Genomic DNA, 144,179 nt, shown 5'->3' on the forward strand with positions numbered 1-144,179 from the left:
CAGAACTGAAACTGATAGTTCGTTCGTTCTTTAATTCCACTCTACCAAAATGTTAAGTCATGCATTCACAATCAGGGATGCTAAAAATGTTTAATATCAAGTTATTTGAGGGGGTGGGGGAGGTGAGGTGCAGGGGGGCGGAAACTGAAACACTACAGGCGATGAAGCCCTTTTTCCAGAAGAAAACAACAAAAAATGGATACTTACATCCCAGATTCTATACATACCGTCTCACCCCCTGAAATTTTAATTGGCATTTTAGTTTATCTAAAAATGTGAAAGGAAAGGGGGACATATTGAAAAAAAAAAAGAAAAAAAAAGAACAAATGTACAGGAGGAAAATCTCAAAAAAAGATAAGCAAGATAATACAAGGCAAAGGTATGTGCAATTGCACTCAACAGTACAGTACAAAACAGAGAAATGTACTGCACTAACTCATAAACCTGTGTGACTCACAAAAAGAACATTAAGCACAGTCACTGCCTTGTGAGCCTTCTTCGTTCCTCATGTAACAAACAAGGACAGTAACTAACTCTTGGTAAGACAAAGGTACACAATTTCAGGCCTAGGCTCAAAATTGCGTGCTTTGGTATACCATGATTAATAGTCTTTGCTCATTTCGCACTTGCCTCATTAATCCAGTTTACCTCATAAAAAAACATTATGAGATAACGATAAAGAAAACATAAGGTCAGGATGACAACAATGATAAAAATGATATAATAATGACAGAATATTCTGAAACAACAGAAACAAGATAGGCAAGACTCACTTGTGACATGCAGCGTACCCAATCAAGGAATCATGAAAAAAAAAAGAAAAAAAAAAGAGAGATTAAAAAATCATTAAATTGGGTCCTGTATCAAATGTTAATTATCTAATAAGCTTTGAAGAAAAAAAATTGCCTGCTAGTGAGACCAAACCACGGATGTTCTGTTCAGAAACAAATAGTCTAATCCCCAACGCTATGCCACCTCTGACATCACACCATTTCAATCATGTATTCATGACATATCTTGATTATGAAATTCTTCTAATTCAGCCATAAAGGAGGCGCTGACATTGCCTCAGGCAGACTAGCAACATCTATAGATCTGCACAAACCAGTCCTGACGACAACAGGCCTAGTGACCGAAACTGAAAGAAACATTCGAATCAATTTTTCTTTTACAGTCATTCCATTTAATTAAGTATCCACTTTAGAATACTGATATGCAGTAAACATGTCGATGGTGTAGTTAGTGAAAGAGAATGTGTTTTGTCTGTAATTTGTATTTCTTTTCTTGTAATTGCAAACAAGAAAAACAATGTTATGCCGTCTTCCCAAACATAGTCTACGCTGTAGAAACTGGGATGGGATGAGTAGAGTTTTCAGAATCTGGAACGAGCCTCAATGAAATAAACCTTTAATGATCTGGAAATACAGCTTCATTCAGGAGACATACAACCTATTATTGGTATGACTGTGAAGATTTTTTACCTCCTATGCTTAACTCACTCGGGACGACAAGTTTTCTCCCTTGCTTTTCCCCACAGACGGCCCACTTGTAAGGGTTTGGAAACAAATTACAAAAAATACAAAATACTGTGTAAGAAAATGAAACTTTCACAACTGGTTTATTACATGTTGAGCTAGTACATATAAAATAATCGAATTTCTCATCTTATATTTACAGTTTTGCCATATGTAGAAAATACTGCCAATTTTTCACCCCGAATCACCATACCCATGCTCACTCTCTGCATTAAATTTGCTTTCTTCTTCATCATCATCCACTTCTTCATATGTCTGACCCTTTAGTTTGTAGCATTTCAAGTACTTCGGCAACCCTAAAACATTGCCGTCACCTGCCTTGTTCGCTTCACAACATTCTGAGAAGAGCCCGCTTTGCTAACAGGCTGGTACGCGAGCAGCCGACCGGTCAGTGACTTTGTCAGTGTGTGTGCGAGACAGGCCACACATGCTGGGCTGACCAATCATACTGTTCGATTGTGGAGTGACCCAGAATAGCGCACTCTGCTTGGCTAATCACAAAATCACGTGTACAGCGTGTGATGGAATTTTACTTTTGAAGAATGCTATTCCATTCCTTAGTCCGAATCCGAATATGTTTTGTGTAGGAATGCGTGAGCATTCCTTCGTCCGGAGAGAGTTAAGCCAAATTTGGTACTGGTAGACAAAGTATTTCCAGAGAAAATGGCAATGTTGAAGTTTACCATGGACACACAAACACAGACATACACATACACACAGACAACCAAACACTGGGTTATTACAAATTCAGTTTGTGAGTCAAAATCTAATCCATCTGAAATAGTCCACTGTTCCTCTGAAGCCTTGCAATTTCTACCATTGAACAGCTTCAAGATATGTATTCAAAGCAAGTTTCCAGTGTCAGTGAGCCTAGAAAACTTACTAACTGTAACGCTCCCATTAACACTTTGTTGCCTGCAGAGCAGTGCATAAGTCATTTGTCTGACAGAACAAAAAATTCAAAGTTCTAACACTGTGAACTATTGTTGCATTCCAAAGTCTATGGCACACGTAGTAGGTTTGGCTTCAGCTCTGGTTACATGCAAATGCTTTTTTTTTTTTTTTCAACAGCTAGTGGAATGAAAATAAAGAAAAAAGAATGGACCAAAATAATAAAGTCTAATCTTATTAAACCAGTTAAAAAACATTTTATATGTAGAATTGTGAGCATCTCTGCAGCAAAATAATAAACCAAATTAGTGACAATCAATTAATCAATCTTTGCTCATTATGCCCTGTCACGTAGGGCAGCAACGAAAAACCGCCACTCTTTGTCCTTTTAACCTGTCTCTCATGCACCAATGCTTCAGGGTCTTTAGTTCTCCTTCAACTGTTCTGCACCAAGTATTCTTTGGCCTTCCTCTCTTGCATCCACCTTCTGCTGTCCAGTGAAGGGCTGTCCGGGTGATGTTACCTTGCTCTCTTTGCATGGTCTTATCCATTTCCACCACTTTCTCATGTTGATGGTCTTCATGTTCTCTTGAATGCACTGGGCGATGGTATTGGGACAAAAGATTCACATGATTCTTCGAGGCTTTTTGTGTGAAAGGTTGACAACTTCATAAGATCACTCTCAATCATCTTTCAGCATTCTGAGCCACAGAGCAGTGTAATAAGTACACAACTCTGGTACATTCTCAGTTAAATCAGTGGTCTACTCTTATTACAATAGTTAAAGACATCTGTATCTGTACTACTGTGAGCAACTCTGTGACAAGTGAGGTAGTATTTGAACAAACACTGGTTACATGGGGTAGCTGTACCTCACAGCAATGGCATTTACTGAGCTACAGAGAATCAGAGCAGTTGTGATAATGATGGTAATCTCTGAGCAACAGAGCAGAAATATTGTATATTCTCGCTGCTGCTAAGGTTCTAGTATATACTATTTTGGCTATTACTTATATTTCTCTGTAACTACGTTAAAAATGGGGCAAAACTACAATTTCTATCACAGTTTTGTCTGAATACTACTATTATACTGCTATATTGATAATGAATTACTGCTGTTATTTCTACTGCCATATTCATATTGAGAAATTGTCTGTGGTGTTGAAGTCAATTGTCATTTAGTGTTAGTATTCTTAAAAGCACTGTTAATGAAACTATCATCAATAGTAATAATAATAAATAAGCAGAAAAGCACCACTACATCTGGTAGTAAAAGCAACAGTTATAGTACTGTATGTAATAGCAATAGTACCAGATGGAATAACACTGCTGGCAAGCCTAAAATAGGCTCTCATTGCCTGAGCAGGGCATTAGGTTTATGTGAAGGTCATGCATCTGCTACTTTTCAAAATATTTTATATGGCAGATGTGGTGCAGCGTATATATTTACCCCCCCCCCCCCCCAGCCCCCAACAAATTCTGACACCTCCTTTAAACTGAAATTGAAACTGGAACTGCTAGCATTTCTTACTTTTCAGTAAAAGAGCCCATGAGAAGAGAACCAAAGCTCCACAACTTTACCTTTGCCATTCACACTGCAACACTAATAGTCTGATACTAGAAATCAATTTCAATTAGAACCTCAGATTATATAATACTGCAAGTATTGCAATTGTGCACCCTGCCCCACCCCCTCACCTCCTCCAAATTACCTACCTATCGTCAACAACCAATAAAACACTTAACTGTACCATTAAACATCTCAAAAATGATATAGGACAAAATTTATTTTTCTTTTTAACATGTTGTCTTTAAGCATCATGGTTTATATTGCTGTTCCTTTTCATCCAAATTGTCAATTCTACGGTTATTCCTGCTTCCAGTGGGTCTAGCCTAGTCCTGTTTCTAACTGTTGTAGCTTAGTCCTGTTTCTAATTGCTGTAGCAGAGTCCTGCTTCTAACTGCTCTTGCCTTGTCCTGTTTCTAACTGCTCTACCCTAACCCTTTTTCTAACTGCTCTAGCCTAGTCTTATTTCCAATTACTCTAGCCTAGTTCTGTATCTAACTGCTCCAGCCTAGCCCTGCTTCCAATTGCTCTTGCCCAGTCCTGTTTCTAACTGCTCCAGCCTTGTCCACTTTCAAATTGCACTTGCCCTAATTCCTCTAATTGTTGTAGCCTTAATTCCTCTAATTACTGTTGCCTAAACACATCCTTCTAAATTTTGCAGCTGAAATTCTTCCTATTCTAGTTCCTACAGGTTAAGTAATTATATATGTTTCTGACTGCCAAAGCCATTATTCATGTCTTCTGTTCTCAGCTGTTAAGCATTTTTTGTATTTCTGAATGTGTCTGCAAAATTCCTTTTCCAGGCTATAGCAGATATAATTTGTCTTTTACTATAGCAGGTATAGCTCCTGTTGACAGCTAACTGTAGGTGGTCTGATTTGTTTTCCGGTTGGTATAGCCACTTTAACTCCTGTTCCAAAAACTACCAACCATCTTTTTTTTCTAAGGTTCATCAGACTTTTCAAATTTGTCCAGTTCATCTACACTGATGACGGTCCACATGTTATTGTTTTGGAGTATTTTTGTGTAATTTCTTATGCATACTTCAAGCTGTGCTTGGATATGAATTGTTTGTCCATCGCTTGTTTGGTTGGTTTTCTGGCTGGTTGGTTCATCAGTTTGTCTCACATCTTGAAATCATAAAGTTTTTTTGTTTTTCTCCACAAAGTGTTGATTGCGTAACTACAGTTCCTGACAAGAGCAGTTACAGTTCGTGTTAAAAGGAAATGTTGAAGCTCAATATTTGATCCTGATATTTGTGGCAATGATTCCCAGTTCTTTACCTCAGCAGTGCAAATGTTCCTGTTTTTGACTCACTTGTGTAAACAAAGTGAGTCTATGTTTTAACCCGGTGTTCGGTTGTCTGTGTGTGTGTGTGTGTCTGTGTGTCCATGGTAAACTTTAACATTGACGTTTTCTCTGCAAATACTTTGTCAGTTGACACCAAATTAGGCATAAAAATAGAAAAAAATTCAGTTCTTTCCAGTCATCTTGTTTAAAACAATATTGCACCTCTGGGATGGGCACAAAAAAATAAAAAAATGAAGCCTAATTATATGCAAACTGCATTTACTGTTATATTTATATTTTTTGTATTCTCTAAACTTGGCACTTTGATCTGATATTCTGACCCAACAACAAGAGCAGTCATTATTATCATTTTTTGTTCAAACAGGAACTTCTTTTGCTAAGCATGGAAGTTTTATTTATTTTGCAAACGTTTTGGTGCAGATAGTAAAAATGGGAAATTACTCTGTAATTAATGCTAGCGGAGTTAATTTGCTTTAAACTGATCTTTCTCATCTTAAACATTACATTTTGAAATTATACTCAATACATAAAAAGCTTGGATTTAAAAAAAAAAAATGTATCACAAGTGAGTCTTGAAGGCCTTGCCTCTCTTGTTATCATAGCAGCAGTAATTCCTGTTCTAACACTGGTAGCTGTTAATTCACATTCATGGTTATAGCAGTTTGTATTTATTTTCCTAATGATAGCAACCAGTGCCTGCTCTTACCACAAAAACTGTAATCCCTGTTTGAAGTGGTGGTAGTTCCTAAATATAGCAGCTACATTCCTTTTTAAACACCCACCGCTGTAAACCCTGTGCCTAACTACAACATCCATCATGACTGCTTCTACCTGCAGCTGCAATAATTGTTGTTCACAACGTTATGTCCACAATTCTTGTTACTATCACTTCTTCACCAATAACTCTGTGAAGAGTCACTGTGATGCCACACAGATATTTTCTCCAAATTCTTCCAGTTCTGTTTGTTGTGTATCAAAGCCTAGGTTTCTGCAAATGGTTTCATTAACTGTAGCAGATGTAATTCCTAACTATAGCACTTGTAATTCCTGTCTCATTACAACTGCAGTTTCTTTTGCTGACAAAATTGTCATTCCAGTTCAAAGCTGTAGCTGCTTTAATGTTTGATCCTCATGCTTTCTTCCTTCTCCTCCCACTGTTCCATGGAAGAAGGCCGACACAATGCAGGATGGAGTGAGGGGAAGGGTAAACGTGGAGAGATGTGGACCTCAAGTGGGTATCAGAGTATGTTACAACACCTGCAGCGCCTTCTGTAGGTTCTAACATTGAGGGGTGGGGTAACGGGCGCAAAGTACGCATGTACCCGAAGACTGGGGAGCTGGATCTGAAAACAGACACAATGCTCACTTACTTTATACCCACATCCAACAGCATGAACATGATTTCAAAGCAAAAGTTTCATTTTCACAAAGAACACAATGGACATTATGTAGATTCTGCCTTCATGTTTAACACAAATGTTGCATTCAGTTTGAAACTTCAAGAATGAATTTTGGAAAGAAAACCTGGAGGGGTTCATGACTGATGGCAGCAGCACAAAATGTGTTAAAAACTGACAATATTGGTCTTTTTGTGCTTTAAGAATTATATCATAAAGATCCTTACCCAGAGCTGCTCTTGAACACAGCAATATAAAATCTGCCATTATCTGATGCCATACTAATCAGGGATTGGTTTGGAAAGCCATGATAGTGTGAGACTGCTCTGATCTAAAAATAGATAGATCAATGGTGGGACTTGTGTCATGACAAGCTGTGTGTGTGTGCGTTAGAAAGTGACAGGATTACCACTTGGACCATGTTTCTAACTCCGATTTACAATAATGAATAGAAGACACCACTAATCAGGATCCTTAGAAAAAGACCCTGAAGAAAAGAGCTGGGAAAGTTATACCACAGCTAGAGAAATCTGATACGATCGTGAACTTGGAGAAAGAGAAGATGTTGATTTAAGAAACATTGAAGGTGTTGAGTCAACACATGGAAGATATCAGCTAGTGTTTAGATATCCATGCAACAAAGAACAATGTAGAAAAGAAATATCAGAACAGAATTGGACAGTATTACCCAGATTTTCACAGAGAAAATCCAAAGAATAGAAGGCAGACTGTTTGATGCAGAAACAAAAGTTGATAAGCTGGCAGAGGACTTGTAAGTAAATGAAAAGAAAATGAAAACCCAAGATTAATTCTGAAACAGCAAGAGCATCAGATCCAGCAGATCCAAAGGGAGTAGAAAGGCCTTCAGCAGTACTCAAGATGCTGGAACCTTTGGATTTTCAGGGTGCCAGAGAAAGACAATGAAACATGACTGAAATCAAATTATGGTGCTTAGAGCCTTGCCGACCACTATGGCCATCTCAAGGCTATCACCATGTTAATACCTACCTCAAGTCCAGGGAAAAAAACAAAAACAATTTCTTTTAGGTCTGGACGGATTTGGAACAGCTTGTCCGTCTGGGTGTTCCACTCCTCTTGCCAAAGATCCTTAACGCAAGTGTTCACCTTCTGTTTCATGTCTGTGTACGGTATGAAGGATCTCGATAATTCTTCCTTTACAGCGTTCTTGGCCAGCTGGTCTGCCCTTTCGTTACCACGAATGCCAACATGGCCGGGAACCCAGGCCAATACATCGTATCCTTTCTTTGTTATGACAGAAAAAGCTTCATGGAATTCCAGCAGTTTGGGATGAGTGAGATTCCTGCAGGCGATCGCCTCCAAGGCTGACAAGGAGTCGGAAAAGATCATGAATCTCTTTTGTTTCGAAAAGAGAACCATTTTTACCACCAGAACCAGTGCGGTCAGTTCCGCAGTGTACACTGAGCTGTCAGATAGGATGTGTTCCACTGAGGGATGGTCAGGAAAGGCGGGACAAAACGCAGATGCAGCGACTCCATCCTCTGACTTGGAGCCGTCAGTGAAGATTTTTTGGAAAGTGGGAAATTTGTGGCAGAGTTCTGAAAAGTAAGTTCTGTAGGCCAGTGAACTGGTGGAGTCTTTACGGTATGAGGCCAGATCGAATCGGACCACAGGTGTTTTAAAGGTCCACGGTGGGCTGTCAGGGAACTTGGAGAAATCTGAGATGCTGCCGACATCCATATCGACATTTTCTTTGTGCGACTGAATGTGGAGTCCAAGAGGAGGGATGCAGTTTGGGTTGTCTTTAAATTTCTTGAAGGGGTTATTGAAGACACCATCGTAAGCAGGGTTTTTGGGTTCAGAAAACAGTTTCAAGTAGAAGTTTAGGGTCAGCTTCAATCTGCGGTTGGAGAGAGGCAGTTCCTACAAGCTGTGCGCAGGGGTGGTGCGGAACGCACCTAAGCTGAGACGGAGCCCTTGGTGGTGTATAGGGTCCAGCAGTTTCAAGTAAGACGGTCTGGCCGAGCCATACACTACACATCCGTAATCCAGTTTGGACCGGACCAGGGCTCTGTAGAAGTGCAAGAAAGTTCTCTTATCAGCGCCCCAGTCCATGTGTGCCACAACTTGGATGATGTTCAGGGCTTTTTGACAGGATGTTTTCAGCTGTTTGATGCGGCTGAGGAAGTTCACCTTCTGATCGAAAACGACCTCTAGAAATTTGGCTTCCTTGTCTGCTGGGATGGGCTTTCCCAGATGGATTTCAGGGTCCAGACAGAATTGACGAAAGTTGCGAAAATGGATACACTGAGTTATAGTGGACGAAAGGTGAAACCGTTCTCTTCTGCCCAACGCTGAACGCTGGCTTACATGCTGCCAGTTGCGTATATGGCGAAATCATCTCCAAACTGAGAGCTGTCTGATCCCTTCTGAACCAACTAGACAATGTCGTTTATTTTGATGCTAAAGAGAGCCGCCGACAGAATGCTCCCCTGCGGAACATCCAGCCCCTGCTCGTGAATGTCGGACAGGGTGGTGCCAACCCTCATCTGGAATTGTTCGTCTTGCAAGAAATTGTGGACAAACTGAGGCAGGTGTGCTCGGAAGCTGAGCTTGTGCAGATCTGAGAGGATTCCAAATTCCCAGGTGGTATCGTAGGTTTTATCTAAATCAAATAATATGGCCAGCACATGCTGTTTGTTGACGAAAGCGTTCCTCACTGTGGTTTCCAAACGTACCAGATGGTCAACGGTGGACTGATGCTTGCGGAAACCACACTGTTCTTTTGCCATAAGGTCATCAGTCTCTAGTTTCCACATCAGTCTACCATTGACCATGTTCTCCATCAGTTTACAGATACAGCTGGTCAGTTCAACTGGGGGGTAACTGGAGGGGTTTGAGGGGTCTTTTCCTGCTTTTGGCAATGGGATTATGAGGGCTTTCTGCCAAGAGGGTGGAAAAAAGCCTGTGGTCCAGATGTGCTTGTAGACTTTTGAGTTGAGTTTCTAGACAGGTTTCTGGAAGATGTTTTAGTAGTTTATAATGAACCTCGTCCATTCCAGGAGAGGAATCTGTGCAGGTCTAAAGGGCAGATTTTAACTCATTCAGAGTGAAAGGAAGGTTACAGCTCTCTGTGTTGTAAGAAGAGAAGTTGCTGGGCGTTTTTTCTTTTAGGTTTTTGGTTTTGAGAAAAAAGGGCAGATTTGTTGGCAGACCCAAAGTTCAGTTCTATTGTGCAGGCTAGCAAATTAGCAAGTGCTTTCTTCTCTGTGATCAGGGTGTCTGAGAACTTGAGATGGTGAAAAGTTGGGCAGACGTTGGACTGGACTACACAAAAATGTGTTACGACATTTTCGCCCAGCAGGTATTGGTTCCCACTGAAGAAAGAGACAATGAACTTGCATATCAGCTATGTGGTTCCAAGCCCTGTCCAATCATCGTCAGATTTCTTTACAGAATAAAAAACGAGGGATGCAGTCCTGGCCAACCACAAAAACCTGAAGGGTAAAGGCATTGGTTTTTGTTTTTTTTCTGATTTGTGAACATTTCATCTGGAAAATTCAAGAGTCTGACATAAATCCAGGTACCAGGTCAGATCACTCTAAAAACCAAAGTCTGGAAAAGAGAATTAAGCATGGTGATACATACTGTAAATTTAACTGCTCCTCACTTAAAGAAAAACAGTATATAGATGAAATAAATGATGAAACAGATAATGTTATCACAGAATATTCAGCCTGTGTTTTGGATTAAAATACACTAAAGAACGCTCCACTAATGAATGATCTAAATATTTCAAATATATTGTTTATAGATTTTCTGCTTATGAAAATTAGGTAAAAAATTAATTTTTTTAATTTAAAAAAAATGGAAAGAAAACAATGAAGAACTGATATCCTATTCATAGAAAAATAGGAACGAAAGAGTTAATTAGTGAAGATCAGGCTGGTTTTATTTCTGGTAGATATATAAGGGACAATATAAGACTAATTTATGACACACAAGAACAAACTTCTATGAATTCTATTATGCTTAGATTCTGAAAAAGCCTTTGCTCACTAGACTAGTCCTTCTACTCAAAATGTTATGAGTATTTGGTTTTGGAGATAATATCTGTAGACAGGGAAAATGAACTATCCTAATAAAGCGGAGCACATCTAGGCATATGTGCATGTGCCTTGTATCTTAGAAAGGCTGGGCCTGAACCTCCTGCCTTGATAGTGGGTGTTGCACCTTGTGAAAAGCTGTGAGGGGGAATGGGGGGCATTGCATGGTCTGGCATGTGTGCATCATGACATGTTGTCCCAGCACAAAGGGCAAGATCCCTACTGAATTCAGCCTGGTGGCTGATGGCCGAGAGAGGGGCACCTTCACTGAATAGAGATCCCTCTGTTGGGGATTACACTCTGAGGGAGGCTTGATTTGAGTGTGATTTAATGACACAGGGGGAGGTCAGAATGGCATCCCTCCTGGCCAAGAAGGCATTCATGTATGTTTACTATGGGAGGATGGCAGTCCACTGGAGCTGGTGGGTGATGACTTTGATGGAAGGCCCCAGAATGGAAAGATCAGGACCTGTGGGGTGATCTCGTGAGTCCAAAAGGGCCAGAAAACTGTCCATGGATTCCATAGTCTGTTTGGCCATGTCCTCTGTCTCGATAAGTTGTCCGTCCAACATGGACGGGGGGAAGGCATGGTGGACACTACTGGCCTCACGGTGAAATGAAGAGCGGGGGGCAGGTCCGTCAGCTTGCTACGTGTCCCCCATTTCTGTACAGTCCTAAGTCTGGTATAGGTCATCACAGAGGACACCGCAAGACGTGTGTATTGTGTGACGAATAGCGAAAGAACAAGATGATTCGGGCCCTGCCAACTGGCAGGGTCGAGTATGGTTAATATGGTTAGTTTGTTCCAACCCAATCGCAAAAAATGTGCAGTGACTGAAGGAGCTGGGCTTGCGTGTCCTCCTCTCAAGAGCAATCTAGTCTTAATCTTAGCCCAATCACCAAATGAGCGAGGTAGTATTGTGTCCTGTGAGAAGACAAAACAATATACAAAGCAAGAGCATAACAGAAATGACAGTAAGAAAATGCAAAAAAAGACTTAACTGCTCAGATGCACAGGTCAAGGATCAAAGATGGCTGCAAGAAGAGGGCGCTCTACAGGGGAGGTAATATATCAGGGGGAGGTAACTATCCGCTTCTACTTTCGATTTATGTTGTCATGCAAAAAAAACTGTTCTTTAAATGTTTAACCCTTTCACCGCCAGTCAATTTAGAGTACAGAATTCTCTTGTGGTATAAACACAGAAAAGACAGTGGCTAAGAATAGATGGGGATTCCCCCTGTGATGTATAGAAAATATGGCCTATCCTACCACCGAACATTAAAAGCAGTAGGTTCATGAATAACAGACCAATGAATGGTCACCTTTCAGTGACATGGTTCCTCTACCACGCCTGTGCATAAATGCAAGCTTGGCGGTGAAAGGGTTAAAAAAAAATATATATATTTAAAAAAACACTCACGTTTTATTCTACTTTCCATATTCTTATTTTTTTATTTTTTCATTGGTTTGGATTAAACTACAGTGTGTGACATTCTTCTAACAAAATAGATGTTTACCTCTGAAATGATTATAAAAAAAATATCAAGGAAAGTATGCACTTTATTTTCCTAATTACTATCAGTCAAAATATTTTTGATAAATGTTTCTCCACACAAAGAAACTGTTAATGCTAATTATATAAGATTGGCCTCTGATTGGGAAGCTGTCAGTTGGGAAGATCTGTGTTTGGAAAATACACTTATTTCTCTCAGCTACTGAAAGATTTTAAAAAAACTTTCTTATAAGTGTAAATATCAACCCTTTCAGTGCCAAGCCTACTTTATACTCAGTGACAACTATTTGCCAAGGAAGGTTTTGGTCTCGGAGGGTATCATTTTTTTTTCAAACTACTATATGAGAGCATATATAACCTATATTTTTCTGTAAGGAAAATGGACACACTATCCAATTATGACAGTTTTATATGAAATTAATAATCTTGCAACAGGAAAATTCCTACAATGACTTGGCAGTTTCCATGTTCTTGTTACTTCGATCTAGATAAAGTCAACATGATCATCATTTCCAAGTAATGCTAAACTCACAACTAACACATGTTTACAAAGTCAAACCCCAAAACATACATACCCAGTGAAGAACTAAAATATCAACAACCACCACCACCAAAGACATGAACTATGCTATGATAGCAATTTAGTTTTACATGCACTGACCCCTCCCAACACTTCCACACTATCTTTGTATGAAAGCCTATGTAATGATCAGCTTGAAAAGATAGGATTTTTCCCCCCTAAAATTACAGTTAAACGTGTACATACTAAATGACATCACTAGCAGCAGTACACTTTTCTCCACCTGAGCAGAGTAGCACTTTGCACTGAACAGGAGCCAGACCCTTGCCAAAGTCTGCACCAGTGGGCCATGGTATGGTATGTGTGATTTAATAAAATGTTTAAAGCCCAACCAGTGTTCTCTCTTGATGTAATAGCCACTGCTACTTTCAATTTCTCCACTGAAGACTAGTCTTTGCAAAGAACAGGAATCAGGCTCCTGCCAGTCTGCACCAGCCGGTCATGAAAAAATACATGCAATTAAATGAACCTTACAACAACAGCAACATCATTATTACACAGACACCTACCTTCAGTCTGCGGATGCCAATCTTGGTGACTAGCTGACAGTCATAGAGTTCAATGCGCTGAAGGGCAGAGCAGTTGACCAGGTAGTCCAGACCCATGTCTGTGATAAAGGGGCAGTTGTCCAGCTCCAGCACCTCCAGGGACTCACACAGGTAAGGACTCAGCCCCAAGCTGCGGATCCCTGCATCCGTGATCAGCTCACAGTGAGACAGGGTCTGCACAGCACAAATTGCCATTGTATGGAAGGTAGATTTGTCTGGACAGAAATAAACTGAGATTATTTCTAAACGCAGGTGTGCATGAAAGCAAACACACATTACATACAAACACACACACACACTGGCACACAACTTGCCATCATCTGGCTTCTTAAAGTCAAGTGATTTTTCACAATTTTGCCAAAATGTTTCCTGTGTTTGTGTTGTACAAACTGGGAATGTAATTCAAGATAAAGTCCAAATTAAATCCCCAAAAATTAAGCCTTTAATGTTAAAAAGACACGTAAACCGATCAAAGATACGGGACTTGTTGTTGCAGTAGAGAAAAGCCATTTGAAGTGAAAAAGACAAGTAAGCAGGTCAAGGATAAAGAAATTTTGTTCTTACCACAGCAGAGAGATGATGACAGTGGTTCGCCAAGTAGCTCAGTGTTGTGTCTGTGATCTACACAACAGAAAGGAACTGTCACATACAATGTATTGGGAGTCCCAAAAAAAGTTAACCACTTTTTGACAAGTATTTTCTCAGTGATAGAGAAACCAAATTCACTGAAATATTTCAAACAGTAACCTTAGGATATCATCAACAAGTCTGCAAAATATCTAAAAGTTCGGACGCAAATTATGTGAGTATTGTCAAATTTAAAACAGCATGTCAAAAAATCCAATATCAGAGCTGTACTATGTGACCTTCATCATGTTCATGCCAGCTGCCAGGTGTTGGCATCTGTCAATCAGAAAGGAACTGTCACATACAATATATCAGGTGTCCCCAAAAAAGTGAACCGCTTTTTGACAAGTATTTTCTCAGTTTCACACAGCAAAATACCTAAATGTTCAGACAAATCAAATCAAATTCTTGTGCTTAAAGCCTCGCTGACCACTAAGGCCATCTCAACGTTAATACCTACTACAATGGTAAAAAAAAAACCCAAAAAAACCCAATAAAAACAAGTCACCACTTTAAGCTTTCCATTTAAAGTTTAAAAAAACCTTCCATAGTTTAAAACCTTCAAATCTGATTAAAAATGTTCACTTCTTTCAAGAAGGCCATCAGCACCCACGGAGGGACATCACGAAACAAGGTCTTCAGAGAAACCGCCGTGTAATGTCTGTGTCTAACGTCATGCAGATCCCAACAGTCAAGGAGCATGTGTTTCACGGTGAGAGGCTAATCACAGGGAATACATCGAGGGGCCTCTTCCCCCTTCAGCAAGTAAGAATGAGTAAAAAAAAAAAAATTAAAAGAAACAGTGTGCCCCGCACGCAGTCTGCACAGCACAGACAGTCTGCACAGCACCTCCTTTCTATTCTTCTCCCCCAATGGGAGGTCTCTTTTAGGTCTGGACGGATTTGGAACAGCTTGTTGTCCGTCTGGGTGTTCCACACCTCTTGCCGTCTCAAAGCAACCTCCTAAAATTAGAAAGAGTACAAAATGAAGCTATGAGGCTGATCCTTGGAACAACAAAAGACACGCCCACAGAAACCATGCGATACCTGCTTGACCTTCCTTCAGTACAGGCCAGAAACAAGTTAGAACAGGTCAAGACCTACTTCAAAGCATTAGAAAACCCTCAAAACCCACTGCATGACGCAGTCAAAGAACCAAAAGGCAGCCGTCTAGGACGAGGAAGATCATGGATGGGACAAGCAGAAGACACAATCCAGCTAGTATGCCGACGACAAGACCTGAAAGAAACAAAAGAATGGGAGAAAAACCCCAAAAACCTCAACCATCTATTCAACACAGTCATTTCACCCACTCTAGGAAGACATTGTCGGGAATGGCCAGAGGGCAAAACAGATGCGGAAGTGAAGCTACTCATAGAAGAAAACAGTAAAGAAGAGGACATCATCATATACACAGATGGCTCAGTCACCAAAGACCAGTCTGGTTGGGGATTCACTGCGAAACAAAATGGAAAAACAATTTGGGAAGAGAATGCTGCCTACAAAGTCACAACCTCCAGCCTAACGATGGAAGTTGAAGCTGCGACACATGCCCTCCAGTGGCTATCGTCCATCCATACGCCCGGAAACCAACATGCCATGATTCTAACCGACTCAATGAACCTCATACAGAAAACTGAAAACGGAATGGGAAGCCCAGAGTGGCATAAGGCAATGCGCAACTTTCAGATTAAAAAACTCACATGGTCATACTGCCCGGGACATGCAGGTGTTAAGGGAAATGAGCGAGCTGACAGACTTGCTGGTAACGCAACACCAACGAGCGGCCTACATCTAGGAAAATCGGAAATCCTCAGAAAAGTCAAAGAATACCAAAAAGAACAGGTACAAGGCCATCACACCATCGATCGCCTCAAAGAAATAAAAGCAGAGAGAGGGAGCGGCCGAAAGTGTAACATGAAAGGTAGAGCACGATGCTTTGCAAATCAAACAAATATCGGCATCATTTCCAAACCAACATTGCGCAAATTTCTTCAAAACGGAACAGAGTCTCTGTGGGCCTTTCCAAATACAATAGACTGAGCAACACACTAGACGCCACGTTCTTGGCATCAGAGATCTTTTCCCATCCCTCTTGGCAGCCTCTGTGCGTGTGTGTATGTGTGTGTTTGTGTGGATGTGTGGGTCTGTGCTTTTGAGTGCGTTTGTGAATGCGCGAGAGTGTAAGTGTACACAAGTGTCAGGAGAGATCTGTGTACGGGTGTGTGTGTATATATATATATATATATATCTTTGTATATATGTGTGGGGGTTGGGGGTGGGAGATATGGGCGTATATGTGTGTGCTTGTACAAGTAAGTGTTCATCTCTGTGAGTGTGTGTGTGCGTGTGTGTGTGTGTGTGTGTGTGTGTGTGTGTGCCGTGGAAGCTGCGATACGTAGGCTAGAAATGAGTGTGTGGAGGAGGGGGTTGGAGGAGGTGCAAGGTAATGTGTGTGTGTGTGTGTGTGTGTGTGTTGGAGCTCATGTACGTTTATATGTATTTGACTGTACTTTCATATCTGTGAAACTGCATGTTTGGTGCATTTCTGTTATGCATGTGTGGGTGTATGTGTGAATGTGTGTCGTCATATTTTACATTCATTCGCTTAATTATCACCATTGTTGTCTTATTTATTTATTTATTTTTTTTTTATTATTATCATTTTATTAGTATTACTATTATTATTACTACTACCTTTTTCTATATTATATTTTTTTTTTTTTTTTTTTTTTTATTTATTTATGTAAGCTTATCTATTATTTATTCCCCCCCCCCCCTTTTTTTTTTTTTTTTTTTTCAAGGCCTGACTAAGCGCGTTGGGTTACGCTGCTGGTCAGGCATCTGCTTGGCAGATGTGGTGTAGCGTATATGGTTTGTCCGAGCGCAGTGACGCCTCCTTGAGCAACTGAAACTGAAACTGAAACTTGCCAAAGATCCTTAACATAAGTGTTCACCTTCTGCTTCATGTCTAAGTTCAGACGCAAATTATGTGAGTATTGTCAAATTTAAAACAGCATGTCAAAAAATCCAATATCAGAGCTGTGCAATGTGACCTTCATCATGTTCACGCCAGCTGCCAGGTGTTGGCATCTGTCAATCAGTGTCAATCTAAAAATAGCCTGTCTGGGTGTCAAGTCTTTTTTTTTTTATTGTCTGTATCTAAAATCAGTTCTGTCCAAAGTTTCAGTCTGGAAGGACCAGCCATGTCTTTGAGTGAAAGTGATAAGGTTACCATTGAAAACTGTTTCAAGAAGAAAGGCTGGGGTGGAAGAAAGATCGTGAAGGAATTTCCAGGCAAGAGGTGGAGTCATGTCACCGTAAATAGACTTTTCGCTAAAATACGCACTACATGGTCAGTAGCACATAAAATTGGCAGTCGGAGACCCAAGACTGCACGTTCAGAGGAGAACAAGGACCGTGTTGAGGAACTGATTCAATCCCAGGAGGAGAACACAGGAACCCACAAATCTCTTAGAGAAGTTGCAAGCGACTTACAAGTGAGCAAGTCTTCTGTGCAAAGAATGTCAAAAGAACAGGAGCTGAAGCCTTTCAAGAGGATATGGGTATCAAGGAGGGACCAAAATGTTAGAGGGAAAAGAAAAACTTGCTGCCACAACTTGAATGACTGCTGCTCAGCCACTGATGTGAAAAGGATCTTTTTCACAGACGAGAAAAACTAGCTAAAAATTGCCAAAATGATTGCGTTCATGAGACTTCTAGATTTTCAAAAAAGATAATTGTTTCAGCTGGAGTATCCTGGAAAGGAAAAACAAACATTCATTTTATTGACAATAATAGAGCCATGGTTAATAGTGAAAGCTACATTCAGTTATTGGACAACAATCTTCTCCCAGATTGTAGGTGTCTTTATCCTAGAAACAATTACGTGTTTCAGCAAGATGGGGCTCCTTCACACACAAGTAGGGTAACCCAGGCCCATCTGGAGGAGGCTACACCAGAATTCATCAAGAAGGATGAATGGCCTCCACAAAGTTCTGACTGTAACCCAATGGATTATGCCATATGGGAGTCTCTGAAGGAGAAAGTTTACTGGGAGTGAGAGACAAATTGACCGAGCAGGCGTTAAAGAACACGATAATTATGTCAAGGGAGGACATATCGGTGGAAGAAATACGTAAATGCATTTCTGTTTGGAAGAAACGGCTTTGTTTAGTCGTGGAGGAAGATGGAGGCCACACTGAGCATAAACTGAAATAAGTGAGTTTTCCTCTGATATTGGATTTTTTGACATGCTGTTTTAAATTTGACAATACTCCCATAATTTCCGTCCGAACTTTTAGATATTTTGCAGACTTGTTGATGATACCCTAAGGTTACTGTGTGAAACTTTTCCATGAATTCGGTTTCTCTGTCACTGAGAAAATACTTGTCAAAAAGCGGTTCACTTTTGGGGGGACACCCGATATATGGCAAAACTTTGTTCACAGTGATTTCTTTTGTACCTGCGCACCATGTACATGGCTGCAGGAACAATATTCACATTGTTGGTAGGCATTATCATGCATAGACAGAGAATGGAAACGTGTGAGTGTACATACACACTTGTGCATAGTGAACAGACAATCAGTGTTGAGTAAATTTGTTTTTGAATGCTCCACCAAAACATGATGATTATTATCAATGTTTATTTCTTTCCTGTCTTTTTCCTGAAAATATCATAACTGTATTCTATTTTATTCATACTATTTTCCCAATCACTGGTGAGTCAGTTTTATTTGTTTATTCTAAATCTGAAAATAAAAGACAGATTGCATAACTATTATCAACATGTTTTGTTTTTTTTTACAGTTCTGAGAGCAGAATTTTGTAACTGAATTTACAGCCTTTATCTTGGGCTAAATCTATATTTTAAAAAAACAACAAGGAAACAAAAACACGACTGAAGTACAAAATATAGTTTTTCACAACACCATTGCCAAAAGTTGGATGAAAATGTTCAACAGCTGGATCCTGTACCAAAAGCACATCTCTCATCACAGTAGATCTGTCACAAATTCATCTCCTGATATCAACTGGCAAAATGGGGGTTGCCTCCCATCACACAAATAAATATATAGGCATGTACAAACATAACCACTGACCTGTATGCACTCTTCCAAATCCATCTTCTCCAAGTCTGGACAATTCTGAAACACATATGGCAAGTCTGTATGATAACCCATCATATTTTCAAATAAAAAGATACCATTAGCACCAATAAAAATAAATAAAAAAGTTAAAGTAATAAATTCAGAGTTCCCTACTATTTGTAAATGACATAAATTTGTCTTGATGTACAAATTTTCTACTTTATTAATCATTTTGACACACTTACATCACAGATGTCTCTAAACACATGTTATAGTGTGTCAGGTGCCTATGGTGGAAGCATGGGATTTTCTCAGACACACTGCTCACTGATGGACCCCTCCTTCCTACCTCCCTACTCTTCTCCCCCCACCCCACACACATTCCATGGCATCTATCCCCACCAACACCCCTCCCCATACCCTCTCTCCCTCCCCCCCCCCCTTCCCTTGGCCAAGTGCAGAGGGAGCAAGTTATCAAGAAGTACTAAGTAAAGATGGTATCTCCTCTGACCATTCTCTTCTTCCTATACACTCCCCTGCCCTTTTCCCTTCCACTTCCATCACCCTCAACCCCATTCCCCCCCCCCCCCCAACCCCCCTCCATACCCCCCATGTCATCTCTGGCAGGATGGGATCTGCCTCAATGGTCACCACATGGTGTGGTGTGTTTATCATGAGCTGTTTAGAACAGAATCAGGGCTGGGCGATCTTTCCTCCTCCTTCCCTTCCTCTTTTCATCTCCCCCCACCCCTCCCCTCCCCTTTTCCTTGACAATGCTGGGTTCTGTGAGAAAAGTGCTGGATGTGCAAGTCTAGCACTGTTGGTCCCAGATTGGTCATTAACTTCAGCTAATTGGAAACGTTCTGGGTCGGAAGATAGTTTGCATACGGCGCCAGCTTGTGAAGAGGATAAAATGAATAGGCAAGTGGGGTTTCTTTCTTTTCCTTGCTTGGAGCAGGCCAGGAGAGCCAGACTTTCAAGACAGTACCATGGGGGCTGTGAGTGTCAAACTAGCATCTATTTTTTGGACTTAGTTGAATGCTTGATTTATGGTATACTTGGATTCTGTGACTAAGACACTGGCTCAGTGGGATTGTGTTCTGCTACATCAATATAAAGTGAACCCTGAAACGTTGGGGGCTGTGAGTAATGCTTGTACTGGTAATTTGGTTTGTTGGCAATTTACTTTCTGGTTTTTGGAAACAGTTTGGAGTTTGTAGAATTGTGATGTTGTGTCACAAGAGCATTGAGAGATCCTTTTTAGCTGATGTGGTATTTCACAGTTAATGTAACTGGAATGTGTTGATGCAGATACCATGACTTGTGAGAGAGCATAGTCAGCACGCGTATGGCTTAACTGTATTTGAGGCTAGTGACCGAGGGAAAAGTGGTTAAAATACACAATGTAGCCAATAGATGACTAAACAGAGTACTGGTTTAGGGTATTTGGGTATCCCCCCCCCCCCCGTACTGGTTTAGGGTATTTGGGTATCCCCCCCCCCCTTTCCTGTTTTCTACAGGTTGATACTATGGTATGATGCTTGGACATCGTGTTTGGGTTTACATGTTGTGCATCTTGGCTTACATAAATGATAATGTTCAGTAACATGTCAGTGGCGTGTCAATTGTTGACATACTGTGGGAACAATGTAAGCATTCAGTCACAAAGAAACACAGAGATTATGTGTGTTGCATCTGTGTAGAATGTTTTGGTTGCAACAGTTGGAGTTATTTTGAGGTATGACATACCTATTTTGTATGTTAGGTGGTGATGGTTATATTCAAGGTGAACAAATCTATAGGCTAACTGTACGTTCATGCTTTTCCATGTGTGTGCACATGGGTGATAATGCAACATGGGGAACATGTGTGACTTGGTAGTTGTGATTACCATGTGCTGTAGTAATGTGTTATATGCCAGTGGGGTAACACATAGCTGTATGTGTTCAATAAGATTTGAGACCACTGAGAGGCAGTCCTATGTTGGTGCACACAGGTTGCTATATATTTACCAAATTACTTGGTAACTATATGATTCCCATGTAAAAATTTTACCAATGAGATACTTTGCAGAGACAAAGTACAGATTTGTTCAGTCTTAATGGAAACAGCTATTACTGTATGGTGATTTAACTGGAGTTAAACACTGGGAGTTTGTAATTGTCTGCCACATACTTGGTGCGACAGCTATTATTCTATGGTGGTTTGACAGGAGTTAAACACTGGGAGTTGGTATTTGGTAGTCGTATATTTGGTGCACATTAACTTATGTGCCACTGATTGTTGATGGTAAGATATATGAAGCTTGTTTTACATCTTTATATAGATCTCTTTGAGAAGAGAGTGTACGGCTAGACATTGAGTGTCAGAATGGAGAAAGGGTATCTGTGGAACTGTTTACTTGTCCAGACAACATAATGATGTTTCTGTTACATCAATGCAATTATGTCTAGCATATGTTTTGGTATTGATTTAACCTGGGTTTTAATATTGTGTGTGTTCCAGGTGTGCTGTTTAAAGTTAAAAGACCCTGCTGTGGTACGAGGAGAGAGTGGATTGTCGGAATTTGTGCACCTATCCTCTGCCTGTTATCCTATTCTACCCCTTCTTCCTTCTTCTCCTTCCCCGTACAATCCCTAAACCCACCACCCCCTTTTAACACACAGATATACACATACACGCACACACACACATATATTTGTGACGCAGCATGCAGACACCTGGCTGAAGACAATTTATCATTTTTGACACTCATGTACTTTCTGAAAGTTTAAAAATCACAGATTAACAACCAAAAAACAGAATATCTATCTATAGATTTTTAAAACTATTTTCTTAAAAGTTGCCTGCTTGTAACTTTAGAACAAAAATTATCTTGAACATGTATGTAGTGTCAAAAGATTCAGAATTAAGTAAACAAAAATTTTTTGTTGTTGTTGAAAAATGCACTGGAAAATTCATATTTTCTCTATGTACAAAAACAAAGTCCCAGTTTGTTTAAATATACTTACCATGTCAAACTGATGCAAACCAGGCCTATCTAATTGCTCCTCATGGCCAGCAACTCAGTGATAAGACGTCTTGCCATTAGTCCGCCGTTTGCTAGCCAATGAAATGCCCTTTCCGGTTGAAGCTAATTAGTCATTCCAATGGCCAGCACAAAAAACGCCCCATGTGAAGCACTGCAAGAACTGTGGGGACCGATGGGCGGGCATTTGAGTTTGACATGGTATTCTTAACCAAACTGGGAGTGTGATACAAACTCCTCATTTGGTGTCATATACTGTACCTTGTCAAATTGATGCAGATTTCAAAGCAAACGGAGGAGGGCAGTGCCTGCTGGTTCACATGGGGAGCCCTTGTAACAGTGACAGCTGAGTTAGCCACAACAAAGGAAACCCCTTAGGAACCATCTGCCGTGAGCATACAGACTTCCCTGAGGTGGAAATTGATGAAGGGAATCTCCAAACGGCAGAAGGCTACCTCAAATCCTGTCAAAGAGGCACAAAGAAGCAAAAGTGTGTTGCTTGTGAGTTTTCAGAATCAAGCAGTAAGGGAACTGAAAACACATTAGGTTCTGATCTGTAGGCATCCTGACCCTGCTTTCTGAACCATCTAAGGCAGGATCGGGAAGTAAGGAAAAGCAATAAGCGGTCAGCTTACTCCAGAGAAAAAACATTCACTGCCCAAGCTTCCGGGTTTGAAACCGGTGGGACAGAAATCAGGGGTCATCTGTTGACCTCATGGCAAAGACTGAAAGAGAACCACCCATTGTGGAGACCACATCCCCTAAAGGGTGTCCTTGTGTTGAGTCCACTCCATGTGGAGAACACTCTTTAACTCACTCAGTACGGCCAGTCCTCTCTTCTCCTCTACACAGACCCCTCGGATGTCCAGTGGGTGTCTGAATGACCCAACCTTTAGCTTCCGTCGTCAGAACTGTGGCATTCTTTGTCAACATTCACCTCTTCAGTATAAGAGCGTTCCGCTTGCAATATTTTGATGATGGTAATTGGGATGAAACGCTGTTAACGTCGTCTCTTTCGCCGTTCGTATGGAGAGAGTTAATCAAGGATGGCACTGCCCACTATGTGTCTTGCTGAGAGCTCAATGCCCTTGTAGCTATGGCAAAGAAGAGCCTCAGCCCACCGTGTGGGGTTTTCAAAGCCCCCCCCCCCCCCCCCCACACCCCTCCAACAGTTTTGTAGTCTGTGAACAGTGGGTATTCTTAATGGCCTCCTCCCTGTGGAGTGGAGCTGAGCCCAGCGAACTGCTCCAAGTTCCGGAAGAGTGATTTCCACTTGGGCTCCCATGACAACCAATCCCTGCTGCAAGGGGTAAACACACGTGGGCTCCCCACCCCTTATGAGGATGCATCATGAAGAGTGCCACTTGAAGTATGGGGGTTATTGAGACCCCCTGAGTCAGGAGTGGGGGTGTGGGTTGGGATGGAGATAAGCCACTGCTGATGTCATTCTGAGGAACCAATCTCGCAGATTGATGTGCATGACCTCTAAGACGAGCATAGCCTCTGTGCTCCTTGAACTGAACACTTAAAATCGCTGACCCTGGTTGAGTCAGTTGTGTAGGTACATACAGAAAGGAATGAACTCTGATCTGACCATGGATACCAATTCCAGCCCCACCTTCCAACAGAGGATGGGGAGCATTGGAAGGACCAAAGCAGAGGGCAGACAACTGGAACACCTTGTCCCTCCACATGAACATCAGGTACCGGCAGGATGCCAGATCAGTGAAGATCTGGAAATTCACATCTTACCGGTTGATTGCAGTGGTGCATCACCCTGGTGGATGGTTTCTCAAATACGTGCCTGTGTGTCCATAAGAATTTGGCCCTTGGACAGGAACTGTAGAGGGGAACAAATCCAGGATTGGTCGTCACCCCCATTGAACCTTTGGAATCACATACAGGTGGCCATACAACCTGGGGGCCTGGTTTGAGAGATCTCATGTCACACCTTTGAGATGACGTGCAACACACCCATTGTCAAAATCCTATCTTGGGTCTTAGAGGCAGGGGGATCTTCCGCTCAAAACAGTGTGCACCCAGATTCAATCAATCAAATCAATCAAAAACACTTTATTAATCCACAAAGAAATTAAGGTGTTTTTTTTGTTTTGTTTTGTTTTGTTTGGCTAAAACAGCCCCACACAGACAGAAGCAGCAACAGCAGGCACACCACAACACACTTGGACCAGTCACACACCATCTTGCACAAGTATAAAAAGGGGTAATACAGGTAAAACTCCACAAGACGCTAAAAAGCATGAGCCTGCAAAAACACTGTGTCGCCACTAAGCGCAGCGCCACCCACGTCTTGATAGTAGCCCCAGCATACCCAGTCGCTGAGTCCCAATTCATGCCACTGTTGCACATGGTGGGAGAGAATCCCTACTTGCTGGGGCTGAATAAATGGAAAATGTAAACTGGGTCCAAGTCATTCACTGGGGGTGTGATTAGGCCCCGGCTCTCACCAGGTGACAAAGACCCAAGAGGGAGTGCTGCTGTGTGGGCAGTAACTGCAAGGCAGCCCTTTCCTCCTCCAGGATGTCAGAGATGGATGATGGAGCCCCTTCTGACAAGCACAGAGTTGAAGTGCGGACTGGTCGTAGCATCAGCCTTAGCTGTCAGATCCGCAGCTACTCTGTTGCCCAATGTAGTCAGCCTTGGATAGCTGAAGAGTACCATGGACACACAGACACACACACAGACAACCGAACACCAGGTTAAAACATAGACTCACTTTGTTTACACAAGTGAGTCAAAAATTAAAAAACAAAAAAATGATTTCTGAATTTACCTTGGTCAAAAACTGGAATCCATCATCTGAAAGTCCAGTGCACCCTGAAACCTCTATTGTTCTGAAATAACAAACAATTAAAATATCATCATATATTACATATCATATCATAACATAGAACACATACCATATCAAATTATGGACCACTGGTTTGACTGTCTTGTACCTGCAATCACAACAATAATAATAACAGAAAAGAAAATCAAAATCCCTTCCCTTCTCTTTCCCTTCTGAGTGTGCATTGTTGTCTTCCCTTTGTTTTGTCTGTTTAAAATCAAAAGAACAATTGATACATGTACTTCTTCTACTTCTTCTTTGTTCATGTGCTGCAACTCATAATCATGTATACCAGTGGGCTTTTACGTGTATGACCATTTATACCCCGCCATGTAGCCAGTCATACTCCATTTTTGGGGGTGTGCATGCTATGTATGTTCTTGTTTCCATAACCCACTGAATACTGACACGGATTACAGGATCTTAAACGTGTGCATTTTATCTTCATCTTGTGCATACACACAAAGGGGGTTAGGCACAAGCAGGTCTGCACACATGTTGATCTGGGAGATTGGAAAAAATCTCCACCAGGCACCGTTACCGAGATTCAAACCCGGGACCCTCACACTGAAAGTCCAATGCTTCAACCACTCAGCTATTGAGCCCATCTGATACATGTACAACACACACTTAAATATTTGTAATAATAATGACATGAGCCCCATTATATGTGCTATATGTTCCCCTTTTTTTTCTTTTCTTGTTCTTATGTTACACATGTACTGTATGCCACAAAAAAAAGAATAAGACAAAAAAAAAAAAAAAAAGAAAGTCATTTGTCCAGATTCCTTTTCCAGAGTATTTTTGTAAAGTTAGGATGATCAGGAACTACAGCCCTTTCATTCTTTTCCTGGATAAACAAGCAACAGATAACCTGCAACTCGCAATACAGGTCATGCGCAGTGTTCTGTTTTGAGGACATAACATCACAATCATGTGATCCCACAAAGATTTATCCTCCTTGTATTTTTTTTGTATTTTTTACACATCTCATTTACTTTTCTGATGCACCTGTTTTTGTTGTTTTTTTCTCTTTTTTTTTCTTTTTTTCCGTCTACCGTTCATGTAAATTTTCTTAACTCTTCCTATACTAAGGTACACTGTAGCGTACCTCATGCACACAATGCTCTGTTACTGTGGTACGCTACAGCATACTGTAAGTTAAAAAATTCATAGTTCATAGGGTAACGGTCTTGTGCAAAACTAAACAGCACATCTCTGTTCTACAGTCACCCAAAAGTGCACCTGTACTTTTATTGTGGCTGAGAATGCCTTTCTTTGAGTACAATACATGCAAGTGTACAGTCACCCAACTCTGCCTTATCGCTTGCTCACTCGACATAGATGAACTTAGCAAAGCCCTGGACTCTCTTGCCTCTGGCAAGGCACCTGGGAAAGACGGTATTCCCGCCGAAGTACTGAAGTGCTGCTAAGAGACACTCATCACCGAGTTGCATGAAATCCTCTGCCTCTGTTGGAGTGAAGGCGAAGTACCACAAGACATGAGGAATGCTAACGTCGTCACACTGTACAAAAACAAAGGTGACAGAAGCGATTGCAATAATTATCGCGGCATATCCCTCCTCAGCATCGTTGGGAAAGTCTTTGCACGAGTAGTACTGAAGAGGCTCCAAGTACTTGCAGAGCAAGTCTACCCTGAGTCACAGTGCGGTTTCCGTGCCAACAGATCCACTATAAACATGATCTTCTCCCTCAAACAACTTCAGGAGAAATGTAGGGAGCAAAGGCAGCCACTCTTCGTTGCCTTCATAGACCTCACAAAGGCTTTCGATCTGGTCAGTAGGGATGGCCTCTTCAAGATCCTTCCCAAGATCGGATGTCCACCCAAACTTCTCAGCATCATCAGATCCTTCCACGGAGACATGAAAGGCACTGTCGTCTTTGACGGCTCAACATCAGCTGCCTTCAACATACGGAGTGGAGTGAAACAGAGTTGCGTCCTGGCTCCCACCCTGTTTGGAATCTTCTTTGCTGTGATGCTGAAACACGCATTTGGTCGTGCAGCTGAAGGTATCTACCTCTGAACCAGGACAGATGGAAAGCTCTTCAACCTCTCCAGACTGAGAGCCAAGACTAAAGTCCAGCTGAGGTGCCTGCGTGACTTCCTCTTTGCAGACGACGCAGCAGTAACTGCCCACTCAGCCGAGGACCTACAGCAGCTCATGAATCGCTTCAGCAATGCCTGCCAAGACTTTGGGCTTACCATTAGCTTGAAGAAAACACAGGTCATGGGACAAGATGTGGACTCTCCCCCAGCCATCAGCATCAATGACCATGAACTGGATGTCGTCCACGATTTCGTTTATCTGGGCTCAACTATCTCAGACACCCTCTCACTTTCACTTGACGCAGAGCTCAACAGGCGCATCGGCAAGGCGGCTACCACCATGACCAGACTGACAAAGAAAGCATGGAACAACAGCAAGCTGACTGAGCACACAAAGATCGAAATCTACAGAGCCTGCGTCATGAGCACCCTCCTGTATGGCAGCGAGTCCTGGACTCTTTGTGCCCGACAAGAGCGAAAGCTCAATGCTTTTCACATGCGTAGCCTCCGATGCATTCTGAACATCACCTGGCAGGACAAGGTCCCAAACAACACTGTCCTAGAAAGAGCTGGATGCACCAGCATGTACACACTGCTGAAACAGAGACGTATGCGCTGGCTCGGCCATGTCGTGCGCATGGACGACGGACGGATCCCCAAAGACCTCCTCTACGGAGAACTTGTGCAGGGAAAACGTCCCACAGGCAGACCTCAGCTGCGATTCAAAGACAAGTGCAAGAGGGACCTAAAAGCCTTGAACATTGACCAGAACAACTGGGAAGCAACAGCCCTCGAACGGTCTGCATGGAGACAGACTGTGCAGAAAGGTCTTTCCAAGTTCAAAGAGACACTCACTCAGCAGCATGAGGAAAAGAGAATGAGAAGAAAGGCTGCAGCCCAGGCAGACAGACCAGCGTCAGACTTCATCTGTGCCCTCTGCTACAGGGACACTCATTCCCGCGTCAGACTGGCCAGCCACACCCGACGCTGTACCAGAATAAACACCTAGAGCGCAACTCCATAGTCTTCGAGACTGAAGGATGCCTACTGCTACTCGACAAGATGGCGTCTCCGACAACTTCGGCAAGTACTGTGGCTCAAAGTCGAAAACAAACTGATTCTACAGTGGATATCCACTGTGCATATGCATTTGCCCATTTGCTACTATTAGGGAGAGTCTATGGTTACAAAAGACCACATTTGTAAAATTTCTATTATATGAGAAAAACAGATTATTTTCAATACATATATCAGTCAATAATAAAGAGAGCGCTTTGAAACTTTGCCAAATGTTAGTCAATTCTATTCTTTATATTGACAAAATTTCACAGCTGTATGTACTTGGATTCTTTTTTTTTTTTCTTTTTTCAGATATTTTTCTTGTAACATAAACAAACAGGCAGTACAGTGAGTATAATGAAGGAAGTCTTGGGGCAGTATAGAATGAGTTAAATAAATTCATGTCTTGCTGATAATTTCCTCATAGCAGGTAGGTCCAGCCAAATTTTCAATTTCATAGTAGAAGCCTCATATTTGCATGCATGAAAGAATACAAAAAAGTGTTGTTGTTTTTTAAATAATAAAATTAAAAAAACAAAACAAAAACACCACCAAATTTCAAAGCAATATCTCATATAGTTTTTTAGATATGGAGTTTTGAAGTTTAAAAAAATTGGCGATTTTTGTGAATCTCGCAAAATGGCATTTTGGAACCCAGGCAGAACTGCATTCAATAGGTTATTATAGTCAAAACTCTTCAATATGATCTAAATAGTAAACAGAATACCTCAATTTTCAGTTGGCTGTTTATGTTACTGGCAGAATGCCAGTGTCATAAAATCTGGGGAAAATGCTTATTTTCTACATGTCCGATCCTGCAATTTTAATTGACTATAACTAAAAAACTATTGCATCCACATAAACATTAAAGATATTTTCAGGTACAGGAAAGACTGTAGACTTGCAAAACAGCAAATATATTCATAAAACTTGATAAATGACAGCTTTTAATATGATTATAAGAAAAAAATATGCTTGATTCAAGACAATCGGGGATAATGTGCTCAATGGGAGTTGGAAAAAAAAATCATCCTTTTGGATATTTTTCTTTTTTTTCCCCATCAATATGTATGCATCACTTTATGTAACTGTTTTATTGTTTACACTTCCTTATCTACTATCAATCAGTACAGCTGATCATACCAGTTCTACAGACAGCGTGAACTTATGCATGGTCCATATCAGTGTTGAAGTGTGAAGAGGTTGAAAGGAAACAAAGAGTCTTACAATACAGAAACAAAAGGTACCGAAGGTAGTGTTGTTTTGATATATCTCTCTCTATCTCTCTATCTCTCTCTCTCTCTCCTCATTCAAGTAACAGCGAACATTTTAACTTCTGAAGCCACAAAAGTGCACGAAATCTTGTACTTGTTTCTATAATCCTCTGTGCTAGGATATTGTCTCAACCTTTTATTCAAGCATGTCCACCTGCTGTATAATAACATTACAATGAAAGTCTAGTACTAAAGAATAAAGACAATGCTCTGTCACATCTTCCACCAATTCAGCAAGTAGCACACACACATGCATGCGAATGCTCACACACACACACACAGGCATGACACACACAAACATGCACCCATGTATCTACACACAAAACAATAAAAGGCATGTACAAACAAAAAACATCTGTGCATGTATACAAACACTTTTAAGCATACAGAAATTATTCATGTAGTATGCATAGAAGGATACAGCTAAAAGTGAAATATACAACATTAACACAAACGTATAAACCCCCCACCCCTAGCCCCTCACACACATCCACACCCACTGGCCCTGTTTGAAACGAAAGTATAATTTTATATTTTGTTATTGAAACAAAACATGAACACAATATTCCTAAACAGGAAATGCACACTCATCTTGCAAACATACACATCACACATACATATTTCTTATTACTTTGAACTTCATACTTCTTCTTCAGCGTTTGATATTGTTGGGATGCATCAGACTTGAAGTTTCGACACCCTGATGAAGCCCACGGTTTTCTCCAGGTCAGTCCAGTCACCCCAAAGCTGTGCCTGTAGCTCTGCTCCCTTGGGTCAGGACTGGTGTCGTGGATCCTCATAAGTGGGGCAGTGTTGGAGAATATGTTCTGGGGTTTGTTTACCTGTGCCACAGGGACATTCATCTGTGTGAGATATTTTTATTTGGCTCAGATGACTCGAAAGCCTGCAATGGCCTGTATGAAGTCTGAAGAGGATTGCTTGCTGGTGTTGGTGGATCGCATCTGTCCCTTTTGTCAGCACTTGGCCCTTTCTTCAGTACTGGCTGTGGTTAATTGTTTTTGCCTCTCTGTACGTCACAGGGTGGCTGAACTGCTCCATTTTACTTCCCACTTTTGACAGAGCATCAGCTTTTTCATTCCCAGTGATCCCACAGTAGGATGGAATCGACTGCAGTGTGATGGTAGACACTTGTGAGAGGTCATTTCGGGTCTTTTGTTGAGACACTTGCTGGTGGTGAGTTTGTTTTGCAGCACTTTTAGCACAGATTTGCAATCAGTGAAGAAGACGATCTTGGGTGGTAGTCTGGCTGATTCAACAACGGATTTTGCTGCATGAAGGAGAGTGCTTGTTTCTGCTCTGTAGTTGGAGTAGATTTTTCCAGTGGGAAAATGTTTTTTGTATGAGTTTTCCATTTGTGTGTTGGATGAAAATTCCTGCTCCTCCGTTCTTTACTGCTCTGTCTGGGGACCCATCAGTAAAAACATGTGTCCACTTGCTGGGATGGTAATATTTATCAATCATCTCTTGTGCCAAAGCCTTCATAACATATGGAGCTTGGCTTTCCTTCTTTTCTATTCCAGGGACGTTTGTGATGATCGAGACTCCTTCCAGGGGGATGCCTGGCTCCTCAAAAACAGGCAGCAATTCCACTTCTTCCAGGACTGTTGGTAGCAAGTCTGCATTTTTCTGGCGAAGGGATTTTGAGAGGTGGTTAAAACTCTTTTAATCCTGTTCTTGGTGGGGTTCTTGATGCTGGAGTGCACAGGATGGTCTAGCATGTGCAGCAGCTTCTCACTGTGAACGTAAACCTTCTCTTCCTGTCGTTCTTCCAAGGGCTGGAGGTTTGTGTAGTTCTCCATTGCCTGAATTGGGGTTCTCTTCATTCCTCCAGTGATCAGCCGTAGGCCCGCATTCTGTACTTATTTCAGGCAGTTGGTGTTTGTTTTTGATGCTGTGGACCAAGCAGAGCTGCCATATTCCACTGAGGGTCTTACTGTGCCCACATAAACTTTCTTCAGGATGTTACTGTTGGCACCCCATAATGTTCCAGCTAGTTTCTTCATGACGGCAAGTTTCCTTGTAGTTTTCTTCTCTGTTTCTTTGAGGTGGGGATTCCATGTTAGTCTTTCATCCAGTTTCACTCCAAGGTAAGTGGGAGTGTCATCCTGTTTCAGTACTCTTCCATTCAGGTTAAGCTTTCCTGTTTCTGGTTAGAGCAATAGCGAGAACTGTAGTTAATGTTTTGGTTGTGTTGATTTCAACACCCCATTGTCTTGGATGGTCCACTGCCTGCATCCTGTGGCTTGCAGTGCTCAGATGTTCCACAACATTCCAAGCAGCAAAATCATCAGCATGGAGGGCTCTAGAGACATGCTTGGTTAGCTTCTCTGCAATATTGTCAATGAAGGTGATGAAAAGTGTTGGGGAAATGAGAGTGTTGCCGTGACTTGTTTTGCCATCCAGTTTCACTCGCGCTGTGCAGGACTGCAGGAGGTCATGTATCCAGCTGTACAATTTCCCTTCCACTTTGTTCAGCAACTTCAGAAGCAGTCCTCTCCAGACCTTGTCAAAAGCTTTGGCCAAATCGACAAGACGGCCAGTAGCTTCTTCTTCTCTTGGAAGGTGTTTTCAATATCCTGAGCAATGTACACCAGTTGATCTTCTGTGCTTCTGTTCTTTCTGTAAGCTGACTGGGTGTTGCTGAGGAGATGTGTTTATTTTTCCATGTGTTTCAGCTGCCTTGTGTTTACCATTCTTTCCATCACCGTGCCCAGGCAGCTGAGTAGGCTGACTGGCCGGTAGCTAGATTTCTTTGTCTTGTTTTTTCTGTTTCTTTCTGATGGGAATGATGACTGCTTCTCTCCATCAGTCTGGAAGTTTCTCTAATATCATCATCCTAGATGAACAGACTGTAAATAAATAATCTGGAAGTTCCCCTATGTTCCATGATTGATTTATGGTCGGAGTTTTCCTCTAGCTGTGTGTCCTAGGTGTTTCATCATATCGTTGATAATTTTATCTTTTCCAGGAGCCTTCTAGCACTTGAGTTTCATGATGGCTGCATTTAGTTTTGTGACCGTGAAGGCTTATGTCATGGACTCTGCAGGAGTTTAGTGTTTCAATTTCTCCCTGATCTTTGTGCAGACTTCCTGAAGTCTGGCGTTGGAGACAGTGGTCTTGCTTTGTTCTTTGTAAAAGTCTGCCAAAATATTTGCTCCTTTCTTTCCACTGAAGTGCTGGCCTTCTTCCTCCAGTACAGTCTGGCTTTGTGTTGGAATTGTGTCATCATTTATGACTTTGGTGAGGGTCCAAAGTTTGCTGGTGTCTTTATCCATGTTGAGGCTGCTGGTCTTTTCGTTCTGACTTTTCTGTATCTCCTCCTTTTTTGTGTTGTAGAAGGTACCCTTGACTGCCTTGTGTTTTTGGATGTTTTCTGGTGTGGGGTTCTTTTCCATTGTGTCTCTTGCTGCATTCAGATCTGAGTGGAGCTGCTGAAGGGTGTTACTCCAGTTGGGCCTGTACTGTTTTCACTTGCCTCTAGGTATGGATTTCTTTGCAGCCTGTAACATCACTTCAGTGAAGTGTTGGACATTCTTGTTGAGGTGATTTTCTTCGCTGATGTTTTGGCAAAGGTTGTCCATTTCCTCTTCAAATATGGTCCAGATGGCTCGTTTGAAGTTCCAGCTCGTAGCCATGGAGTGTCTAGAGCATCCCAAGCTGAAGATGTTGAGAATGACTGGCAGATCATTGCTGCCTCCTAACTGGGATCTGACATCTCTGGAGGAGAATTTGTGGACATCTTCTGTAACCATTGCAAGATCTCATGTTAATGTTGTTTTCCATACTCTTGAGTAACATGTGAGCTTGCATCTGGTTGACTGATCAAAATTAGCTTGTTTTCCATCATCCAGTCCCCTAACTCTTCAACAAGTGGATCCATTTCCTCAATGCCACAGCTTGGGGAGTGGCTGTTGAAGTCTCCAATCACAAGGTGCCTTGATTCCTCAAGCTTCACTTTGTGCACCACAAGACAGGAGGCAGGAGGGCTGTAGCAGTTGGTGAAGAAGAGGTCTCTGCTGGTAGGAGGAGCTTGATGATGTGTTCTTCCTTTCCAGATCACAGAACTTCCACTGCAGGTGTGGAGTTCTTGACCTGGGTGATGATTCCTCCTTTGTGTCTGTCCTTTCAGTCTTGTCTGAAGGCCTCGTAGCCTCTGATGAAGAATCTCTGAGGTTCTTTCAGATGTGTTTCTTAAATACAGACATCTATTTTGCATTGGCGAAGAAATTCCTGCAGTTCTGGTTTCTTGTTCTTTAATCCCTCTGCATTCCATTGGGCCACCCTGAGGTTTATGTTGGTTGGCTGGTTTGTTAGGTCATACGTTTTACTCTACCTTCCCCTGACCACTGAGTTGGCAGAGGCACCAGTCGCTTGGGTGGACCCTCTTGAGGCTAAGGGCCTGGCTCCATTCCTCTCTGGTTGTGCTCCGTTCCTATCTGGTTGTCACTGATAGGAACGACGCCATGACGATAAAGTAGTCTGACGCATGACCATGATCAATGTTGCATGTGTATCCTAATCTGACCTAGAACTGTGCCATAGCTGACACACTCCGTCTTCAGCAGGCTGAGTGATTTTGATCAAGGCTGTCTCTCTAGAGAGGTGGCCTTACAGGGCTATTTGAACCCTCTCTGTCCATCATCCATCCTTTATCCACGTATGCACAAGGGATTTCAGGTGGGTGCCTTCATCCACCATTGCAGCCATTGAGAAAGTAGATGTCTCCTCTTCTGCTTGCTCCTGGTTTAAAGACCTACACTGGGAGCACAGGGGTCTAGAGGTTTTAACGCACCTCCTACCTGTCTTACGACACATGGGGCATTCTTTTAGGAGTGATTGTGTCCACCCCGTCATGGCAGGAACACCACCAGTTGGTCTAGGACTCCTTATTTGTCTAGACAAAAATCTAGCTTATTTTGCAGCTAACCCTTATATTGAACTTCATACAAATTTGAACTTGAAAATGTTTAACTCTCCTTAACATAATCACTTTGTGTAAAATCTCTCCTTTCTCGATGATTATATATACATATACATACATGTGTGTGTGTGTAATAAAACAGAAATAAGAAACAAGAATATTGTTATATCTAATACATATATATCTAGTTGATCAGTGGCATCAAAAATACAAGGTCTCCAATTTTCCACTAAACAGATGTTGCTCTTCAAATGCTTTAAGGTCATTTTATCAAGCATTTTAAAGAATAAAGAATGAACTTTTCAGTGGTGGGTTCTGTGGAAAGATTTATTTTTGTCTGGAAGTGGAGCAGAGTGTCAAAAAATAGGTAAATTTTGAACCACGTTTTTATACATCGAGTAAAAGATATCAAAGCAAAAATTAGCCCACGTAAAAGTTGAGAACATAATCTTTTATTTGATAGGTCTATTAAGTCGACTGGCTGAGAGGAGCAATATCTAGGAGCTATTTTTGTCACCAACCCTCTCAGACCAGAAGCAGACATTGGCAAACTTTTACCATACTGCGTTTTGAAGAGTGATGGGTACTCCACTTCAAGTGTTCAATTTCACTCACGCTGCCTTACACTCAAAAAGAGTAACACTTAGGGGAAAGAACAAATGTGGTATCATTTTCTTATATATTTTTCAACTGGATGCATGCAGTATTGTGCTTGCTATGATGAAGCCACTATTTCACTGCGTCACATAGCATGCCTGACCTTCCTTATTGTAGTGTTTCATGAATCTCCACTGTTTCCATTTTGGTGTTGTCTGGAGTACCAGGCTGATGCCAAGAAGGGAACATTCAGCTCTGAACACATGGGAAAATGAAGTCAGGCAGCACACTGATTAACCAGGATGGCTGGTGCCCAAATGCAATGCAAAGTCTTAAATTGGTACCAAGTTCATAACTGCATTACTGTTGCTTGGCCACAGGTGCCTAACCCAAGTGTTGTTAAAAGACTGTCATAAATTGGAGAGAGTTCCTGGCCAGTGTCACAGTAGGCTGGGCCTTCTTGCTTTGGTATGAATGGTTCTTTTGCCAATTAAACCCAAGACTTTCCTGTATCAGTTTTGTAAAGGAAGGTGGTGTGAAACTACAGGAATATACAAGTCAGTTTAAAGTTTTGATTCTGAGCAAAAAAACTTTTTTCTACAGTCCTTCCTCATCATTGTTAATCACCTCCAATGTGGAATCCACTCTATCAACTATGGACACCACTACCTGGAGATCCCAAGGTATGCTACTGGGTTTCTCCTGAAAGGTGATAGGTGGAAATCACTGTCTGTACTCTTACACTGGCACATATAGGGGGAAGAAAGACACACTGTCACTTTGATACTTCACTGTTATCAGCTTAAAAGCCCTTGTGAAAGGGAGGGAGGGTACAGCGTCTTTTTTCCAGTCTTTCCACTCCAAAGTTTGAACAATATAGGGAAATCAAGGTAATCAAACTTTCTTTCCATTACACGACCAACATCGACTTGCCAATGATTCTGTCATGATTGATGCATGCTGGGTATTTTCGTGTCTCCATAACACTCCAAACACTGAAATGGATTACAGGATCTTTAACATGCATATTTGATTTTCTGTGTGTGTAATACACACAAAGGGGGTTCAGGCACAAGCAGGTCTGTACACATGTCAACCTGGGAGATCGAAAAATTTCCACCCTTTACCCACCAGGCATCGTTACCGAGATTTGAACCCGGGACCCTCAGATTGAAAGTCCAATGATTTAATCACTCGGCTATTGCGCCCTTCAATTAATTAACGTATAGCAAGTATTTTAGCATGCATCTGAGAAACACATCATATAATTACATAAACCAAATTGACCACCCAAATGATGGGTGCAATAGCGTTGGACTTTCAATATGAGGGTCCCAGGTTTGAATCTCGGTTATGGCGCCTGGTGGGTAAAGGGTGGAGATTTTTCCAATTTCCAAGGTCAATATATGTGCAGACCTGCTTGTGCCTGAACCCCCTTCGTGCATATACACAAGCAGAAGATCAAATACGCACTTTAAAGATCCTGTAATCCATGTCAGCGTTCGGTGGGTTATGGAAACAAGAACATACCAAGCATCCACATCCCCGAAAGTAGAGTATGGCTGCCTACATGGTGGGGTAAAAACGGTCATGCACGTAAAAGCCCACTCGTGTACATACGAATGAATGTAGGAGTTGCAGCCCATGAGCACAGGAGGAGGAGGAAGAGAGCTACCCTTACTTTTTTTACAACCCACAAGAATTCTGAACTGATCAACCCCTTCAGTGCCACTGTGAATTACCCTTTTTGGATTCCTGTGTCCCAGGCCAAAATTTTGCTTTCTTGGGTAGGTTAATTTAACTGTTCACTGCTCATTCCTTTATTGAGATATCTCAAAGATTTTTGGCACATTTTTTGCTTATACCCCTGGCTATGATATGACAATAAATTGTTAGCCATTATCAGTAAATGATATGGATAAATGATATTTTTCAGAGAAAAAAACAACTTTCAGAAAATTAATACACAATTCTACATGATAAAAAAAAAAGAACTGGTTGGAAAAACAGGCTTTCATGTACATTTACAAACTGAAAACAAAAATATATAACATACTGGTACTGCCAGTGCATAAACTTGGCATGGCATTCCATGAAACAACCCTACTGGTAATACTGACTACTGTGTGCCAGGGCAAAATATTGCTTTCCTCAGCAGGTTCACTGAACTGTTCATAGCTTGTTAATTTACTGAGATATCTCTAGAGCATTGGTATGCTTTTTCCTTATACCACTGGCTGATGTGACAAGACAATTGTTTGATATTATCAATAATTGTTATACTAAACATGGATAAACATGGTATTTTTCATAGAAAAAACGCCACAAAACCTGGTTTTCATGTGTATTTACAAACTGAGAATAAACATATAAAATATACATGAAATGCCAGAGCACAAACTTGGCAAGGTAGTCCATGAAACAACCCTACTGGTAATACTGTGTGCCAATGCTAAATATTGCTTTCCTCGGCAGGTTCACTGCACTGTTCACAGCTCATTCATTTATTGAGATATATCATAATTATGTCTGGCATGCTTTCTGGCTATGATGTGACAACACAATTGTTTGATATCATCAGTAATTGTTGTAGTAATCATGGATATACATGATATTTTTCAGAGAAAAAAAAGCAACACTTTCAGAACATAGCCGTATTTGGTTTGTTTTCTTTTCTGGTGTCATTCTGTGGAGGTAGAAATAGACCTTTTACATGCATAAAAATCATCTTCACTTTAAGATGTCTAAACAGTTATCTCATTCAAAATAACTGAGAAAAAAGCAGATTTAAAATCCACATTCATGTCCTGTCATAAAAAATGTTTACTTTCTTTCTGCATCTCCTTATAGTTTTTGTGCCAGAATATTACTTTTAAGAAGAAAACACACACACACACACAAAAAAAACCCAAAAAACTGATTCCTCAAAATTCTTCAGCAAGGGGACAGCACTTTTTCTCTCTTTTTTTTTTATATATACAAAATTTTCTATCACTGAAAGGGTTTAGAAAAAGACAGAGCCACAAAGGAACACACAGAGAGAGGAGTTTGTGTGTGTGTGTGTGTGTGTGTGTGTGTGTGTGTGTGTGTGTTTGAATGCAAATGTGTGAAAGGTGTGTGTGTGTGTGTGTCTGAATGCAAATGTGTGAAAGGTGTGTGTGTGTGTGTGTGTTGTGTGTGTGTTGTGTGTGTGCGTGCCTGCATGTGTGTGCAAGCAGAGCATATGCATGTGCATGTATGTACGCGAGTGTGTGTGAGTAAACTTACCTTAGCTCATGACAGCCATTACTTAGGGCTTGTAAGGCAGTGTCGGTGATGTTCAGACAGTTGGACACACACAGTGATGTCAATGTCTGACAGTGTTTGCTAATGGCAATGACTGCATTGTCACCTATTTCCTGAGAAACAACAAAAATGAGACAGCTTTCGCAATGACAATAATGGACAGATATATCCAGGAACATTACAGGTATTTTAGCAAGGAATGTAACAGACATTAGCCAGGAACATGACAGTTTTAGCCAAAGACACAATAAATTATCCATAGTTTTAACCAGGAACATAATAGGCGTTTTAGCTAGGAACGAAACAGTTTTAGACAGGAACATAACAGACATTTTAGCAAGGACATAACAGGCCTTTCAGCCAGGAGTATAACACACAGTTTTGTCCAGAAACATAACAGACATATTAGCTAGGAACATTACAACCATTTTTGCCATGAACATAAGACAGTTTTAGCCAGGAACATAACATTAAAAGTTTTAGCAAGGAATACAACTTTTCTGTGATGACACAACAAACCAAAATATCTTTTGCAGTTTCAGACATTCTGGTAATACATGAATAACAAGAACTAATCATAGAACATACAAATCTGTTTTTTTTTCTTTCCCGTATACTTACACATAATCTTCAGCCTCATAAAAAACATAATTTCAATCATTCTTCATTTGGGATACATCTTTTTTTTAAAGTTACATAATATTGTTAAACAAATCATACTAGAAAGCTTACTTGGGATAAAAAATCACAAATGCTGAGTTTTGTTTGGAAATAGTTTATTGCCTGTGCTACAAATAGCTAATAAACGATTAAAGGTTAAGGGCCATCATGGCAGTGACTTTATATCCACTATGTCTAGGGCTTGGCAAAGCAAGGTGGGGCCTAATCCTCTCCTCCCGCAGTTTTAACATTCCCTGACCAAAGTGAGGAACCCATTTACACTTGGGTGTGCCTTTCCCAAGGACACACAACCCTGCCCACCACTGAATACTGGATCAGAAGTCCAACACTTAACTGATCTTGCCAAGGTGTCTCCAATAAATGGTAGCAAAACCAAACAGGTTCTGGATCACAACTTTGAAATCAAAGATCAGTTTTTAATTTCTTAACATGTAGAATGACCAGACTGACATATCACTTACTGGATTGCCTTGAACATTGAGTTTTTTCAGGTTGTGGCAGTTGGTCGCAAGTTGCTCAATGCCTGTGTTTGTCACCTGAAAGAACACTATGAATTTTGATAGGAACTCATGCAAACATTGTCCTATGCTGATGACATCAACTCCTTGAGAAAATGTGGAAAAAGGATCTTCGATACACTAACTCTCACCTGTTCTCAGAAAATGTTGAGTTTTGCTGAAATCACCACATTGGCGTCATACGAGATTCAATATCAGACACTCACCAACATGCAAACTACTAATATTATATAGCAAATGAAAGACAATTGAATACTTTTTCACATGAAATCCATGTTTTATTGATAACATGAACCAGAGATGAATGACATCTACTCAAGTTAGGCCTTATGGGTATAAACATTTGTTTTTTTAAATCAAGAAGTCTCCAAGAACTTTTTTTTTTCCTTTTCTTTCTGCAAGGTTCAAAATCAGTCAGAGTATTTGACACAAACCACAAAATGATATCAGAAACAATTTTGCATTATAATATCAGATATACGATATTGCTAGCACACAGAAAGATAGTACCCATTACCATCAAAAACGTTGAAAATCTCCACTCAGACATCATTCAACACACAATATAAGACACTCATAAGCATGCAATAACACCCATGTTGTATATCAAATGAAAGAAAATTGAAGAAGCTTTCACATAAAATCCTTTTTGTAATGACATCATTAGTCAGTCATGAATAGCATCTAATCAAATATTTTCTCACACATTAAAATATACGGTAAACTGTGAACAACAACAACAAAATCTACAAGCTGCATTGTCAAAATCTTTTCAGAGTATTTCATACAAACTAAAAAAATAATACCAGAAACAGTTCTTGTTTTCTGCTGTCAGGCATGTGACATTTGTAGTACTCAGTAACATAGTATTCATTATCAGAATAAAGCTTGAAAAATTAGCGTACAACAATATCAGCAGGCAAACACAGAACACCAATTACAAATTACACAGATTAGTTCTTACTATTCAACACACAGTGATAAGCAGTCACAGAACTGCTAAAAATGTCTAAATAAGCTGAATCAGAGTAAAGGAAAAGTCATGTTAGTTTTGGCTAGATATAAATCATGATCCGCTGTTAACCTGAGTGACAGCCTAGCTGTATGACAGAAAAGACAGTTCCTCTCTTTCTGAAAACAACGTGTCACAGCTTTCACACTTCAAAGAAATTTTTCTTCTTTTTTTTTCTTTTCCAAAACTGGCAAAAGGTAACAGCAATTACAGTTCCTTCTAACATCTATCCAAGACAGGGTGAACAGGTGCGCGTCAGGACCATGCTCTTGTGCATTCATATCAGTATATTCACAAAGTGTGGATACTAATTTCACCGTAAAAAACATTTTGAAAAAACTTGAAGCTGTGGTGAACCTCCTTGAATCTTCATGTGTCCAACATCAGTTAAGTAGAATCCAGGCACATGTGAAGGCTGAAATGGAAGCACTGGCTAGCTTGGCCCTGGATCTGTATCTTTGTAACTCCCTGTTCTGAAGTCAGATATAAAACATAATAAATATACAATAAAACAGCACTGTATACAATACTTCAATTCTGCCAATTCTCCAACCAACCAGTAATGTGAGAACACTGAAAGTTCTGAACACCTCTCTATCAGTTTCACAGTTTGCGAATGAATGTAAACAAAAGACTCAGTTCCATAGCAACACTTCAAACTGTCGAATTTTAGCCTTGAATTTTACAAACAATCATTTCAAATGTGTAAAAAAAAAAAATACACTGTTGATATGCATGGAACAAATTCTGAGATCAAAAATAGAGGAGCAACACTTACATAGATCTTGTTTGCCCAACCTATTTTCTCACACGTACCTTTCTGGGTCAAAACGGGTGCCAGTCAGATTTTGCCACTCAGTGCTTCCAGTGCCCTCTTCAGCGTCATCATCAAGGTTCCAGTTGTCAGAAAACTCACTATCTGACATTATCTGGTTACTATCAGAGTCTGACAAACTCATGGTTGAAGAGAAATTAAGCAAAAGCATTGTGGAGTCTCGAAAATGAAGAAATCCAAGATGCAGAAGTGCCACGTCAAGCAGTTCCATGTTTTTTCTGATAAATAAATCTAATACAATTTCTACTTTTTTTGTTTATTTTAATCTTGACAGATACTGAAAAATAGTTTTAAATACGAAAATTTAAGGTAGCAAACTGGTGGGAGTTATCCAATTGAGTTCTATAAGATGTCAGCTGACGTCCTGCAAAAAGGTTTGCCATAGTGCCCATAAGACGTCCACCGACATCAAGCATTATTGATTTCTCCTTCATTGAAGTTTGGTACAATAAATATAAGCAGACTGTGAATGGTTTGTTTAACTCTTTCCAGGTACGTTATAGCGTACCTCATGCGCACAACGCTGCATTACTGTGGTATGCTATAGCATACTGCCAGTTTAAAAATTAACTGTTCATAGGTTAACAGTCTTGTGTGAAACTAAATGGCACAGCTCTGTTCTAAAGTCATCAAAAAATGCACCTGTACTTTTATTGTGGCTGAGAATACTTTTGTTTGAGTATAATACATGCAAGCATACAGTCACCCAACTCCGCCAGCTCTGTCTTAGTTTCAGAGACAGTGACTCAGCAGCAAACGAACATGTGGCTGTGAATATCAGTTTGCATGTGTCCAGGTGACACTGATACGGAGTCGATAGTGAATATCCACTGTGAGTACACATTTGCCCATTCTTTTACTATAAATAGTAAGTGTATATGGTTACAAAGACCACATTTGTAAAAATTTCCATTATATAAGAAAAACTTATCCCCTTTATGCCAGTTGTGAAAAACACAGAAAAACTTATCCCCTTTATGTCAGTTGTGAAAAACATTGATTATTTTTTCAAACTGATAAATCAGTCAGTAATAAGTGAGTATTTTGAAACTTTGCCATGTGTTAGTTCATCCTATTCTTTATATTACCAGAAAATTTCACAAATGCATGTGTTTGCACTCTTTTTTAGATGTTTTTCTTGTAACCCTTACAAACAGCCAGAGAGTATCATGAAGGAAGTCAATGGGCAGTACAGAAATTAGAATGAGTTAATGTGTCTGGATTATAAATATACTATTCAAGTGAGCATTCATCAGGTGGAAGACCCCTTTTTGACTCACTTGTGTAAACAAAGTGAGTCTGTTTTAACCCGGTGTTTAATTGTCTGTGTGTGTGTGTGCGTGTGTGTGTGTCTGTGTCTATGGTAAACTTTTAACATTGCCATTTTCTCTGCAAATACTTTGTCAGTTGACACCAAATTTGGCATAAAAATAGGAAAAATTCAGTTCTTTCCAGTCATCTTGTTTAAAACAATATTGCACCTCTGGGATGGGCATAAAAATATTAAAAAGAAGCCAAATTATATGCAAACTGAATTTACTGTTATATTTGTATTTTTTTATTCTCTAAACTTGGCACTTTGATCTGATATTCTGACACAGCAGCAAGAGCAGTCAATTTTATCATTTCTTGTTCAAACAGGAACTTCTTTTGCTAAGCATGGAAGCTATATTTCTGGTGCATGTCTTTGGTGCAGATAGTAAAAAAGGGAAATGAATCTGTAATTAATGCTAGGGGGCTTAATTTGCTTTAAACTGATCTTTCTCATCTTAAACATTACATCTTGAAATTATACTCGATACATAAAAAGCTTGTGTGTTTTACTCTCAGTGTACACGGCTTTCACTATGTTCATTCGCCCAAGTGGTCTTTTTCAGAAAATACTAAAATCAATACTACGAGTGGACTTCTTAGATCTATTGGCTGAGCCCTGAAGGGCATGGGCAAAAATCAACTGCGTACACATATTTATACATATTCAAAGCGTGTGCTCATATTCCCTGCGAACACGAAGGACGCCATTTTGTTTCAAGTTGTTGAACTGCCCGTTCAATCCTATATTCAATCGACAATACACGATAACATGTGATGGAAAGTTGGAGGAAACCGTTAAATATTTATTCCGAGAAAGATTTGTGAATGCCTCATCACTTACTGGATTATGCCCCAAACTGCCATAAAAAATCCAGTCGGAATTCACAGTTAAAAATAAACCATGAGAGTTAATACCCTTGATGAAACGTAAACATTTCCAGTCCTGACTTTTCTCAAAATTAATTCCTTTTCACTTCATACGTCGTTTAGAGGTACTCGTACTTGGCTCTACATGTTATTAGTTTAACAAAATACTAAATTTTCATATCAACTTTAAAACTATAAAACTAGAATGAACATAAAAGAGAAATTGAATCGACCGTGTCGTACATTCCCGGCGGGTGTAACTAAACTTGTAGGCCTACATCTATCTAGATCCAGAGAAAATGGCTAACTGTTGCAGTGTGATTGCGGTGATAGCCACGTCTCCTTTACCGCAGACTTAAAAAGAATTCTTAACTGCCCTTAAAGATTTTTTGAATGCCCAAGATACACCAAAATAATATGATTTAAACAGGGTTCTCACTGCGAATACCGCAATCGGTTTATCGCCCTTTAAAAAAAGCATGTTTAAATGTTACAATTTTGAACGTCAGTGAAGGAGTCACGATAGCGTATTGAGTAAGACAGTTTCTTCTCACCCAAAGAAGCTGGTTTCGAATCTGCCTTCAGGGCTTTTTTTTTTTTTTTTTAACCCAAAGCTTTATAATAACAAATACAGAACACATTTTAACGATTAGATTTTTTTTTTTTAAGTGTGTCACAAGTGAGTCTTGAAGGCCTTGCCTCTTGTTTCTCAATGATTTGCTAACTGGACCACTTGGGCACTTATGTTCAGAGGGTATGCCTCACACGCCAAAAAGGAATCAGACACTTTGTCAAGTGAAAACAGTGGTCCCAGTCAGCAGATTTACACAAATTTGCAAGCTGTGCCAATGACCATGTACAAATATAATAATGAGAGATGGATCTGTTTTGCCTTATGACTGGTTCAAACTCGGAGGTGATGACAATGACTGTGATGAAACAGACAACAACATCTGACTCTTTCTCAGTCCATCTATCCAATCAGACATTATTTCTGAGTGAGCGACCATGTCTGACAGTGAAGGCAAAATACTTTGGTATAATCTGAGAAGAGGGGGAGGAGAGATAGTGGAATGGTGTAAGACAATAGGTCGAAGGCCAGATAGAGGACGTGATTAGTGGGCATGGTCCAGCAGCAAATTAATCGTCTTTTCACAGTATTATCTACTGGAGAATGGCAACAGCCAATCAATTATCCACGATTTTCTTGAAACCTGGTTGACAGACAATATATGGGAATCACATGCTTTTTACTTTTTCACCCTTTTTGGTCACTGATCTGTTGACCTATTTATTTAAAGAGGAGACGAACTGAATCAACAGCAGACACTTTGTTGAATCAGTTACAACCAGGCAGAAGGCAGTATCATAAAAACGCTCTCCACTGAAGTGGGACACTCTTTTGATACATGAACTGGCAATAGGCAAACGGTTAAAGTACTGGACTTTCAATCTAAGGGTCCCAGTTTCAAATCTCAGTAACGGCACCTGGTGGGTAAAAGATGGAGATTTTTCCTATCTCCCAGGTCAACATATGTGCAGACCAACTAGTGCCCAAACTCCCTTCATGTGTACAGTACACCCACACAGAAGACCAAATACACACGTTACAGATCCTGTAATCCATGTCAGTGTTTGGTGGGTAATGGAAAAAAGAACATGCCAAGCATGCACACCCCCAAAAATGGAGTATGGCTACCTACATGGCAAGGTAAATAAACAAAATGGTCATACATGTAAAATGGTCATACATGTAAAATGTTACACACCTGTCTGTGTGCATGACTGAAATCTAATTGAATGACACAGAAACGAAGGATAGCGCCCAAAGGCAGCTGTCAGTCAGCTCTACCCAGACAGGCAGTCTGTTGTGCAAATAACCCTGTTTGTAAGCTTGGTTTATGAACAAAGATAGGTGCTATGCAAGTATCCATATCATCATTCATTCATTCTTTTGGTTTAAGAAAGGTTGATGGCTCACTCTCTGAAAACATGACTGACTTTTTTAAAAATTGTGATGAAACCCACATGTCATTGCTGTGACAATTATTCAATTACATCAATACTACTGTTGTGTTGTGATTGTTATCATAAACTGAAAGCTGTTTTATCTTTATAATATATATATATATATCCATCACCAATACTGCTCAAAGCGCCTTACATCATAGTTGACTATAAACATGCCTTAAAAAAAACATATCAACCGCTATCTGACAATGCCTGAATAGTTACCTAAATTCAAAATGATATGGCAAAAAGTCCAGATTTAGAATCCACATTCACTTTCCTTCACAAAAACATTTATCTTTATTCCATATCTCCTATAGTTTTTGTGCTAGATTTTGAAAAAATATTATTACCCCTGAATCCTCAAAATTCTGCGGCAAGGGGAGAACACGTTTTTCCAAAATTCTCTGGCACTGAACTGGTTAAAAATAGTGAGCTACCTCTTATTTAAGACATGTCTGTGTCTGTGAGTCTACGTGTCTTTCTCTCTCTGTGATGTTTGTGCGCATGAATGTGTGTGTGTCCCCAATATCCACAGTTAATGGCTCACATTTGGGTGAACTATATTGATTTTTTTAATTTCCATCTGCTCATCTGTTTAACTGGATGCTTGGCTGATTAGTTGGTCTATAGTTGGCCGACTGCTTGGTTGCCTGGATGCCTGGATGATAGATTGGTAGAGTTGCATGTGTGTGTGTGCATGTGTGTGTGTGTGCATGTGTGTGTGAGTGAGTGTGCGTGAGTGTCAGCACGTTTCAATATGTGTATGTGCCAACTTAACCAAGGATGCTATGTAAGCATTTCAGTCTACATTCAAGCTTGAAATAGGCCAAAGACAAAAGTGACAGAGGCAAGGGGCATAACTCCGTGTAATCTCAACACCAAGTTCAAAGCACCATCCATTGGTGACACGCAGCTTCATGCTGAGTAATGATTTCTCCATGATGTGACATGGATGCATGTATGGTGGCAGCTCATACTTTCTCCAATTTTTTAGATAATAATTATTGTATGCCATACCCACCATCATCATATTATGTAAACACAAACATTCATTGGCTGACACACACACACACACCTGCACCTTCCCCAGATTACTTACCCCCAGACCGCGGGCAATAAAGGTAGTGAGGTGTTGCTGACTGGACTTGGACAGAATGTTGATTCCCTCATCGGTCATGCGAACACACCAGGAGATGTCAATATACTCCAGGCGTGGACACCCCTTGCTGACAGGAATAAACTATCATATTGATTAATTGATAAAACTACTTGTATAGCAACTATGCTCAGTCAGTGATCATGCTCTGAACACTTTACAAACACGGAGTCATTTGCAAAACAGGCTGCTTACCAAAGTGCGGAGTCATTTGCAAAACAGGCTGCTTACCAAAGTGCGGAGTCATTTGCAAAACAGGATGCTTACCAAAGTAGAGCTGACTGTGAGCTGCCTTTAGGTGCTCATCATTCATCTTCATTGATTTCTCATGTCATTCATGATTCAGTCAGGCTTCAGTCACAAGTGTACACACACACCGTGACATGTATATCAATGTAGGTTATACAATAACATTTCACTAGGGACAACTCTCTTGTTCCTGTGGGTTCTTTTACATGCACTTAGTACTCATTACACATGAGACTTACGTCATCTAATCTGAATAACTAGCATCTACACTACCACTCAGGGTGTAGTGGAGGGGGAGAAAATTTAGTGCAACTTAAGTCAAATGAATCCATTTCAAGTGCGTAATTAGGAAAAAACAAAACAAAAAAAACAAGGATAATACAATGATAAAATATGCACATCATCTAAACAAAGCACATATCACTTCCCACACAAATATGTCATTTATAAGCTATGCTTTTCACTGGGGCAACCTGAACCCTTCCACTGCAGTTTATCATTGCTTTAAAGCTTGTCCTGCAATAATCTTGGCATGGAAAAAAGCTTCCAGAATAGAGGCTGAAGGATAAATCAATCAATTATGTTGTTTACTGAGGATGGATAGATGCCTGACCTGCTTAACCAATAAAGTCTTATACCCTTACCAATTCTGAAAACGATGTTAACCCATTTCATCCCAAGTAAATCTAATAAATCTCATTACTTCAGACCAAGTTATTTTTACTTCTCACAACAATAATATGTAAAAACATTTTGTTTCTGAATGCAATGTAGTAAAAAATGGTGTGTGTGTGTGTGTGTGTGTGTGTGTGTGTGTGTGTGTGTGTGCATGTGTGTGTGTGTTGTAAAGTGATTACTGAAGCATGATTATGTTTCTTCTTGGTAGTCAATCATAGTCCAAAAGATGACGTAGTCTGTGCTCTCAGTAATGAGCACAAGTGACTCCTCAATTCAAGACTGAAAGCACACAAGGTGCCCACAGGTATTACAACAGAAGTCTGTTGTCAAGAGAGAGGTGACTGCTATGTGACATGTTTTTTGCAGCAGCAAGACGTTGTTGCCAGTCCTCTTCAAAGTCAACCGTCATTTTGAAAATGAGAGACCTCCATGCTGGTCTGTTTCCTGCAGAGTCTTCAAATTCGGGAGGCTGTATGCTGCTCCACCTGAGGTAGCTCCTCAATGTCCTTATACCTCAATTTGGGCCTTCCCTGCCCCTGCCATCCATTCTGATCAAATGGCCATTCCAGTGAAGCTGAGCCTTCAGCAACACTGACTCAATGCTTGTTGAGCTATCTCTGTCCAGCAGTTCTTGGTTTTTGACTCTGTCCTGCCAGCGGATGTTCATGATAATGCGCGGCGACCTCATACAGAACTGTCCCTATGGAACTGTTGCATCTGCTTGATGTGCCGGTGATACAGGTTCCATGTATCCATGGAGCAGTGTAGAAATGACATTTTTGGAGACCTTGATTTTTGCTGACAGTCTGATGCCTTTCTGCTGGAGGACCTTCACTCTCAGTCTTCAAAGTGCTTGGCTGGCCTTCTGGATTTAGGATGTAATCTCTTTGTCCAGTGAACAAGGCAGGCTTGTGTTTGAGGCTGCTTGAATCATATTTGGCTAACTTGAAGAGTAGAATCCAGACTGACCATAAACTCATAACCTACAGAACCAAGAAAAGTAATTCTTCTCTAATACAGAGCATAGACAAGAGAGGCAAGGCCTTAAAGACTCACTTGTGATACACTTTTTAAAAAAAATCCAAGCTTTTTATGTCTTGAGTATAATGCATTTACTGTCATATTTATATTTTTTGTATTCTCTAAACCTGGCACTTTGACCTGCTATTCAACCCAACTAAAGATCTGTCATTATTATCATTTTTTGTTCAAACAGGAACTTCTTTTGCCAAGCATGGAAGTTTTGTTTATTGCAAACGTTTTGGTGCAGACAGTAAAATAAGGGAAATTACTCCTCAGGGGACTTAGTTTGCTTTAAACTGATCTTTCTCATCTTAAACATTACATTTTGAAATTATACTCAATACATAAAAAGCTTGGATTTTTAAAAAAAAGTACATCACAAGTGAGTCTTGAAGGCCTTGCCTCTCTTGTTTCAAAATGTAATGTTTAAGATGAGAAAGATCAGTTTAAAGCAAATTAAGTCCCCTAGCATTAATTAGAGTAATTTCCCTTTTTTACTATCTGCGCCAAAACGTTTGCAAAATAAATAAAACTTCCATGCTTAGCAAAAGAAGTTCCTGTTTGAACAAAAAATGATAATTATGACTGCTCTTGTTGTTGGGTCGAATATCAGATCAAAGTGCCAAGTTTAGAGAATACAAAAAATATAAATATAACAGTAAATGCAGTTTGCATATAATTAGGCTTCATTTTTTATTTTTTTGTGCCCATCCCAGAGGTGCAATATTGTTTTAAACAAGATGACTAAAAAGAACCAAATTTTTCCTATTTTTATGCCTAATTTGGTGTCAACTGACAAAGTATTTGCAGAGAAAATGTCAATGTTAAAGTTTACCACGGACACACAGACACACAGACAGAGACAACCGAACACCAGGTTAAAACATACTCACTTTGTTTACACAAGTGAGTCAATAAAGTGTGGAACTTGCCTGTATCATCTCAGAGGATTTAAATGTTAGAATGTTTTAAATTGTTAGTAACATCCTTACTCTGGCCTATCCTGACATGACATGGTGTCAGGGTGAAGTTCACAAACTTTTCATTCAAGAACCAGCTTGAACCTACAGCAATTTGATGAAATGATCATATTCAGCAGTGACAATGCTGAAGTTTAATTCCCCTGAGCTGTTTGACTTCAGTTGACCAGAGACTTGGGAAAAATCTCCAAATGGCATAAATGTTTTTTGTGTGTTCATATTGCAACATAGTTAACCCAAGAGACTTGCAAAGTTCATGTCAGTAGCTATGGGAAGAGAAGCAGAGAAAATTTTCTCCTCATTTACATTTCCTGAGGAGTGTCTTGCAGATCTCGAACACTGATCAAAGGGATAAGGGGTTTGTGATCTGCCTGTAATGTGAAGCTTGGTAGTCCACCAAGACAGCGTTCAAACAGCAGACAGGCATTCTTTCTCGATCTGTGCATATTTTCTTTCAGCAGGGGTCAGAGTTCAAAAACAGAAAGCCACAAGTTTCAAGACGTTGCCATGCTGCCGTAGAAGAACACCACCAATTCCAAATGAACTGGCATCAGCGTTGACAACTGTTTGCTTTGACAAATTGTAGAATTCAAGTGTTGGTGCTGAAGTCAAACGTTTCTTCACCTTTTCCATCGCATCACGCTGGCCTGGACCCCAGGACTATGCTTGCTTTTTCTCAAACAACTGGAACACGGGATGAAGGATTCTTGATAAATTTGGGATGTATCTTATTCTACCGTGATAGGTGACCATACCAAGCATGCAGTGTAGTTCCTCAATGTTTGTATGATCAGGCATGTTGGTTAATGCTGCAACTTTTTCTGGGCCAGCAGAAATCCCATGCTTGCTGATGACGTGACCAAGAAACTTTATCTCCTTCTTTTGGTATTCACACTTCTCTTGGTTCAGCTTCAGGCTCACAGGTGTTTTTCATGTTTGTCGACATTCTTGCTGTGGACCAAGATATTATCAAAGTAACAGACGACATTCTGGTCATCCCCAAGGATGTTTCCATAGTTTGCTGGAAAATCTCTGGAGCACTAGAAATTCCAAATGGCAAATGCTTGTTGAAGTATCGGCCACAGGGAGTTATGAACATTGTGAGTTTCACTGTTGATAGCTTTAGAGGTATCTGCCAATACCCAGATCTAGCATCAAGATCTAAAGACTGTGGAACCTTGAAGCCTGTGCAGGATGCCATCAAGAGTTCGTAGAACACAGCGCTCACAGCAAACTGCTGCGTTAAGTCTTTTGTAATCCGTACAGAATCTGACCACTCCGCTTTTCTTTAGAACTACAACCACTGGGCTACATCAAACAGCTGCTTCTTTGATGGGTTCTATGATTCCTGTGTCTTCCATCCTGTGATGTTCAGTCTTGATCTTGTCGAGGAGGGGAACAGCAACTCTCCTTGCTGTATCAAGACTGTATGACTTAGCATTGTCATGCAGACTGATAGTGACTGGCTTGCACTGAACTGGAGTTTCTATCTCTTTCATTGGAGACTCATGAGGAGCTTGATGATTGGACTGATCTACTTCGTCAATGCTTTTTCTCACAACACCACTGAGTAGATTGTCTGTGTCTGTATCAATGACAAATAAGCACAGAGAACAAGGAATATCACTGAAGTAAGCAAATGCTTCAAATTCTCCTTCACACTTCAGTAGGCCACCTGGACTTCGATAGTTTGACTGTTGTAGGTGATATCTGAGGATGGCTGTGTAGACCCTTATATGTTTTCTTTGAAAGGATTGACACATCAGCACCTGTGTCAGTCTTGAAGTCTACAAGATCATCATCAAAAGTTTCAGTCGCTCACCATGGAGGTTCACAAGTTGGAGCAATGATGGAACCAAAGAAATATCATTCTACTTCTTCGTCGACAACATACACACCACTTTGATGACAGTACAAAGCAAAATGATTGTACTTTCCACAGCTTTGACATTTCTTCCCTCTTGTTGGGCAGTTATTCTTATTATGAGGTTGACCACCACAATTTCCACATTTGCTGCTTGTTTTGTTGCCACCTGTACCCTTAATTCCATGATGACCACCACGATGACCACCATGACTGCTGAAGGCATCTCCTCTTCCACTGGACTTGGAGTGGTAATTCCCAGAATGGCGATTTCCTGTTTCCTTGGAAACATGCATTTGCATGACTTTGGTGATTGCCACGTCCACCATGTGTTACAAAGTCAACAGCAGACAGTTGCTCTGTTAGTTGGTTCTTGACCTGTTCATGTTGGCATGCTTGGGTGATTGCTTGAACAAGAGAAAGTTGAGGTTGAAACTGCAATTTTTCTGAGAATTCACAGTCACACAGCCCAACAACTAGTCTGTCTCTTACAGCACTATCTTTATCATAAAAGTCATAGTCTGTCTCTTACAGCACTATCTTTATCATAAAAGTCAGCATGTTCAGCCAAATAATACAAAGTACAAACAAAAGTTTCAAAAGGCGCTTGTGAAATGAGGTGAAACTGGGCCTTCTCATGGATGACATTTACACTGGGAGTAAATGACAGTTGTACAAATAATGACGTCATCAAAAGTAGTTTGAGCTGGATCATCATCATTTTGCTGTGGTTCAGTGATAATGTTGAATGTATTATAAATCTTTTCAGCATCTTCACCCCTTGAATATATGAGTGCACTGACCTGAACATCAAAACCCCCTGAAGAAAGTTTAGAAGCAGTTCTGTACCGCAAAAACCTTTGTCGCCATGCTGGCCAACTTTCAGGGTGTGAAAAGTCAAAACCTTCCAGTGGTTTGACGACATGTTTAAATCAAAATAAATTTCAGTTCATCCACATGAGGAAAGGAAAATAAAGATCAATAATAATCCACACGAAGAAAGACAATGCCATAAGGCTTACATGACCTCACAACTATACTAGACTAGTACTATTATTTTCTAGGTCTAGATCTACGACTTGCAGTTCCTCAAGAGGATTCATCAGTCTAGACTGCCACTTTGCCTGTAAACAAAAGTTCGCTGGAAATGTCATGAAGTTCTTTTAAGCACTGCCACCATGTTATGATAAAGCAGACACACACAAGACGTGTCAGAGACAGTTATCCAATGAACAGTAACTAGTGCAGAGGACTTGTTACATGCGCCATGCAAAACAAACTGTTGAAGATCAAAGAGTGACTGCGCATGCTTGCATGAAACCAAATGCTATTAATATTACAGCTATGGTTTCGTGTTACAATATCATAACATGCACCCAACTGACAGGCGCTTTTTCTTCTATGAAATGGAAAAGCACATTTACATGTTTCTGAGTAGCTCTCACATCCCTGTTGATGTACAAGTATCTGAAGCATGACTGTGTAAACTGAATCAAACTCACTAGAAAGTAGATTCCAGAAACAAGTTCCTTGTTAAGTGGTCTTTGTGACTACACACTCACACCATGAGGGACTTATAACATGAGATGAAGATCAATCAATCATATTGATTACATCCCTACCAATAGTGAAGACATCTGACACAAGGGTTACCCCTCAGCTCACACTTTACAAATTTGTTATCCCACTGACTGTGTGTGTGTGTGTGTGTGTGTGTGCTCGTGGTGTGAGCCACCTTTGTTTTATTTGATTTTTAGACGTGGAGTGGCTGATGATTGAATGTCATTTTAATACCCCGTGCGCATACCAAATTCTATTTGAAGCCAATAAAGAGCCAAACACACTATTTTCATTGCAGTGCTGACCACAATGCAGAACACAAAGAAAGCAAAGTCCTAAAAAAAAAAAATAAATAAAAAAAAATTACAAAAAAAGAAAACAGCCAGGAAGAAAATGAAAGGAGATACACAGACTTTCATCTTCAGTTTCAAGGAGGAGCCAAAGCATGCAGACGCTACACCATATCCACTTAAAAAAGATAAAAGAAGCAAATGACTGTTGCATATACCCAATACACTGATCAGGCCTTGTGACATACAGCTATTACCTGAGAGCCTCCAGAGCATCATCAGTGAGGTTGGTACAGGAACTGACATCCAGCTTCCTCAGACGATGGCTGAATAGACCCAAATTCAGGCATGTCCTGCACAAAACACACTTGCATTTATGCTCCTTAAAATAGACTTTTAATTCTTGAAAAGACATGTCTGCTTCTTAAAACTGACATATCTGGTTCTTAAAAAGTCTTTTTTGTCTCCTTTAAGGAGCAGATGTTCCTGCACTTTGTTTTGTTGTCCACTGCAAGAGACAGTTAACCTCTTTAGTGCCCCACGATATATATATATATATATATATATATATATATATATATATATATATATATATATAACTCAACAAAATGCTTTGCTTTTTGCCCCAGATGTACATATACGTCAGTCATTTCAGGATTTTTCACAGTTCTATCTTAAAGTTGATGTGTTCCAATAGCCACCAATTATCCACAAGGAGCAACAACCAGTCACTCTCTGTATGGTAATTACTGGATGTAATTGTCAGTACCCCTTTCAGAAATTTTTTAAATGATGGATGACGAAGCACAGCCTGCCTCTGGTGACTTGAAACAACAGAGTGTTGCAAATATCCTATCTGATTTGGTCACCAAAGAAGCTTTACAAGCCACTGAAAACGATGAAGTTAGTGCTTGTAATGACAAAATCTTGTCATATTGGATTGCTTGAACAGAATTAAAGTGAGACACGATTTGCAGAGAGGATGGAGGATGGGGGTCATGGCATAGCCAGATGTTGCAATAAATGGAGAGAAGGGCAAGAACAGCTCTGTGGTGCCCCAGAGTTGAACTCAAGAGATATGTGGGGCAGGGAGGGAGGGAGAGACTGATGAAAGGGGTGGAACAATCTTGTGCCTTGCACCAATCATTGGACCAGTGTGAATTTCAAAAACCTCACTGGCATTGAACAAAGAAAGGGAGCTATCACCTGCAGGAAAAAATCTCAACAGTACTCAACCCCCATCCCCTGCAATGTGTACCAACTAAGTCAGTGTTTACCCGTTTGATATTGTATGAAAGTGAGCATGAGCCAAGTGGGTATGGAACAGGCAGGTGTGGCACGTGAAGACCATGTGTGTGCATGTATGTGTGTGGGTGTGTGAATTCTATTTCTCTGGGAAAAAAAACAACCCCTAGACTATCAGAAAAAGTTTGCTGACTACAGTTCTACACCAGCTGCCAAGAAACTGAGAGAATAATAAGCTGAAAATGTGTAGAATACCAGAGCTTTGAATTGCAATTCATGACTGTGTAATTACATAAGTTACAACACATTTAAGCCTTCATATATTTTCTAGGTTCATTTCAGCTGCTTTTACTCACAATCTGTAACATATATTTAGAATGTATGTGAAATTTGTTTATTTATGGTTCACTCATTGCTAACCAGTGTGTTAACCCATTCAACACTGGGGAGTTTACAGCCTTGGTGGGCTTCCACGCCATACTGATGCAGAAAAGTAAAGAAAGTATGCTGTTTTTCCTCCAAATTATGTGTGGAAACGTTCGGAAATACTGTAGGAGTTAGCTCTCTTTCCTTGCAGTTCACGCATAAGTAGGAATGTGAAAAACGTTTTAATCAAAAGAATTCTGACGCCAGAGCAATACTCAGGTGCAAGGCTCAATGAGATAAGTTTCTATCAAAAACTGACAGTCTGTTCATTTTCCTTTCAGAAAAGTGGGGTCATGAACACTTTCTTACAATGGTTTGCATATTACCAGACCTGTTATCCTTCAAACAGATACAAGTGTAGCTTGGATGGGCAAAAAGTGTAGTTTCAGAGTAGTAAAGTGTAGCATTTTTTTTAACTGAGTATTCTTTACCACCAAAGCTGACATAATTCTTTTTTAACTTGTTTTTATTCAGTTCACATGTACAAGGTATTAAACAATCACATTCATTTGCCTTTTTTAAAAGAAAAACAAACAAACAAATAAATATAGTACTACAAATAAGGAGAAAAGAGGTTAGTAAAAGCACATATATGAATGGAGAAAAAACACACAAACAGACTAGAAAAAAAGTTTCAAGCAACTGGAGCATTTCATGTGTGAGCGGAACTCAATTACACAAAATAGATTAACATACTGAATGCAGTTATGACACTTTATTTTCAGTGGAAGTTTGGCCTTCGAGGACATATTACGTGGTAATAAAAAAAATATTTCAAGATTTTTTTTTTTCCAGCACATAAACACTGTGTAAGAAGTGTGCGATGAAGGTATGTATCAACCATCACTAGCAAACACATACATATACATATACACACATGTATTAAAATATACATCAGCAACAAAAATCATTTGTCAGGCAGCCGAGTGGAAGTAATAAGATTACTCCAAGAACACTGGATTTTTTATGGTATCCATGTGTTCTGAAAATCAGAATACCGTAAATTTCTTCGTGCTATATATTCTCCTTTTTTATACCTATGCTTAAGCTTTAAGAAATACTCTGAAAAAATGGATTAGTATTGTTCATTTTACACTGATATAAATATTGCTTTCCCTGGCTATACAAGTATAAAGTAACAAGTAGCATCATTATGTTATGTATATGTCGATCAACTCCAAGAATAACGAAGCTTTTTGTCAACTGCATATTGTAACCATTCATATATTTTTCATTCACCACTGCGATAAAATCATGTCAGAATTTTTGGATTTCTGGACAATTCCAAAACATGTGGTCAATGCCGTTTTTTGCAGAACAGCAAAAGTTACAGTTGCCATTATATGACAACCCCATTTGTTTCAAAATCACATTTGTCCCTATGCACCTATGGACAATTCACATTTGAAACCATTTCATTTTTACATCAGAAAGTTTATGTAAATACAGAAAACATTTTTTCCGATTATTTTCAACATCAAATTTTTCACCCCATTTTGCACAGCATTTGGGTGCGATATCATTCTCAACAGTGAGTAATCGTACATTCTGGATCCTTTGACAACAAACATTCAAGTTTTAAAACAAAGTGACAAAGTAATGGATTAATCATTATCTACTTTTATATAAGTATGTTTTATTTATTATGATATTGCAGATTTGTGACCACAAAAGGTAAAAAAAAATCAATATCTATATGAGTGGAGTGATGGCCTAGAGGTAACGCATCCGCCTGGAAAGCGAGAGAATCTGAATGCACTGGTTCAAATCATGGCTCAGCCACTGATATTTTCTCCCCCTCCACTAGACCTTGAGTGGTGGTCTGGACGCTAGTCATTCGGATGCGATGATAAACCAAGGTCCCGTGTGCAGCATGCACTTAGTGCATGTAAAAGAACCCCCGGCAACAAAAGGATTGTTCCTGGCAAAATTCTGTAGAAAAATCCACTAAGTTTGCTTAAATTCTTCATACAACATAAAGTGGCCATTTTCTTTAAGAAAGAGTGCTATGCAATGTACTACTTTACCTACTTTTGTTACTGAATAATCTTTTTACCCATTTGAATTCTTCATTAAAAGAAAACTGCTTCAGCAAGAAGTTCTACTGAGTCTTTACAACAAATTGTGTAGAAGTTTGTTCTATAAGCCTGAAATGTGTGTGTGTGTGTCCGTGAGTGGGTGCATGTGTGCATGTGTGCCAACCTCCCCCATACCCTCTTTCCGTACGAAATATAGGGAAGTCTCTCAGAATCCAAAGAAAAATCAGTATAAAATCAAACCATTGCAAAAATATTCTGTACATACATACATGTAGTATACAGGTTTCAAGCTGTACTTGTCAAGTGTTCAATTAAACAGCATGAAAGCCAAATGCACAAGTATTATGAACACTGCATATTTTTGGAGGGATTGACAAACTTGCATTGCCCAGTTTTAGCATTGAAACAGAAGAAGCAAAATATCCATTTCATACAATAAAACTGTATCGTCATCATCAGATGTGCAAAGTGCCGTCAACAGACAACTCGCAATTAAGTCCTGGAGAAAAACAAAAAAGGTAGAGTTTGGGTGTCAAGGGGTTAGTTGTGGTAAGACATTGGCTCAGTCACCAGTACAAAAACACAGGACATGACTCCTCAAACCATGACGTCAAATCCTCGCCTGACCAAAAAAAAAAAAAAAAGTAAAACCTGAACACAGTTCCGAAGACAATAAACAACAACAAACACAAAAAGTCGTCAGTGGATAAGTCACAAATCACAAATGCAAAAATCATCAAGTATGTGCTCAGAAATGTATACGAAGCAACTTCAGTAAATACGGCACATGCACGCTAGGACATGTCCTGCACGCGCTATGTGTGTGCTATGTGTACTTGTATGTGTACATGTGCACGTGTGTTTGTGTGTGTGTGTGTGTGTGTGTGTGTGTGTGTGTGTGAAATATTATACTAATAGTATGATAAGGACAATAAATGGTTTTCTTACCTTACTTAAACAGCTTGATAAAATTGTATTTAATCAGTATTGATGATTGTCTCAGATTGGTAGATAAAGGGAACAGTTAGTGTTGATATTCATCCCAAAACAGGTGTTTATTTACATTTATTTACATACATGCCAAATGCACACACATAGTACAGTAGTAACCAGGGTCACATCCATGCTTTCAGTTGAAAAAATTAGTGCTCAAATGTGTCAAAGGGCAGAAGGCTTCTAATCCAACCTGGTTGTGATCAGATGGGCAACAAACAGTATGAAGAACTTAAATTCATATCCATAAATGACACCAAAAGGAGGAGTTTGAATTATACTTGTTGCTTGGTGGTATATACTATGTCAAACTCAAATGCATCAGGCTGACATGGTACAGTATATGACACCAATAATAATAATGTTAATGAATAGCATTTGCATAGTACATTTCTCTAAGTAAATTTAGATAGTGTGCTGGCAATAGCTCATTCACACACAACCATGCCCAAAAATGACTGACCACACTCAATCATACACATATGCACCCATGATGACACACTAATAGCACAGAATTATCCCTTTTTTTCTCTACAAAAATTAAATATCACCAGTAACAAGCAACCAATCTGAAACTATTGAGAAGATGTATTCATATTTGAGAGACTGTACAATTTAAATTCAATTCTACAAGTGGAAGCACTTTTTTTATGACATGAAAGTGAAACAGACTGGGAGTTTAACCATATTTAAAATATCAAACATACTCCAATGTTACACACACACACACACACACACACACACACACACACACACACAAACATACATGCACAAGCACAAGTGCTTACACAAAGACAGTCACTTACGCATCTGTGATCTCTTTACAGTTGTTCAAAATCAGTGCCTCTATGTGCCTGCAGTTGCGCGCAAATACACTGCGAAAGATAAAACAGCCGTCAAGCAAAAAACAGACAAGTAACTAAGTTTTCTTTTTTTAAATGAAAATAAACCAAGATAAAATAATTTACAAAATATATCCTATTCACAGGTTGGAATTAGTCACAGAAACATTCATACCAAGTGTATTCCAAAAGGCCATTGGTGCCAAGAAACCGACTACACTGAACATGCATTCTATGCATGTCCCAAGCTCACCACTATCTGGACCAACATAAAACAATTTATACTTACTAAGTATAACACTTGGATCCCAATGAACAAGAAAATAGCATTCTTTGGTGCAACTAAAACTGATATATTATCAAATTCAAAAAGAAAACAAGTAAACATTATCTTATTGGTTGCAAGGCTTGCTATCTCCAAATTTAAATACGGCAAATGTAAGAATCTTGAACTTATATTCGAAACAGAGCTACACCTTAGAAATCTGGAAGGAATATAAAAAAATCATTAAAAACCAAAACAAAAACAAAAAACAACACACACACACACACACACACACACACACCAACAACAACAACAACAAAAACCAAAGCAAAACAAACAAAAACAAAAACAAACAAACAACAACAAAAAAAACAAAGAAAAAAAAAACAGTGACCAGGTGGTCACATCAAACATACACATATTGTTCTTGCATAGTTATAGTGCCTCCAGAGAGAGAGAGAGAGCGCCTAGTTTTCTCATTCAGACACTGTAATTGTGTGCGGGGTCATTGCATGTGTGTTTATGTTTTTTCTTCTTTCGTGTTGCATGACATTGAAAACGATGGATAATGCCATTGGGAAGATCTGTTATAAGGAAATGGAAAAAAAAGGAAATGAAAATAAAGAAGAGAGAGGAAAAAAAAATAACAGAAAGAAAGGAGAAAAATGATGATGGAAGAAAAAGAAGGGAAAAAACAACAACAAAAAAACGAAAAAAAAGAAAAAAAAAAGAGAAAGAAAAAAAAAAGGAAAGAAAAAAAAGAAAAAAAAAAACACGAAAATCTTCCATGGATGCTGAGACAGCCCTGCACATTTGCAGAACTTGAACGCATCCTCTGATTTCTCCTTTAAAAAAGAAAAAAAAAGAAAAAAAAAGTGTAATCCAAAAGGGAACACACACACACACACACACACACACACACACACACACACACAGAGGAAAATGCTAACTACTACAATGGTCCATGAGATATGCACAGGATGCCCATTTGTTCTTCTGGAATATTACGTCAAAAGAAAATATCATTTGGAGAACACAAGTGAGTCTTAACCTGATAGCAGTGAAACAACAGGAGGAGTTTGTATTATACTCCATGTTTGGTGTTACATATACTTACCATGTCAAACTGATGCAAACTAGGCCTATCAGTTTGCTCTGCTTGGCCAAATTTCGCGCGGCTAACAGTGAAAAGACGAGCAGTCTTGGCCCGGTCCGCTCTCAGCCAATCAAACACCTCTAAAAGCTATAAGCGCTGAATCATTCCGTGGCCATCGAAGAAAATGCCCCATGAGAACCACGGCGGAGACGCGGGGACGGACGGGCGGGCATTCAAGTTTGACATGGTAAGTATATGTAACACCAAACATGGAGTATAATACAAACTCCTCCTTTTGGTGTCATATACTGTACCATGCCAAACTGATGCAGAATTTAAAGCAAACGGAGGAGGGCAACGCCTACTGGTTCATATGGGGTGCCCTTGTAACTGAGACGGCAGTGTTAGCCGCAACAAAGGAAATCCCCTTGGAACCGTCAGCCCTGGTCATATGGAAATTCCTGAGGTATAAGTTGATGAAGGGATTCTCAGACCGCCAGAAGGCTGCCTCGGAAAGCAGCCGAAGTAGCTATGGCCCGCACTTCATGTGCTCTGGGATGAAGACAGCTGATATCCCTGTGTGCATGAGAGTAGGCTCTACGAATGACTTGGGAAACCCAGCGGGAAATGGTGCCTGCAGCGATGTCTCTCTTGTAATTCTCATTGAGGGAGATGAGCAGACGCCTCTGAGAAGAACGCCTATGGCGAGACCTATCCCAATAGTATTTGAGACACCGAACTGGGCAGAGATGCCTATCCTCATCATCTTGGGCAAGAATATCAGACAAAGGTCTGACCCTCAGAGAGGGAGAAGGGACCTCAGGGTCTTGGTTCTTAGCCAGAAACTCTGGAAGGAAACGAATAGTGATGGAACCATCTCTGTGGAAGGCCAGATCTTGTGGCATTCCACTAAGACCATGGATCTCGCTTCTACGACGGCCTGTGGCCAGCAACAGAAGGAAAGTCGTCTTGAGGGTGAGCAAGTCGAAAGGAATAGTCCCCAATGGCTCAAAGGGCTGTTTTCGAATGAAATCCAGCACCAGGAACAAGTCCCAGAGGGGCACTCTTCTGGGTTTCTAGCTTCCTTCAGAGGGGCACCCCTAGCCACCTCTCTGAGCAGGAAATCCGCTTCAAAGGCGGGACCACCTAGCTGTTTGATTGTGGTACAGATGGCAGACCTGTACCCTCGCACAGAACTAGCAGGATGAGAACCAAGGAGCAGTGAGCCAGAAAGTTGGCCAGTTGCATGCTCATAGGGTTAGTAGGGGGAATGCCCTGAGCTGTACACCACCGCAACCATTTCTTCCAGCGAAAGTCATACAAAGTCTACGTTCCCTGCCTCCTTGCTCTGGTGACTATGGAGAGGAGGTCAGAGGAGGCACCCCCATGGGTCAGCGCAGCCAACACAGAGGCCGACCGAGGGGTCGAAGACTTCAATGGTGATGCTGACAGTTCTGACCGCACAGCAGCCATGCATGCAGGTGGAGCAGTTGAGGATTTGAATGAGGAGTGCCCGAGCGAGGCTGCTTCAGCAGATGAGATTTGGTTTCGAGTTCCAGGGGTGGAACATGTGTCAGGGACTGAAGGTCCGGAAACCAGGGCTGGGCTGGCCATTTCGGCGCAATGAGGATCAGCTGCGGGCATTCCAATCTGTCTTTCCGTATCACCTTGGACAGAATTGGAAAGGGAGGAAACACGGAGGCAATCAGACTGCTCCAGTCTAGAGAGAGAGCATCCACTGCCCACGCTTCTGGGTCGGTGACCGGAGAGACATAAGTGGGAAGTCTCTTGTTGAACTTTGTGGCAAAAAGGTCCACCATCGGCCGAAACCACCGTTCCCACACCCCCTGAAGGGTGTCCTTGTCCAGGGTCCACTCTGTGCGGATGACACTCTTGGACCTGCTGAGAGCATCTGCCAAGATGTTGGCTTTTCCTGCTAAGTGTCTCGCTGAAAGTGCAATGCCCTTGCTGTGGCACCAACGGAGGAGAGCCTCGGTCCACAGGGAGAGGTCTGCCAATTGCGCTCCCCCCCTTTGTTCGCATAACATGCGACCGTCGTCTTGTCCGTGAACAAGCGGATGGTCTTGCCAGTGGCCTCCCCCATGAAGTGCCAGAGAGCCCTGCGAACTGCCTCCAGTTCCAGAACATTGATGTGGCATAGGCGCTCCTCCTGCTGCATGGAGTGAGTCCAGTGGGCTCCCCAGCCCAGGGAGGAGGCGTCTGTGAAGAGTGCCACCTGAAGAGTAGGTGGGGCTATGGGCACCCCCTGTGTCTGAAGAGGGTGATTAACCACTCTGATGTCACCTCGAGGAACCACTCGCCCAGACATATCTGGGTATCCCATGGCTGAGTGCTCTGGGACCAGCGTAACCTCAGTGCCCTCTGAAGAGGGCGCTTGAGAACCCTGCCCAGGGGAATGAGAGGTGCCATGGACTTCATCATGCCCAGGAGGGAAGAAAATGTCCGCGCTGTTGCTTGGAAGGAACGGTGCAAGTGGCTGAGGAGGCCTGCCAGACGGTCCCAGCGATCTGGCGTCAGAGAGACTATCATGGACCACGTGTCGAATCTCATCCCTGAGAAGTCGAAGGACTGACTTGGGGACAGATTGCATTTCTCCTGGTTCATGAGGAAGCCCAGTTGGGAGCAAAGATCTAGAAGTCTGGCCGTATGACTCTGGCACAGGGCCTGCAACTGGGCCAGGATAAGCCAGTCGTCCAGGTACACAGAGACGAATGGATTCCGAGCGGACGATGGACACCAATACCCGCACCACTTTGGTACACAGGAAAGGGGCAAGGGACAGACCAAATGGGAGGGCCGGGAACTGGAACACCTTGTCCCTCCACATGAACCTCAGGTACCGACGGGATGCCGAATGGATGAGGATATGAAAATAAGCATCTTTCAGATCGATGGAGGTAGCCCAATCACCTTATTGGATGGTCTCCCGAATCTGTGCCTGTGTGTCCATCTTGAATTTGATTTTGGGGAGGAATTTGTTGAGGGGGGACAAGTCCAAAACTGGTCTCCACCCTCCCGAGACCTTTGGAATCACAAACAACCGGCCGTAAAAACCGGGGCCCGGGTCCGAGAGTTGAGATATCGCCCCTATGATGAGTAGGTGCGATATCTCTTTCTCTAAGACGCTCTCCTGTTCCGTCGAGCTGGGCACATAAGGAGGAGGAGTGGATCTTAGAGGGGGGCGGTCATCTGCCCAAGGCAGCATGTACCCTGACTCTAGCACCGATACAATCCCGTCGTTGAGTCCCAGAGCACGCCACTGATGTGCATGCCGGGACAAGTTTCCTACTTGGAGGGGCTGAACGACTGGCGGTGCTGAATTGGGGCCCAGTCATTGGGGGTGCTGCCTTCTGGCCTTGGGCATGGATGGTCGGCTTGGAAGGACAAAAGGTGGTTTATTCCTCTGCTGCTGATTCTGCACACGCCACTCTGACTTGGGCGGCGTGGTATATGGAGGGGCCCTGGTGGCCGGTCTCTTCAATGGCATAGAACCCTGGAGCCCCTGGGAGGTGTGGGCCAAATATGAGGCCACCTCCCTGTTTGTCTCTGCCCTGTGGCTGACAAAATGGGGCGCATACTGGCCGAAGAGGGAGTGCTGCTGTGCTGGGATGGACCGCAGGACAGCCCTTTCCTCCACAGGAATGTTAGAGAGGCGGAGAATGGCATCATGCCGCGCTAGCACAGTATTGAAGTGAAGGCTGGTAGCTGTGTCTGCAGCTGCCTTGAGACCAGATGCTACCCTATTGCCAAAAGTAATTAACCTCTGGTCGGTGAAGAGGCCCGGCGGGACAGAGGAAGGAGACCCCGTGTCCTGATTAACCAGACGCTGTTCCCACAGCTCATTGGCCCTGTGGAGGAACGCGTCGAAGAAGGTATAAGCCATGGAAACCTAGAGGAGGCAGCGGTGGGCCAATTTGTCCCACTCTGCTAACGTTTTAAAGGATAGGGTAGCTGAAGTGGGGAAGGTGGTGCGCTGTGAGACCAACATTCTGTCCTGCGCAGAGGGCTCTGCTTCCCTGTAGGCAGGGTGGTCCTGTGTGTACCAGGACCACACCCCTCCCTTGGAGGAATCTTTAAGGAACTTTCCCGGGAAAAAAGCGCCCGGGGCAGAGAGGGACTCCCTGCCTGGAGGAGGGATGGAAGCAGCACCCCTGACAGTGCGGGCTGGCTTATTAAGCCATTCCTGCACCATTTCTAGCACTCTGAGTCGCCTTGTGGTTCTGGAGTTAGAGTCACATGGCGTAAGGAGGGTCAAGGGTAACAAAGTAGCCTGAGGGACTGATTCGGCATACGTGACCCTATTGGGGAGGATCAGTTCGAGCTTGGCAAAGTCCGAGTTTGGTTCAGGCTGGTCCCTAGGGAGGCGCGAGCTCAATCTGTCCCCCTGGGATGTGGGCGAAGAGTGCTCATCTGCTTGTTCGTCCTCATCCGAAGACAGGGGCTCCCACTCTTGTTCACAGTCCATCCCCTGCTGGGTGCCATCCCAAGTGGATGTACCCACTGGGGCGTCCTGTGAGCTATGGTCAGCCCAGCGGGACGAGCTGGGACGATCCCGAGCCAGGACCATGGCCGCCGCTGTTATGTCCTTGACGCCTGAAGCGGGTGGGGAGCGTGTGGACCCTAGGTCCAACCATGCTTGGGATGGTGGGTGCCACACCTTCTCAGAGAGGGCGTCCCTGGATGCAAGAGGGACCCACGAGTGCTGTGAGGGGACAAACACCCACTCATCTCCCTGTAGGACCGAGGGCTGTGTAGGTGTGAACCGCAGGCTCCCCCCGGGCCGAGCAGGGGCCCCTCAGCAGCCATCGGTCCTGACAAGGAGGCCGTTGTGACCGTGGAGGTCACCTGTGGGTTGACAGAGGCCCGATTTGTGGACAGAGTGGCAATATTGGTCGAGGAGCTCGACCTGACCGACAAGAAGTCGATCCCACTTGTCGGGGCTGTGCGTGTCACCCTGTGAGATGTGCTGGGTTGGGTCCGGTGGGGAGCGGACAAGGGGTTGGCCCTTGGTACTCCCGGCAACTCAGCGTGCACCATAGGTGCGCCCCAGTACGGGTAGAATGGGGGTAACCACCCGTGGGCACCAGCCATACTGTGACCCGAACCCCAAGGGTCACTGGCGCCTTGACCTCCATGAAGGGAAAAACCTGGCCAAGACGAGCGGGCTGACTGCCCGGAACCGCCTGACACGCGCGGGCCTCCCCCAGCAGGGGAGACCGGCCGGATAGCGGGAAGACCTGCAGAGCAGGTTGCCACGCGCCCCGAATCCCCTCCCGTGGGGAGACTGGGTGGCTTGGCCCGGGGTGGTCAAAGTAGAGATCCTTCCCCCCCCCCCCCCCCCCCCCCCGAACCAAATTTTTCTCCCCCACCAAAAGGAGGTGGGTGAGGGGGCATCGACAGAGAAGGGAGGAGGGGGAACAACAATGGGACCCGTGAGGGCCGTCTCCGAGTGGGGACCTGGGTAACGGCCGGGCGCGGCCTCCCCTTGGGAGTTCACGCCTAGCTGTGAGTCCCCACCGCCAGGAGAGGACTTGCCACTCCCCCTTCTCCCTGCCTCGCGCTGGGACACCTCGGGAGGCGACGCTCGTACCTCTTTCCCCCCGGTCCTCTTCATGACCGTTTTACTGGTACGAAAGTCGCCTCCGCGATCAGCGTCTAAAGACGCATCGCCGCGGTCCGTATCGGGAGGAATCATGAGCTCCGGGCCTGGGAGAGTCTCTTGCCGAGTCTCAGTCCCAGCATCATGATCCCTCCCTTCGTGGTATGGCACACGAGGCATGGAACCCACGCTTAGGCACCCAGTGAAAATCCGACCCCCAACAGAGAAAGGAAAGACAGGATCGACTTAGAGGTAGAGAAAAACGAACGAATCGAGGGTGCCGAGTCGAATCGAGTACACAGAATGTAAGAATACAATACAGACAAGCCGCATGCAGCAAAATAAGGCCAAATGAATACGCTTAATAGCCAAAAAAAAGCGTAAGATGAGACAGAGCGTAAACCTGACAAGATGGCGTGGAGAGCCTTGGCCAAAGGAATGATTCAGCGCTTATAGCTTTTAGAGGCGTTTGATTGGCTGAGAGCGGACCGGGCCAAGACTGCTCGTCTTTTCACTGTTAGCCGCGCGAAATTTGGCCAAGCAGAGCAAACTGATAGGCCTAGTTTGCATCAGTTTGACATGGTACAGTATATGACACCAAAATTATGCATATGAATTATGATAATCCTCCTACCCCTCCCAACTATAATAACAATAACAAGAAAGTCAAAAACCAATGTGGTTATGATGATGTCAACAGAATATAATGTGTCACTCAATCCATCTCCTCAAAAAAATGACTGGGGACCAAATTCTGCTGTTTTAACTTAAGAAAGCCCATGATCCTTTTAAAAATCTATTTTATCTTTTGATTTTAATTTGTTAACTTAATCCCCTGTATGTGTGTGTGTGTGTGTGTGTGTGTGTGTGTGTGTGTGTGTGTGTGTATGTGTGAGCGTTGATGTATGTGTGCATGGATGTATACTTCTGCAATGTGACAACCCAAACTTTTTTCAGTGCAGATAAAATCTCAAGAATCTATTTGAAGTATGCAATCAGAAAAAGAAGTTGACAAGAAACAAGGAAAGATTGGCAAAAATAGAAGTAATGATAACAGAGTAAAAGCAAAAACAAAAGGAAAGAAATAACAAGTGAATGAAAAAATGGGGGGGAAAACATTCAAAAAACAGAAATAAAAACAACAAATCAAATTACTGAAATGGTTGTAAAGAAGAAGAAATTAAAAAAAAAAACAAAAAAAAAAAACATGGATCCCCAACACACGCATGTCCCAGGATTCATAGCCTTGACAAACTAATATATGCAACCTTCAGCATGAGAGCAATCTGCTGTGGTCTGACCATTCCACTGGCGACCAGTTCACAAAATGAATCTGATAATAGGCACAGTTATACATGAACTGACACAGATTAGCTGGCTCACACACACACACACACACACACACACACACACACACACACACACTTACTGAACTCGGTAAAGAAGACAGATCCACACTGAACTACCCACCCCAAAATTCTCAAAATGAATCTGATGATATGCACAGGTATACACAGTCAGATTACCAAGCTCACACACAGAAAGACAGCCAGTTAAGGACCGGGGATCCACACAAACTACCAACCTCATAGACTGATCCGTAATGACCTGACAGCCCCGCAGGCTCATCGACTTGAGAAACCCTCCACACCTTTTGGACAGGTTCTCCACCACCAAGCCCTAACAAATTGCTCAAAGTCATCACCCTCCAAAAACAAAAAAGAAATCAACATCTTCCCTTCAAACATTGCCACAAACATTAATGTAGACATGCCTACCCCAATGTTGTATTTCCAGGAACCAACACCACTTTAAAAAAATATATATATCAGGGATAAAGCACATATATCGCTATGGCAAAATGTCTTGATAAATAAATCAATATTTTCTTAAATACAAGACAGGTGTCTATTTAAAGTCCTTATATATGCCTTCCTTCAAACACATATGAATGTCTTCACACAACATACATATATTAATGTCTTCAAAGAGCACACACACACACACCAAAATCTTTCTTCATGCATACATCAATACCTTCCTTCACACATAAGATACAACTTTATTGTCTGTAAATGCACAGAAATCTTTTGGCTTGAGCACAAATAATATTAAACACATCAAGCACAATTACTTTTAGAACATGAACATTTATGAAAATATGGAAAACAATAATAAAAGTAATAACATAAAATAAATGTTAACTAGGTAAGAAAAACCATGTGTCATTTACTCTAAAATATAAACTAAATATGTTTCACTCAAAAACATTTATAAAGAAAATCAAGTGTTATTACAAACGCTTTACAATAAGCATTAAACACACACACACACACACACACACACAAACTTACACAGGGAGAAGAAAAAAATAATAACAGTACCTGAGTCTATTTGGCAAGACAGCATGGTCAATTGTATCAAAGTGGCAGATAGATCAAGCAATGCAAGAGCACAGATTTTACCAATGTCAAGGATGTTAAAATATCATACATGGTCTTTACAAGCGCAGTTTCAGTCCTATGATAATGTCTGCATGCTAACTTTTAAGGGCTGAGTAAGTTGTGAGTCAAAGGGTCACTAAGCTGCAGAAGAATGGGACACTCTAACTACCTTGACAGAAAGAGAAGATTTGAAACAGGGCAGTAGTTCTTCAAATTGTTGGGATCAAGTAAAGGTTTCTTTAGCAGAGGTTTTACCAGAGAGCACTTGTATGAATCAGGAAAGTTTCTAGGTGTTACAGAGTCATTCATTATGTTAGTAACCAAAGGCAAGAGGATGTCAAGGCAATCAAGAAATAGATCTGAAGGGATGGGATAAAGTTCACATGTTTTAAGTAGAGAAGAGAGAAGTGAATGTTTGACTAGATCTTGAGTCACAGGGGTGAACTGAGTTAGAGGTAGACCATAGAATCAGGGTTCACTAAAAGGAGGAATCTTCAGTAAGGATGAGTCAAGGTTGTCTCATATCATACTGATTTTGTCCTTAAAATACATAAGAAAACTGAAGCTCAATTAGTGGAAAAATTGTGGAAGTGGTGATGATCTTTTCATTCCAATTTAATGGTTAGCTACTTGAAACAAATGACCACTTGAGAAGCTTTCTTCGATTCTGTTACAAAAGTACGTCATACACATCAGGACACACCGGTAACAACTGTGCACCAGCCAATATCACTTATCATTATGAAGATGTGAGTATAAAAGAATAAATAAGATTTTAACAATAGATTTTGAATATAGTACATTAATAAAGTCATAATTTCAGTCTTTTTTAAAGAGAAAACCATATTACACTGGATTTTAAATGGAAATGGCACTTAATAATGTAAAAAAAAATTAAATAAATAAAAGTTATGTTCTGATACAATACACTACACTACAGCTCAAAAGGCAGTAAGGTTTTGGGTCAGAACACGTGAACACTAGGTGTCATCTGTATTAAGTCCTATACACTGTGCTACCATGATGATGGAGTCTCCCATCAGTCCGACGGATGTGTATGCAGGCAGGCTTATCTGTCGGTGTGTGTCCTCATATGGGAGAAGAGGCCGATTCTGGATGCGCAGCACTTCCCACAGGTGTTGCAAGGGAAAACGTCTCCAGAAGTTGAGCCCTGCTTCCTTCGCTCACGCTTCTTTAATGGCCAGTGTTCTCTTGTTTTCAAACGTCTTTATGCCACTACAGCACAGCATCCTCCAGCGAGAGCAGTCAAGGGCATCGGTTTCCCAGGAAGCGATTTCTATGTCAAAGGCTTTGAGGTTTGTCTTCAAGGTGTCCTTGAAGTGCTTGCAGGGTCTTCCAAGTTCGCGGTGGCCTTCCTTCAGCTGGCCATACAAAAGCAACTTTGGGATCCTGCTGTCTGTCATGCGGACAATGTGTCCTGTCCAGCGTAGCTGGCACTGGATCAGCAGGCTTTCTATGCTGGGCAGGCCACTCCTCCCTAGGATCTGGAGGTTGGAGACCCTGTCTTGCCACTTTATGCCGAGGATCTTTCGTAGGCATCTCTGGTGAAACTGCTCAAGTGCCTGACCAGCACAGGTGACTTTTTTTCAGTGAGGAGGAGTTGTGCAGTCCCTTCCCCACTCTCTCGCCTACCAACGCTCACAGTCCCACAGGAACATATACTGCCACATGTAGGATGGCCTCAGACTATGCTACTGTACAGCTCAAAAGGTGATAAGGTTTTAACTTGTGAACATCATCTGTCAGCTGCACAAAGTCCTATACATTATGCTACAGTATAGCTGAAAAGGTGGTATGATTTTGGGTCAGAACTTCAACTCCAGCTGTCTGTGATAATAGTCATCCTCAGACAGATTCTGTTGTGGAATATCAGTTGTCACTACACTTACCTCCACTGCCTTCTGGAATTCAAACAGGTCTACCTTCTTCCAGTTGCTGCCATCTAGGGCCAGGATGTTCCACAACTGGAAGTGCAACAATAATTTTCATGATACCTGTTACTTCTGGTGGTCATGCCATGGTGTAAGATCGATCAACAGATCAAAGTGTCTGATGTTAACCATGCATATAAACATGCACACAGGAATGCAAGTGCATGTACACATACAGAATCACACACACAAACACATACACACTTCTCACATATACACACATCGAATAAAATAAAATCATGTTTGTTTATATGTATTTGTTAAGCCCAGCAGACCACAGACACTTTTTATGGGCTGCAGAACATGTTAAACTGTTTTAAAATCATCATGCTTGAACAATCTACTTGTAAACAAATAGCTAGCTGTGACTGATCAGAACAAAACAAACAGTATTTTTCAAGCCAATCAGATTCAATGAAACGCAGTGATTTACACATGGGCAGACATCACCAGGAATAAATCCACATCAAAAGATTTGTAAACAAGAGAGGCAAGGCCTTCAAGACTCACTTGTGATACACTTAAAAAAAAAAAAAAATCTAATGTTAAAATGTGTTCTGTATTTGTTATTATAAAGCTTTACGTTTAAAAAAAAAAAGAAAAAAAAAAGTCCTAACCAGATTCGAACCCCGCGTGTTCGGGTGAGAAGAAACTGCCTTATCCATTACACTATCGTGGCTCCTTAACTGACGGTTCTAAAATTTAACATTTGAACATACTTTTTTAAAGGGCGATAAATCAATTGCGGTATTCGAAGTGAGAACGCTGTTTAAATCATATTATTCTGGTGTATTTTGGGCATTCAAAAAATCTGTAAGGGAAATAAAAAATCCTTTTTAATGGCTATCGCTGCAATCACACTGAACATTTAGCCGTTTTCACTAGATCTTGATAGATGTACAAGTTTAGTTACACCCGCCGGGAATGTAGTACGACACGGTCAATTCAATTTCTCTTTTATGTTCATTCTAGTTTTATAGTTTTAAAGTTGATATGAAAATTTAGTATTTTGTTAAACTAATAACATGTAGAGCCAAGTACAAGTACTTCTAAATGGCGTAAGAAGTGAAAAGGACTTCATTTTCAGAAAAGTCAAGACTGGAAATTTTTTCGTTTCATCGTGATCAGTTCAAGGGTATTAACTCGCATGGTTTACAATTTTTAACTGTGAATTCCGACTGATTCTGCTGATATTTTTATGGCAGTTTGGGGCATAATCCAGTAAGTGATGAGGCGTTCTCAAATCTTTCTCGGAATAAATATTTAACGGTCTCCTTCTCCAACTTTCCATCACATGTTATCGTGCATTGTCCATTGAATATAGGATTGAACGGGCAGGTCAACAACTTGAAACAAAATGGCGTTGTTCGCGTTCGCGAGGAATATGAGCACGTGCTTTGAATGTGCATAAATATGTGTACGCAATTGATTTTTGCCCATGACCTTCAGGGCTCAGCCAATAGATCTGTAAAGTCCACTCGTATTGATTTTAGTATTTTCCGAAAAAGACCACTTGGGCGAATGAACATAGTGAAAGCCATGTACACTGAGAGTAAAATACACAAGCTTTTTATATATTGAGTATAATTTCAAAATGTAATGTTTAAGATGAGAAAGATCAGTTTAAAGCAAATTAAGTCCCCTAGCATTAATTACAGAGTAATTTCCCTTCTTTACTGTCTGCGCCATAACGTTTGCAAAATAAATAATACTTCCATGCTTAGCAAAAGAAGTTCCTGTTTGCACAAAAAATGATAATAATGACTGCTCTTGTTGTCGTGTCAGAATATCAGAACAAAGTGCCAAGTTTAGAGAATACAAAAAATATAACAGTAAATGCAGTTTGCATATAATTAGGCTTCATTTTTTTAATTTTTTTGTGCCCATCCCAGAGGTGCAATATTGTTTTAAACAAGATGACTGGAAAGAACTGAATTTTTCCTATTTTTATGCCTAATTTGGTGTCAACTGACAAAGTATTTGCAGAGAAAATGTCAATGTTAAAGTTTACCACAGACACACACACACCGACAACACCGGGTTAAAACATAGACTCACTTTCTTTACACAAGTGAGTCAAAAATGAATGTGTCATGGCATATGTATCTGTATAATAGTCAGTTGTGTCCAACTATGACCACCAGAACAGCAGAGAAGGCATCTGGACTATAAACATTTTTCAGCACCCCAGCCCATCCCACCCGAGCCCTTCCACACACTCTCTCTCTCTCGTTCTCTCTCTCTCTCTCTCTTCCTCCCTCCCTCCCTTTCTCTACACACATTCACACTTTGTCCTTACTTTTGGTGTATAACAATCTTCAGATAGGGTTGTGGTCTTTCTGAATTAACAATGAATTAATCTTTATGCATATAACTATAAACATAAGATGGCCACTCACCTTACAAACTTGTGCACATCGGCACAATGTAACCACGTCCAAAAAGGAAAATATTCTGAAACCACAAGAACAAAATATTTTCAGACAGCAGGCAGTTAAATAATGCTGCAAAGATTGCAGCACTGTTAATATCTTTTTCATCATCACTGACGCCACCACCATCACTACAATTGAATTATCATTAAAATAATAAACAATAATATTCTTTGCTGTAGAATACACACACACTCTCTCTCTCTCTCTCTCTCTCTCTCTCCCCCCCCCCCCCCTCTCTCTCTCTTTCTCTCTCTCTCACATGCACACAAGGGCAACAACCAATGTCATCAACAACTTTAACAGCAACAAGAGCAATAACCATACAACATTACAAGCTTTCAACTAAGTGTACTTTTAGACCCAAATAAAATCAATACCAACAACCAACACTGTAACAGTAAGTGAGAAACACAAACTGAGACAAAAACTGCTCAATGCAAATTCTACCCTCTGGAAGGCTGCTGTTGCCTCAGAAAATTACAATCCACCTCAGAAAATTGCATCTGAGTGAGGGAAGTACGAGTCATGGGTCAGTGGGCCACGATGCAATGTCATGAATGAAAAGAGCATACGGTCAGACACTAACCGGTTCACTGCCAGGAGAACATTACTTCTGCTGCAGGGCCTCTGCCATCAAAATTTTCAGAGAAAATGGGTATAAATCAACATTAAATTCTATATGCTAATTTTTTTTGTCATGCAAATCATACCTTTTTTCTGAAAGGAAACTAACTGAGCTTTCTATTGAAAGCATCTGGAAATTATGGGATGTACAGATTATGATTTTGAGCTGGCTGAACAATTAAGTATATTTCAGCTGTGTCATTTTACAGGAATATCTCAGGCATCAACTATACAGATTAAGTGACGTCTGCAGCAAGATCCAACAAACAATACGACCACATGATAAGCTCCTCACAGTCGTTGAAAAATGGAAAATGAAGTGGTACAGACAAGAAGCATTCAAAGAAAGAAAGCCCACCACAGGACTTTTTTTTTATTTTTAATTTTCCTTTCGACTGGTAAGTAGTGTTGTAGAAGGCTAAGGCTGTACCAATCGGGTGTATTCCCGGTGACCGCGACAGTAGCTGGTTTTGCCTAGCTGGAGATGCAAACACACCAGTGGACTGCGCCCCATCTCCCTTATCAGTTAATAGCACATCCCTTGTTAGCCCAGCTGAACTGTGCCCAACAGCAACCTCCCACACCATGACAGTTTTCATCAACATACTGTTGTTTGTCGTAAAGTGGAGGAAGAAGAAGGTGTTGCAACTGAACTAAAACAATAATCAAAACTATCAGACAACACTCCCCCTTTTCCTCCTCCACTCCATCTCCCCATTACTTCCTTTCTTTGGACTGCCTTTGTTGTTTTTCATGCCCACTCCCTTGACCAAGCTCCTCACACTCCAATGTTTTTCAATATTCTTAGGCTCTCCTGTTAAACCACATGTGTAAATCCCAGAACAATCTGCATCTGCAGTATGACCTGTGCCATCACATCTGCCTATGCCTGCTTGAAGTTGACCAAATCAAGTCAAAACAAATTATGGTGCTTAGAGCCTTGCTGACCACTAAAGCCATCTCAAAGCTATCGCCATGTTAGCATCTACTTCAAGGGTAAAAGAAGAAGAATAAAAACTAATCACTGGTTCAATCTTTTCACTCAAAAAGTTTAAAAATCTTCCAGAGTTTAAAACATTCAAATTTGATTAAAAATATTCACTTCTTTCAAGAAGTCCATTAGTGTCCATGGAGGGACATCACAGAACAAAGCCTTCAGAGAATCTGCCATATATTGTCTGTTTCAAATGTCATGCAGATCCCAGCAGTCAAAGAACATGCGTTTGACAGTGAGAGGCTCATCACACGGAATACACCAAGGGGCCTCCTCTCCTTTTAACAAGTAAGAAGGAGTAAGAAAAGTGTGCCCTGTGCGCAGTCTGCACAGCACAGACTCCTCCTTGTGGTTCTTCACAACTAATGGGAGGATCTCTTTTAGGTGAAAAAAAAAAGAAGATGAAACTGTACAGCCTCTAAACACTCCGTTCATCTCTGCCTCCTGCTCCTCCATCTGTGGTGGCCCATGGTCAGATAAAGCCTAAAAACTATACGCTGTGCTTACCTCTATTTTTCTGGTTTCTTTTTCTGAGCCTTTAGCCTGAGGTGTGTGAAGCTCTGGCCAAGCCAGAACTGAGCCCACAGGTTTTCCCTCCTTATTTGGTTTTGGTGGGGGAGGAGGATTCCATGCACTCCCCCAAGCCTAAGGGGCCAGCTGACAAGGGGAGGGATGAGAGGGGGGACGAGATGCAGATACCATGTCTCCGCCAGAGACCTTCCCCCCATGCCCAGCAACCCCTGAAGACTGCCATGCAGGGTGGGAAGGGGTGGATATAACGCCTTGCCTGGTGTGTTTGTGTTTCTATAAAAACTGGACAGCGACACTGATCTTGGACTGTGCCACTGCTGCATAAGAAGGTACTACTATAGAAAAAATGGCTTCAATTTATCTTTTTAGCCTTTTTAGCCTCAAAAAAGGGAATCTTTTTCTCTGTTTTCACTTTCTGAATTTCTTTTTCTTTCCTCTAGGTGGGGCAGTCCTTACAAGAAGACAGGTGGCTGCCTCTGCAGTTCATACAAAGGGCTGGACTATCACACTCACTGTGGTGAACTGCCTTAGAGCAAATGCCACACACCCCCACCTCCCTACAATGATCTCACATGTGACTGAACTTCTAGCACTTAAAGCATTGAAGAGGTGATGGCACATACAGAAATACATTCACCTGCAAACAGCCAACTCTGATGACCTTTAAAAAAAAAAATAGGGCAACAAAAAATTAGGAAACAGGTGTTGGTTGGGACTCTGTCCAATCCCTTGCAGACTGTGACAATATTTCCATCGGTAACTCCTTGAAGCATGGTTCTTTATTGATCTCAGCCTCAGAGACCCACTTTAGATCAGAACAAGGGATAACTCCCTTTGAACAGTTCAGGGCTTTGTGAAGACAGACCTTCATGTATTTGTTGGCCTTCAACAGAAATAGACTATCTTTCTGATGAGCATTCCACAAGGAATGTTACAGGAAAAGACTACCAGGACTTAATCAAAACATGGGGAATACAGCACACTACTTCATCCCCAAGATATCCACAATCAAACAAACCCATTGAAAGCATATACAAACTGTGAAAAACACCATGGCCAGGATATTCATCTTGCCCTACTCAACTTTCATGCAACCCCAGTGAATCATCAAATTCCATCACCTGCTGAAATATTAATGAACATAAAGAACACTCTACTACCATCAAGAAAGGAACCAGCACCACAAAAACAAAGAGAGTTACTTGCCAAGCAAAAGGAAAAGATGTCCATAAATTATAATCAACATGCTAGTAACAAACTAACCCCTTTACATCAAGGGCAACCGGTGTGGATCACAGACCAGTATACTAAAATATGGAACCCAGCTACAGTGATCCAAACCTACAAAGAGCCAAACTCTTTTAGAACAATGACAAACACTGGCCAACTGCTAAGAAGAAACAGACAAGACATCCGAGCAAGATGGAACACAGAAAAGTAAGCACCAGCATCACTTCCAGAAGACAACACAGATGAACACAGACAACGACCTAAACAGCAGTGAACTACAACAAACAGATGAACACATACAACAAAAGCAACACCAAGGACCACAAGAAACCAATGAACTCTGACAACAACGAAGACAACACAACAAAGATGTCACTAAGATGACATGTTTCTATAATGACATCAAGTTCAGAATGAATCTAGTTCGCCTTTCACCGCACCCCCCACCCCCACCCCCCCACCCCCCCGCCCCCTTATATAGTGAGAGAGAGAGCGGGGCTTCATTTCTGAGCATGTTCTATTTCCAGGTGATAGGACAAAAGACTGACAGAGCACCCACACCACTGAAGCATATTTCTTTGAATGCATGCCTGTTTCTTCACAGGGCAGCCAAGCACTCACATTTTTCTTGGCACGAAGTGTGACTTTGTAGTTCAAACTGACCCATGACCTTTGCCTTTTGGCCCCCCTCACTTTCAGTTGTCAGGGGTCATGGGGCCCTTGGCTTTTACCAATAGTCTCAAGCTCTGGGTGTCATAAGTAAATTTACAAACAAGTAAGCTGTTGTTACTGTTACTTAAACAACAAACATTTTCACAACATCATTATTTGTAAAAAAAAAAAAAAAAAAATTCTAACACACTCTAGTCAAGTAATCAAACCTGGTGGTGACTGACCTAAGTAAAACTTCTTTCGGCAGCCTGTGATTGATGTGATTCTCAGGCGGCATTATTCGACAAAACTGCAATCAAGTGAACACATGGTGAGAAAAACACTTCATCAGGAATAAACCTTAAGAAATCAAGTTCCAGCGATCATGCACCCAAATGGGGGAGGGGAGGGGGGAAAGCCAAATAAGACAGTGAAAATGTAGTACTATGAGGTCAACACAGGCCTGAATCAGAGGGAGGGGATGAGCTGGGTGAAAAAAAAACTGAAAGAGAGAAACTCAGCAGATGTCTGACTGGCTACCTTATATCATATGTAGATTCTGTGTATGAGTCATCATTGTAATGCCATATATTACTAACACTCATCTTTTCCAGCAAGTCTATCCAACACTCAAAAAGTAAAACATTAAAAGGTGTTGATTTTTTATCAAGCCATCAATTTATCAAAGTGTAAGCAGCTGAATCAGATCAAAACAATAAATGAAAAAATAAATATATTTAAATTAGAAAATAAAGCATGATAGATCTCTCTTCCTCTAATTTATATATTGTTATAGTGTGCCGGCAGTGTGACCCCCACCACCCACACTCTGTCTCCCTTCCCTCCCCTCCCCATCCCTTCACCCCACCTCCCCCCAAGGAAGTACTTGAAGTAGGCAGTGTGTGCTGCCTTAGTGTATGTTGCTTTTGCTAAGTAGGTTGAACTTTGTGTGTGCTGTATTGTAAAGTAAACACTCTTTAAAAACCACTCCATGTGGCCCTGCGATTCATGTGAGGAGTGAGTGAGTGAGTGCATCATTAGTTGGTCCTATATCCCCCTGTCTGCTCCCCTCTCTCTTGGAATAGAATCAAACCAACCACACTTCAGAACACAGTTTTACAACTTGGCGTCGCTGACAGGATAGGCAGGTAGAGTGTTTTACTGTAGGCAGGTTAAGTGCAAGGTAGGACTGAAGCAGCACACAGCCAGGTAACACAGCCCAGTAACAGCCCAGAGATGACAACCCCAACTACAATGGCACAGGAATTTCCCATGGGGTGGTATGTAGCACCCACACTCCCAGTGTTTACTGTTGAGTCAGGCGAGATGTCAGCTGAGGACTTCATCGAGGAGGTGAAGTGAGTCCTTGCTGCGTACCCCATGGGAAACGAGATGGCTGCTTTCTTCGTTTACAGCCATCTGCAGGGAACCACATGCAGGGAGCTAATGCTGCGGGACCTGGAGGAGACCAACACCCCAGAAAAGGTGATCAACATTCTGCTGGGGGTGTTCGGTGATGGGTGGCGTGTCACCACACTGCTGTCCACATTTTTCAGCAGGGAGCAGTTGCTGGAGGAGTCCATCTTGGACTACTCCCATGCACTGTGTAGTATGGAGAGGATCATTCGGATGAAGAGCACTGGAGCCCTCACTGCTGAGATGCTGAGGGACCACTTCATCGATGACCTCCAGAACCTCCTGCTGAAAAGGGAGCTGCACCACATACTGAGGAGGGAGCCTCAGAACACCTTCATCCAGGCAAGGGATGAAGCCCTGAGGCTGCAGAGAGAGCTGTAGGAGGACCAACAACAGCAACAGACCAGGAAAGAGACAGCTCAACTGGGAGAGAAACTGTTGCATTTAGAAGAGAGTGTTAGGTCCATGCAGGGGTTCATTTCAGATTTAGCCGATCAGAGAGGAGTTTTAGCTGAGAAAAGGGCTGTGGGTAGGAAGAGAAGGAACAGAGGTAGGAAAGGGAAAGGTCAGTCAGTAGTGGGAGATGGGATCTCCCCACACAAAGTAGGAAAGGATTTCCACAGTGAGATGAAGAAGAAAAGAGACCTTCCCAATGGTCTCAAGGGGCAGGATCAGAGTCTGAATGAAAAGACTCCAGTCAGGACGATAGGTGACTGTGGAAATGATCCTTGCCAAGGTGAATGGGTGCTGCTGCCCATACCACCTGATCCAGGAATTCCTGGTACATCTGCCACATGGGAGGGCACAGGTGATGGAGACTGCCAGGATGCAGTCAAGTCTCCCGGATGGTCACACAGTCCGGTGGTAACTGGTTTGTGTGAGACTGGCACCAGGTCTCATCTGAAGCCTGGGGTGCATGGGACATGTGCAGGTGACATGGTCCCAGCTCAGGCTGACAGGGTTGGGAAACTGTCAGGGTCAACCTGTAGGGTTAGAGCTAGGGACAGGAGTCGTGCAAGCCATCCGGCATTGGCTAGAGTTGTTGCTACAGCCTGCTAGGGGAATGTTGGAAATGAGGAAAATTGTGTATGTCATGCTATGTTGTTGTTGTTTTCCTTCATTCCAGGATTTGTGGTTGCTGATGTGTGTCAGCTGGAACTCTGTTGATTTTTGCATTGTGTAGCTCCCAGTTTGTTAGTTTGTTTTTATGTTATTGTTGTTTTTTTGTGTGTGTATGTGTGTGTGTGTGTGTGTGTGTTTCTGGGTTATGGTATTATGTACAGCTTTTTTTTTTTTTTAATGTTTAATTTTTGGTGGTTTCTTTTGTCCTGTAATGTCTTCATTTGCGCATGTTTTTGTTTTTGCTAATGTTTGGGTAGAACTAGTCTCCCATTAGCATGAACTGATGACGGCATTGGTCAGCATGTGGTCAGCAGCAATGAGGACATTGCATTCAAAAGCCAGGGGTGGGTGTTATAGTGTGCTGGCAGTGTGACCCCCACCACCCACACTCTGTCTCCCTTCCCTCCCCCCCCCGCCCCTCACCCCCCAACCCCTTCTTATCTCCCTTCCCGCTCTGTCCATAGTCCAGTCTTTGAGGTCACGCCGGCACCGCACCACCCTCCCTCCTTCCACCCCCCTCCACACCCCTACTCCCTAGTCAGCGCCCTTGGTCCATGACAGCGCATCACCGATCCCAGCTGTTGAAACACGTGCGGTTATGTGATGTCTGCCGCAATCTCTGTGCTTAACTAGATGTTGGCGTGTTCGAAACAGACGAGTGTCGTCATGTCAGAACATCGCGTGTGGCGGCCTGTCTTTCAAGTCGTTCCCCAACTCCCCTTTCACAAACATGGCTGAGGTAGATGGCAGGACTTCGGAACGTAAGCTAGGAAGAATTTATGCTAATGTGAACTTTGATCATGCCAGCTAACATGCCGAGAGCTGTATTGTCCTGTCTCCCCAGTCTCTTTGTGACGTAAACGGGTGAACATGTCGTCATAGAATGTGTATAGACAAGCCAGTTGAATTGTAGCGAATCAGATCAATCTGTTGAATTGGATGAATTGGGATTAAGCAGTGAATCTGTCAGTCATTCACATAGCATCATTAGGACAAGCAAAGATTGGTTATTTCAGTTCAACTAGTTGGGGGAGTGAGTGTTGTAAATGGCATTAGTATGCACAGTATGTTGTCGGAAGGGAATAAAACCAGTCAGCACAGCCAGTTCTTAGCTGTCTCAAAGAAAAACTGACTGACACAGGGTGACTGACTGATCAGTGATGTGAGGAGCAAGGAAATCCCTTTTGGGCTGTGTGCTGCTTGTAGATGCTGCTTGTAGGTGCTGCTTATAGGTGTTGCCTTAGGTGTAGGGTGAACTTTTTACTGTGTGCTGCTTGTAGGAAGTACTTGAAGTAGGCAGTGTGTGCTGCCTTAGTGTGTGTTGCTTTTGCTAAGTAGGGTGAACTGCTTAGTGTGTGTGCTGTATTGTAAAGTAAACACTCTATAAAAACCACTCCATGTGGCCCTGCTATTCATGTGAGGAGTGAGTGAGTGAATCATTAGTTGATCCTATATCCCCCTGTCTGCTCCCCTCTCTCTTGGAATAGAATCAAACCAACCACACTTCAGAACACAGTTTTACAACTTGTGTTACTCTTTTGTCATAACAGATAATTTCTCTCTTTAAAATTTGGGATGTTCACCCCAGAGACAGCATTTTGCTACAATGTGAGTGCCACCCTTTTATTCTGCCTGCAAGTATATTTGTTTTCCTATCAAAGGGGATTTTTCAAAGGAATTTTGCCTGGGACAACCCTTTTGTTGCCATAGTTTCTTTTACATGCAATAAGTGCATGCTGTATAAGGGACGTTGATTTATCGTCTAATCAGAATGACTAGCATCCAGCCCATCACTCAAGGTCTAATGGAGGGGGAGAAATGCTGGCACATGTGAGGATTGAACGAGTGTGCTCAGATTCTGTTGCTTCCTAGGGGGATGTGCTACCACTTGGCCAACATTCCACATGATAATATAGAAAATGTGCTTTAAAGGAAAGTTTCATGTATGCATGTTCACAACTGCACACATGCAATGACACATACACAGACACACAGACACATACACATGCACACACCCATTCTGTGACTCATTCATATTTAGGAAGACAGGAAAAAACAACAGAAGGCAGACATTGAGACAAAGGAAGATCAAAATACTGAGAATCAGACTGTGAGACACACACACACACACACACACACAGAGAGAGAGAGAGAGAGAGAGAGAGAGAGAGAGAGAGAGAGAGAGAAGGCAAACAAAGGGAGAGAAAGAGAAGGTTTAAGGAAAGAAAGTGAGGAGAATCTGTTTTCAGAAACCGGTCATGATTGTGCAATGACTGTGATTTAAACAATGAAAAAAAAACAACACAAGATAACAATATCAATTATTATTGAATATTTTTTCACATATCAAATTGCTTTAGGGACCAATAAAATTCATTTCTAATTGTATACTACTACAGTGAGAACCAATAAAATTTATGATATTGATAGTTGGACACACACACACACACACACACTTATATATACCTTCATACCTGATGTACCTTTTCTCTCCAAAGACATGTATGCATTCAAATACCACAGCTGACAGATGAAAAGAATAGAATAGAATAGAATATGTCTTTATTACCAAGTCACAAGGAATATTGGGGTGGATAGTTCACAACAAGATATGAACATAAACAAAATCATACACAAACACAGATACAGCAGAAATTAGGATACATACAAGTGCATATCAATATAAAAACTTGTGCATACTCACACATGCATGCACTGCACACACACACACACACACACACACACACACACACACACAATTTGAACAGAAGCTGCATATTACATGTGGATGGGGCTGATGACTAGATTTTTTGGTGGATGGTTGTTGGTTGCACAATTCTATTTATCACACTGGATTTGTTCGAGAGACAGGGCATTGACTGCTTTGGGGAAAAAGCTATTGGCGAAGCGAAAGGGAAACAGCAACAGCAACTTGCCCTGCTACAGTCTTTGTTTATGCAGAACCAGAGCACACAATAGAACACCAAGTAAGTTCCCCCTTCACATTTCACCCTGATACACTTTGGGTCAGTCCAATAAAATCTATTAAAATCTGCCCTGTAGAGATTTGAAAATCAAATGGAAATAAACATTCACCTGTAGTATAATGTCTGCATACAGTGTGGGAGAAGCATGCCACAAAATCTAGGATGTTGTCACGATGATTCTATGAAAATGTTTAACTGACAAACCATCCCATGACAGAGTGATATGGTTTTAAGTATTGTGATATTTGTGTTTAGGCACTGTGAATGTGATATGAGATATGCATCTTCCAGGTATTGTGATGAGTGATAAGCATGATGAGTGTTGTGTTGTATGTGATGTTTTTGTGTGTATATGTAAATTTGTGTTTGGTTGGATGTCTGTGCAGAGTTATAACTAATAATAGTAATGTAAGTGTATGTTGTCATTTTAATGCTTACATTGGTACAAGTTACAATCATGTTTTACACATCAGTTTTTACAGTGCACAACACAACTGAGCATGCTTTACATGGAAAGGTACTATGTAGGTTAAATTAGTTATCATCATTATGATTGAAGAATATAAATAATTATGAGTCAAAACAAGTTCAGATCAAACTGCCTTATTCATAAATCTCTGTTCTTGTTGTCATCTATTTTTGGTGGTTATTTTTTGTGTGTTTTTTACTAGATTGCTGCTTTCTCTAACAGGGGGAAGAGGCTGGGTAGGGTTCTGGAGAAGAAAGTGACCCTATGGCATGAGAATAACTGACAAATTACGATGTGACATCACTGGAAAAAAATCAAAATATATTCAAATCAAATAATGTACACTTTCATTCTAATTTACTGTTAAACAAATGACAGACAGAGAGAATGATACTGAGTTCGAGAGACTGGGGATGAGGACAGAGAAAGTGGGTTATACAAACAGAAGAGAGAGAAAGGAATCCTTTAAAATCACATACAAATCTACACTGATGGACATGTGAAGGTGAATTACATTATTGATATACTTTTTTTCTTTTTTTTCTTCTTTTTTTCTGTGCAAAAGCTGAAGGTTAAGTGTTGGACTTTCAACCTGAGAGTCCCAGGTATGAACCCCGATCATGGCACCTGGTGGGTAAAGGGTGGAGATTTTTCCAATCTCCCAGGTCAACAGATGTGCAGACATGCTAGTGTCCCCTTTATGTGTATATGCATGCAAAAGATCAAATTTGCACATTAAAGAACCCGTAATCCATGGCAGTGTTCAGTGGATTATGGAAACAAGAACTTTACCTGGCATGCACCCCTTCAAAAACAGAGTATGACTACCTACATCAGTACATGGCGGGGGCAGAGTAAAAACAGTCATACACAGTAAAAACCCACTCATGTATTTGTGTGAACGTGGGAGTTGCAGCCCACGAACAACGAAGAAGATTTTTTTTCAAGTTAAATTTGGTAAATTCCATGCAAAGAAGACAGTGACACAAATCACACACAAGCACACAGATGCAAACAAACAAAATAATACCTAGGGCAGATTTTACATGGGGGTTCTATCTTGTCTGCTACAGCCACAGACATGGCAATCCAGCACTTTCAACCACAGGACTATCCCCTCCACCAACCAAACTTCCCAACAGGCCAAGCTATCAGACTGATGTTATGTAAGCCTTTACAAAGGGGTGCTTGTGTCAAAGGCTGTAAACAAAGACTGTCTCAGTGTCTGACAAGTAAAGGGCCTGCTATGAGGTCTGTGCTTTTAAAAGCACCTTTGGGGGTTCAATGATAATGTCCAGCTTTGTGAGTGTGGTTAACTGTTTTATCATGTAGTAGTTTGTTGGTTTGCTTTGCTATTCTGTGTGTGTGTGTGTGTGTGTGTGTGTATTGCCAACATCCATTATTGTTGTAGTTATTGTTATTATTTCTACTTTTTAACTGTTTATGTGTGACATATCATTCAATTCGTTTTATGGTATGATCTCTTTTAACTGTCCTCTCTTACTTATTTTCTGAATCATGTATGTATATTTGTGCGGATGTGTTAGAGTGAATGCTTTTAATGCTTTATCATGCTACTGTAAAGCACATAACGCTTCAAGGATATGTGTAAAAGCAAGATGTCTTAATAAATATATATAGATATATACAGATATGTACAGATATATAAATGGTGTGTGAGTGTGTGTGTTTGAGAGAGAGGATGAATGAATGAATGTGCACATGTTTGTGGTAATTTTGTCTTGGAGCAAAATCAGTTTATTTCCTGATTATCACAGAGGACAAACTGCGGTTGTAAGTGGCTTTCAATTTGTGGGACTGAAGCTAAACTACAATAATAAAATGCATGTTGCCGAGCATGATTTATGTGATCTTGATTTGAGAGCAGTGTTTTCACAGTTTCTGAGGAAAACTAACCAACCAGCTGTCAATCTAATCATTAAAAAAAAGTATTCAAACTGTCTTTAATGAAATTGGACTGGGCAATTTTCGGTTGAACTAGAATAGCTTGTATGTACACTATATCCAGTTTAATGAGAAAACTATAAGTGCTGTTGTCACAAATTGTCTCATAATCCCAAACCTGGAAGCAAGACCGCTTGGGGAGTACTGTTGCAGACCTGTGCTCCTCGGGTAGTCTAAAGGTGTACATATAAAAAATATATATATAATTTCCATACCACCATGATGCAGCAGCATCCTCATTTCAACATTTGTCATCAAATACTGAAAACACTGCCCCAAATTCTGAAGCCTTCATGTCCTGCTCTGATGGTGACCTCAGTTTTGATTTCTCCTCCATCCGTGCTGGATTTCTATCAAGGTGCTCAGTGTTGACAGAATTATGCATGGAAACTTGTTAGATTGACACGGATGTCTTCTCCACACCAAGGAGTACACCAAGTCTCCATGACTCAGCAATTATTCATTATTTACTGTTGTCAGTAAGAGGCTAAAAGGTTTAATGTGGAACGGTACCAACACGAGTATTCAAATTATTGATTATTCTGATTATATATGTCTAAAAAAACTTTTCTTCTTTTTTTCTTTTTTTACAGACTGCATGTATATGCATGCTGTTTGTTCACTGTGCAAACAGCTTGAATGGTCTTCCATCTGATGGAATTGTATTCCGAATGAACACTTTCAAGTCAATCATTTCAAAAAATGGCTTTCTGGATGACAAGTGGGCAAAGGAAAAGTTTTTTCAGAAAACACCTTTAGAAGCTAGCCTGATTGTAAATGAAAACGTCACATACTGAAAAAAAAAAAGCCCAAACAAAAACAACAACAAACACCTGAATCTAAGACGCTACGAATAAATAGGACTTTAGTTTGAAAAAGAGTGCTTTTCATTGGGGCCTTCAAGAAGAGGGCTGTAAAAATAAATGCCACGGGCTGTTATGCTTGTGTGTATGACTGTGTGTATTGCATGTGCGAGCGCGCGAGCGTGTGTGTGTGCCGTGTGTGTGTGCGCGCGCACAAGCGCGTGTATGTACGCATGTGTTCCCTTGTGTGTGTGTTTTTTTGTGGGTTTTTTTAAGAAGTGATAAGTTGTTTGCAACAAGTAACAGTAAATATAGATCTGTCAATCTGATAAACTTGACTTCACCGCAAGCGCCAGTTCACTGTACAACTCCATTACCATACAACAATCATGTGCACTTCGAAGGTTTTCAGCAAACGACAAACGGTAGGTCTTGATTCGACATCCTTACCTCTCTGCATTTCACGTAACCATTCATATGAGGGATGTAGGCGTGATGGCTCATTTTTTCTTCATGTTCGACGACAAACTGGCACAAAGGAGCTGAACCACTGACTGAAAATAGGAGTAAAAAGCAGCATAGCCTAACAATAACATGAAAATGCTTTCATTGTTTACCACCTAGCGATTCATTCATTGGATAAATTTCGCGATGCAGATGGAATTTTTGAAAACACAAGATTTCAGAAGATAACGCTTTAGTTATGGCAGCAATGCACTTTGAATGACTTTAAGGACAGAAAAATAAAACCTTCAGTCTTATTTTTCTTGATAATTTACAGAAAGTGTTGCCTCCAACAGCAGACGACTCGTGTCTGCAGTAACCCAACCTTGGATACCGACCAATCAGATTTACGGTTACATTTCTGCTCACCAGCTGACAGATAATACCACAATGTTTTGATTTCGCACGTGAAAGCGTTTACCAATACGCCCAACGAAAACTTTTTATTTTTGTAGCCTGTCCTATTCTATAAGTGAAATCAAACTTGATAATGCATATAACTGCCTTTCATCTAGCTCTGAACATCCTTCCAACGGGTTCAACACAGACTCTTTTCATGCGTGTCCGCGTGTTTTCTTGCGTGGTGGGCCTGGGATGAAGATTAAGTGTACCAATACGCATGCGCAAACTGACCGATTGGCGGATTTCTCTTTCCATCTCCTTCAAAGCCTGACCTACTTCCTTTGTCCGTGTGTGAACGTACTTTTAGCCAGTCCGCACAAAGCACCCCCTTCACTTTCAAAGGAGCTTAATCGTGGATGGTGAACACTGGAGCTCGGTCACTGTCTCATTCAGTTATTTGTCTGTTGTTCCATACACTAACATCTCAATAATATGGGGCATTACAACATCTGTGTCTGGCTGTTCCGACCCAGACAGGGGAGGGAGGGGCGGAGGGGTGGGGTGGGGGGGTGGGGGGCTTGCTAAATCATTATTCAATATTGGCCACCGTTTACCTAACTTCGGCCAGTCTGTGTGACAGTTGGGCCAACAGTGTTACGCTTTACTCACACAGCCAGTTAACAGCGGCAAGTATTTTCATGGTTATGAAACTACGCGGAACAGCATGAAACGGTGTCTCCTCCCCACAATGCCATAAATTCTATTGTCCTCTTTCACTTTCACTACGTTGACGGCCACAATCATCAATTTGATTTTTATGCCGTTTTTGTTGGGTTGCGATGAAAGAAAAACAAACTACAGAAAGCGACAGACCTATTAGTGAGGATGAAAACCTAGTCCTACTCTAAGTGGGTTCTCCGGCAGGCCACTATCACTTCACTTTTCGCCCTTCCGAGCTAGCCGGTCCCTTGCTGATCTAAGACAGCAGCCCCCCCCCCCCCCCCCCCCCCCCCAAAAAAAAAAAAAAGTATTGGGGTAAGAGAGGGGGTGGGGAGGAGGAGGGGTGGGGGGGTAGGGGACCTATCAAGTTGTCTAATTAACTACTGACTGGGGGGCACCCTAGACTTAAAGGTGTCCAAGGGTCCCAAACGGTGCACGCGTACTCTAAGATTGGTCTGGCGAAAGTCTTATATGCTGTTTCTTTGAGGCGCACTGCTGGGATCTTTAGGTTTCTTCTGAGGAAGCCGAGGGTCTTATTGGCTTTTGCACAAATGGTGTTGATGTGCAGGTCCCAGCTGAGATCACTTGTGATCAGTTAACGCCTAGGTATTTTGAGGTAGAGACAGTTTCTAGGATATGGTTGTGGAGGGTATAGTCGGATTTTAAAACACAACGATTGAAACAAAACAGTAATGAACTAACTGTTCAGAATCACTTTAAATGTTCGATCGATTTTATGACAGGGAGATTCCTCGCACCAAACACGACGGACGGATTCAGCGATCCGGCCGTATGTACTGATACACCTCTCAAGATCACGAGTGAGAGATCAGTTTCAGTTTCAGTAGCTCAAGGAGGCGTCACTGCGTTCGGACAAATCCATATACGCTACACCACATCTGCCAAGCAGATGCCTGACCAGCAGCGTAAACCAACGCGCTTAGAGAGAGGTTCAACAACAACAAAGTGTCTGAAGTGCCTCAGTTGATCAGCTGTTACGTCCCACGATGCGGTGTGCATATAATTATGTGCTCGTGTCAGTGTGGTCGTGCGAGTGTGTGTGCCGTGTGTGTGTCACTGCATATACGTGTGTACCGGCGTGTTACCGCCTCTGTGTGTGTGTGTGTGTGTGTGTGTGTGTGTGTGTGACTGTTGGGGGTGGGGGGTGTTTGTGTGTGTGACTCTTTTTCTGATTTAATTCTTCTAATGACTTTTCACCGATGACCATACACTCATATAACCACAACAGTAATTGGCTTGCAGACCAGTTAACCGGTCTTTAAGGATCTGCACATAGAAAACTTGAGTGTTAAAAAAAATAATTAATTAATTAATTAAAAAGGGTTGGGGGTAGAGAAAAGGTAGGATAGCAAATCAGACCAGTGGGGATGCACACACTCGATCTCCCCATACCAGTAGTAGGGAGTTTGTTTTTTTTTTTTATAGTGTTTACTAAACCGGCTAAACAAAAACACTGAGGCAGAACTAAACAGCACCGCACTAGTAGCAACACGAACTAAATCAAGTATAATGTGTAAGCAACACACATTTCCTTCTTTTTTTGTGGGGCCTCCAACCTCCTCTTTTTTCCCACTTTTTTGTTTGTTTGTTGTTGTTTTTTTGTTTGTTTCTTTGTTTGTTTGTCATTTTTTTGTTGTTGTTGTTGTTGTTGTTTTGTGGGGCCTCCATGCATCCTCCTTATTTTTTCCCCCACATCCTTCTTTTTCTCCTGTCACAGTTTCATATTTACCTTTCATGCACAACTTTCACCCACACACCTTAACTAATCACTTTCTTTCAAATTGTTATCCTATGGTCTGGCGCAGTTGCCCAGCGTGTATTGAGACGTGCATTTTAAGTGTATTCGGTGTCAAGTTATTCTAGTGTTCTGCTAGCTATATGCATTCTAAACATATATGACAAGTGATTACATCTGTCTGGGTTTATTATTGCCCTAGTGTGAGTTGTTTTCTTAGATATTGAAGCTTTTCTGTCGTCCATCTTCTCTCTCTTCCTTGATCCCTCCCTCCCTCTCCCCCCTCTCTCGACTCAACCGAATTGTTACATACATTTGTCATCTGTTTACAACAATGGACAGATCATGTCTTGTCCACATTTGTTTACACACCAGTGGTTTTAGGTGACCTAGTGCATGTATGTAACAGTGTATGAAGTGGTAGGGCACATCCTTTCCCTTGAGCATCTGTCACAGAATGCGCCGCCTCTTGATCAGTCGAAAGGTACAGCCCGCGAAAGCGAACTTGAAAGCCAACAAGGGACAGATAGAAGAGTGGTCATAGGAAAGGTTTAAAGTTGCAAGAAATTCACACTACAACCCTTCCCATCAAGGGAAGAAAAGCCAATACTTGCCAGGATATGCGTGTATGTGTGCGTGCACGTGATGTGGATAATTATGCGTGTGTGTTTTCGTGCATGCGTGCCAGTGCGTGCGACTGAGCAATTTATATTATGAAATCTTACAAATCTCACGATATCTAATATATTTGTGGTTGTGCGTGTGTGTGTCAGTGTGTGCCGCGGTGTGTGTCACCTGCATGCACGTGTGTACGTAATACCTGTGTGTGTGTGTGTGTGTGTGTGTGTGTGACTGTTGAGGTGTGAGTGTGTGTATGTGTGTGTGTGTGCGTGTGTGTGTCAGTGTGTGTGTGTGAGTGTGTGTGTGTGTGTGTGTGTGTGTGTGTGTGTGTGTGTGTGTGTGACTTTTTCTGACTTAATTCTTCTGACTTTTCACCGATGACCATACACTCATATAGCCACAACAGTAATTGGCTTGCAGCACATAGAAAAGTGTAAAAAAAAAAAAAAAAAAATTTAATTAATTAAAAAGGGGGGCGGGGTAGAGAAAAGGTAGGATAGTAAGTCAGAGGAACAGTGGGGATACACACACTCGAGTCACAATCTCTAGTTTCAGAATAGCAGCTGAAGCTTTGACACATGCTCTCCAGTGACTGACATCTATTCACATGTCTGGAAATCAACTTGTCATGATTCTGACTGACACAATGAGCTGTGACACATGCTCTGCAGTGGCTGCTATTTGTTCATACATATGGAAATCAACAGGCCATGATTCTGACTGACTCAAGGAACCTCCCACAAAAACTGGGGGTTCGTGTGCTTTTATGTGTAGTGTTGGGCCTGTGAACATTTGTTTGTGCTATCATATTATGTGAGACTGCATATTTGTTGTGCATGTGTGTGCGTGTGTGTGTGCGCGCGTACGCGTGTGTGTGTGTGTGTGTGTGTGTGTGTGTGTGTGTGTGTGTGTGTGTGTGTGTGTGTGTATTTACATTTATTTTTTTTACATTTATCTATTTATATATTTCATCATTATTGTTTTTCATATTATTTGTATCTTTTTATTCAATTCTCTCTCTATATATTATTTATTTATGCTTATATTTTGATGTCATTTAATTTTTAGACGTACATTTGTTTTCAAATCTTAGTTTATACTTATTGTTTTTAATTATCAATTCATTAATGTCACGTGTTCCACTATTGACAATGTCACACAGTAAAGAATCAACTTGTCAAAGGTCCCTGGCAGACAGGAAGTATGCCTATGTTGTGTGTGTATCTTTCGTCTCTGGATTGCCATGATTCAGATGCCGCCTCATTCTGGTTGATGGAACAATACTGAAGGCTTCTGAGTGCTTGCATAACACTGTTCAATATTTGCACTGTCCAATCTTTTTTTCTTTTTTTCTTTTTTTTCCCCTTGTACACAAGGTTATATTTTGACTTTTCACGACATCAATGTGATTCAACATTCACATAGCAAAACATTTGGTCCATCAATGATCATCGAAAAAAAGAAGAAGAAAAAAATCATTAATCTGTTGAGATACAAGGGTTATTTTTCAATATGATAATACTTATGATAGTAATAATAAAATGAAGAACAATAACAAATAATAAAGAACAAGATAAACAAGATACCAAATGTCACATCATGGCATGTATACATGTTGAAATAGCTTCAAGGAGCACCAGTTTTTTTGTTTTTTTTTGTTGTTGTTGTTTTTATAAAGTGTTATTAAAGGATTATTATGATTATGTTATCCATTACCTGTGGCAGCTTACTTCTTTTATCAAGATTGATGTACAAACATGTAAAATTTTGCAGTATATTCATTTCTGATATTGTTATAAATTCTGTCAAACATGCATCATTCATATACTGTATTATGATGGCAGTTTTCATTTTACTCAATGTTCTATTGCCAACACAGAGTATGGTGGCCATTTTTTAACAAAATCACAGTAATTCATTTCCATTGTGTGTATATGCTTTTCTAACTTGTATCTATACTTGAGGTCAAGCAGGAATGCTTGCAGAGTTGGTTTTATTTGATGGATTCTACTCCTGTGTATAATTTTTTTTGCCCATAATAACATTAAATCTAAAGTATCATCCATTGTATTTTTATCATCAGTTCCAAACAATGCCAATTCAAAGTTCAATGACAGTCGCTCACAGTTTTCACATTTCTCTCTCAACAGCTTATTAAAGTCCTGCCAAAAGGTTTGCGTAACTGGACAAAACCATAAATAATGTTGCACTGTGTCTTTTTCAATATAACAGAAATTGCATTTGTCATCGTCAACTATACCCATGTTTTTTAGGACAATATTTGATACTAAAATTTCATAAAATTCCACTGTCCAATCTTTGCTATACTATGTCCTGGACTTCTTTCGCACTCGCGGGCTCCGAGTCCGAGTCCGAGTCTAAGCTGTTCGCGTTTAAGGCACTGTCAAAGAATCTGAGGGCAACTTGTGGAATGTTCGGGTCTTTGGTTGAAGGAGGAGGCACAGGGAATGGAGGAGAGTGTGGAGGACTGCATCAAGAAGTGCACAGAGATCTTCACCAACAAGGTTGGCGTTCCAGTGGCTCCAGACGACATCGAGTTGTTGTGCTGGAGAACAGAAGGAAGTTAAAACAGAGTCGTGTGCCGATAGGTGAAGACTTGACTAAACTCTGTGTGTGTGTGTGTGTGTGTGTGTGTGTGTGTGTGTGTGTGTGTGTGTGTGTGTGTAAGCACAACAGAAATAAACTGGCAATTAACGATACATGAATTTGATTTAACTCTCTCCATACGAACGGCGAAAGAGACGACGTTAACAGCATTTCACCCCAATTACCATCATCAAAATATTGCAAGCGGAAGGCTCTTATGCTGAAGACGTGAATGTTGACAAAGAATACCACAATTCTGACAACGGAAGCTAAAGATTGGGTCATTCAGACACCCACTGGACATCCGAGGAGTCTGTGTAGAGGAGAAGAGAGGACTGGCCGTACTCACTGACCTGTAAATACGATCTCAGTGGCCGTACTGAGTGAGTTAATAAATGTTCTGAGGATTTGTTTGAAGAGCTTTGCATTCAAATTTGAAATGGCGTCACGCATTATGCGCGAGTCATTGAAGACAGGTGGCGAATCAGTTGCGAAAAAGGCGTCTGCTATACGGATCGTGCGTGAAACAGTCAATGAAGCCAGCTGAGCGCTTGGATACAGTAAGACTAGAAAATGCAGAGGCTGCACTTCTTGCTCACGAGCAATAGTTCAGAATATCACTCTTTTTACAGATTTTTTTTCCTTCTTACTATGTGTCATACACTATGTATTTGGTGTTTCGTTTTATATATTTCTACATTTTGTCTGTATTATGTGAGATATACCTACAATATTAATTTGTGGTTACCCTTTCACCCAGTTTACAAACCAGTTAACCGCCTGAATTTGACAACAGAAAAAATGCCCACAATGCACCCCAGAGTACTATAAGATGACGATAACTGCTGTGTTGGAAAATATCGTTACTTAACAATTATGCTGTTAATACGTTATATTCTCCATAACAGTTTAACATGACTAGTTTAACAATATCGTTCCTGAACTGTCAGGGATTAGGAGATCTCCAGAAAAGAAGAGATGTGTTTCTCCGCAAACAGTTATATAATTTTTATTTCCTACAAGACACACATTTTACTGCCAAACTAGAAACATATGTCATGTCAGAATGGGGTTAAAGGTGTTTTTTTTTCGCCTCATATAAGTCCAGTGCAAGGGGAGTGAGCAATATTGTTTAACAATAATTTTGAATGTAAAATACATAAAGTAGAAAGGGATACAAATGGAAATTTTATTATCATACCTTTAAGAGATATTGAAAAAGACATCCTGTTGATAATTGTGTATGGTCCAAACAAAGATCATCCTGAATTTTACGAAACTTTGAAAGAAAGAATAAAGAAGTATGACAATCATGCCTTCCTATTAATTTTAGCAGGTGATTGGAATCTCGTTCTTGACTCGTACTTAGATTATGAAAATTATATTAATAATCCAAAAGCAAAGGAAATTGTTGAAAACATGATGGCAGAATTCAGTTTGACAGATGTCTGGCGTGAAAATAACCATCTGGTCAAACGTTTTACATGGCGAAGAAGATCACCTTCAAAAAACAAAGCAGAAGAGATTTTTAAAGAAAAAAACCGCAACAGAAAAAGAAGAATTGTTAAAAGAAATAGATGTATTAACGAAAAAGAAAAGAAAAGAGATGAAGATATGAAAATATTGAAAGAGAAAAAGAAAGAGTTAGTGTCTCTTAGGGAAAAGAAAATACAAAGTGTTATATTAAGATCGAGAGCAAAATGGATCGCCAAAGGAGAAAAAGTCACAAATTATTTTTGTAACCTAGAAAAAAAGACATTATGTGAATTCAAGCATGACCAGATTGTTAGACCATAATGGAACATTAACAGACGAACCAGAAAACATACTTTACAAAATTTATACACACACACACAAACACACACACACACACACACACACACACACACACACACACACACACACACCAACCCCCCCCCCCCCCCCCCCCCCCAAAAAAAAAAAGGAAACTGTTGATACTTGTGAAAAAAAGAGAATTATCAAACGATGAATATATTTTATTAGAAGGAGAAATAAGTTTAGAAGAAGCGAACTTAGCATTAAAGAATATGAAAAATGGAAAGAGTCCTGGAACAGATAGGTTGGGAGCTGAATTTCATAAAATTATTTGGAAGAAACTAGGTCCTTTTGTAGTTCGTGCTTTAAACCAGTCAATTAGAGATGGAGAACTTTCTGCCACTCACAGAGAGGGAATTATAACTTGTATCCCCAAACAAGACAAACCGAAAGAATGCATAAAAAATACTGGAGACCTATCTCACTACTGAACGTGCTCTATAAAATAAGGTTAGCATGCATTGCTAATAGAATAAAACATGTTCTTCCAAAATTGGTGGGTGAATACCAGACCGGTTTTGTTGCAAACAGGTATATTAGAGATAATGTAAGACTAATTTATGACTTAATCACGTATCTAGAATCACGACATTTACTTGGACTTTTGCTATGCTTAGACTTTGAAAAAGCCTTTGACTCGCTGGACTGGAATTTCTTGTTTAAAACTTTGAAAGCATATGGTTTTGGTAAAAGTATATGTGGATGGATACAAACTTCTTTAAAAAAAAATATATATATATAAAATCGACTGTAATAGTCAATGGTCAAACTTCTGAATGGTGCCTTTTAGAAAGGGGCTGTAGACAAGGTGACCCACTTTTGCCATATTTGTTTATATTATGCGTAGAAATATTAGCAAATATGATTAGGGAGGATCAAGAAATAAAAGATATACACATTGATGATAAAAGAATACAAAATATATCAATTTGCTGATGATGCACAGTTGATGAATATTGGGGATGTTAAATTGTTTGAAAGATCTATTCATCAAGTGTGTATACATATGTATGTGTACATAACTACATGCATGTATATGAATGTATATTGTGTGTGCGTGTGTTTATGTAAGTTTGCGCCTGCCTATATGTGCGTATGTGTTAGGGTAGCTGTTAGATACACAATGTATGTATGCAGTGTGTGTGTGTGTGTGTGTGTGTGTGTGTGTGTGTGTGTGTGTGTGTGTGTGTGTGTGTGTGTGTAGTCATATTTTGGTGTGTGTGTATGTAACATTGATGTAATGTTTTATGTTAACAAAAGCGTTTTTGTAAAGCACCCAGAGCAGATTTCTGGATAGTGTGCTATATAAGTATCCATTATTATCATTATTATTAAGTTGAATAATTTTACAAGTTTTCAGGCCTTTTCATGAATGCACAAAAACACAAGCTATAATGGCTACGAAGTAGAAAAAAATCAAAAATCAAATGTATGCAGCATTTAAACATTAAATGGAATCTAGAGACTTTAATATACTACTGAGGAATGTGGTTCATAAATGATATTGAAGACTGTGAAAATATCAGTTATGCATAGAAACTATCTGAAATGAAGACTCTATTCAAGATATGGGTAAAAAGAAACATTACACCTATAGGACGTGTCTCCAATCCTGTCCAAACTAATCACTCATGGATTTTGCTTCCAAATCCTTCAGATAATTTTATAAGTAATTGTCAGAAAATGTGTTTTCAGTTCGTGTGGAATAGCAAACGAGACAATATAAGTAGAAAGACAGAACAAAATGTATTGAGAAAAGAGATTTAAACATACCAGATAATCATTAGAAAATATATCGAAGAACTGAAATAACTTGGTTAAGAAAGTTTAGAATTACAAAACACAAACTGAAAAAATATTACAACTGAAATGTTCACATTTCTAAATGAAATAGAAAAATATGCATTGCTTAAAAACAACAATAATTTATTTTGGAAACACACTTTTATGGCACACAGGGAGTTTTCATGTCAGTGGAAGCCCAAATCAATAACAGATTTTCAGTCAGAACCAGTTTTCTATAATGATAAATTCAGGATTGGAAACAGTACGATAAATTATAGATATTGGATTAACTCTTTCCATACGAACGGCGAAAGAGACGACGTTAACAGCGTTTCACCCCAATTACTATCATCAAAATATTGCAAGCGGAAGGCTCTTATACTGAAGACATGAATGTTGACAAAGAATGCCACAATTCTGACGACAGAAGCTAAAGGTTGGGTCATTCAGACACCCACTGGACATCCGAGGGGTCTGTGTAGAGGAAAATAGAGGACTGGCCGTACTGAGTGAGTTAACAAAGGGGTTTACTGTGTTTCACATTTTCTAAATAACAATGGAAGATTTCTTACCTAAAATGAGTTCACCAGAAACAAATTAAATCAATTTACATTTCTTATTTACAACGTTTGTTTCAGAGCAATTAAAAGATTATTTTCAACTGGCAGAACTTAGTGGCCCAACAAACCAATAGTACACATAGTATACCCGGGGCATTGAAAGTAATCTACTCAGTATCTTAGGGATCACGGGCATACTACAATGTTTTGGCTGATGATACACTTGCAAATGCTTGCACCAAATGGTTTCAGAAATTGGGAACAAATATATGTTGGGAAAAAGGCTTTTATTAAAATCACTTAATAAGATAGAAGAGATAAAACTGAAATGGCTACAACTTCGCATAATACACAGAATTATTGGAATAAATGTGATTTTAAAAGAAATGAGAATAGCAAATAGTAATGATTGTGACTTCTGCTTGGAAGCTAAAGATAGTATCGAGCATACATTCGGGCGATGCGATCACTCTAAACAATAATGGGGTAAATTTAGAAGATTCACTTTGAACAAAATGTACAATTTGTGCAGATTTAAAGTTTAACGAGCATATGATACTTTTTCGTTTCCATATGGCTATAGTTACTGACCAAGTCCTTGATTTTCTAATCCACCTGGGAAAGATGTATAATTATCATATTAAAATGTAATCCCTAATCATATTTGCTCATATTTCTACGCATATTATAAACAAATACGGAGAAAGTGGGTCACCTTGTCTACAGACCCTTTCTAAAAGACACCATTCAAATGTAAACATTCACTCTTTTTAAAATTATATTACCTCAAGATACAAAATAGAAGAGTATAATGCAATGGTCACGCGTGAAACACACAGTTTCATGACAAAATGGCTACCATATTTACATTTGTTTGAAAACAATATATGACACGTTTATTAACAGTTATGACACTCAAATATGTAAATCTCCAGGACGCTTTTGTGTGAATTAGTTTTGCATTTTACAAATGGTTTATTGTTGGGTTAAAAAAAAGAAAAGAGTATGTATTGTGTTATGGTATATGGATATAATTATTTTGGGTCGAATGGTGTGTTGGTGGCTCTTTTGTTGTTGTTGTTGGTTTATATATATATATATATATATATATATATATATATATATATATATATATATATTCAAATGATCTATTTATTTGAAGTGCAGTACCTATTCTCACTATTTAGTATTATGTATGTCATCATGTGTTTCTCAGTTTACCTCTTTATGTTTCATTTAGTATGTGTTCTTTCTATCCTACATGTGAATTTAAGTACTTTAGTTAAGTGTATATGTGTAATTAAAATTGAACATTTTTTTAAGTTAAAAAAAAGTATTTGGGGGTTTCAGAAAGGTAATCAGCAACGTTATTTTCATCTTCCAAGCAGTCTTTTGCTCTTCATGACTATCTGATGCATTTCATTTTGCCAAGTCACCTTCATACCCCAACCAGCTGCACTCTTTCCCACGCTAAACTGACTCCGTCTGCTGTGCCAGGATTCATGTGTCACGTGTGCATTTCACGGCCGTTCATTTCCAAAGAAAAAAATGTACTGAACACACCGTTCTTTTCACATCAACTTGAGACATAATGTTGGTCGATTTTGCCACCATCTGCCGTCTATACGTTTTGAATTAATTGTCTGGACAGTGTTCCGACAATGTTAATCCAAATTAACCTGATTAAAAAAAAAAATAAAATAAAAAAATATATATATATATATATATATATATTTACATACATACTATTAATAAACGGGAAAATCTGAGAAATCTGTTGTAACAATACAATACAATACAATACAATACAATACAATACAATACAATAAGCAGAGCATGGATCTTTCGTGTGTACCTGACTGCGTAAAATGTCTACAACAAACAAAAAAACACTAAAGAACTTAATGGTCCCGTGCAGCCTTCCCGCCAAGTTCATCTCTGCAGGCCGTATAAGCACGCACTGATTTCATTCTTTATGAAATGCAATGACTGACAAGAGTGGAAAATATTCATAAAAGCAATCTTGCGTCTTCTAACAATTTAGTATTAGACGAAAATGAAAATGTTTGTTTCCTCTTGACCCAAAACAGCTCTCTTACGGTGTCTGTTAGTGTTACTGACTACATGCTGCAGTGTCCTGGCAGTACCTCACAGAATTAATAGATCAGAGGTACAGGTCAACAGTCAGCACGGCCGGCAGCAGGCAGCCATGTATACTTGGCCGCGCCGCTAAACGCTTTTTAGTCCAGTAATTCTGTGAGAAAAAGTGGCCGAACCCCCACCACCAGCAGTATCAGTATCAATAGCTCAAGCAGGCATCACTGCGTTCGGACAAATCCATATACGCTACACCATATCTGCCAAGCACGGATGCCTGACCAGCAGCGTAACCCAACGCGGCGCTTTGTCAGACATTGAGCGGAAAAACAACAACACAAAAACAACAACAACAAGAAAGGGAAGGCCTTCTAGATTCACGTGTGATACACTTTTTTTTTTTAAATCCAAGCTTTTTATGACTTGAGTATAATGCATTTACTGTTATATTTAAATTTTTTGTATTCTCTAAACTTGGCACTTTGATCTGATATTCGATCCAACAAAAGATCTGTCATTATTATCATTTTTTGTTCAAACAGGAACTTCCTTTGCTAAGCATGGAAGTTTTATTTATTGCAAACGTTTTGGTGTAGACAGTAAAACAAGGGAAATTACTCTACTGGGGAACTTAGTTTGCTTTAAACTGATCTTTCTCATCTTAAACATTACATTTTGAAATTATACTCAATACATAAAAAGCTTGGATTTAAAAAAAAAAGTGCATCACAAGTGAGTTTTGAAGGCCTTGCCTCTCTTGTTTCAAAATGTAATGTTTAAGATGAGAAAGATCAGTTTAAAGCAAATTAACTCCACTAGCATTACAGAGTAATTTCCCTTTTTTACTATCTGCACCAAAACGTTTACAAATAAATAAAAATTCCATGCTTAGCAAAAGAAGTTCCTGTTTGAACAAAAAATGATAGTAATGACTACTCTAGCTGTTGGGTCGAATATCAGATCAAAGTGCCAAGTTTAGAGAATACAAAAAATATAAATATAACAGTAAATGCATTGTACTCAATACATAAAAACTTGGATTTTTTTAAAAAGTGTATCACAAGTGAGTCTTAAACGTTGCCTCTCTTGTTCCTATTTTTATGCCAAATTTGGTGTCAACTGACAAAGTAGTTGCAGAGAAAATGTTAAAGATTACCGCGGACACACACACACAGACAACCGAACGCCGGGTTAAAACATAGACTCACTTTGTTTACACAAGTGAGTCAAAAAAGCAAGAAAACGTTGTTGTTTTTTTCTTCTCTTTGGTTGGTTCGTACAGTACGTGTTCAGGATTTCTCGCATTATCGCCTGTAAAAAAATGAATAAATCTAATTCAGGGAAAATTATAGATAAACAAGAGAGGCAAGGCCTTCAAGACTCACTTGTGATACACTTTAAAAAAAATCCAAGTTTTTATGTATTGAGTATAATGCATTTACTGTTATATTTAAAGTTTTTGTATTCTCTAAACTTGGCACTTTGATCTGATATTCGACCCAACAAAGGATCTGTCATTATTATTATTTTTTGTTCAAACAGGAACTTCTTTTGCTAAGCATGGAAGTTTTGTTTATTGCAAACGTTTTGGTGTAGATAGCAGAACAATGGAAATTACTCTGCTGGGGAACTTAGTTTGCTTTAAACTGATCTTTCTCATCTTAAACATTACATTTTGAAATTATACTCAATACATACAAAGCTTGGATTTTTTTTTTTAAGTGCATCACAAGTGAGTCTTGAAGGCCTTGCCTCTCTTGTTTCAAAATGTAATGTTTAAGATGAGAAAGATCAGTTTAAAGCAAATTAACTCCACTAGCATTACAGAGTAATTTCCCCTGTTTACTATCTGCACCAAAACGTTTGCAAAATAAATAAAAATTCCATGCTTAGCAAAAGAAGTTCCTGTTTGAACAAAAAAATGATAATAATGACTGCTCTAGCTGTTGGGTCAGAATATCAGATCAAAGTGCCAAGTTTAGAGAATACAAGAAATATAAATATAACAGTAAATGCAGTTTGCATATAATTAGGCTTCATTCTTTTTTTTTTTTTTTTGTGCCAATCCCAGAAGCGCAATATTGTTTTAAATAAGATGACTGGAAAGAACTGGATTTTTTCTATTTTTATGCCAAATTTGGTGTCAACTGACAAAGTAGTTGCAGAGAAAATGTCAATGTTAAAGTTTACCACGGACACACAGACACACAGACATACACACACACACACACAGACAACCAAACACCAGGTTAAAACATAGACTCACTTTGTTTACACAAGTGAGTCAAAAATAAATAAATAGGCTGAGATTGAAGTAATATTAATTCTGCACCACACTTTTTGCTGCTGCTCCTGGTCATTCGCGCCTTGCAGTCTACATACATATATATATATATATATATATATATATATATATATATATATATATATATACAGCACTGCCAGTGCGGAGTTTTAAGACCTGCCGGTTGCTGTGCTGTGAGAATCTGAGCGCGCTGGTTCGAATCGCGTCTCAGCCGCCGATATTTTCTCCCCCTCCACTAGACCTTGAGTGGTGGTCTGGACGCTAGTCATTCGAAGTTCGGATGAGCAGATAAACCGAGGTCCCGTGTGCAGCATGCACTTAGCGCACGTAAAAGAACCCACGGCAACAAAAAGGGTTGTTCCCAGCAAAATTCTGCAGAAAAATCCATTTCGATAGGAAAAAGAAATAAAAACTGCACGCAGGAAAAAAAAAAAGAAAAAAGAAAAAAAAAAGGGGTGGCGTGTAGTGTAGCGACGCGCTCTCCATGGGGAGAGCAGCCCGAATTTCACACAGAGAAATCTGTTGTGATAAAAAGAAATACAAATACATTCAACATTGCGTTTATACCACTTGTCTTCCTTGTTTACTCTTCAGTTCCAGAAACAAAAAAGAACGTTCATCGCGTGACCCGAATGGAGCTGCTTTCTGCTGAGGGGAGGAGAGATTGTTTACAGTTGCAGTTCATAAAAGCAAAGGTCCATTCCGTGAACTCCACTGCAAACATCAACCGTTAATGGGGTTCGTAAAGATATATCGTCACTTATTTACACGTCTGTGTAAACGAGTAACTGTAAAACATTTAATTTATAGAGATTTGGAGCATTTTGATAATGCTATGTTTCCTGTGTTATTGGAGTTTCGAAACTACGAATCCGACGGAAGTAGTCAATTAAATAGGTTATAGTAGTAGTAGTAGTAGTAGTAAAGGGACTGGCAGTCATCTGCCTAGACCTCTCGGCCTTTTTATGTCCCCATCGAATCTTCATCTTCATTTCTTCCATTTTATTTAATTTATTTATTTTCATCTTTTGTTTGTTGTTATTGGGCGGTGTACGCAAGTACACTTCGGCAAGCAACTTTGTTTTAGTCATCAAAGTAAAAAAATTTTTCTTTTAAGATGGTGTTGGTGTCAAGGAGATTTTTGAACGTGTTAGTCTTTTGTGCAAGTTTAACTTCGATTGGAAGTGCATTCCATGTTTGTTTTTTCTATAAAAAAAAAAATCCAGTGTTCTAAACAAATTTTCTTTACCGAGTTCCTTGTACTGTCATAGTCAGACATTCTAAAGATATGTCTTGCATTTACATCATTTATGTTATTTAATATCTTATAAGTTTCAATCAAATCTCCTCATACTCTTCTACCTTTCAGTGAATGTAGATTTAAGTATGTAAGCCTTTGTTGGTAACTCATATTCTTGCATTCTTGTAATAATTTTATTGCTCTTCTTTGGACCCTTTCTAATGCTATAGATTGTCTCTAAGAGTATGGGTGCCACACAATATTACCATATTCCACATGTGATCTAACTAATGCTTTATATAAATTGAGAAATATATCTTTGTCTAAATAATTGAAGGCTCTCTTAATCATTTGATTGGCTTTATTTATAATATTATCAATATGTGTATCAAAGGAAAGTCTATTGTCAAACATTATTCCTAGGTCTTTTTCACTATGGCATTTCTCAGTATTCTGTGTCATGTGTTCTATTTTCATGTGGTAATTGTTATTTGGATTTTTTTCCCCTATGTGCATTACTTTACACTTTGAACCATTAAAATAAAGGTTCCATTTGTCAGACCATTCTTGTAGTGTATATAAATCAGTTTGTAATGTGTGATTGTTGCGTGCATCATCACCATAAATTTTAGTGTCATCTGCAAAAAGTTTACACATACTTTGTATACAATCAGGAAGGTCGTTTATATATATTGTGAAAAGTACTGGTCCAAGAACACTGCCCTGTGGAATACCACTGATTATGTTTGCACAAGTTGACTTTTCTTCTCCTATCTTAACTAATTGTGTTTAACCTATTTAGGAGTTTCTTTTCCAGTTCAGTAAGTTACCAGTAATACCATACGAGGCTAATTTTAATAACAGTCTTTCAAGTCTGACAGAATCGAATGCTTTTTTGAAGCCTAAATAAATTATGTCAGTAGATTTACCGCTATCTGTCATTTTAGTCAGATCTTTGATTACTTCTAATAGTTTTTTATGTCAGTAGATTTACCGCTATCTGTCATTTTAGTCAGATCTTTGATTACTTCTAATAGTTGTGTTATACATGATCTATTCTGTCAAAAGCCATGCTGACATTCTACATAAAGGTTATTTATTTTCATATGCGAAATCATTGCATCTCTAATAAAAGATTCTAAAATGTTACACACTATACATGTAAGGTTCACTGGTCTATAATTACCTGCTTCTTGTTTTGACCCTTTCTTGTAAACAGCTGTTACCTCAGCCATCTTCCAGTCGTTTGGTATGGAAGCATTTTCAAGTGACTTATTATAGATGATGCTCAGTGGAATAGTGAACTCTTTGCTCAATTCTTTAAGGAGCCTTGAAGGTATTTGGTCTGGTCCTTGTGCTTTATATGGGTCTAAAGCTTTTAATTTATTTTCCACTGCCATAGGGGTGACCCTTAGATCACATACATTATTTCCTGATCTGTAACTTTCACCAAGTTTAGGTAAATTCGTAACTGTCTCTTTCGTAAAAACACTTGCAAAGAAATAGTTTCTGCTTTATTTATAGGAATATATATATATATATATATATATATATATATATATCATACTAAATGAACAGTATAACAGGAGTGCTCCAATGCTGCCATTCCTAACATCCGCATCGTCATGCCATGTCTTCACCATGCCAGCATTCCAGAAATTGAAATAGGTCAAATAATGTTCGGGCTGAAGCATGCATGTAACATCTCTCTCTCTCTCTCTCTCTCTCTCTCTCTCTCGGTTCACTGTGAACCGTCGTGGGGTGTGGACACATCTGGGCAGCGCTCCGCTCTGCGTGATCTCTGAGTTAACTGTTCAGTGTGTTGTGTTGTTACTGGCTGGGAAAAAAGGATAGGAAAATGCCTGTCACTGCAGAGGCGCATCGAGTATACTTTGGAACTTCTACCCCACATTGATGATTTTCGGCAGAGGAAGGACTTCGTTTCTACACAGACAAAAGAAAGATAAAAGAAAGGTACGTGTTGCCTGGAGTGTTTGTTTGACACTGACAGTATTATACTGCTTGGCTATTATCCTGCTCCCTATCTGCATGGACGTAGAGACGAATCCTGGTCCCGAAAGCAACACAAACTGGAAACATGAAATGCACACTGCTATGGATAGACGATTTGTCCAGATATTGGAGGAACTACGATTACATTCCGCAAGTCTGTGTGAGAAAATGGAAACCATCTTCGGGAACCTCCAAAGAAATATATCACAGTTGATGTCAGAGGTATCGACCCTACAAAATGTCGTTTATGAACACAGCAACGAGATACATGCTATGCAGGAAGACAAGGTCAATGTTCATCAACGGTTGGACAGAATGGAGAAAGAAATGAACACACTGGAGATGAACTCAAAAGAAAACAATCTGAAGTTTCTAGGTGTTCGTGAAACCGGTCTGGAAAGCAACAGAAAAAGTGCGGAAATAGCTGTTGACATTTTGAATCGTTCATCGTCCTCCAGTTCATGGCGTCTGTCAGACATTGAGAAGGCGTATCGCGTCGGCAGCTACAGACAGTACTCCTCACAGCCACGCCCATTAATCGTTCGATTCCGCAGCTGGACAGACAAGATGGACATTCTGAGCAACAACTACTTAAGAAATCTCCTCAGAAGAGAGAACATCCGAATCGCCGCGGACCTCACAACACGTCAGAGAGAGGAGATACGACACCACCGTCAGCAGGGAAAGATTGCATATTTCAAGAAAGGAAGACTGTTTGTCCAAGACAAGCATTCACATCTGTACACTGATGACTTGGACGACCGACCCGGACAGCAGAACAGAGTCGAAAATGGGGGCACAGACCGATATCGCACATTTAACTCAAAGCATGCGAATTTCTAGAACCAGCGAACAGCATCTGGTACCAGATATGGGGACCACCAAAGAAACAGGGGATCGAGTACATACAGGAAGCAGGAGACTGACAACAGGCAGCAAGGCGACTTCGAAGAGAACAGATCCAGTGCACACAGACACCACGCTCCCTCTCAACACATCCACCACCAGAACGAGCGACACAGCCAAGTGGAGTCAGCGCCCTCCTCCAGATGGCAGGAAGAGTACGATATGTACCAGCAAAACAGCTTTGAGAACAATTTCACTGCACAACTCGACTAAATGCCGGTAGGGAAACTTTTCAATATCAGCAAACACCCTCTGTTCCAATGTACGACTACGAAGAATTTCAGAGCCACACAGCAAGCTATCGTCCCGCTGACGACTGGTTTCAACAGGCTCATGGTGATATGTGGAACAGCTGGAACCATGTCCATCACAGCCAGCACTTGGACATTTCAAACAATGCCCATGCTTCCAGTCAGAGGAATGAGCGCAACTTTTTAAGCCCCAGAGATAAAGCCTATTCCCCAAGAGTGGTTCCTGGGACGAGATCATACAGTGAAGTGATACAGTCTGTCCGCTCTTCTTCAAGACATCAAGAAAACAGACTGATGCAAGAAGCTGCAAACAGGCAAGACTCCCCGCGTCAGTCACCCTCAACAAACAACGCAAACAACGCAAACAGACCGAACGAGTGCATGGAAGGTGATCCTCGACACGACACACACCAGCTCACTGCTGCGAACAACAGGACAGACAACAAAATCAACGGAGCCGACCAACTGGAAAAGGACAACTCCTGCCATGACGACGACCAGTCTGACCTTGGCAGTGTCAGATCGGATGTCCTTCTGGTTCCCCCCACTGTTCCCCAGCCCTGTACCGAAGAGAAAGCGTCGACTTGTGACCCAGCTGTCACCACGTCCGACAGCCACAGCATTGAAGATGCACGCGGTGACACTGTATGCAGACAGGATGCCACTGATGCCATCAACACCACTGCAGACAGAGCCACTGAGAGAAGTAGAGACAGTGCAGTAGAGTCTGGTGATCGGGTTGACAGGGACAGCAGTGTGATGAATGCTATGGACGTTCAACAGCAGCAAGATGACCTGGCTGATGACGCGGATGATGAAGGGCTTCCACCCAACATCCCTGCCACCCCGAAGGACGACGCGACCCGTGCTGACCATGGAGACGGCCCCTCAACGCAAAGCAGCGTGACCTCCGACACCAATGTCAACACGCTATGTAATGCCGGGGATTCCCCTTCCCTTGGCTGCACGGAGAAATCGCCCCGTGTGACTCCCGTGCAAAACGAACGGCAGAGGCGCCGTGGCAGCTTGACTGGCGAGAAAAGACTGGTGATCACACGATCACAATCCGTGTCACTTGAAAGACAGTCTTCCCTCCCCAACAGCTGGATAAGAAACAACAAACAGAACAAACGCGCTAGTCCCCGAAAAGTTAACACCTCGAAAGAAAAAGGCAAAAAATGATGGTATGGCCCTGACCCTAACACTGGCATTTCAAAAGACTCCCAGTTTTCAATGATTTCATATAACGTTGAAGGAATAGTGTCTAAACTGAAAGACACCAGTTTCGTCTCCTTTATTTCAAAGTTTAACTTCATTTGTCTGTTAGAAACATTTGTAGAGTCCTTCACATGTTCGTTATTCCCATCACATACATGTTACGTTGCTCCAGCGATAAAGCTCTCACATCAGGGGAGGAGGAGTGGGGGTGTCATTGTATTAGTAAACAATGAGTATGTACCTTTCCTTAAACAATTTCCAACAAAATACGATAATATAATTGTTCTTCAAGCAGAAAAAGAACTTTTTGGAACAGAGTCTAGTGTTTTTATTATTAGTATTTACATAAATCCTCTCAACAGTCCATTTTACGAGACAAGTGAGGCAGACAATGGGATTTCTATACTAGAACAATGTCTACTTGACATTATTGAAAACCACGAGGATGCTTCCTTCATTTTGTGTGGAGACTTTAATGCCAGGACTGGTAACAAATTCCCAGAACAGTTTAGTGCTGACTTTTCCTCAGACGACACACACGATGGTTTTCAGTTTGACTTTGACGATGGCCACGAATCGATTCCTGACCGTTGTTCACAAGATACAGTGATCAATGACTATGGCCAAAAGTTACTCTGCTTGTGCTCTAATTTTGATCTGTACATTTTGAATGGTGTTTGTGACGGAGACACAAATGGGGTTTTCACTTATACGTCTCCCTCTGGTAGCAGTGTCATTGATTATTTTATTTTCTCCACTTCATTAAGCTATTTATCGCACAGAATACTTGTAGAAGAAATGATAGACTCTAAGCATATGCCTGTATCATGTCTTATAAAGTGTAATAGACAAAAGTATAAAGGGGGAACAGATGCATTTATTTCTAGGTACATTTGGTCTGATGATAAACGTGACGAATTCGTTAATTGTATCAATTTACCGGAAAATATTGCTTCTCTTGAACAAGCCAAACACCTGATTGATGAAAACATCAATAAAGCAGTCGACTTGTTTTCAGTTACTCTAAAATCCGCCGCTTCTTGCATGCTTGTAAAAAGAGGATGTGCTAGAGCCATAAAAGGCAACATTTGGTTCGACTCAGAATGCCATGAACATCGGAAGGGCACAAGGAAAGCTCTCCGTGAATTTAGACGTGAACAGAGAGCCGATCCTACTGCAGATGGGCATGTGTATTTTGAGTCCAGAAAGTCTTACAGAAAGCTATTGGCTAATAAAGAAAGAGCGTACAAAGCAAAATGTAGAGCTGAACTTGAAGGGAATATTAATGATTCCAAGCAGTTTTGGAAAAATATCAAACAATTTTCTAAGAAAAGTAAACAGACTGGAAACATCTCAGATGATGAATGGTTACAACACTTTAAAGAGGTTTTTGGTGTGAATGACAATGATACGATAAATGACGATTTCACTGGCTTTGAACCTGGGAATGGAACTGAAGAAAGTGACAATCAGGACGATGTCCTACTGAACAGTGATATAACTGAACAAGAAATACTCGATTCCATCCGTCATCTAAGAAACAATAAAGCAGCCGGCCCAGATGGCATTATACCCGAACTTTTTAAACACTCAAGTGAGCTAATTGTTCCTTTTCTTTTGAAACTGTTTAATAGCATATTTTCTTCGGGTCAGTACCCAGTAGCTTGGACTGAATCGATTATTCAACCCTTGCACAAGAAAGGCGATTTACACAAGCCAGACAATTACAGGGGCATTTCACTTTTGAACATATGTGGAAAGCTGTACAGCCATATTATCAACAAGAGAATATCAAAATGGGTTGAAAGTAAGGACATATTAGGTGATATACAAGCCGGATTTCGAAAAGATCATTCAACAATTGACCATATTTTTACGCTGTTCTCAATGGTACAGAAATATTTGCTTAAAAATAGAAAATTATTTGTAGCTTTCATTGACTTTCGTAAGGCTTTCGATTTTATTTCACATGGAAAACTGTGGCCCGTACTGCGGAAGTCTGGCTTAAAAGGGAAAATATTAAAAACCATTCAAAGTATGTATAAAACCGTTAAAGCTCGAGTACGTTGGGGGGGTAGGGTAACCGAAGCTTTCCTTTGTCAAAAAGGTTTAAAACAAGGGGAGGTTACAAGTCCTTTACTTTTCTCTCTGTTCATAAATGATCTTGCCACGGACATAATCGAGAAAGGACGCCATGGCATACAACTGAATCCTGATATGATTGAACTGTTTATTTTACTTTTTGCGGACGATATAGTGCTTTTGTCTGATACAGTTACTGGTCTGCAGAACCAATTGAATGTGCTGGCAATGAAGGCTTCCGAGTTAGATTTACACGTTAACCTTGATAAATCCAAAATAATTATTTTTAGAAATGGTGGATACATTGCTCGGAAGGAAACCTGGACATACGAAGGTCACGACATCAAAATTGTCAATTCTTATAAGTACTTAGGTTTGTTTTTCAGCACTAGATTATCTTTTTCGAAGGCTCTGGATGACATAGCAATGAAAGCACGGAAAGGTGTAATAGAAATATTTAGAACGTTATGGAGACTTGACGATTTCTCTGTTAGTATTTTCTTTAAATTATTTGATTCACAAATAAAACCAATTCTGTTATATGGCTCTGAAATCTGGGGATTAATGCAAATTTCACCAATAGAAAAAGTGCACATGTTTGCTTTAAAAAAACTTCTTAATGTGAGTCCAAGATCACCAAATGACATGGTGTATGGCGAGACAGGTCGTTACCCTCTGTATGTATATTCCTTCTTGTCATGTATAAAGTACTGGATCAGACTTACAAGAATGGATGAAAATAGACTTCCTCGTAAATCTTATAAAATGCTTCTATCGCTATGTGATCAAGACAAAGAGTGCTGGGCATCTCAGGTACGAAACACTTTGTATAAATTTGGATTCGGCTTTGTTTGGGAAAATCAAGGTGTAGAAAATGCAAGAGGATTCTTGAATGATTTCAAACAAAGACTGATCGATTGCCATAGTCAAAACTGGCACGAACATCTTCACAGCAGCAGCAGGTTCAGCGTTTATCGAAATTTCAAATCATCCATATCACTGGAATCTTACTTTACAGCAGTTAAAAATAAACACATAAGAGATGTGCTTATAAGGTTTAGAATAGGAGCCTCGGATATCCGTACACACAAGATGAGATTTGCTTTCGTCAGTCCAAACGACCTGAAATGTCCACTATGTAACGCTGGTATTGAAGACGAGATACACACTTTATTTTACTGTAAATCTCTTAACGATCTGCGACATAAATATATTCCATGTTGGTACACGAGACATCCCTCTGACAAAACTTTAGAATTTATAATGCATGACACAAAAATCCTTCATGATCTCGGTCGCTTTATTTATCACTCTAATAAACGTCGTGCTGCTTTATTATGATAATGGGCACAACCTGAGTTCTGTTCTGTTATACATTTAAAACAACGAACGTACATGTTTAAGCGGACTTGCTCACGATGGAAGGCATTTACCTTTTTGAATTTTCGATTCATGTGTTTGCATGCCCGGTTTTACAAAATCGAGTCTGCGCGCGCGCGCGTGTGTGTGTGTGGGGGGGGGGGGAGATGTGGGAAGGGGTCTGGAGGTGTGGGATGGGGGGTGTGTGTGTGCTCAACATTGTAATGGGTCAGAAGGCCTTCTACAATAAAACAGTTCTGAGTTCTGAGTTCTCTCTCTCTCTCTCTGTGTAAATGCCAAATTAACATTCATGGAACCATGATTATAATGTGCATGCTGTATTATTATAATGATTCCCCACTTTGTTTTATATCACTGTTTCCCCCTTGAGCCCTGGATAAAAAAAAAAAAAAGCATTGTCTTGCATACTCTGTTACTTTCAGGAAATAAAATTTATTCAGCTCCCTCTATCTCTGTCTGTCTGTCTCTGTCTGTCACACACACACACACACACACACACACACACACAAAGCAACAAACATAAAAAATAAAACAACGAAACCTATCCAAATTGACAGCAGAAATGTGTGTGCTCATACTTTGTTATTTTAAATACAGTTGCATACGTCCATGCTTATGTGCGCACGCACGCACACACGCACACACACACACACACACACAGAGGAATAAAGTACACACAAATACAAATTTATTTTAAGCAAATGTAATTAATATATATATTTTACTGGTCACGGTATTTACCTAAGTGCTTTCTGCAAGGAGCAGAGCTCAGGACACCAAGAGAGAGTGAACTATTTGTCTGTATATACTGTCACTGTCACTGGTATCAAAACCTGGTTTGGTTGTCGGGGTGCTGCATTGCTGAATGCATCTCCAACATTCTCCATTTCTGGCAAACCTCCTCTCTGTCCACTCAATGATGTTGTCTGCCCACTTTGTGCACTGTCTGTCTTGTCTCCTTTCCTCCTGCACCGTTCCCCGGAGGATGGTCATGAAGAGCCTGTAGGATCTTGTCACCTTGCCATACCATCTCATTTTCCTTTTTTCACTGTGATGTTTTTCTTACTTCCCCATTTGTTTTGTGGTTTGTGTGGGAAATGTCAAAGAGTCTCCTGAAGCATCTCATTTCCACTGCTTGGATCCTTCTCAGAAGCTGTGTTGTAAGAGTTGAGGAGTCACATGTATACAAGAAAATAGATTGAACCAGTGCATGTTGTAGCTATAGCTTTGTTTTGAGACTGATGCTCTTGTTTCTCCATATGGGCTTCAGTCTTGCCAGTACTGTTGCAGTCTGCACAGGATTTCAGCCTTGGACCCTTCTTCACTGTTGACCGCTGACATTGATCTTGGTCTTGATTTGGTCTTTGCTGTTTGTCTCTATGAGCACTTTGGGTTATGCTGCTGGTCAGGGATCTGCTTGGCAGATGTGGTGTAGTGTATATGGATTTGTCTGAATGCAGTGAAGCCTCCTTGAGCAACTGATACTGATACTTACATTTGTCATCTTGCCGCTGATCTCTATTCTGTACTTGATTGAAGTTTCATCCCAGTCACATCACCAGCTTCATTAATCCTTCCTCACTGCCTGCCAGCCCATCAATACCATAGCAGTGTTTACAATGCCAGAGTGTCCTTCCAGGGCATCAGTCATTATACATTCCAGGAAGATATCAAAAAGTGTAGAAGACCGACGACAGCCTTGATGGACCCCAACTGATGTGTGAAACCAGTTGCCAACAGTTCCTTGAACAAGGACTACACTATTGGCTTTTGCGTACAGCTATTTGATAGTGTTGATCAGCATTTGGCCTATGTTGTATTATTTTCATGGTTGTTCAAATTGCATCATGCCACACTGTGTCAAATCTCTTCTGAAAGTTGATGAAGATCTGGTAGATCACTAGATGTTTTGTTTGTGTTGGCTTATTTCTTGCACTGAACTAGAAGTTTGAAAATTTGTTCTGTGGAGCTTATCCAACTGTGGAACCCAGCATTTTCTTCTGCAGTGATTTCTTCTGCCTGTGGTGTGAGTCTGTTGAGGATTATTCTGAGCAACTCTTTTCTTGTATGGCTGATCAGGCTGATAGTTATGTAATTCTGACATAGTTGTAAGTTTCCTTTCTTGGGTAGGGTGATAATTTGAGACTTTGTCCATGTTATCAGCCATTATCCAGTCTGCCAGAATTTGCTGCAGATTCTGGTAAGGGCATCTGTCACTGTCTCTCCTTGTTTTTATCAGTTCAGCGATGTTTGTAGCAGAGCTGAAAATTGAGTGTGTAGCAGATTTTGATCCTGATGTTCACTTGGATACTTTCAATGGTGTTCCCTTGGTTGCTTTTGAATGAGTCTCTAAGAACACAGTCTGTGAGTTGTTTGATCAATACCCACTTAGATGCTGTGGTCTGGATCCTCTGCCTGCTGATCTGTTCAAACTGTGCTCAAATGGTCTTCTTCCAGTTATCACAAATATTGTAAACATCTCTTTGTCAACAGGCTCTTTTCCTGAAGATTTTAAGCATGCCCTAGTCACTTCCCTACTAAAGAAACCTGGTCTTGACAAAGGAACCCAAAAAAACTACATACCTATTTCAAATTTTCCCTATATGTCAAAATTACTTGAAAGAATCATTCTTCATCAGCTCCAGTCATTCATCATCCAGTGACTACCATGAAATGTTTCAGTCTGCATACAGAGAGAATCACAGTACAGAGACAGCCCTCTTACACATATATCCACACATTATTGTCCTGCACAGACAAAAGGGATGTATCATTTCTGTCTGCTTGATCTCTCTTCAACACAATAGATCATATTCTTCTCAACAGTCATCATCATACTTTTGGAATCTTTGGCAAAGCTCTCCATTGGTTTACATGGTTACCAGTAGCAGAGGAGAACTCTGACATATTATTTATATGGTAAGATATGATTTGTTATCATATTCAGAACTAAAAGGCAATGAATATATATACATTTGGACAACATATGCATGCACATATAAAATTCTACACACAGGACCTCAGTTTATCATCGCATCTGAATGACTAGATGCTCAGTTTATTTTCCAGTCAAATTTGGGCGAACAGTGTGTGTTTGTGTGTGTGTGTGTGTGTGTGTTTCTTTACTACATTTCTGAAAATAGCTCTATGAATTGGGACTTGGATTTTCTGCTTATTTATTGAAAAAAATCTTAACAGGCTCAGTATTTGTAATTGTTCCATTTTGAAGCGTAATTGTTATAACAGTGCTTTACTTCTTGTTGTTTTTTTGTTTGTTTGTTTTTGCCAGGCAGACTTCACTTATTTGTTTCAAGTTAAATCACAGAAGCAGTCATGTCGTTTCCGGTGAATCCTACAAGTTCAGTGGCTTCAGAGCCTCAAGTTGTCTCATTGCCGCAGATGCAGCGAATCATCCAAGATGTAACTGGTGAGCTAAGTTGTTGGGTGGATGTTGTGTTTCTGGCTAGTATATGTGACATATTTTGTAGAAAAAAAGATGCTGGTAAATGGGACACTGTTTCAGATTATTGTTTTATTATCTTTTTCTTTTATTTAATATTTATTGACCATTTATTTGTAATATGTAATCATGTGTTTTAGTTTATGAAAAAAGCAAAAAATACAATTTTCACTGAAAACCCTTTCAGGAAATATAATAAAAGAGACAGTTATACCCTGTTTTGGATGTAAGAGCAAACTGAAAAAAAAAAGCAAAATCATAAATTATTTTTATTTGCAGTATTCCTTGACTGCCAGGAAAAAAAACAATAGAAAGTGGTGTTTGAAGTCATAACTCCAAAGTTTAGGTTTGGTTTAGGACACCATGAGTCATTTGATGCTTCCAAAAATCATTGGATCATTTTCAGAACTAATGGGTCTGGAAAACACCCCCTTGTTCCTGCCCTCAGCACCACCATCAGGCCACCCCTACACCTTTGTGTGTGTGTGTGTGAGAGAGAGAGCCGGGGGAGGGGGGGGGGGAGGGGGTGTGTGGGTGTAGAAACTAAGTGCTAATGTTTGCTGTGTGATGAACATGGATGAATACAGTATACTGTATAGTCATTACTAAACTCAGTTCTGTAATGGTGAAACACTGACCTATGCTGATTGCCTGAAATAGCAAATGTTCACATTATTGTCCAATTAATAGAAGAAAAACTTAGAAACAAAAGCAAAGCAGTACAGCTCAAAGATATATCTACAGTGTAACTGTCACTTCTGTTAGTTTAGTACCATTGTTTTTGAAAAGCACTTTCATCTCCTTTGTGGAAATCCAAAAGTTCAGAATTGCTAGATCAGTAGATGTCTCTAAAATTTCCTAAAGCAGAAGCATTATGTGTGGACCTGTTTGATTGTGTCCTCATATATGTACATGAAGAAAACCATTTTCACAAAACAATGTTATCTATGTCATCATTTGTAAATTGGGATATAGGAACACAAACATACCTGGAAAATGAAGTATTGCTATTCAAATGATGAAATAAAAATGGTTATGCATGTAAAAGTGCACTTGTGAGTATCTTCATCAGATTTTGATTTTACCGGAAAGGGCTACACTCTTGCATAACATCAACTAAGTAAAAGTGTCAGTTGCCCACTAATGCTCAAGAGATCTTTTAGATTCAGACTCTCCGCTTGAGATATTGCAGCTGTTTTAAACAGTTACTTGATCTTTCTCAACATTGGGCAGCACCTTTTCGCGACAGGTTCCATGATGGGGATGACGATTTCTTATGATGAAATGCTTTACATGTATAGAAGCCATCCTCAATTGGTGAGACTGCCAGGAAAGTAAAAAGATAATTGGTACTTTATTTTGTCACAGTACACAATCAACAATGCTTTTGTGTGAACATACCTCGTTATGTTTCCTGGCTTGATACCAGTTTTGATTTTGTTCACAATGTTCATGTGCTGGTTGTGGAACTGCAGAGCACTAACAGAGACGATTCAGGATTGTTTTGCAGGAAAGTAAGAGAATTCTACAAAAGCCATCCCCCCTTGGGGTGCTGGGGGTCTTTCAGTATAAATAGCATTCCTGCCTTCTGGTAATTCTGTGCTAGAAATTTCCTGTTTTCTGTTGTTCTCTTTATTTTAAACTTTTTTCTTCCTTCACTGTTCTCTCCTTTTTCTGCCTTCCCAGTCCATTCCCCTTTCTTTTTTTGAGCAAGCCTTGACACTTTTTTCTAGTCTATGATGTACTGTCTGTGCTGTTTTGCTCCGGCGACTCGGTTGTGAAATTGTAAACATCGGGATGGGTACTATTTGTCCATTCTGCATTATCATTTGCATATATGTCCTTTTTTTAATGGGTTTTTGTTTTTGTTTTTTTGCTTTGAAGTATTTTCTATCCTTTTTATAATTGTTTGTAATCTGGAGATGATTGATTTTGATTTGGTGGAATGGCTGACATTTGTACTGTGGCCTAGTTATATTTGGCCTAAGGAGCTAAATGGTTAGGATAATGTGTCATGGACTGTGTTTTGTGGCTTTGTCTTGGTAGTTTTTGTGTGAGTGTGTGTGTGGTCCCTGGAGAGACCAAGCTGACTGCATATGTGGCATTGTGCAAGGTAGCACTGGTTATCTTGTCCTTAGTAAAGAAAGAGTTAATAGTATATGACTGACTTTGATAACCTATTTAACAGATTGTGTGCATCAGCTGAAGGAGGAGTTCGCTAGCAGCAAATCACCCATCACTGATGACTGCCAGGTATTGCAGCGTTTCTGTGCCAAACTGGAATACCTGCTGCAGTTTGAGATGAAAGGTTGGAACCTCTGCATTTCTTGTTCATCGGTTGTATGGTTGACATCAGTTTCAATAAAAGATGTCCATTTTGTCCTCTTCTTGTTATGTATTAAAGTGATGTATTTTTCAGTGTATAGAACATTGTTGTTGTTTTTTCATTTACCTTTGATATTTACATGGATGAATTTTATGGAGCCAGGTTAAATGTGTTTAATTGATATTATGGGGGAAGGGAAGGGGAGTGTGTGGGGGGGGGGGGGGAGGGACTTTGTTGTATTTGATTTATTTTTTGTTTGCTGTCTTTGAATTTATTTTCACACATTCATGCATGTATGCACACATGTGCACACACACACATGCTTATTTTTAAAAATAACTTTATAGACTCACAAGGCCTAACCAGTGCACTTGTTGTATACATATATCAGGCATCTTATTCCTGCTTGCCTCCTTTAATTTTTTTTTTTATAATAAATTTTATTGCGGATGTAATATGCTTGAAGCAATATGAATGCTTTGACACCTCCCTAAAACTGAAAGTATGCAGCATGCACAGCTTAACAAGTGTGTTGTATTCTGCAGACGAAACATCTGTGTCATCTTAAAAATACTATTACTAAGCTTCAGACAAGATTTTGTTTAGTTGAGAAAAAAAACACGACAAGAACTTCTATGCTGACTGCTGTGACATTTTTATTTGTTGTGAATTTTTTAAATTGGTTGATTTAGTTTTAGGTCAGGAAAGAAAGAAGAAATTGGTGACAGATAATATGCATTGTGGTAAGAAATGATTTGTGATAATGGTTACAGGACCTTGACTTTCATCTTATTTTATTTTGCTCTTTTTTTATATATATATATTTTTTTAGTTGCTGGTTTACTCTTCCATAAGCATTCATTCAGATGCTTAAAACCAACTGAAAAAAGAATAGGGGAACATTTTATCACTCATTGTTTCAGAACGTTACACCATGCTGGCAAAGAGAAAGGACTACTGGGACTACTTTTGCGATTGTCTCGCATCGAACAAAGGTGCTAATGATGGCATTAAGTACGTCAAGGCACTTAGAGAGGTGAGCACTACAGGGTATGTTTACACAGTTGTAGTGTGTTATGTACATTTAACTGCTGAAGCATTACATACAGTGTGGGGCACATTTACACTGCCATAGTGTTATGTACAGTATAGGGCACATTTGCTCTGCCTTAGTGTTATGCACAGTGTAGGGCACATTTGCTCTGCCTTAGTGTTATGCACGGTGTAGGGCATATTTACTCTGCCATAGTGTTATGTACAGTGTAGGGCACATTTGCTCTGCCTTAGTGTTATGCACAGTGTAGGGCACATTTGCTCTGCCATAGTGTTATGCACAGTGTAGGGCACATTTGCTCTGCCTTTGTGTTGTGTACAGTGTAGGGCACATTTGCTCTGCCTTTGTGTTATGCACAGTGTAGGGCACATTTGCTCTGCCTTAGTGTTATGCACAGTGTAGGGCACATTTACTCTGCCTTAGTGTTATGTTCAGTGTAGGGCACATTTGCTCCCTTAGTGTTATGTACAGTGTAGGGCACATTTACTCTGCCTTAAACATTTACACTGCCGTAGTGTAATGTACAGTGTAGGGCACGTTAAGATTGTCTTTGAGCTATGTACAATGTAGGGTACATTTAAGCTGCCGTAGTGTTATCTACAATGTAAGGCACATTTACATGGCCTTAGTGTTATATATAATGTAGGGTACATTTACACTGCCGTAGTGTTGTGTACAGTGCAGGGTACTTTTACAGTGCTGTAGTGTTATATACAGTGCAGGGTACATTTACGCTGCTGCAGTGTTATGTACAGTGTAAGGTATGTTTACACTGTTAGAGTGTTATGTACAGAGTAGAACACATACACTGTTCCAGCATTATGTAACATAGTGTAATGGAATGGAATGTATTGAGCGTATCATTATATAAGCTGCATCCCCTAAATAAGAAAAAAAGGAAGTTATTCTCACATAAGCCACAGTTTTTTGGGCCTGCTAAAACTTGGAAGGAATGAAGGGCATGTATGTCCAGAGTGGCACCTCTAAGTTGGACAGCCTCATCCCTCCTTGTACCAGGTTAGGGCATCTCTAGCCCTGTGGGTGATTGTTATAGGCAAATGAGTTGGGTTGCCTTGTCCCTCCATGCACCAGGAGAGGGCATCCTTAGCCCTGTGGGTGGGAAGGGAGTGTGTGTGGGTCCCTAAGGACCAGCCACTACTGAGATGTGAAGGAGCATACATTCAGGTGTGAATGAGGCAGTTTTGTCTGTGAGTGCAGTCGTCCTCCGAAAGCAAGGTGGGGATGAATGCATGAAAATGAATACATATATGTGCAAAGGGATTATAAACTTCCATCAACTCAAGTGATGATGTCAGGAATATGCCAATGACATGACAAGAGATCGAGTCACGAGAAATAAGCGGCTGTATAAGCATACATGTAGCGTGCACAGATATACCCAAGTAAATGGGAAAGTGTGCATACTCGTAATGGAAAGGAATCTGTGTATGCACCTACATATAAGAGATGTACATATGCATATGAATAAAGTGCCAGTATGTAGACACAGAGAGATCTGGGCATTGTGAACAGAATGACGCAAATGCAAGTGTGCCTATATTGCTATGGAGGGAATCTCAATGAATAGATCTCAATGAATAGAGATAGAAATAAAAAAGAATCGGCCGTAGTACTTTCGTTTTCTCTGCATAGGCAGATAGTAGTTTGAACAGGACAGGAATGTCAGACCCTGCCGGAGTCTGCACTAGTTGGGTCATGGTAAGTATGTTATTTAAACGTAATTTTAGATAGAAAATTTCCTGTTATTCTCACATAAGCCACAGTGGTTACACTGCAGATGTTACACACACGCAGACACACACAAAAAAGTGCAAAAATATCTCAAAATTAGCTACAAAGTGAGAAATTTGACAGCTACAGTTTGAAAGCTGCATCGTAAGCATTGCATCATGTATTCAGTGTGGTGGAAGTTGTCGGGGCAAGGACAGTCAATTTAATGTTTAGTGTACTAAAGGCCACGTGTAAATTTTCAGGGAAAAAATGTGAACAGTAAATACTAGTATACTCAAACAGTGAGTTTTGAATTCATGAAGAGTCAAAACCTGTTTTGAAACCTAATGTGTATTTAAAAATAGACTGGAGACTGACGGCAACTCTAGATTTGACCCGAACATGACATTAAGAAAACCTGCAACATTGGCAAAATCCACAAACAAGCTGCATTATTATTTTAGCCTCAGGGGTCATAGTTGAGGGGAAAAGTTTCAGCTGATAGCCCAAATTTTACTGCACAGTGTACGGCACATTTACATTTACATTCCTGTAGTGTTATGTACAGTGTAGGGTACATTTACACTGCTGCAGTGTTATGTTTAGTGTAAGATATGTTTACACTGTTGTAGTTTTATATAGTGTAGGGCACATTTACACTGCTGTAGTGTTAGATACAGTGCAGGACACATTTGCACTGCTGTAGTGTCATGTACAGCTTTCTGCTGATCGTTCCGCCTATCAGTGACAAGGAAGAAATCAGTGTAAGGTGGGAGGAGCACTTCAGCCAGCTTCTCAACCAGCCATCTACTGTTGACCAGGAAGTTCTACAGCAGATACCCTACTGCCCTTGGAGGATAAAATCAGGACTGCATAAAGCAGATGAACTGCAGTAAAGTGCCAGAAAAAGATTGAATCCCAGCAGAAACGTACAAAGCACTTAGAACCACAGCTTTCAAAACGTTCCACAACATCCTCTTGACCATCTGGGAGGAAGAAGACATGCCAGCAGACCTCCGAGATGCCACCATTGTGGCACTTTACAAGAGCAAGGGTCTGTAGTCTGTAGCAATGACAGAAGAGTTTCTCTTCTCTCCATCACTAGAAAGGTACTTGCCTGTATCCTTCTCAACAGGAGGTCCAATTTTGATGGCACTCTCTCAGTCGATCAGTGTCCAGTGTGTCATTATTTTGATAAAAAGAGCCATGGCCATCCCCCAAAACCCAATTTTCATCCCCTCCAACTGAACAGAGACAATCATTACCAGTAATTTCAACCATTGTTCTACTGTTTTTTAAAGCTTCATTTGATCTTTCACACATTCCCCATATTCATAAGTGATGTGTTCTTGGACACTGCCATATTCATTCTGCCCGAATCCATTAACAGACAGCAACAACAGTTCACCGCACTGTCTCCATAGCAAAAGTAATGTAAGATTTTCTAACGTTTGATTAACCCCTTCACTGTAGTACGTTTTGCTATAGCCTATGCTGAGAAAATTTTCAGAAAAACAAGAAAAACACACCAATGATTTTAATTTGCTTATATTTCAAAAAGTACTGAAGATAAGTGCATAAAAGTATATATCAAATGAAAGGAAAATGAACCAAGATTTTGTTTTTAATACTCACATGTTCAAATAATGAGTCAATCTGACAGAAAAATTCCATAAAATGCATTAATTAAAAAAAACTGGGACTGTCATTCCATCATGTAGGTGCTACAATATCAACCATGTTATCAACCAGTCTTTCTTGTGACTGGTGTGATCAACCACACACACTGTCAAGGCTGAGCAACAGTGTCCAGATGCATAAGACTCCAACACAGTCCACACAAAGAGTGAAAAGGATGTACTCACCCAGGATCTATTGCCAGTAAAAACGCTGTGTGTAGAACTTGCAGAAACAGTCTTCAAGACACAGTGCTGGTTTGCTGGGGCAGTCTGGGCAGTAGAACCTCACATCCTTTCTTTGTTCTTTCTTCCAGCAGACTCTGCACCTCCTTTGTGGCCAGGCCTTCTGTAGAGTAGGTGGGATGACATCAATGAAGTGTCGTCCACACAAGACAAACAGTGGTCGTCTTTAGCAGTGTCTTGGTCTTGGTCACCAAAAATCATGGCACTAATTACATCCTTCTGGAAGTCCAGGAGTACTGCTGTTGTCTGCTTTTTTGTAGAGGATGTGTGCATTCAGCATGGCAGTTTGTAGAAAATGCACACACAGCTATTTGTACCACTTCAGGGTTTTCCTTGTGGCATCATAGGGATGCAGCTGTTGGTCATGATGGTCCATGGCCCCCTCCCCTCCCCCCCTTCCCCCACTCTCTCTCTCTCTCACACACAACAATAACAACAACAAACCAATACACACTCGGAAACGAACACACACAAAGCTCTAGGCGAGTGACACACGCTATCATCAACAATGAGCCAGCCAGCAAGCCACGCCCCCTTCGGCTGTGATGGTCACACACACTATCCACGTGACTGACTCTCTCTCACTCACACACTGATCAGTGACTGACGAAGCTACTTACCATAGCTAACACATTCAAAACACACACAATGCAGTCATATTCATTGTTACAACAAACAGAAAGCAAATAATAAACTGACAAACCTCGTAAACACCCACCTGCATCTTGAATCAGCTGAGCTTGTCTGTCTTCAGTTTCGTCAAGCATCTCCACCTCCCACCCACCTCCACTGTCAAAATCAGCATCTTCAGCATCAACTTCATGCAGTTCTATCTCATTCAGTCCACAATCTTCATCTCTACTGTTTGCATCGCGAAAGAATTCTTTCAATACGAGTGCAAGTGTTGGGGTTTGTCTGCGTTCAGCCATGGCTTTGCAAACACAACTTGATCTTAGTACAAACTTGCAAAACTTTCACCTTAAATATGACAATCCAATGAATAATTTTAGCTTATGGAACTCAGGAGATAAAGAGCTCTCAGGGGAGCTAATTTAATGGTTAGCAGACTGTATTTTCTGTAATGCGGGACTCGAAACATAGAACGTTGCAATATGACGTACGGCGCACATCAATACAGCATTGGTGAGCGACATTTCATGACGTACGCCGTACGTCAACAGCGCAGTCAAGAGGTTAATCACATTGTGCTGTGTATGCATGTGCTAAGTGCATGATGTTGGTTTTGAGGCAGACAAAAATATTTTGTGTCTGTAGTGGTAAGTTTGAAATGCATGTTTTTTAACAGGAAGGTGTGAAGTCCAGGCTATGGATATATTTTTTCTCTCACTTTCACTCTGTCTTAAGATGACGAATCCTCTACACCCGGCGACAAAGTTAGTCTTCATACTAGACGCACTGACTCTCCCAAATAAGAGAAATTGAACACATGACTGATTAATCTATAATCTTAATATGCCTTAAAATCAAGTTACACACAACACAAAGTAAAATATATAAATCAAAAGAATGTTTTTCTCTCACACACACACACACTCACACCACCCAAACCACCCCCAAGAAAATAACAAAAACAAAATAAAGTCTGTCACAGCACAGCCCTCCCCACTGTCTCCAAGTTCACAGTCACACACTGTGATGTTACTCAGCTTTTAACAAGAGTTCTGGGTCCTCACACCTTGTGAAGCACAGATCTGTCCCAGCTGAAGGTTGTCTGGCTCTTGCGGTGACGAGCAGTTGGAGCAGGATTGAGGTGTAGATGGAAACAGGCACTCTTGCTGTGCAGTAGTAGTAAGTGTAGGTCCTGGTGACCCAGAGGTAGGAGAGAGGAGGAAGATGTCAACGATGAAGACGACAAAGGGAAAAAAATTACTAAGAAGGATGGAATCTGTAACAGCAGGGGTACAGGGGTGAAACCTTTGACTAACAATACTGGCTCCACTCCTAATCTGCCCGTTCAAGGGCTCAGAAAATTAGGCATTTAGCCACAACAACTGGCCAATATGTAAGTAGTGTTCAGTCAACCATAAATAGCTCAAACTGACAGCACTATTCATAGCTCATCAGCTATCACATTGTGCACAGTGTTCACTAGCACATTATCTACCAACTTGCACAGTATTAATTTGCACATTGTATCAAGATTAACCCCTTGCACACACAACACAATTGAACTGAAATAGACCTGCACATGTATGCCAAACACACAGGAAATTAACCTACTGTCCAAACATATCATCACACATTATTTCACAGTGTGTACACATGTTTAAAGCACACCCCTTGACATCAAGGAATAATCATGTATCACAAAATACATACACAGACAGTAACACACACATGAAACAACACAGAATGAACCCACTGACACATCCACAAGTCAGTCAGTCACCAGTGCCTTTCAGAATAGTTCAAATCAAAGTGATTGACCTACCAGGATTTTCAGTGGTACTTTCTGCAGATTTATGAATTTTCCCAGCCTTCATGCAAGACAAGCCACAGAATATGTAGAAGGAGATTCACACGAAGAACTCAAGATAACTGCTCTTTGCCTGTGGTGCACACACACCTACACTAAGTCCCCAGCAGTCAACACTGCCTCTTGTACATAGATAAGTCCTCAGTGAACTGACCACAAACACTTGTGTCATTCAAACACTGTTAACTTTTGGTTATCAAACAAAACACAAATTGATCTCCTTTTACTTCTCTCCTCTGATCCTTTAATAGGTCTACTCAGTCTAGCAGTTAATTTTGAAAGTTTTTGCTGCTTTTCAGCTTCAAACAAGCCTAACTGTTGGCCTCAAACAAACCCAGGTGTGGTTCAAACAACCACCTAAAGTGACTCTTGACCACTCTCTCCGGAGTCTGTAAATCAAGTGCCTAATTAGCGCCTACAAATCACTCACCAAGCAAATGGACCATCTCAACCTCGCTCTCAACAAGGGTGATAACACTGACCTCAGGAACTTGGGACAACAGTAGGTTCTTGTCTTTCCTGACCTGTCACCCCTTGACTAACAGAGCGAAAAATAATCAACCCATCCTGCTGGAGCGTTCGCGCAAAACCTTCCTCATCACACGAGCAATGATTCTCAAAACATCTTTAGATTGGCCTGGAGGGGGTAAACAAGAGGGACCAAATTCTGGCTCTCTTGCCACAACGTAAAGCAGATGACGGTTTTCACAAAAGCGGCCAAGTTTGTCTGACACTGTCACCGCAAAGTGTGACACACTTCAAAGCGCACTCCGTATGAAAATTCTGTTGCTATTGTGTTTAGTGTTCAAAGAAAGGTTAATTTACTGGCTTTCATGCACAGAACAGCTCTACAGAATATGCCTTTCTAAAACTGACTGGTGCAGTGTTTTATATCATCACCCTGTATTGCAAAGTGAGCCGCTCCTACTGCCAGGCAGCTGTGTTAAAATTATATCATGGCTGGCGCACAGTGAAAAGTACGTGTTAAGTGCAGTCAAGTAAAGGGAATAGCATGGCCTTTGCTCGTCTGCCTTATCGAGCTCAATGGTCTGCCTGTCAGCACTGTGAATGAGGTCGCTGAAAGTACATAGGGTCACTTTGCTCCATCCCTTCCACCTGAAAGTACGTTGTGAATAGTTGTGACAAAAACAAAAACCAAAAATCCAGTAAATAAATTGTATATACAACTTATAAATAAATTGCACACATACTCACACACACACACATGCACACACATACACACACACACACACACACACACACACACACTTTAAGACATTAAGGTGTTGCATAACAGTGTGAATAAATGAAAACATGTGTTAATGTCTGAATTTTTCATTCGCTAGCCTATAAAACTATAAAACCCAACTGCAAATTTGGGCCTTTGTATCATATGGTTTGATTATTCATGTCATACATGTGTGAACAGAATTACAGATTTATCTCTGGTTTGTAGCACAAGACCTCACTGGGCAAGGGACGAGCATTCCTACGGTTCTGCTTGGTGCACCAACGTCTGGCTGACACTGTACAGCAGTGTGCCATCCATCCCAAAACTGTGTAAAGGAGTTTTTCTTTCTTTTTGTGTTTGTCGGCTATATCTTACACATAATCTTGTATGTGCAAATTTACTATTTGTGTAAATGAATGTTTTTGCCCTACCATTTAGGCAGCAGTACTCTGTTTTCTGTTGTGTGCATGCTGGGTATGTTCATGTCTCCATAACCTTCTGAACTAAGTGACATGCATTACATGATCTTTATAATGAATATTTGATCTTCTACATGTGTATATACACTAAGGGGATTAAGCACTGTCAAGACATATGTTGACCTAGGAGAACGGAAAAACCTCCATCCTTAATCCATGAGGCATGGATAACCGAGAACCCAGAACCCTCAGATTGAACCCGCCAACACTTTCAGCTGTTGCACCAGAGAGCTGGTTGAACAGATTACCACTTTGAGAGAGAAATGAGCACAAAATATGATAATACATTGACACCTTAGATATATTCACAGATCATGTCACCAGTGAAAGAAACTCATAAACTCACTTAGCATTTGGTCCAGGCTGATCAGCATGTTTCAGTCATGCCATGGTATAATAATATTAATAATATGGAGGCTTATGTAGTGCGGTTTGCTGCTTTCAAGAGCAGGCTCACTGTGCAACACAGAAAAAACGTATTTCAAAGGTATAATAATGAAAATAAGATAAAACAATTTACCACCCACCACCATTCACAGCACAAATAAAAGTACACTACACACACCTACACCCACCCTCCCCCACCCTCCCACACACCACTATCTAATAGCTTAAATTGACACAGAGAATCCATAGAGATAAAACAAACAAAAGAGTAAAATTTTGAGAAGTACACATTGTGCAGATAGCATATAATTCTTGTACTTGAGTAAAATGAAACATCACAGACACTTTGTGTAAAGGTAACCAATCAAAAGATAAGCTATAAGCATATGAAGTAGTAATTCAATCAGACTTCCCCACTCAGTCGCATAATGCCTACAAACAATATTTAACATGCACGTCATTACTCATGATCACAGCAGGGAAAGCACCAGGAATTAATGTAAAATTTTGAATAGCCAGCAATATGAATAAAAAACTAACGACTGCAAAACAACGGTCTCACTGCAATAGGACACATACCTGTGTGCCTGTGTCACATGAAGAGAAGGGTGTTCATTGTACTGTTGAAACAGATATGTCTCTAATGCTTTTTTGAAAGTTTGTTTTGATCTGATGTGGTGAATGTTAAGTGGTAATGAGTTCCGTTGCCTGGGAGCAATGAAAGAAAAAGCACATTCGCCAAATATCTTTGTGTGCGTTTTTGGTATACATAGAATTTGTTTATCTGTGGATGAACAGAGTAGCCGAGAAGGCAAATAGACAGAAGGAATATCGGAAATATAGTCTGGTGAAGAATCTGAGAAGAAATTATGGCAAAAAAGAGAGATGTTTATTGTGTATGCATGCTTCAACAAGGAGTCGGTGTAAGGCTCTAAGTAGAGGCTTGACATGGCCTCGTTTCTTTGCTTTGAGGATAAGCCTTGCAGCTGAGTTCAGTCCCTTCTGCAACCTATCCAAGCATTGTTTAGGGCAGCCAGCAAGAAGAGCATTGCCATAATCCAACCTTTCACAGGACAAAAGCACAAACAAGTGTTTTTGCGGCTGCAGTTGTCAGGAAGTGACAAATGGAACTGATTTGACGGAGAGCGGCGTGGGCAGATCTGCAGATGTGAGTGATGTGATTATCAAGAGATGTATCATCAGAGATAATGAATCCAAGGTTGCGTGCAGAAGGAGAGAACTAAATGTCACAGTTTCCAACATGAATGGTTGATAACTTTGAATGAACTGAAAATAGGTCTTTGAGTGAATGAGAAGGGCTTCAGTTTTATCATCGTTTAATTGAACAATTGGGAGGAGGTAGCACCTTTGGATGCCTGGCAGCTGCACTTTCTTGGAGAATGGATGGACACCACTGGTCCCTAAAACTGTCACGTGCTGACTCCAAGTGTCACACCCCAGCAAACTGTCTCAGCTGGCACGCTAAACCATGTGAAGGGGTGGTGTTGACACGGCACTACTTGGCAAATGAACTTCCTTGTCGAAGTTACTGGCCAGGGCGGAGGGGTTCTGTAAGGACTCAACGGCCACATGTCAAGGACCAAGGCAAGCCACTAGTTATGTGGATGTCCGGCTGTGATTAACAGCCTAAAGAGGGATGGGCTCCATCAGGCTTTCATGCCCAAGATTCACCCATGATGAGTCAAACCAGAAATCTGTCCATACCAGATTGGTCACAGCCTGGGTCAGCAGTGGCCACACCTGCCGCTGCAAACCAGTTGAGGTGGAAAGTATGTTACTGGTGGTTGCCCCAGTAAGATCAGGGGAAGTGAAAATATTGTCTTAGGCACCAGAAACATAAGAACTGTGAGAACACCAGGAAACATTGAAGAAATGACACACGAGATGAAAAGATACTGCTGGAACATCATAGGTATCTGTGAGATCCACTGAAAGACCTTGGTGAAATAACACTTGAGGAAGGGCACAAGATCTACTTCAGTGGGGAAGAAGACAAGCATGAGAGCAGAGTAAGCTTCCTAGTACACAAGGATATCATGGGCACAGTCATGAGATGCCGACCCATTTCAAGCAGGCAAATTGTCATCCGCCTGAACTGCTTTCAACATTACCATCATCCAGGTATATGCTCCTACAACTGACTGTGATGAAAACGATGTGAAGCAGTTCTGTGACCAGCTGCAAGAAGTTCTGGAGCAAACACAAAAAATGGATATCATCATTGTTCAGGGGGATTGGAATGCAAAAAAAGAAGAGGATGCCCATACCAACTGGAAGAACACTTGTGGGCAGTTCTGCAACTCCAAAACCAATGAGAGAGGTTTAAGACTCCTGGAATTTGCCAGCAGCAACAACCTAATACTGGCAAACACTTAGGCTCTCACAAAGTATCACACCGAATTACCTGGCTCAGTCCTAGTGGTGATCATCACTGTCAGATAGACTTCATTCTAGTCCAGAAACGTTTCAGATCTAGTTTGAACATAACCCAGACTAGAACTTTCCCAGGAGCAGATGTTGGCAGTGACTATGACTTGGTCATGATGTCCTTTCACCTATGTCTCAAGAACATGTGTAAGTCGAAATTCATGAGACTCAAATTTGACCTTGACAAGCTGAAAGACCCTGAGGAGGCAGAAGCTTTTAAGGCAACCATTGGAGGAAAATTTGCACCACTACTCATCCTCGGTGCAGAAGAGGTGGATGTGAACACCATGACGTCTGCCTTCAGCACAGCATTGACAGAAGTGGCTGCTGACATCATCAGCTAGCAACGACCCAAGAAGAAGCCATGGGTCACTGACGAGCTGCTAGAACTTTGCAATGAGGTGTGAACTGAAGAAAAGAAAAAGGAACCAGAAGGAGCAGCAGAGTACAGGAAAATGATCAAAGCCATTGAGAAAGACATGAGGATTGCCAAACAAGTCTGGATTGAAGAGAGATGCCAGGAAATAGAGACTGACCTGAACAACAACAACAGCAAAAGGGCGTACCATACAGTAAAAGACCTGACAACTGTCAAAGAAGCCAAGGTCTCCACTGTTCAAAGCAAGGTTGGAAAATGTCTCACTGAAAAGAAAGAGATCATTGACAATGGACAGGGTACTGTTCAAAACTTTACAATCACAGAACCATCGGTGACTCAGCCATACCCAATTGCCCTCAAGCAACCAAAGAGGAAGAGCTACCAATTCATTGTGAAGAGGTTGAGGCAGCAGTAAAGTAAGGAAAATCAGCTGGAATCGACATCGTACCTGCAGAGTTCATCCAGGCAGGAGAAGACACAATCAGCATACTCACACTTCTTTGTAACAGAATCTGGAAGACAGTAGAATGGCCAACCAACCAGACGCAGTCTCTAGTTATCACACTCCCAAAGAAAGGAAATCTCCAGTTGTGCCAAAACTATCACACAATAAGCCATATCAGCCACCTGAGCAAGGTACTGCTGAAAGTCATTTTGAACAGACTGAAAATTCAGGCTTTACAAAAATAATCTTTGAAGAGCTAGCATCCTTCCGAACTGGATGTAGCACCACAGAATAGATTTCCAATCCAAAAATAATATGCGAGAAATATCTTCAACAGCAACATCTGTACCATGTCCTTAGATTTCAGGAAAGGATTTGATACAGTGTGGCTGATACAGTGTGACCCGAGGCTCTGAGGGTGACTATGACGTATGAGAAAATACAATATTAGCCCCAATATCATCTGAGTTATCCAACAACTATACAACAAGGCAACTAGTGCAGTCCTCCACCACAGTTCCATTGAAAACTGGTTCAGCACAACAGTTGGGAGTCTGACAGGGTTGTCTGTTATCCCCTACACTATTCAACATATTCCTGGAATGTATCTTGTTGGATGCATTGGAAGCCCATAAGGGCACAACCAATTCGGAAGCACAACTGTTACAAATCTTCAGTTCGCCAATGACATTGATGGCTTGACAGGAAATGAGACCAAACTCTTCAACCCATTAGAAAGACTTGACATCACCTCCAGGGCATACGGAATGGAAATAAGTGCAGAAAAGACAAAAACCATGACACATAACACCAATGGCATTAGCACTTATATCAAAGTCAACGGGCAGTCTTTGGAATCTGTATCTAGGTTCAAGTACCTGGCTGCGATTGTCACAGATGAAGGCGCCAAACGATAAGTTATGTCCAGTATAGCACAGACTACAGCAAAACTCACTTGACTGAAGCCCATTTTGAGAGACAAAAACATCACACTCAGATCGAAAGTGAAATTTGTGCACTCACTGGTTTCATCAATATTTATCTGTGCTTGCAAAACATGGACTCTCACTGCTGACCTCTCGGAAAAGATCCAAGCCATGGAAATGAGATGCTTCCGAAAGCTACTGAGCATCTTCTACACTGAGCACATCACGAACACTGAGGTCCGACAGAAGAGCACGTAAGCCATTGGACCCCACACTGACCTCCAAACTGTCATCATGAGGAGGAAGCTCAAAAGGTATGGACACATCACAAGGTCAGATGGGATCTCAAAGACCATTTTGCAAGGCACTGTACCAAGCAGTAGAAAGAAAGGGAGGCAAGAAAATGTGGCAGGGCAACATGAAAGAATGGACAGACCAGGATTTTGCAGAGAGCTGTGAGAGACAGGAACCAGAGAACTGGTCTGGAAATCATATGCAGTGCCCTGACAACCTTCCACTGGGTTATGGGATAGGTGAAGGTGGAGAATACAACGTTGCATGACCTCTACAGTATGATCTATTTCTGAGGGATGAGAAAAATCATATAGTTTAAAGTCTTCAGCAAATGACTGGTTAGAATTGGAGTGACTGTCAATGAGTGATGGAAGGGGTTTGGTATACATGAAAAATAAAACTGGGCTCAACACCGAGCCCTGAGGTACACCAAAGGAAACAGGTTTAGTGTCAGATGACTGAGTGTGACATGAAAGGTAGCTCTGGAACCAACTCAAGGCTGTTCCACATATGCCATTGTAATTAAGAATTGTACAGAGCAGAAGAGAATGATCAATGTGTCAGAAGCTGCGCTTGTATTAAGTAGAGTCATCAGAGAATACATCACCATGATCAAGGGCGAGTAAAATGTCATTTGTGACCTTAATCAGTGCTGTTTCAGTGCTGTGCAACCAGCAGACTGGTTTGGGCACAGCAAGGAATGTGAGTGTCGGTATTCAAAAAGTTGGCTGAGAACAATCTTTTTGATTATTTCAAACAAGAAGGACAGGTTAGACACCGGGTGGTAGTTCTTCAAATTGTTTTGGTCAAGGTAGGGCTTTTTTAACAATGGTTTGACCACAGCAGTCTTAAAAAATGGAAGGGAAAAGGCCAGACAGCAGACTTTATTGACAATGTGAGTAAGGGTGGGCAGCAGTTCACCAAGGCAATCAACCAACAATGAAGTGAGAATCAAGTCGAGGGAACAACTGGTAGACTTCAACTTTCAAATAATCTTTCCAAGTTCACTCTGAGAAACGGGATGAAATACATCAAACTTAGAAGTAACAAAAGTACCAGTGTTACAAGACTCTGCTATATGGTTAGTGCCCCTGCGATCAAGTTCAGAGCGAATGTTAGCAATCTTAGTTCTAAAATAATCACCAAAAACAGTTGGCAACTGACTAACAGGATACAAATCAAGGAGGGAAGATGACTTTTCATTGCCAATGAGTCTGCCACACGCACTAAACAGTTGCCTCAAAGATTTGTTACCTGAAAAAATAAACACTGTAATACACTGTATTTGCTTTTTGGACAGTCTTGGTGATTTTTTTGCTTTTGGACAATCTTGGTGACTTTTATATAAGCAGAGGCAAAGATTTGTTAGCAAACAATCAGTTTAGTCTTTTTACTCTGCATGTCATCTTTATTTCTTAGCTGTCCTAAGCTCTTCTATATACTAAAGTACCAAGGGGCAGACCTGTCCATCCTTGACTTTACAGTGGGTAACAGGAGCATGTCTGTCCAATGCAGCATGTAGAGTGTAGTCCAGTTGTTCTATGGAAGGGCAAAGAGTGGGTGACACAGTCCTACTACACAAGTCCTGCCTGAAAGCCTCTCTGTTCAAGGAATGAAGGTTGCAGTCTCTTTGCAGCCGGGAGTCTCAATGTGAACATCACAGACAACACAGAAATGGTTAGAGCTAAGCTCTTCGGTCACAGTGGTAAACTGTATAAAATTGTCCTGTGGTCGAAATGTAACCGAATCTATGATTTGATCACAGTTGTGAGTAGGCTGACACTGATTGACTAAAGCGAAATGTATTTAAAAGATCATTCATTTTTACCATATTTGATTGACAAGGTTCATCATGGTAATGGAAGTTCATATCTCCAACAATAATACCACTTGCAGAACAGTTGTTGGAAAAGTCAGGCATCTCTGGGAATTGCCACAAGAACACAGCATCTGTTAGTTTATTTTTAGCACTTGGAAAAGTACAGTAGATGTACCAGAAATAGACAGTTTTTCCGCATGCTGACACTCTTACTTGAATAATTTCATAAGAGGTGCGTAAGAATGGCAAAGTGAGAGTTTTCAAGATAAATTTAGGACAGTTAAAGAATTTTCATGTTTGTTGTGGGGTTTTTTGTTTTTGTTGTTGTTGTTTTTTTGTAAGGCATTGACTGATAAAGATGATGCTGATGACAGTAGAGTCTTCAACTGATTAAGATGATGCTAATTATATTATCAAGATCAAGTCCTTGATTAATAAAGATGATGATATGATTGACTGTCTTTTACTAATAAGAATAATGATGGTAATATGCCTGACATTGAATATGTTACTAATAAGGATCTGGGTCTGGATAAATGCATTGCTGAAGCCAAGGATTGACAAAAACCGAAACGGGGGGCTGGGGGTGTGTGCACAGGAGTAGGACTAGTGGTGTTGGCTCTGGGCTGTCTGCTTGATGATGCTGGTGAGATGATTGACTTTAAGTCTTTGACTAATAAGAATGATGATAATATGACTGACTGAGTGTTTGACTGAGTATTTCACTAATAAGGATGATGATGCACATAAATGACTGACTTTGAATATTTGACAGATATGGATGATGCTTATAATACGATTCACTTTTGAGCCTGACATTGTTATCATGCTGGTATATGCTTAACTGGTTGACTTTAGGCTTGGTCACTTGCCTCTTTGAGTTGGTGATTATTTTTTTGTGGTCAGGGAATGGTACAATCCTGGTGGGATATGGCTGAAACCAGACATTTCATCTTCCATTATCAACACTCTCTATGACTTGAACAGCTTGCACTTTGACCTCTCACCTCGAGGTTATGACCTGGACAATGCCTGGCCATCTTTTGCAAGGTCAGTGAGTGTTGTTGATCAGAGTTGTTGTTTTAGGAGTTGGGGGATGCTTACACATTTGTCCTAGATATGGAGTGACAGTTTTGGAATGTGGGCATCCACAAACAAGCAAACATGCTCACATGCATGCGCAAACACACATGCAAGCATGCACGCATGCATGTCACACCACACCACACAACACTATGCCACACACCACCACACCATCACACAAACACAACATAAACACACACATACACACACACAAATACAAGACATGATACAATACAACACATTCATACATATGTACACTCAAACACACACACAAATATGTATCTTGAACCTTCATACAAGTATAATGTCCAAAGAAACTTAAAATCAGGGTTAGCGTGAAGAGTAGACAGAGATCAAAATGGAAACTGAAATTTTAGTTGCTGTTCAGGACTCCATCAGTTTTTATTTCACTGAACTGAACTGATCCAAAAACAACCAGAAAAACCAAAGCATCATAGATCATAATGATTATTTAAATGTTGTTAAGTGAACTCCGTTGAACGTCTTACCATAGATTGATGATAATCATATGCTTCACAGAAACTGAGCACAACAGTGGCACTGTACACATACTTATAGGAAGAAGGCTGGGTATGCTCACTAACCCTGGTGCGGAGTCTTCTTCTTAGTCACAGGGCTTCTTCAGAGACTCTTTTAGATTTTATGCCAATACAGTGGCTTTGAGTCTGACAGCAGTGGCAGATGTGTTTACAGCACACATTTAATTATGTTCTGGCTGAGGGATGCATTTCTCTGATACCTTAACATCCTTTAGCCTTGAGTCAATCCCGGCACAGCAGTGCTCCGTCTTTGGGCCTTTCTGCCACAACCCGTAAGGGGTTGGCCATGTACCCCCCACCCCTTCCCAGACTAACTAACATCCCAACAACACAAACACAGAAATACAGAAGAGTTCAGCTCGTTGTTTTACTGTAGTCGTGCAAAGTAAGTATTTGTGACAAATCAAAGCACAAGCAATCAAATAAATACCCCCCGTCTAACCACAGCACAATTGTACTTCAGTCGCAGACAACTGCAGCACCAGTTCAGTTCAACGATGCTGCCAGAGTTCACAGGACTAGAACTACTCCTGACAGGTGAAGAGTCGATGGCTGGGGAAGGTCGGGGCAAGAGGGACAATGGGAAAGTGGGAAAGGGTACATTGGAAGTGTGGAGTGGGAGTGAGGAAGTTTTGGGAAGGACAAGGTAGAAGGGGAACAAGGACCGTTCCAGAGTTGTCCTGGAGATCAGTTGAAGGTAGTGGCACGGGGAGAAAATGTCACAGGAAAATATGTCACCAGGTAAACAAGCACACCACTGGCCCAGGGTGGAAACAGAGACCCACACAGACCAACACTGACACACACCGAAGAAGGGGTTAAGAAGGAAACATCCCATGACTTCACAGATGGCACCCAACAGCTCACACGCTGGAATGGTGACCCGTCTCTAGGAGAGCTTGGCATCAACAGCCAAGGGGAATCTTTCTCCAAAACTCCATAAGTTTCTGAACTTGCTCAAAGTGAAAAAAAAAATGTTCAAGAGAAGGGACATGCCACATACCCTCAGAGATGCACATGCATACACACAAAGGAGAGAGGGAGTTGAAGGAGAGAGGTGGAGAGAGTGGGGGGGAAGGGAGAGAGAAGGGGGGAAGAGAGAAAGGGGGAGAAGGGAAGGAAAAGAGAGGAGCACAAAAACACGCACAACGATCGCCAACGAGCTGTGACACTTTCCACACCCCCTTTTGGCAGCCATAGGGCTGAGACAATCACAAAGGTTGCCTCATACTTGGATCTCTTTTCCTTGGGTTGTTGTGTGCCTTTATAGGTTTATGAAGTTGCCAGCCCAACTTCTTCTCTGTGTTACTGCTTTAGCAGCAGCGGCTTATTCAGCTACAGCCCCAACCCAAGCAGTGCAAGCCTCTTCCCTTCAGGTGTTCTGCTCGGTGGGAGGCCTGGCCAAAGGTCAGCATCCCAAACGACTCAGCACTTTTCCAGCACCTTGAGTTGTTCAACCCCTGTGAACAGGGAATCTATACAGGCATACTTACCAGTAGCATGACAGGAGACTGTGACTGGTTTGCTTTGGTGCTAGTATTTTGGTACATGCTGCCAGGGCAAAGGATGGGGTTGCTTACACTTCTTACCCAGGGACAAGTTCCTCAAACTTAAACTGCTGGCACTAGAAGACACAGCCTTGGGTCATACAGACCTGTCTGGACATGTGCTTTTCTCTACAATACATCCATATGTCTGCTCTCATCTCTTCTGGCACAGGGTGTGGATATTGATCCCCCTGCTCTTCAGGTGGTGCTCTTCATGGATGCTCAAACAGGGCTTGCAGAGCTCATATGGACCATGTCCATGTGGTGGGGCTTGGTCTTCACAGGATAGTTAGTGGTCCTTCAGCGTTCTGCTATGTGAAGTGGTTTGCAGGGCTTTTCTCCTTTCTTGGAAGTGGCCTCTGGGAGACCATATGGTTGTTCACAGACAACACAACAGTGGTGCATTATGTGAAGAAAAAAAAAGGGGAGGGAGGTGTGTTGGGAGGCATTGGGTGACCCTCTCGCTGTGGGCTTGCCCCCCCCCCCCCCTCTGTTGGTGCCATTACAGGGTCATTGCTCCCTCAGTGAGTCACATAGCTGGTAACGCCAGTGTTTTGGCAGACACCCTTAGGTACAGTCAGGTAGTGTCCTTCAGACAGTGTGGTCCTTTTACCCCTCAGGGGATGTGGGTACTGTGGTTTTGACTGTTGCTTGACCCCTTTGAGATGAGGTTCTGTTGAGACTCCCCATGTTTGTCTCACTGTCTCAGACCTGGAAGCCGGGACAGTGGCTCTCTCTCTTTGCATTGGAGCAACTTCATCATTTATGCCCTTACCCCCACTCAGGTCCTGTCCAAGGTGATTCAGTGAGCTAGGTTGGAAAATCCACAGCTCTTCCTGATTGCACCCATGTGCCTGATCCAACCTTGGTACCCAAACCTGTTGTCCCTTGCTCACTTATCTCCTCTGGAATTCAGAATCAAACATCTGCTGAGACAGCTCTGTTCAGGGAGTTCAGTGGACTTCCTTCTCAGAGTACTCTCCAGAAGGGGCTTTTCTAGGAGCCTCTCATCCACTGTGGAGTTCCCTTGCAGAATTTGTTCCTTGTTATAGATTTCATTGAGAAAGCACTGTTGGGGTTCTGTTCACTCTGATATGCTCAGTCTCATGACTTCTTTTCTCCCTTTGCTGGCCACTTGCCAAAGTAGAGGTGGGATGCATGGTCTGAGGGGTTCGCCTCTGGTCATGGACTTCCACTAAGGGAATGTTCCATCACATTCTGTTTTCTTCCGGAGTTTCTAAGAGTCGAGACCTATAGGTGTCATCTCCTGTGGTGAGGATCAGGCCCTTGTCTTTCATTGTATCTGGGGAGGATGAAGATCAGCACCTCTGGTGGGAGTGCCCAGAAGCCTCACCCCCCTCCAAAACCAAGTAAGGAGGGAGAACCGGTGGCATCAGGGGAGGCTGAGGTGGTGGATTTTCTGGCTTGGCCAGACATAGCTGAAATAAGTACAACAAATCGATTTTCAATCTTATCTGACCTTGGGCCATAGCAAGCGGAGGAGCAGGAGATAAAGATGGACTAGGATGCTGCTACAATTTAAACTAACTTTTTATAGTGATCATTCAGTGGAATATCTATGGTTTTAACTCACTCAGGACAAATAGTTTTCTCCCATGCTTTTCCCTACAGAGGACGCATTTGTTAGGGTTAGGAAAAAAATCACAAAAAATACAAAACTAAGTAATGAATGAAACTCGCTGTTCTTGACCTACTGACCCTTCTCCTCATGTCATGTGTGCTCACCCCCTTCGTTCTTCACTGCCCTCAGAAACTGAGTCACTGTCAGTACCTTCTTGCTGGTAGCTTTCTTCACTGCAGATACTTTATTCAAAGTCTTCATCAACCTCGTAGATGTCGAAACCTTCAGTTTGAAGCATTTCAATCACTTCAGCAGCAGTAAAAGCTGCTGTCGTGATCTATTTTGCTCCAAAAATTTCCTCTTGTATCGCATGCAAGGCAGTTTTTGATATGTATGCAGATTAGCTTGTCATGTGGGGTGCTGAAGTCAAACGGCTGCCAGCGAGTGTGTTATGGAATGCCCGGTGCAGCTGCGATTGTTAATGCTACCTCATGAGGAAAAGTGGAAAAAATTTTGTTTGTCTGGGGTAGTGAGGTGACATCAGCCTGAGGTCTTCTCTTCGAAAACTTTCTTTCAGACATGGACTTATGTTGTCTAAACGACAAATCACCCACTTACCTTCATCTTTCTTCTGGGAAGGTCTCGTGTCTAGATCTGTTGGTCTGTGATCTTCTTCTTCTGCGTTCGATGTTTTGGCTGCGTCAGACGGTCACCCCTGTCGCCACGATGTAACCCACGGTCTTCTCCAGGTCGTGGCGGTCTCCCCAAAGCTGCGCCTGTAGCTCTGTGCCCCCTGGCCAGGTTTGACGCCGTAGAGCTTCATGGGTTGGGCAGTGTTGGAGGATGTGTTCAGGGGTGTGGGGTCCAGTGCCACATGGACACTCATCAGTGTGGGCGATCTTCATACGTTGAAGGTGACTCAGTAGTCGGCAGTGGCCAGTTCTCAGTCTGAAGAGGACTGTCTGCTGGTGTCTCTGGAGCTGGTGGATTGGATCGACACCACTGTTTGCACCCAGCCTTCTCTTCCACTGGTTCTGGTAACGGTTGTGGATGATGGTCCTGGCCTCTCTGTAGGTCATGGGGTGGCTGAACTGCTTCATTTTGCTGCCTGCCTTGGAGAGAGCATCGGCCTTTTCGTTCCCCGTGACCCCACAGTGAGAAGGAACCCACTGAACAGTGACAGTCGACCGTTTTGAGAGGTCATGAAGGGCTGCTTTGATGTTTGTCAGCTGCTGTTCGTTTCTGGTTGACTGGAGTCCCTGCAGGAGAGATCTGCAGTCAGTGAAGAAGGCTATCTTTGGTGGTGGGTTGACTGACGTCCTGAGGCCTTGTGCAGCATGGAGTAGTGCTGCTGTCTCCGCTCTGTAGTTCGAGGAGATTCTTCCTGTGGGGAAGGCTCCAGGGGTCAGTCTTCCATCTGTGTGCCTGATGAAGATGCCTGCTCCTCCATTCTTCACCGCTCCCTCCGAGGATCCGTCTGTGAAGACGTGCGTCCATTCGCTGGGGTTGTACCGAGTCTCAATCATCTCCAATGTCAGAGCTTTCAGCAGGGGTGGGGCTTGGCAGTCCTTTTGGTCGATGCCAGGGACTTTTGTGATGATTGAGACTCCTTCCAGTTGGTCGGCCGGCTCCTCAAAGTCGGGGAGTGTTTCCATCTCGGCAGGGGACGAGGGCAGCAGGTCTTCATGTTGGCGGTGCAGGGCCTTGGAGAGGTGGTTGAAGCTGGTCCGCTTCAGTCTGTTCTTTGTTGGGTGCTTCAGTTTTTCGTGCATTGGGTGAGTTGGCATGCGCAGGAGCTTCTCGCTGTGGATGAATACTTTTTCCTCTCGTCTATCTTCGAGTGGGTGGAGGCCTGTGTGTTTCTCCATCGCCTGAATTGGAGTCGTCTTTATCCCGCCAGTGATCAGCCGTAGCCCTGCGTTCTGAACTTTGCTCAGGCGGCTTGTGTTGGTTGCTGATGCCGTGGCCCAGGCAGTGCTGCCATACTCCAGAGTTGGCCTGACAGTTCCAGTGTACACCCTCTGCAGTATGCTGCTGTTGGCACCCCAAGAGGTCCCGGCGAGTTTTTTCAGGATGGCCAGTTTTCTGGTTGCTCGTCTCTCGATGTCCTTGAGATGGGGGTTCCATGTCAATCGCTTGTCGAGCTTCACACCCAGGTACATTGGCGTGTCATCCTGTTTCAACTGCTTTCCGTTCAGTTTGAGGTGGGAGGTTTCTGACATCGGTGACAGCGAGAAGATTGCTGAGACTGTCTTGGTGGTGTTGATGTCTACTCCCCAGGCAGAGGCCCATGTTCCCACGTGGTTGAGTGCTTCCTGCATTCTGTGGCTGGCGGACGTGAGGTATTCCGCAGCACTCCAGGCAGCAAAGTCATCAGCGTGGAGGGCTCTGGAGACATGCTTGGAGATCTTCTCAGCGATGTCGTCGATGAAGATGAGGAAAAGTGTAGGGGAAATGACTCCTCCTTGCGGCACACCTTGCTGTAGAGTGACCCGATGGCTGGTTTTTCCGTCGAGTTTTACCCTTGCCCTGTGGTGTTGGAGGAAATCCTGGATCCAGCGGTATATCTTCCCTTCCACTTTCTTGTTGAGGAGCTTCAGGAGAAGTCCTGCCTTCCAGACCTTGTCGAAGGCCTTGGTTAGGTCCACGAAGACTGCAAGCACCTTCTTCTTTTCTTGAAAGGCAGTCTCTATCTCCTGTGCAAGGTACACCAGCTGGTCTTCGGTGCTGCGGTTTTTCCTGTAGGCTGATTGGGTATTGCTGAGCAGGTGGTTTTCTTCAAGGTGTTTCAGGAGTTGAGTGTTCACCATCCTTTCCATCACCTTGCCCAGACAACTCAGGAGGCTGATTGGTCGATAGCTGGACTTCTTAGTCTTATCCTTCTGCTTCTTTCTGATGGGGACGATGATGGCTTCTCTCCACTGGTCTGGAAGTTTCCCTGTGTCCCAGGACTGGTTGATGATCAAGAGGAGCTTCTGTCTGGCTACAGGTCCCAGGTTCTTGATCATGTCATTCGGGATGCCGTCTTTCCCAGGGGCTTTCTTTTTCTTCAGTTTCCTGATAGCTGCACTGAGTTCGGCCATGGAGAAGGCTGTCATCATGGACTGACTCGGGTTCTGCTGTTTCAGCTTCTCCTTGATCTCCCTCTGGACTTCCTGCACTCGGGCTTCAGGGAGTGTTGTGGTGCTGCCCTCTCTGTAAAAGTCTGCAAGGATGTTGGCTGCCTGCTTGCCCGCGTGGTGCTTGCCATTTTCCTCAATGACAGTTCTGCTGTGTCTGGTGCCCGTGTCTTCGTTCAGAAGCTTGGTCAGGTTCCACAACTTGCCGGTGTCCTTCTCCATGTTGAGACTGCTGGTCTTCTCATTCCAGCTCCTCTGTATCTCTGTTCTCTTCTGCTGTTGGAAGGTTTCTTTGATGGTGTTGTATTCCCGGATGTTGTCAGGAGTGGGGCTCTGCTCCATGGTTTCTCTGGTGGAGTCTAGGTCTGCATGGAGCTGTTTCAGAGTGTCACTCCAGTAGGGCTTGTAGTTTCTGCGTTTCCCTCTTGGGATGGACTGCTTTGCTGCTCGCAGCAGTGCATCGCTGAAAAGGTTGACATTGTTGTTGAGGTTGTTGGAGGTACTGATGTCTTGGCAGAGGTTGTCTGCTTTTCCTTTGAAGAGAGTCCAGTTAGCTCGTTTGAAGTTCCAGCTGGGTTCCATTCTGTGCTGGGTGCATCCTATGCTGGAAATGCTGAGGATGACTGGCAGATGGTCGCTTCCCCCTAGCTGTGTGTTGACTGTTCTGGAGGTGAGTCGCTGAACCTCTTCTGTGGCGATGGCCAGATCTGGTGTTGAGCAGGTCTTCCATGCTCTGGAGTAGCAGGTGGGTTTGTCCTCTGGATGGTTGATGAGGATGAGCTTGTTGTCCATCATCCAGTCCTCTACTTCCTCACCACGTGAGTCCATTTCCTCATAGCCCCAGCTTGGCGAGTGGCTGTTGAAGTCTCCAACCACAAGGTGTCTGGAAGCTTCAAGTCTCACTTTGTGTAGCGCTAGAGCTGAGCCTGGAGGGCTGTAGCAGTTGGTGATCAGTAGTTCTCCGCTGGGCAGTAGCAGCTTGACTGTGTGATGCTCTAGCTCCTCTTTTCCCGATCTGCTTGTTTCTACTGCAGGGATGGAGATTTTGATGAGGGTGAGGATTCCTCCCTTGTGTCTGTCCTCTCGATCTTGGCGGAAGGCTTCGTAGCCTCTAATAAAAAATCTTTGGGGATCTTTCAAATGGGTCTCCTGAATGCAGATGACATCAATGTTGTTATTTCGGAGAAACTCCTGGAGTTCTGGTTTCTTGTTTCTCAGCCCTTCTGCATTCCACTGAGCTACTGTGAGGTTGACAGGTGGTGAATTTGTCTGGTCAGTCGCTCTACTCTGCCTTCCCCTGACCTTCAGGTTGACAGAGGCACCGGTCGCTTTGGTGGGCCCCTTTGAGGCAGGAGGCCCGGCTCCGTCCCTCCCCGGTTGTCGCTGATAGGGACGACGCCATGACGACAAAGTGGTCTGACGCATAACCATAATCGTTGATGCGTGTGTGTCCTGAATTTTTAACCAGAAACCTGCACCGTAGCTGACACACTCCGTCTTCGGCAGGCCGGATCAAGTTTTCTGTCAGGGGGCTTCTCCCTTAGCTCAGGTCTAAAGAGTCCTGCCCTGTGGGCACAGGGGGATGTGAGAGATTGGGGATCCCTCCCCTAGATGGACTGCCTGTCAAGGTTAACGAGCTCCATCTACCCGGGGCTCATGGTCCAAAGACCTGCCCTGTGAGCACAGGGGGGGATTGTTTGCTGGGTATCCCACCCGTTGGTTTGAAATCAGAGTTTTCCTTCTCCTAGATGGACTGCCTGCCAAGGCTAATGAACTCCATCTACCCTGACCAGTCTAGTCTGTGACCTCTCTTGAGTGAGTTGCCGAGAGCTAGTCTTGCTATTGCGCCGATCGTCCGCACCCATGCCGCGTTCGCCATGACTAGGTCATGCCCATTCTGCCCCATGTCCCCGCAGGAACACCCACATTAACGTGGCGAGGAGGTGCGGCTACAGAGTTCACTCCCTTGCTAGGGACGCACTGAGGCACCCTAGAAGGGAGATCTTAGCAGAACGGTCTGTGATCTATTGTTGGTCTTGGACTTCGAGTGGAAAGTGCACAACGATCTGCATGGGAGTGACTACTTTCCTGTCATCCTTCGTTCCACAGATGTGGAAGGTGACTGCCTGCCTGACTGCCTGAACTATGACAAAGCTAACTTGGGAATTTTTATTTCCAAAATAAGAGTGGAGCTGCAGGAAGAAACAGTCTTGCAAAGCGAAGATCCTCCTGTAACTCTGACATGGACAATGTTAGAATGCACCAGAGTTCCAGTCCCATCTTATGCCTCCAAGCCTCAGATGCCAAGAACACCCTGGTTCAACGCAGAATGTCAGGATGCCTGAAAGTCTCAGAAAAGACCACAATGGCATGTCTTTTGGAGACCGGAGACAGACGGTGTTCGAACCCATCAGCAGCAGAGGGCAAAAGCGAGATACATTTTCAAAAAGAGAAAGCGACAGTCCTGGAGAGATTTTTGCTCTTCGTTAACCTTGAACACACAGAAGAAGAAAGTGTGGAAAGTTTTAAATAAAATCAGAGGTAAAAATGTTTGCCCAACTTTACACCGTCTCAAACTCTCAGACGTTTTGATCACAGAGAAGAAGGCAGTTGCCAATTTGCTGGCCTCCAGTATAGAATTGAACTCTGCATCTGCCAATAAATCGGCTCTTTTCCTCAAAGCCAAAAGCCTGAAAGAAAGAACGCCCTGCAACATTTCATCGGACAACACTGAAAACTATAACCTTCCATTCACTCTGAACAAATCAAAATCAGCCCTTCAAACCTGTACAGAGTCCTCTCCTGGATTGGACGAGATCCACTTCAAACTTTAGAAACATCTTCTGGAAACCTGTCTGGAAACTCTGCTGAAAGTTTACAAACATATCTGGACCACAGGCTTTTTCCCATTCTCTTGGCAGAAAGCCCTCATAATCCCTGTACCAAAACCAGGAAAAGACCTCTCTAACCCTTCCAGTTACCACCCAATTGCACTGACCAGCTGCATTTGTAAATTGATGGAGAAGATGGTCAGTGGTAGACTGATGTGGAAACTAGAGACTGACGGTCAGTGGTAGACTGATGTAGAAACTAGAAACCAACAGCCTTCTGGCGAAAGAGCAGTGCGGTTTCTGCAAGCATCGGTCTACCATTGACCACCTGGTCCGTTTGGAAACCACAGAAAGGAAAGCTTTTGTTGATAAACAGCATGTTTTTAAAGGGAAAATTATTGAGATCCTTCGTACCATACACAGACATGAAGCAGAAGGTGAACACTTACATTAAGGATCTTTGGCAAGAGGAGTGGAACACCCAGACGGACAGCAAGCTGTTCTTATTCCATCCAGACCTACAAGAGACCCTCCCATTGTTGGTGAAGAATCTGTGCTGTGCAGTCTACGCACAGGGCACACTTTTCTTACTCATTCTCTATTTGTTGAAGGGGGAAGAGGCCCTTCAATGTATTCCCTGTGATGAGCCTCTCACTGTGAAACATGTGCTCCTTGACTGCTGGGATCTGTATGGCGTTAGACACAGACAATACACGGTGGTTTCTCTCAAGACTTTGTTTTGTGATGTCCCTCCATGGATGCTGATGGACTTTTTGAAAGAAGTGAACATTTTTAATCAGATTGGAAGGTTTTAAACTTTGGAGGGTTTTTAAACTTTGAATGGAAAGCTTGAAGTGGTGACTAGTTTTATTGTGTATTTTCACCCTTGACTTGAAGTAGATGCAAACGTGGCTATAGCCTTGAGAGATGGCCTTAGCGGTTGGCGAGGCTCTAAGCACCATAATTTGATTTGATTTAAATCAGCACCTATTGAGGTGCCTCCTCTTCTTGTTCGTGAGCTGCAACTCCCATGTTCACTGGTATGTACACAAATGGGCTTTTACATGTATGACAGTTTTTACCCCACCATGTAGGCAGCCATACTCTGTTTTCTCATTGTACTGAGATATGTCTCATAGTAGACATTCCTCTCAGAGATGTCTTCTCAATTCCAGTGAGGATAATTACAAGAAACAGATTACTGCTGGTACCTTTTCTCATTTGGGTTCTTGGGTCACTGTGAAAGCCTACTCCAGGCAGATAGAGACCTTAGCTTCTTTAAACCGAGAACACATGAGGTGTGGGCCACTTTATCAGCTGTAAACATTCTGTGCCTCTTTGGCACATTTTGGAGGCAGCCTTCTGCTGTTTGGAGAATCCCTCTGTCAATTTGTACCCCAGGGATTTCTGTTTGATCAAAACGAACGGTTCCAAGGGGTTTGCAATGTTGTGGCGAACACAGCTTTCACTTTTTACCAGGGCTCCCCATGCAAACCAACAGACATTACCCTCCTTTTGCCTTGAATTTTGCATCAGTTTGATATGATACAGTACATGACACCAAATGGGGAGTTTGTATTATACCACCTGTTAGGTTAAATATACTTACCATGTCAAATTGAATGCCTGCCCGTCTGCCCCCACAGTTCATGTTGTGATTTACATGGGGCGTTCTTTGCTGACCATAGGAAGTCATCAGATCTGACTGGAAATGGTGTTTGATTGGCAAGTAGATGGCGGACTAGTAGTGGGATGCCTTATTACTGTGTTAGCTGGGAATTTTTACCAAACAAAGCAAACCAATAGGCCTAGTTTGCATCAGTTTGACATGGTAAGTATATTTAACCAAACAGGGATTATGATACAAACTCCCCATGTCTGTTTGCAGGAACATACCAGGTGCAGGAAATTGGAATGTGCCTGCCAGCCGACGCTCAAGTATCACCAGTATGGTACGTTGACAAGATACAAGATAGAACTTTCATCCATAAACATGGAAAAGTGTCTTTCAGCTGCGCATAGAGCATAGAACATATGCATATATTTAAGATAAATATCAGACCTGTTTACCAGTATGCTTTTTACAGTTTTGTCTTGAAGTATACCAGTATGCTAAAATGGATTTCAGTACAACTGTTAGAGTAAAAAAATCTACTTTTTTTGGCGAACCAGAGTGCAAGAATGTTCTGGTTTCACAATAAAGAAGTAGATAAAAGACACTGCATGGACCTTTTACCTTACACACTGAGGTTGGCATTAACAATGTCTATGGTTGTTTTGATCCCATCTAGTGCACAGTTTTGATGTATAGATCTTGATGAATGTGAAAGTTCTCTGCCAGCGCCTGCACTTTTCTCACCAGCCCTTCCATTCCCACTTAAGACCTGTCAGAATGA

General features: G+C 41.3%; 2 protein-coding genes across 6 annotated transcripts in view; one reads left to right on the forward strand and one right to left on the reverse strand.

Moving 5' to 3' along the window:
- Window positions 1–4,052: 4,052 nt before the first annotated feature.
- LOC143290401 (uncharacterized) lies at window positions 4,053–86,504 on the reverse strand. The gene is made up of 15 exons (XM_076599804.1): window positions 85,891–86,504; window positions 76,924–76,988; window positions 72,613–72,667; window positions 70,172–70,246; window positions 67,403–67,497; window positions 58,801–58,869; window positions 53,549–53,644; window positions 46,591–46,717; window positions 39,394–39,468; window positions 38,234–38,364; window positions 24,970–25,030; window positions 19,160–19,204; window positions 13,993–14,049; window positions 13,390–13,602; window positions 4,053–6,647 (listed from the first exon to the last, which is right to left on the reverse strand). The coding sequence occupies exons 1-15, from the start codon at window positions 85,942–85,944 to the stop codon at window positions 6,543–6,545; spliced, it is 1,323 nt and encodes a 440-aa protein (XP_076455919.1). The 5' UTR covers window positions 85,945–86,504; the 3' UTR covers window positions 4,053–6,542.
- A 14,677-nt stretch (window positions 86,505–101,181) lies between these two features.
- LOC143290403 (uncharacterized) overlaps window positions 101,182–144,179 on the forward strand; it is a 134,845-nt gene continuing 91,847 nt past the window's right edge. For 4 of the 5 annotated variants that reach the window (XM_076599809.1, XM_076599805.1, XM_076599807.1 and 1 more), the window contains exons 1-7: window positions 101,182–101,311; window positions 112,953–113,090; window positions 115,312–115,431; window positions 116,373–116,485; window positions 124,110–124,213; window positions 131,968–132,111; window positions 143,672–143,735. In XM_076599809.1, coding sequence (XP_076455924.1) covers window positions 112,997–113,090; window positions 115,312–115,431; window positions 116,373–116,485; window positions 124,110–124,213; window positions 131,968–132,111; window positions 143,672–143,735 — 639 coding nt within the window. In that variant the 5' untranslated portion in view covers window positions 101,182–101,311; window positions 112,953–112,996. The remainder of the gene's footprint in view (window positions 101,312–112,952; window positions 113,091–115,311; window positions 115,432–116,372; window positions 116,486–124,109; window positions 124,214–131,967; window positions 132,112–143,671; window positions 143,736–144,179) is intronic. The other variant, XM_076599806.1, reaches the window with a different exon arrangement.

The sequence above is a fragment of the Babylonia areolata genome, chromosome 15 (assembly GCF_041734735.1).
Source record: "Babylonia areolata isolate BAREFJ2019XMU chromosome 15, ASM4173473v1, whole genome shotgun sequence".
Classification (NCBI taxonomy): domain Eukaryota; kingdom Metazoa; phylum Mollusca; class Gastropoda; order Neogastropoda; family Buccinidae; genus Babylonia; species Babylonia areolata.

Excerpts from the sequence above, each read along its gene's own strand:
- LOC143290401 (XM_076599804.1), bottom strand. The coding sequence starts at position 85,944 with ATGAGCCATCACGCCTACATCCCTCATATGAATGGTTACGTGAAATGC. Across the intron at positions 72,668-76,923 it reads CCGAAAGAAGTTTTACTTAG|AATATTTTCCTTTTTGGACG; the intron begins GTCAGTCACCAC and ends TTGTGGTTTCAG. Across the intron at positions 58,870-67,402 it reads ATTACGGATCAGTCTATGAG|TGTATTTGCGCGCAACTGCA; the intron begins GTTGGTAGTTTG and ends TATCTTTCGCAG.